This window comes from Gymnogyps californianus, chromosome 27, assembly GCF_018139145.2.
Source record: "Gymnogyps californianus isolate 813 chromosome 27, ASM1813914v2, whole genome shotgun sequence".
Taxonomy (NCBI): domain Eukaryota; kingdom Metazoa; phylum Chordata; class Aves; order Accipitriformes; family Cathartidae; genus Gymnogyps; species Gymnogyps californianus.
The window spans coordinates 286,350-419,634 of NC_059497.1; the positions used below are offsets into that span (position 1 = coordinate 286,350).

The 133,285-nt window shown below is 44.5% G+C and overlaps 4 protein-coding genes across 7 annotated transcripts; all 4 read left to right on the forward strand.

The window, feature by feature from the left end:
* Positions 1–279: 279 nt before the first annotated feature.
* DENND2C (DENN domain containing 2C) lies at positions 280–23,850 on the forward strand. 4 transcript variants are annotated; one of them, XM_050911422.1, is made up of 19 exons: positions 280–303; positions 5,803–6,761; positions 8,476–8,624; positions 9,179–9,291; positions 9,659–9,826; positions 12,647–12,743; positions 13,496–13,540; positions 14,864–15,051; positions 17,223–17,332; positions 17,825–17,894; positions 18,250–18,327; positions 19,163–19,303; positions 19,674–19,822; positions 20,220–20,397; positions 20,719–20,760; positions 21,745–21,850; positions 22,725–22,964; positions 23,309–23,395; positions 23,785–23,850. In XM_050911422.1, exons 1-19 carry the CDS (start codon positions 280–282, stop codon positions 23,814–23,816), a joined length of 2,976 nt encoding a protein of 991 aa, XP_050767379.1. In that variant the 3' UTR covers positions 23,817–23,850. The 4 variants fall into 4 exon arrangements, with proteins under 4 accessions (XP_050767379.1, XP_050767381.1, XP_050767380.1 ...); XM_050911424.1 differs by lacking the exons at positions 280–303; positions 18,250–18,327 and having other exon boundaries at positions 5,911–6,761; XM_050911423.1 differs by lacking the exons at positions 280–303; positions 13,496–13,540 and having other exon boundaries at positions 5,911–6,761.
* Positions 23,851–24,175: 325 nt separating this feature from the next.
* BCAS2 (BCAS2 pre-mRNA processing factor) lies at positions 24,176–28,014 on the forward strand. Its single transcript, XM_050911519.1, has 7 exons — positions 24,176–24,268; positions 24,345–24,437; positions 24,553–24,623; positions 24,739–24,900; positions 25,689–25,739; positions 26,941–27,021; positions 27,547–28,014. Exons 1-7 carry the CDS (start codon positions 24,176–24,178, stop codon positions 27,674–27,676), a joined length of 681 nt encoding a protein of 226 aa, XP_050767476.1. The 3' UTR covers positions 27,677–28,014.
* Positions 28,015–29,172: 1,158 nt separating this feature from the next.
* TRIM33 (tripartite motif containing 33) lies at positions 29,173–66,995 on the forward strand. The gene is made up of 20 exons (XM_050911244.1): positions 29,173–29,608; positions 41,404–41,522; positions 41,626–41,773; positions 44,088–44,220; positions 47,309–47,425; positions 50,063–50,177; positions 52,076–52,222; positions 52,747–52,864; positions 54,964–55,208; positions 55,457–55,621; positions 56,456–56,656; positions 58,679–58,811; positions 59,787–59,850; positions 60,171–60,330; positions 61,433–61,779; positions 62,273–62,396; positions 63,412–63,486; positions 64,087–64,239; positions 66,045–66,095; positions 66,178–66,995. The coding sequence occupies exons 1-20, from the start codon at positions 29,173–29,175 to the stop codon at positions 66,388–66,390; spliced, it is 3,264 nt and encodes a 1,087-aa protein (XP_050767201.1). The 3' UTR covers positions 66,391–66,995.
* Positions 66,996–87,688: 20,693 nt separating this feature from the next.
* Positions 87,689–126,259, forward strand: SYT6 (synaptotagmin 6). Its single transcript, XM_050911368.1, has 7 exons — positions 87,689–87,901; positions 109,082–109,418; positions 111,323–111,881; positions 117,608–117,728; positions 119,293–119,464; positions 120,127–120,277; positions 126,059–126,259. The coding sequence occupies exons 1-7, from the start codon at positions 87,748–87,750 to the stop codon at positions 126,128–126,130; spliced, it is 1,566 nt and encodes a 521-aa protein (XP_050767325.1). The 5' UTR covers positions 87,689–87,747; the 3' UTR covers positions 126,131–126,259.
* The last annotated feature ends 7,026 nt before the right edge of the window (positions 126,260–133,285 follow it).

Consider the following 133,285-nt stretch of genomic DNA (forward strand, 5'->3'; position numbering starts at 1 on the left):
GCTTCAGGTTTGCTCTGGAGCTGAGCAGAATGGGAGTAGCTGAGAACTCTGGAAGGCGTCCTTGCTGCTGTGCTGGCTGTCCCCTCATCCCTCCAGGACTGAGCTGGCAGCTTCCCTAGACTTCAGAAGACAAGAAACTGTCTTTTATTTGGCTACCAACACGGGAGGCTTGGTGACAAGGTCTCTTGGGTGGTTTAGAACTGCACAGCTCTCATAAAAGGAGTGAAAGATTGCTTCAGAACTGCATGGGCTTGCCAAGTCAGTGATTTGCGTGTTCTGATGCCTGTTGTGCAGCAGGATAAGGTAAGGTGGTGTGTCAGTGCCTTTGTTTAGCTAATGAGCTGCCAGCGTGAGTGTGGTAAGGGGGGTTGTGGGGTACCAGCAGCACATGCGGTGGGTAGGCTTGACCTCAGCATCAAGAGTATTTTATTCTTGAACGGCACTGGCAGCATTCTCTCCTGGAGCATTTGGTTTCAGGAAACGGAATTGTCTTGAGACTTTGCATGGAAAATGCTTAGCATGCTCTCTGGCTTTCAGAATTGGAAAAAGTGTCAGGGCTGCCTATCATGTGGCATGAATGTGCCTCATTCTTCTGCTTTGGATAAAGATATGGAAGCTGTCTTCAAACAGCATGGATCGAAGTGACTGTCTTTTTGGAGAAATGTGTGATACTTTGTCTAGAAATTGTTTAATTTCTCTTTGCCCAAACCTACTGCTTTCAATGAAATAATTCAGCATTCTTGACTACACTGAACTGCTGTAAGTACTAACGCAGTAGGGATGATAAATTTGGCTTCTGTGGAAATACCGGGAAGAATACTGGAGCCACTGAAGGAGTTTGGGAGGAGAGGTCAGGAGACAAGCAGTCATGTTAAGTCTGGTTAGCTTGTGAAAGGCATGGTGTGTGGTCCCTGAGATACAAGTGCTGGCTGCCTGACTCAGGTGGTCTCTACCTAAGCTGTGTTTTGGCCTATCTCAGACTGTGTCTGAGGGTTACTTAGCTCAGTCTGCTCTTTCTTTACCAAAGATCAGTGTCTGCCCTTGCCCTGGCTCACGTGATGAGCTTAGATTAAATGCCTGGTTCTTGATAGCAACCACCTGCCTCGCAAGCCTGGACAGGTGAAGAGCTGCATTCTTCTCCTCCTCGGATGGTTATTTTGGAAGACACAGTTCAGGGCTGTGGCTGGCAGAGCAGCACTGTGCAGGAGAGAATGTCGGGTGCTTTAAGCTTGTGCTCTACTGTCTGTGTTTAAGATGAGCCAGGAGCCATGTGTTTCTAGTTGTATCTGGTAGTTCAAAGATCAGTGACATGCCTTGGGAAGACCTTCACTGTTGCACTCAAAACTGTATGGCTTCTTAGGTGAATGAAGCTTATTGCTTCACCTTCCAAGTAATACTACTCCAGCCAGTGCGTGGAGCTTCACTGGCTGGAGAAGTAATATTACTTGGTAGGTTTATGCTGAAGGAGAGGAAATAAACTCAGTGTGGATCCTGTTTCTGCATATGGGTCTATGTAGCTCTGGATGCTAGAGTCAGGTACTTGCTTGAGCGCTGGGTGAACTGCTTGAACTCTGGGCATTCATCAGTGAGCAGAACCAGAGGCAGCACTGCAGACATAGTTTCACCAGTACCTGTATGCTGGCTGGGACTGCGCTTCTTCACGTTTCTCAGTTGCTGGTTGTGCCTCATCATGGAAGCACAGATGTGGACAGTAGGAGAGGTCAGGAGCATTAGGCTGACTTGGGCCATGGCTCTATATCAGGAAGCAGAAATATGGCAGGCTGGCTGAGGAAACTACAGCAAATGCACTTTTTGTTGCACCCTTACCAATGTGAGTCGTAGGAGGAAGGATATGGGGCAGGCAGGCTGGCAGCCAGCAGACCTGACCCGCTTGAGCACAGGCAGCCCTGCACACCCCGAGGATGGACCCAACTAGAAAGCTGAGCAGGGCTACTCAGTCTACTCTGTGCAATGATTTGCCCTCATGGATGCTGCACGCAGATGTTTTGCTAGGCCGCTGGTCTGAGCCCAGGGGGAACTGACAGCTGGTGTATTCGAAGAAGAAAGCTGCCAGTGCTGTTGGGAAGCTTGCTGTCAGCATGGAGCTGCATGTGCTCCATGAATGCATATGTTGGCCTTGAAGTCCCTAGTCCTGTGAATAAGCCCATTGCTCCACACTGCAAGGTCCTTTGGGGGCCTGTCCCTGTGCAAGTTCTGCATCCAGTGGTCCCGTGTTTGAAGACCTGGCAGGGAGTAAAGGTGCCTGGTCTGAAGCTGTACTGGCTGAGAGGAGGCTATTTCGCCCCTCTCCTAGCCTGGCTTTCCCCATCAGAGCCTTTGCTTCTTTGCTAGCTTGTGCTTCAGGTCCTCAGGAGTGGCCCTGAGCACTGTTGCTGTAGAGTAGTTGCAATGGCAGAGGAAAGGGGCAAGTTGCTTTCCTGTCTGCTAATCAGGGCTGCGCAGACAGGGATTGAGGAAGGATGGCTCTGCTCTGGCTCAGGATGTTTTGGAAACAATGCCTATTTATAGGAGAGGGTAGGGGCCCCTTGCTGCCTGGAGCAGCAGGCGAGCAGCCTGGCTGTGCGGGAAGAGGGTCTCACAGTGGGGTGCGGTAGCACTGCAGTACCCTGGGCAAGGGAGTCGGGGAGAGTGGGGTAGGTGTGATTTGCTGTTTTGTGTGTTCTCTGTCATTCTCGAACTTGTTCTACTCTCTTCCTGCCCCTCCATGAGGGGATCAGCAGCCCTCTTCTGTTTGCTCGTCCACTGCCTGCACCTTGCTACTGGCAGGAGTGGGGAGAGGGTGCTGTGCCGCGCTGGAGCTGGCACTGGAGCCGCAATGCCACCTGCACAGTAGTAGCTTCACCTGGCTTCTTCGGAGACGTGCTGGGTGGTGGTCAGGAGTGGTGTGGCTACGAAAGTGTTGAGGACAGGGCGGAAAGCTGATGAGGGACAGAGGGCTGATGATGGAGCAAATATCCCCAGTTGCTTACCCGGATTGTGCAAGTTTAGCCCATTCACTGCTGAGTGGGAGACTTACCGACAGCTGTCTGGGACAATGTGATGAGCAATGCCAGGCTGCAAGAACCCACGCTGTTCTCTCTGGAGACAGGCAGCAGTGAGCTTCTTGCCACAGTGAGCAATGCTGCTTTGGTAGTGTCCTGGTTTCAGCTGGGACAGAGTTAATTTTCCTCTTAGTAGCTGGTACAGTGCTGTGTTTTGGATTTAGTGTGAGAATGATGCTGATAACACTCTGATGTTTTAGTTGTTGCTGAGTAGCGCTTATCTTAAGGACTTTTCAGTTTCCCATGCTCTGCCAGCAAGCAGGTGTGCAAGAAGCTGGGAGGGAGCACGGCCAGGACAGCTGACCCAAACTAGCCAAAGGGATATTCCATACCATGAAACGTCGTGCCCAGTATATAAACTGGGGGGAGTTGGCCGGGAGGCGCGGATCGCGGCTCGGGAACTAACTGGGCATCGGTCAGCGGGTGGTGAGCGATTGCATTGTGCATCACTGGTTTTTTTTTTTCTCCCCCCCCCCTTCCTTTTTTTGTTATGTTCCTCTTCATTACTATTATTATTATTATATTTCATTATTACCATTGTTAGTATTATATTTTACTTTAGTTATTAAACTATTCTTATCTCAACCCACGAGTTTTACTTTTTTTTTCCTTCCTTTCCTCCTCCTCACCCCACTGGGAGGGGGAGGGGGAAACGGCTGCGTGGTGCTGAGTTGCTGACTGGGGTTAAACCACGACAGGCAGAGAGTGTGAAAGTGCAGCAGAAAGCCAAGGCTTGGTGCCATGTGTGCCCAAGCCATCACTGAATTGCTTGGGGAGCCCTGGGCTGTCCTACATTGATGAGCTTTCTCACTAACTATATCAAGTAGGTCTGCCAAGGCCAGTGCTTTTCTTTTAATTGCACCGCAAATGCCTCTGCCAAGCAGATCAGCAATGCCAGGGATAGAACCGGTAGTGCTGGAGCCCTGGAACGTGAGGTGCAGTATCAACGGTGGGAAGGATGTGGGCCTCTGCTGCAGTAGGCGCTCTCCACACCCAGCCTGGTGCATGGGGCATGAACCCTTGTCAGGCAGGTGTAAGCTCCTCTTGCCTTCCAGCTTAGTTTGCTTGCCATCCTTGGTTCTGCAAATTCATACAGGCTCTGGTGAGTCAATGAAGACTGGGTGTCATAATAGCAGCTTTGGAGGACACATACCCAGTTTTTGGCAGTGAGAGCTGGCTGGATCTGTCAGGCGGAGCCTGAGTACAGGCTTTGTTTGACTATGGCCTGTGTTCCCACTCGGAGCAAGTCTGGCTTGCTTTCTGCAGAGGTCCTCTGGTTTTGCTGCATGTGTGGAATGGGGACTGCTTGCTGGTCTTGTTCTGCCTTTTGCAGGGGGACTTCTTAGTGCCAGGGGAATGTTACTGAAGCCAGCGTGGCCAGGCTTGCTGCATGGCAACCTGGCCTGAGCCCTGGCTTTGCTGAGCACTTGTCTCCTAATACAAATGGAGAACGTTAAATAGACCTCAAGGACTGGAACTTCTGAAATGGGGTAGCTGCCTGGAGAAGGGGAGGAACAGAGCATATTAGAGCCTATGGGCTGCTGTCTTCTGTCCAAGATGAGTTTTCAACTGTGCTGGCGTATCTGAGAATATTGGGGATGCCTTGTCAGCTCCGAGGGCTCCAAGGCTGGGGACTCCACATACGAAATGTCTGTACTGAGGTCATACTGGACCTGTAGGTGTTGGGTCTGTACAGCCATCCAGGTTCTCCCTGGCAGTTTCACGTGCCTTTGCTGCTGCAGGACTATCTGGAGGACTGTTCCCTGTATCCTCTGGATTGTACGTTGGGGTAGTCTCAAACAGCATAGCTCCTGTTTGTGCAGGCTCTGCTTGGGTAGGAGAAGTCATAGTGTTTCTTTAGCATTCCTTCTCTGCTGATCTAAACACAGGGCTGTTTTCCTCTTGAGCATGAGAACTCACCACTTTCCTCTACCTTTTGGCCTCTGTTGTATGCCTTTTAAAACTTTCCCTGGCTGCAAGCCACAGGCTGGGCACCACTGCCCTCCAGTCTCTCTGATGGCAAATTTAGGTCAGATGTTGACAAGCAGAACATCAGACAGGTTTTTACTTGTGTTGTGCAGAAGGAGAGCACTTCTGGGAGGAGGAGTGCAGTTGGGCTCTTCTCCCGTCATCACAACTGTCCTAGTCCTCCTGTGTGAAGCAGCAGCCATCCTGCTGCTGCTGACTCTGGAGAAGTAGATGTGGTTCCCTTGCTATAGAGCTGGCGTGGTATCTTGTATCTTGCTGCGTCTCTGCTGTGTTGAGAGCTCTGGTAGAGGCATCGTGCTGCAGTGGTTTGGCTATGTGCCACCTGAGGTGCTCTGAGCAGTACAGAGCATCAGGAGAAACTGAGCACTCCTGCCTGGCCTGCATCAGTACAAGCAAGCAGCAGAGGGGCTGGCTGAGAGCTCTGCTGCAGACAAGCCGTGCTGCTGTGTTCCTGTGCCATTTAAATAATTTCCTTGAGTTTGGAACCTTGGGATCCCTGGCTGTTTTGTTCCTGTTGTGGTGTTTTGTTTGTTTTTTAAGCCAGTGAGACCTCTACTTCCTTTTGTTAGCCCTCCCAGATGTGTGCTACAGTAACAGGCTTTGTGGGGAGCGTGCTCTGGAAGCCAGTCTTGAACATGTGATTTGGGGAGGAGTGTTCTTCAGCAATTGCCAGAGAGCAGCAGGGAGTGCCCAGTGGTGTGTATGGCTGGAGTGCAGCTGATGATGGTTCTTTTCTTCCTTTTGTCCGCAGGTCGTGCTAGCAGGGAGTCCTTGCAGAGCTGACACCCAGGGGCTCTTGGACACCACTGGGTGCTTTGGAGTCTCATGCCAGCTTGATGTGTGCAGGACACGGGTGGACCGGGACAAGGCTGGAGATGGGGTGTTTGTAAGCACATTGGCACTTGCCATGCACCCAACAGGGTCAGTGGACAGTAGCTTCTCCCGCTCTGCTGTGCAGACCCTCTCCCGGAGCCACTGCCGCAACATCAAACAGAAGATCTCCCAGTGGGAGGGGAGGACACGAGGGTGCTCCAGCAAGGAGAAACAGCAGCTGAAGGACTTTGGAGTAAAGTATGATGCCAGCTGTGATGCTCTACCCAAAGTGAAGCCAGAACGTACAGATAAGGGCAGAAAGACTGGGTCCAAAGATCCAAAGAGCCTGGGTTTGGACTTCAGGGAAGATGCACGGAGCTGCTTGCAGACTGATGACTGCGGTGACCTCAAGGCATGCAGCCTAGCTTCCCAAGCCAAGGAGAAAGGAGAGTGGCAAGCAGGCTTCCTGGACCCAGGGGCAACTCTGCCCCCAGGGAACTTCTATACCTCACAAGCTTTGTGGAGGAGAGTAGATCCCCTTCTCCCTGGCAAAGCCCCACCAGTTCCCTTGGACCTCCAGAGGAAGCAAGGGAGCTGTGGCTCCACAGAAAGAGAACTTAACGTCAAAGGTGTGGACTCTCTCTGCAGGGCAGAGAGGAGCTTGAAAAACATTTACTCTGAGGCTGAGGGGCAAGAGGAGGAGCCAGCTGCTGTCCCACCACCCAAGCCCCGTAGGACTTTCCGCTATCTTGCAGAAAAGGGTGCTAGTAGCTGTAGCGATGCCAGTGCTACCAGGGAAGCTGTCCTGCAAAAGCAGCATGGAGGAGACTTGGTGTCATCCTCCAACAATCCTGAGAAGAGAATAGCCAGCAGGAGGATCAGAGGGAGAACCCAGAGGTACATCAATTCGTCGCTCATGTCTGAAACGTGTTTCCTTAAATCACTTTCTAGATGGGTTTAAACAGCTTGCTTGCCACGATATCCTTGTGGAGGTGCTAGTACTGATGATGCCTCTGTTGACGGGGAGAGGATATTTCTAGATGAAAGTATCCCCTTTCCAGCATTGCGTATGCACTGCTTTTGCTGCTGATAATCTTGCAAAGAAGGCTAAAAGCTCCAAACAGATGTCAGTCCCACACCTTAAAACAATTGAGTTGAGTGACAATATGCTGGCCCCAGGGAGAGTGCTGCCTGCTTCTTGCCCTGAGCTTGTCCTTAGCTGCAATTTGTGGATTACAGAATAGTTTTCTCTTGGGGCGGTATGGCTGCTAAATGCTCCGGCTTTCCTGTGAGTGAAAGATTCTCTTGTTGCTTAAAGTTGGAGGCTGTCAGCTGTGGGTACCCCTGTTGCAGTAGGTTTGGCTATCTTCCCTCTTTCCCGTACATAGGTCCCTGTTACAGAGTAAAAAACCTCTGAGCTAGCTTGATGCTAGTTCTGCTTACAGATGAGCTGCCTAGGCCAGCTGTGCTAGAGAGTAGCGTGAACATTATAGGTGGAGATGTGGCTAGGGCTCCTGAAACCTTCTTTCACTGTGGCAAAGCGTGCAGCAACAAACCAAATTTTATGATGATGGGCTAAATCCCTGCCAGCTCCTTTGTGACCTCTGTGCCATTATTTTGAAATGGAGGCCAAGCATATGAAAATACAAACTCGCAAACGTGGTAACACCCTTAGCATAAGCAGTAGGAGAGGTCCAGTAGAAACCAGTGCCCTAATTCTGAGTACTGCTGCAAGTGCTTAGTCTGCAAAATGTGTTTTGGGTTCTTGCCTCTGTGACAGGATGGGACTCGCCATACCTGCTTGGAGTGTGCTTGGCCATGGAGCCTCCAACTTCATTTTTAATTTAAAAATCTCCCAGAGTAAGTGAGTAGGACTCGCTTGGTGTGCTGGTTTTGGCTGGGATAGAGTTAATTTTCTCCACAGTAGCTTGTGTGGTGCTGTGTTTTGGATTTGTGATGAAAATAGTATTTATAACACTCCGGTGTGTTCGTTACTGCTGAGCAGTGCTGACACAGAGTCGAGGCCTTTTCTGCTTCTCACCCCACCCCACCAGCGAGCAGGCTGGGGGTGCACAAGGAGTTGGGAGGGGACGCAGCCGGGACAGCTGACCCCGACTGCCCAAAGGGATATCCCAGACTATATGATGTCGCACTCAGCAATAAAAATTGGGGGAAGAAGGGGGGGACATTTGGAGTGATGGCGTTTGTCTTCCCAAGTCACCGTTACGTGTGGTGGAGCCCTGCTTTCCTGGAGATGGCTGAACACCTGCCTGCCGAGGGGAAATAGTGAATGAATCCCTTATTTTGCTTTGCTTGTGTGTGCAGCTTTTGCTTTACCTATTAAACTGTCTTTATCTTGACCCACGAGTTTTCTCACTTTTACCCTTCTGATTCCCTCCCCCATCCCACTGGGCGGGAGCGAGCAAGCGGCTGCGTGGGGCTGAGCTGCCAGCTGGGGTTAAACCTCAATACTTGGAAATCAGAGAGCCCAGAGTGGAGCATCCATGTGCTTGATGGCCCCAAGGAGGACCATACTCTGTGTGGACTGAAGACAGCAACTCACTGGTACATGCAGGTGCCTTTAGAAGAAGTTACACTGGTTTTCCTCTAGGAAATCTTTTGAGTTTGAGGACATCCAGGGCTTCCGCAACCGGATGGCAACCACCAACTCCCACAGACTTCGAGAAGAGACTAATGGCACTACAGGATCCAGGCTCGTCTACACACAGTCAGAAGACAACATCTACGAGGACATTATCTGTATGTGCCTGTGCTTCTGGGGGATGCACTCACTTTATTTAAGGGCAGCAAATTTGCTGGGGAGGGAGGAATGAAGATGAGAATGCATTGAGGCCCTTTCCAGCTCTGTGACTTTTAAGGTCTTCCCCATCTGGGGTTCTTTGTTGATGTTAGTCACTATCTGCATGTGAACAGCCTGATTTCAGATGTTATAGAAGGTCGCTGGAATTGGCCTGTGCTAAACTGATTTCTTTATTAGCTCTTCAAATGCTTTGCTCGAGTGCTGCACAGAGATCAGCGTGAACACTGACAAAATTAGCTGCTTTGCAACAGAGCTACTTTCTCTGCAGCGGTAGAAGTGTTTTGTTTTGCTGAGTCCGTATACAGTTTGCCAAGTTGATGGTAGTGAGTTAGAAGGATCTTTGAGTGGTGGGAACCTAATCCATCTTAAAACAGGTCTCTCTCAGACCCTGTTAGAGCTTGGCAGGCAACTGCACACTCTCCCTGCTTACATCCTTGCAAGAATGCAGGACTTGATCTCCTCTCCTAAATCCCCCATCCAATGCTTTTTCCAGGTCCTGCAAAAGAGAACCCCTATGAAGATATTGGAGCGCTGCCCTTACCCCTGTGGAAGGTCCCATCTGTCTGGAAGCTACCACCCCCCCGGAGCACCAGTAGGGCTCCCAAGGTAGGGTGAGGGGATTAAATTGTCACGTGTTTACAGAGAGTCATCCTCACAAGGGCCCTATTTTGTGCTCCCCCCAGCCTCACATTCCCCACTGCTATGTCATTGGTTTTCCTTACTTTTTATTGTTTGTTATTAATGTAAATGATAATGCACAGCCATGGCAGTGGCAGTTGATTAAGCTGCTAAGGAGCAAAAGAATAGGAATGAGAGTGTCGATGAGATGCTTGAGCATGTGGGGTGAGGGTGGGATGGAGAGCCTGGTAGAGCAGGAGGCTGCAGGAAGTTTACCATTTGTAATCTGACTCCTTCGAGCCTGGACCAAAGCTTAATCCCATGCTTAACCATCTCTTCTGATTCTGTTTTCTAGCCTCCCCCAAAACCTCCCTTCCTCAGTCGCAAGACACTTGAGCTAAAGCCCTCCCAGACAAGTTTCCAAGGGAAAACGGTGAAGGACACAACCCTGCCTGTCACGCTGACCGAGTGGAAGCTGTTCCGAGCAGTAGAGGCTGCTAGCAAGAGAAAGAACTTGCCCTGGGTGAGATTTAAGCACGAAACATTACTTCTTGCATGGCATTTCAAACTCTTGCTGCTTTGTCTAGCACCTTCTAGGTGCTTTGTAAAGTGGTCATGGAGCTGTGCGTCTGGCAGGTGAATGCTGGTTAGCGCTGCTGTATGTGCGGACAAGTGACCCTGCTTGAACCATTTCCCCTCCAAGTAGCAGGGCAGGTGTTCGGGGATCAAAAAACAGAGTGCCAGTTCTAGCTGGGGCAGCAGTGGTTTTGTTGGTCAAGAATCTGCAAATGGAGTACTAGGTGTTGACCTGGATGTCAGTGCTGTGTGTGAATACTAGCTTTTCCTCATGCTTTGTCATTTAAGCCTTGTTCCCAATGCTTCCATGAAGTGTAATGATGCTGGTTTTGTGCTAAATGCGGTGCAGGAATGCAAGGAGGCTCTCTGTGAGCTAAAGGGCCAGCTCTGTACAATTGTGTATATGTGTCCCTTGCTCCTGATGACTTCTCACACTGACCCTTATGTTCTTGCTGCAGGCACTGAGTTGTTTAGATGGCTGACAGTGTGGGGCTGCTGTGGGGAGCTGGCTGGGCCCTTGGCTACTTGGCATGTTGGCTTGGAGTTCTTGAATTGCCATCAGGAACATACCCCTGCAGCTGTTTCATAGTCTAAAGGTGAAGAGCAGCTTTTAGGGATAAGCGCATTTCACAAAGCCTTCGTACAGTTCTCCCCTCTGCTGCCTCTGGCCGCTCCCTCCTGCCTGTGTGCAAAGGCAGATATGCTTCTGAGGCCAGAGTAGTGAGAAAGGCTTTTAATCCACCTTCACGACAGAGGACTCCATTGTAATTCTCATTTGATGCGTTGGGAATCTTTCTAGATACTAATATTGGTCACCAGCTCCTGTCCCTCATGGATAAAATGCAGCATGTGCTCTAGAAGGACAGCTGCAGCTACCGCTGTAGTGGTGCTTTGTGCATAGGACTCAAATTCCAGTTGTGGTAGTGGCAACAACTTACTTTTGCCATGGTGAAATCATTTAACTTCTGCAGATCTTTATTTCTTGTGAAAATTGGGTGTATTTGCTCAAATGGCACAAGACTGTGAGGTAGAGTTGGACAGCTGCAAAATACTTTTCAAACATTAAGTACTTTAGAGTAACAAGCAACTTCTGTATGTGTTTTTAAACAAACTGTAGGCCTGGAAAATCAGGAAGGAGATGGCAAGATTATAAAAATGCTGTGATGGAGACTATCTTTCATTTGGAGGGGGAAAATAAAACATTCTCCAAAAGCAAACCTATTCAAAAAATCTGGTAACAATTTACATGCAGGAAGCACACTGTACTCTTTTTGCTCAGAAGGAATTGAGCCAAGATTGCTCGAGAGATTGCGAAAAGGATTGGAGTCTAAAAAGAAAAAACTTACTTATTGCTTAAGAAACACGTAGCTGCCTTAAACACACCCAATATCTTTCACTGGTGACTCAACTGCACAAAAATCAGAAGAGAAATGGAAATCCTCTAGGTAAGGCTGGATGGTAGAGGGGAAAGAAGGCAGATTTTGCAGAGGAAGCACTGCTTTCTGCTCTGGACTGTTTTCTTCCTCGCAGCCTCATCGTGCTAGGAGGACTGGCTAATGCAGAAAATGGGGAGAAATAGATCTGAAAAGAAGAGCCTAAGCCTAGTTTGCTGAGCTGGGGATAAAGGCTTGAGCTGAAAAACAGGTTCTCTTGCTGAATATCTTCCTTTTTATGCAGTATTTGTGGTGACAAATGGCTGGGCCCCACCCTTGTACATTCAGTGGGAGCATTTAATGAATTCTTAACTTGAGACAAGAACAAACTTGACCTGCTCACTGCATTTAGCTTAAATCCTTCTTCACAATGAAGTGATAGCTGTCTTTGACATGCAGAATCAAGGAGCAACCTGCAGCATTGTATACCTGGCAGCTGAGGGGGGGAGTCCAGAGAGGCCTGTGACAGGAGTAACAGAAAGCATTAGGACTTTGGTTTTAAGGCCATTGTGAGCAGTGGAAGGAAGGTTAACAGCGTCGACTTGGAGTGTCTAAATGCTGACCCTTCTTTCATGTCTGTAGCTTATTCTGCATTGGGCTATGGTTTTTTCCAAATTTTTTCTTCCAGTGGACCAGGTCTGTGGTGTCCCTGCAGCATAGACCCATTATTCTGTCCCACTGTGTTTCTTCACCTATGCAAAATGAAACTACATAATCCTTTCATTTTAGCAAACTACCCTGGGACAAGGACTGTGCTCAGAGCAGCCTTGTTCTGTGCCTAACATGGTGCTTTGGAGAAGTTACTCTAGCTGTCTGATGTCCAACTACAGCAGCAAACTTACAAAACAAACAAACAGCAAACCCCAAGCTACATTGAGAGAGCTCTGCTTTTTCTGGGCTTGGGAAGAATTGGGAGCATGCAGAGTTCAGAGTCCTTTGTGGTGGAGGGTTTATAAGATATTCTTGCAAGTGCCTTTGCAGTTGGCCTCTAATAGAAAATGGAGATCTGATGCCAGACAGTTTGCTGCTTCTGCTATCTGTTTGGTAAGCAAAGTATGATAACTTCCAGAATGCTCGTACAGTTTGGTGTCACCTTTGAGTTGTGCTAACAGTAATTTCTCTTGTAGCAGAAATTCTGTGCTCGTTTATTATCCAGTGAGCCATGCTAGAAGTACTCTAGCAAGCAGTCTCTGAGCCAGGGTCCCTGGCAGGACTTGGGCAGCCTTTCCCAAGTGTTGTGGTGCTAGATGATAGCTGTTGGGCTGCAGTCCTGTTGGCACCTGGACCCTTTTCTGGACCCCCACATTAACCTCTGCTTCTGCTTTGGATTTCAGCTGGTACTAAAAATACAGGAGATCTTTGATTCTAAGCGTGGAAAGAAGAGGGTGAAGTTGCTCAGTCCTGCTGGGAGAGAAGCGCCTCCAATGAAAGGTATAGAGGTCTCCAGCACCAGTCTCTTTGCTAGAAACCTCTGAGCAGCACAGTTCCTGCACATCCTGGGGTACTGCTAGCAGGCCAGGCACCACCACCTCCTGCAGCTCATGCTGGGCTGACTCGACAGTGCTAAATCCCATGCCTTGCAGCTGGAATTGTTGAGCTTTCAGCACCGCTAGGATTGGGAACACTTGCCTAACCCAAGTTTAACACTGTCACAAATGGAAGATTCCGCTGCGATCTGAGCCTGAAGAGCTGGGCTACTGGTGAAAAGTGCTTTTTCAAAAAAGCAGAACAAACCCAAAAATTCCCCACAAAACCGCTTGGCACGAGAACTACCTCTGACTTCTCCACTCATTGTTTTTGTGCCTCTAAAGTGATATTCTTGTGTTCTTCTGATTTTGTAGCCGTGGTATGGTCTTTATTTATAGTATATTCTGTTCAGCAACTCTGTTAACTTTTATAGCTGCATCAAATAACCACTTGGTTTCTGTTCTTTGCCTGTGTTCAGCTGACCTACAGGTGGTTTACTGGAAACAGTGACTTGATATCCACACCGCTTTTTGAAATTTACTGTTGTAGTGCATTTGCCAGTACCGGCTGTTCTTTGCTGATGCTTTGAGCAGGATAGGTGGGCAGCCCTGAATGATGTTGGTCTGACGAGTCTAAAGTTCTCTCTCTTTCCCAACTTTGGGTGTTGCCCATCTTCCTTCTGCATGGCTAATAAGTGAAAACTATGTGTGTTTCAGGTGAAACCAGTGGGAATGAAAGTGATACGGAAAATCAGCCAAAAAGTGAGTGAATCACAGGGGCTGGTCCTGTCCCCACAGCACTACACGTTTGGCTAAGGCTCTAATGGGATAAGCACACTGACTAGTTGTGGCTTCTGCTGAGTCAGAGAAAGGGAACATCTAAGAGGCAGCATGGCCAAGGCTGGAAGCTGTTGCTGTGACAAATCGACCTCTATTTCTGCCACTTCTCCTGAGCCCTTGAGGTTTAATGCCACTAATCTGCCAGTCGCTAAAAGGAGATTCATTTTTGGGTTGGTAGAGTCACACTTAACTAAAATATGTCTTGCAGGAGATTGCCCTGGATCACCTTTGCTGCTCGCACATGGGGTTATTTTCCCTGTACTTCCTTCCCTTGGTTCTGTTTTATATGTATAATGTTGTGAAATGCCCTTTCCTCTGGGGAGAAATTACTTGGTTATTTGTCTGGTTCCACAGTCCTGAGTTTGATCGTAGGCCCAAACTACAGACTTGAAATACCTACTTGATTTTAGCTGGTGTGGGAAGGACCGAAGAGGTCTTAGTTTCTATGCTGCTAAGATTTGAATGCAAAATGGTAATGGTTGGCCAGGAGCCCTGATGAGTGACTCTGTCTCTAAGCAAGCATCTAGCGAAAAGGACCAACGGAATTGTTTTAGACATTTCATTTACTTGGAGGGAAGCATGCAGAAGGCCTTAACTTGGAGTGAATAGTGAAGCTCCACTTTTTTATGTTAAGGAGAGTAATGGAGAATGAAGAGTCTCTGCAGAAATACAGTGATTGAGTCACTGTCTGATTTAAGAGTTGTTTCCAAAGTGTCCAGAATGTGTCATGGTGCCTGGGCCACAGGAATTTCTTACCTCAGAGTGCTGTGCCTGTGAGTCTGTACTGCCTGTCAAGACGTCCCAGCCTGGGGGTTTCTTGGCCAGGAAACTGGCTCTGCCTCTCTTGAATGTCCATGCTGCTTTACAGAGTAGCTGCCTGAGGCCTGGCAATTACTGAACTGGTGGAGCTGGGCTTCTTCTCACAGCTGGGCTTCCCTCATCGTTACCATGGCATGTTGCTCTGAGATGTGTGGAATGGATGTCAGGACAGCAGGAGAATGCTAGCTATCGGTCAAAAGGGATTTGCAGAGCTGCTGCAAGGCCAGTGCTCCCCCGTCTGGAACAGCTCTGTGCTTGAGGAGCTGATGCAGGAATCCCGAGTCCCGTGGAGCGCAGCAGTGATGTTAGGCAAACGCACCCATCTTTTTTCCCCCTTCTAAAGGTGGTGACGAGTCCTCTTCTGTGACCTGTGGGTGTGTGGCAGTGACAGCCACAGGCTGGTTTTGCATTTGTTCCTTTCTTCAGGTCAACACAGGTGCCTGCTGCCAGTGCAGTCAGCCTCCAAGAGGAACCCACGCTACCAGACTTTGGAGAGGGATTTGATAGAGCTTCAGGAGCAGCGCCTATTTGAGCTGTTTGTGGTGGTGTCACTGCACAAGAAGGCACCTGAGATGACGTACACACCACAGATCATACAGCAGTTTCCCAGCAAGGTAGGAGCTGCATGGAAACCTGCCCACAAAACGCACTCAGCAGCTGTTTATTTCCTCTCTCAGTCTGTATCCCTTCCTAAACTCTATACTAGTAAAGCTGGCCCACTGGTTAGGATACAAGCTTGGAATATGAAGCACCTTGCTCTTTTACAGACCTAATGTATAGCGTTGGGCAGTTGTTGAATATCTTTCTTGGTAATGAGTTTACTGTCTTTTTTTGGAACTAGGAAGGCTCCTACTCTAATTCTAATTGCCTGGAAATACCATAAAGCCATACTGTATTGTGATACACTGCTGAGGCAGCCTGCAGGAGAGGAAAGGGAGTGCAGTGCTCTGTTCCCAAAGCTGGCATGACCTTATCCTGGTAGTCTGTGATTTATAAACAAGGAGTGAAGCAATTTGACTGATGGTGCACAGGAACTAGAATCCCAGGGCTTTTATGCTTATTTATACTGTTCTGGGAAAAAAAAGAATTAAAATAGCAAAGCCATGCATACTAGCCCCCAAAAAGCAGAGGAGAACTGTGGAATTTAAAGTACTGTAGCTAGAACAAGCCATTTGAAATAAGCTTGCTTTCTTTCTGTTCAGCCCAAATGGATGACAAGATCAGTGTGTGACTCAGTGTACACAGTAGTTACTGTGAATCTAAGAGGATGGAGCCTTGATGCTTGCTTCTGTGGTTCCAGATTGAAATGAATATTCAGTTGTCACTGTCTAGGCCTGTACCTGCTGCCTTCCACTAAAAAATGGAACAAAACTAGTAATTCTAGCTGTGCTATCAGGAGTAAGCCAGAGATTGTTAAAGAATCTGCATGTCATCCAAATAGAGAAGGAGAGGTCAGATCCATTAAGGGAGGTTACGTGGGATGCCAGCAGGACCCATAGTGTGCAGCTGCATAAGGGATTTGTGTGCAAATAACTCTAGCATCTTAAATGTGTAAACGTTTTGGATTTACAAAATGAATAAGGGACTACAGCCAGAAAGAGCGCACAGTCTTAATTCAGTGGGAAAAACTGAAAATACATAAATAATATCTGCTAAAAGTGCAAACTTTAGGGTGTTAGGAGGAAGAAAGGAATGTAACCAGATTTAGTTTTTCCCTGGTGCAACCTCTCAACCTGTTCATCGCCTTTGGGAAGGGCAGTGCATTGTTCTTTTCCTGCTGCCCTAGCAGACAATCAGACCCGACTGTACCGTGTGGCGCTCTACTGGCTTTTGTAAATGCACTAACAAAACAAATTATTTTCTCAGTGTTTATTTATCCTCTGCTCAAATTAAAGTGTTTTGGTGAGTGACTTTATACGGGATAGTCTGTCATGTTGGGATTTTGCAGGAAACATTGCCCAGTAATTATGGAGGTGTTCTGATTACAGATTTGTCTCCCTTCTAAAAATAGCCTTGCTTCCAAGTAATCTGCTTGTCACCCTCTTCTTTGGGCTGCATGCCCAAGGACATCAAAGCTTTTGTACAACTGTTACTCTGTGAAAATGCTGTACTGTTTTCCTAACCGCTCCTTCATGCTGTCACAGCTTGGGACACTGGAATAGCCTAGATGTGCTGACTGAGAGTACAGTGTCTAAAATGAGCTTTATGCAATAAACTTTCCTCTTCTCAGGGGCATTTCCTGCTTATATGTGATCTCTCTTATTTGAAAACCTTCCTTTTGCCCCTTCTGGGGGGTTTTGAGCATTGGAAAGTTGTCCTGTAGTCTTTGAGGGGTTTCACTTGAGCCCACACATGGTAACTGGAACATGTGATTCAGATACGCTGTTTTTGCAATTGAATTACGAGTGATCTGCACATCACAAGCTGAACATATTCCTATTCCTCTTAGTGTGTTCAAATCTCCTAGGAATAGAACTGAGGCAAGCTGACACAACCGTCATTTGGGAGGTCAGCTCTAGCTTCATTCTGCAATAAACTTGGCCATGCTTTACTGAGTTCTTACCAAGACCAGCTGGGTAATTTTACAAAGGTCCAATCCGCAGGAAAGATGCAAGAGGGAACTGGGAATCTGTTATAGTCAGAATATGTTCTCCTGTGCTTGTGCATTAGCTATCTGATGGTTCAGCATTTGGAAGTGTCAGGAAGATGCTGTCTCCCATTGTTTTAAATGCTGCAGCTGTGCACCACACTTCAGTGACTTCAAATGCATGTGTTACCCCTCCAGCCTGAACATCCCTTCAGACAGTCAAAGGATACTGAAGAGAGGCTAAAGGTCATTCCCAAATTCTGCTTTCCAGATCCCAAAGACTGGTTTCCTGCATCAGACCTTAAAAGGTAAAGACTTGAATACTCATGCCTGAAACAGGCAATGCTGAAAGCTTAGTATGTGCCAGTTTCCTGGAGCAGAGGAACTCCAGGCAGAGCAAGGAAAAATGGGAAAGGCTGAATCCCTAACCCCTGTGATAGGGGAAGATGAGACACAGAGGTGGACTCAGAAGTGCTGCTTCTGCCTGAGCACCGTCTTTCCTATAAGAAGGAAGTTTGTAACGTCTGTTCAAGGCCAGCTCCCGGGGCTGTCAAGTGCTTCTGTTGCTCCTTGGCAGAATAGAGAAGCAACTGGGAAGGAGGAGAGCTGTAGTAGCTCAATGAGAGTCCATGGGCTGCAGGTTTTTACACTGAATAGAGCCTGAAGTAGCTTGCTAACCACAGCAGGGGGTCTTCAGCATGACCAGAAAAAGAATGGCTTGTAGTTTGTGTGCTTTGTTTGTCAGTCTCTTCTCTGAACTGCATGGTGAATTTAACCCTGAGTCTTCTTTGGTTCCCCAGTGAAACATTTTCTTTTGTGTTGACGGGAGAGGATGGCAGCCGCTGGTTTGGGTACTGCAAGAAGCTCCTGGTAAGCCTCTGTGTATTGGGTGGAGTGTAAAGAATGCATTGATAAATGCACAGTCAAGTGCAGGACATGAATCAGCAGTAATTTCCCATGTGGGTTACGTAGCGCCTGTGCTGCTGCTGAGGTTACCAGCCCTTTGAATGCATAAGGGAAGGAGCATGATGATGCCTAGCAATACAGTGAAGTGGGCTCTGGGCGTGAAAGACAGCTCCTGAACTGGTCATTCCTTGCGAATCTTTTAAGTCAGAAGTGTGGAGGGAACTATAGCAGAAGGAATTCTGCGAGTCAGCTACAGTGTAGGTGCTAGGTTCTTTATCGCATCCCCGTTCTCAGCATAACTGTTCCTGTTGCCTTTCAGCCAGAAGGGAAAGGGAAGCGCCTTCCTGAGGTATACTGCATCGTTAGCCGCCTGGGCTGCTTCAACCTCTTCTCCAAGGTGAAGTGGGGAGAGCCTGTTACTTCTTAACGGACTTAAGTCTCTGATAACCTGCAAGCTCCAGAAAGTAACTGGATGCTTCTGTCCTGTCTAGAATTGCTTAGCGATTGTAACTCATCCCAGGGGAGTGGTGCTTCCTTGCTGCCTTTGCTTTGACAGGGCAAATAAAATGATACTAGTGCTGAGACTTGTCAGCCGATACACAGACGACTTTCCTTCAACAAATTATTGTCAGGAAGTGGCTTCTAATACCTGATATTACTGATGGTGCCCCTTCATCCTCTTCTTCCATGACTTGGAAATGGAAAATCAGTTTCAGGGCAAGGGGAGGAGATCTCAGCTTGTTTCTCCTAGCACCATGAGGAGAGTAGATAAAGAGGTAAAGACTGGGGAAAGCTACTGCAGGTAGAGGGCAGCTATTGCGGAAGAATACAGGGGCAAGCTTATGATGAAAGCTGATTTCTAATCGTTGGAGCACAGCGTTTCTAGAACAGTGTTTCAGAAAGATTTCTTGGGGAGGAGGATGGGGCGTTGCTCTTCTTACTCTTCTAACTAGTTGTGAGAATTTGATTACCACATACAAGACATTTCCTTGCAGTAGCAGGAGACTGGATTTGAGAATGGAGAGTTGTACTCACAGGTATCTATTCCCATTTGATTATTCAGACATTTGAGAGGAGCTTTCACAGGGAATCCCAAGCGAGGGGGCAGAGGGCTGTGAGTCTGTGTTGGAGCCTTCACGTGTAGCTATGGCACGGGATACTCTAACAGAGGCTCAGATCTCCTCTGGCTCACCAGCAGGCATTGAACCAATGTCTGATGTATTTTCTTGCAGATTTTAGATGAGGTGGAGAAGAGGCGAGAGATGTCCCCAGCCCTCGTACACCCATTTATGCGTAGCGTAATGGAGGCGCCTTTCCCTGCTCCTGGACGCACGATCGCTGTGAGGAGTTTCCTGCCCGGAGCAGGAAATGAGGTAATGGAAACCAGGACTGGCTTTCCTGTGTCGACGGTGCTTCTGGGGCGTAGTGGCACTTTGCAAACTGCACTGTAGAGTGATGCCGCCTGTAAATAATTAGTCTGAAGATAACGTCCTAAAGTCTGAAGGGAAGCTGTCGCAGAAACCGGCTTCCTGTTGAATCATCTACCGTAGAAGTGGTTCCCTGCTTTTTAAGGAAGAGCTGCTTGGGAGTCCTCTGCGATGCCCTGCGCCGACTGCCCAGGCCGCGGGGTTCCACTTGTGAGGAGCCGCCGGTTCTGCGCTCCAGCCAGGCTGCCCCTCGTCCGGCCTGACTCTGCGCTGTGGCCTTCTCCTCCAGCGCTCTGCATCTCTGCTTGCCTCTCAGGTGATGGAACTCTGCCGTCCATTGGATTCTCGACTCGAACACGTTGACTTCGAATGCCTGTTTAAGTGTCTGAGTGTCTCTCACACGATTCGGGTCTTTGCCTCTCTCCTGCTGGAAAGGAGGGTGATCTTTGTTGCTGACAACTTAAGGTAAAAAATGAGTCTGAGTGACTAGTTCTTTCTGAGGGACACTATTTTTTCTTGGGCATTTGGGCCTGTTCCATGTGCAAGCTTGTCTAACTTCTTGTAAATAGTTACATTTAAAAGCTTTTTGCACACTTGCCACACAACATGTGCATGCTTAGAATTTGGAGTATGCTCTTTACCCGAGAGGAGATAAGGGAATGTTTCCGTTACCTCTTTAGTCTGGGTTGATGCTATTCCTAGCTCCCCATAACTGACTTTAAAAGTGGATGCATGGGCCTTCTGCTGATGCATAAACAATGTATGTGAATTACGTTTTCCCTGAGCGTTTCTAACCTGTGTCTGTAGCTGAGTACTGAACGAGACATTGACAATCCACTCTGTGCTTCTCTTACCTTCCTAGCACTCTGTCTAAATGTGGCCATGCCGCAGTTGCAACGCTCTATCCCTTCACTTGGCAACACACCTACATACCAGTCCTGCCAACTTCTATGATTGATATTGCGTGCTCTCCAACCCCGTTCTTAATTGGCATTCTCTCCTGCTCGTTACCACAGCTCCAGGACCTGCCCATAGAAGAGGTGAGAACTGGGTGAAGCACAGTGGAGGGACAATGTCAGTAGTATGAGGCTGACCTCTCGAATAATCTCTGTGGATTCTGTCTTAATACAAACGTACACTTTTCTGAGACAGTTGGTGAACTTGCCAGATACGTGTCAGGGTGTTCCATTGTTATCAAAGATAAATAATATTCACTGTTCTTATAGACAGGCTGCAGTTATGCAAAACTTGTGTTTCGTGTGTGACATTCCCTGCCACTGGGGACATTTAAAAAAAGTGGTTTTTTCTGTACAGCAACATACCTGGTTATGAGAGTCTGTGTTTTGTACATCTTTCCCCAGGTTCTGATTGTTGATCTTTGTGCTGACAAGTTCTTGCAAGAGGTGAGTGAAATAACAGTACCAGTCACTCATGGTTATATGCCAGGAAAAGGCATCAATGAAAGAAAATGAAAACAAGAAATCAGCAAAAGCTTGGAGTCTACATTCATATGTAGACTCCAGTGGCTGAAGAAATGTCTTGCATTCCTCTTTGATCAATGGAGAAGGGAACAGGCTTACAAATCCTTGTTGCAAGATGGAGGTTGCATGAGGTACAGAGCTCTGCGAAGCCAAAGATGCTGCTTATCTGAGCTGAATTTAAAAACAGATACTTGGTTGGTTCATTATGTGAAGCGGACCACTAAGATTCTTTGCTGCTTTCTGGCTGTCTTTCTGTGTACTTCTTCTCTACAGGGCTTTCTCTTCTCTCATCTAGCTGGGGTGTGTGTGTTGGCTTTGGGGTTTTTTTCACAGGAGTGATAGTCTAGGAGACAAATTACGACAGTTCACTTGTGGTTCTCTGCTGAACTTTACCTAACGTGCTCCTACATCACCAGACAAGTAGCTATAAACATACTGGAGTATTACTAGTTCAGGAGGATATTTTCATCTCCTTTTCCTTGCTTTACCGTTCTATTTTGCATTGCAGCCTGCAACTGGAGAAAGGTATTAAGGGATCAGGCTTTTTCAACCATAATGTTGAGACTTGTCATATTTTCTCAACAGACTTTTGTTGTTCTTGTGTGTTTTATCACCAGTATAATAAGCCTGAGTCTGTCTCATGGATATAGCACACATTGTTCTGTGTTGGCCAGTTGTGTGTGTGACTCCAATAGTATGTAGTTGGAGGGTGCTGAGCAAATGTTTTTCATTTCTGTGGCTAGAAGACAAATGTATTGTCTCCACCAAGGTATACCATATCACAGAGTAACTTCCTTCTAACTGTTTTAGGCATGTTACAAGTATTTCTCATCTGTTCACAATGAGAAGGTTCTACTGATCATAGATACAACACAAAAATGCTTTCATAGCCATTTTTCTCTTTAGGTATCAGATGAAGATGAGATCCTGCCTCATAAACTCCAGGCTGCGCTTGTACAAATCTTGGAAGAACGAAGTGAAATCTTGTCACACGAGCAGAGTGACACACAAGGTGCTTCTATGGAAAAGTGTTTTCACATTAGCCAATCTCTACAGCTTCCATGTAGTTGATATAAAAATGAGCGAATGGAAATAAACATTAGGAAGCAACATTTTAGAAAGCTATTTTCCTGTGATCTTACTGAGAACATCTTTCTTGTGAACGTGTTAGAAGTTCGGTGTCCTAACAGTTGTTCCTCTTTTCACAATCAGTATGTGTAGAGCTCTAGTTTTCCTTGGGCCAAGTGCATCAGTTCCCATGCTTTGAGTTTTCTTTGATTTTTCTTAAGTGGCAGAGAGAACGTTTTTCTTAAACAGAGAACGTAGCAAGTTTCTGTACTTCAGAGGGTAATCTGACAGATCATTTTCAAAGTTGAACTGCTTTATACATAATCCGTCAGATAAATAAGTGTGAGAATTTTAAAGAGCATTGAGTAGCTTGAGAGGATGGCATCAGCAAATTATGTAATTCCATGCATAATGTAATGTAAACCATGTAATCAGAAGTAACAAAGTTAGTTTTCCAGTGGGTTTGTGTTCTGTAATTTGCCTAATTCTTTAAGAGAATTAAATTTAGACTGTTATGAGCTTACAGCTTGTTAGACACTAGATGTTTGACAGGGGAAAAGAAATTATGAATGCTTTAACTAGTGGAAAAGCAAGAATGGGAAAAAAAGAATGGAACCTGTCTCAGCTGCAGCAGAAAGTTGACATGGGAGAGAAATCTTGATATTTTAGCTGTGGCTTCTTTGATATCAAACACTCATCTGAAATTCCATAGTCTGAGACAGCCAGCCTAAAAAGTAACTGCTGCTCCTCTTCTAGAAGAGGAGTGACCAAAGTGATGAATGTAGAGGGCAATTTCTCCTCTGTTGTCCTCTTCACAGGTGACATGCCTCTTAACTCCCTGGTCTCTGAAGCTTTTGTGCAGTTCTTTGTGGAGATCGTTGGACACTACTCCCTGCACATGAATGTCACAGAAAAAGGGGAGCGGGTGTTTCAGCGGGAACTGTTCCGTAAATCTCACGTGTCACGCAATGTGCGTCATTTCTTGCACTTCTTCATGGAAACGCAGATGTTTGCAGGGTTCATACAGGATCGAGAGCTAAGTAAGAACGTGGTCAAAGGTGAGGTTTGATCTTACTTTCTTGTTTTAGAAAGTAACTCACTTTCAAAGTATAATGTCATGTGACTTTGACGCTTAAGCAGCCTTCTGTCCTGGCAAGTTATCCTGGTAGCATTTTGGTGTATCTACTAGCTCCATGCCCTCCTAATTACTCAACAGAATTCATCTTATGAAGCAAAGAATTTTTGCATCTCTCTCCTTTCTGGGCTTGATCCTGCAGCTTGCATTACATGCACAATTTCCTTTTCGTAACCTCCTTGTTAATGACAGAAGATGCCACATGCGAAAAGATGGAATAGCTCATCTAGGTGAGTGATTTTTTTATTTTTTTTTTTTCCTCTTTAGGCCTTTTTGAGGTCCGTGCCTTGCAGTATTTGGAGAGTATTCCAGAGACGGAACCAACTGGAATGAACAAAATCCTTCGCAGTCTTGGTAAAGGGACAGCGTTGCTTTTTGTTTTTTTTTCTTTTTTTAAAGTAAATTTAGCTATTGAACAAATAATTGCATGCAAAAGAAAGCAGAGCCCATTCTTTGCCTTGTGCACTTGTGTTCCTTGTTTATATTTGCCCCTTCAGGGGACGCCGAACACTTTGTAAGATTTTTCTTTTAAACTTTTGCATCTTTAGATAAAGTTTGTGGAAGTTGCCTAATCTTAGAGCTGTCTAAACGTGTTTCTTAACTTTGCTCTTGGCTGAGAACACACCAAGGGGGTCTGCCAGCAGAGGTGGCCGCACCTGAATGTCCACCTGAAGAAGTTCCTCAGCCAGATGACTCCTGCAGTGCCTTCAGCTCCTCATGGTGGTTTTTTTTTTTCTCCGTAGGAAGTAAAATGAAATTTCTTCAGAAGAAATGAAGGTGTGCTGCTGCGGGCCAGCGAAGCGGCGGCGGGCCGGGGCGGCGGTGCCGCCGGCCCCGCGGCCGGAGCCGGACTCCTCCTTGCCTCCAGGAGGGCTGGGGCTGCCCGGGGGCGCTGCTGCCGCCGCTAATAACCACCTCATGGCTCAAACCGCTCCCGTGTCTCCGTTCCTCTCGGCGGGGGGGGGGGGGGGGGGGGGGGGGGGGCAGCGGCCGCGGGGGCCGGGGCGGGAGCGCCGGGGGCGGGGCCGGCGCTACGTCGCCGCGTCGGCCGCGCAGGCGCTCTGCGGCAGCGCTGGTTGGCGGCGGGCCGGGGCCGGGGCTGGCGCAGGCGCAGAGCGCGGGGCCGGGCGCACTATGGCGGGCCCGGGGTTGGTGGCCGGCGACGTGGTGGTGGACGCGCTGCCCTACTTCGACCAGGGCTACGAGGCGCCGGGCGTCCGCGAGGCGGTGAGTGCGGGCCGGGGCGGCGGGCGCGGGCCGGGGCGGCGGGCGGCGTTCCTGCCTGACGCCCCGCGTGCGCTAGGCCGCGGCGCTGGTGGAGGAGGAGACGCGGCGGTACCGGCCGACGAAGAACTACCTCAGTTATCTGCCGGCGCATGACTACAGCGCCTTCGAGGTGAGGCGGCACGGCCGCCCCCCCCCCCCCCTCCTCCCGGCCGGCCCCCCCCACCCCGGCCGGCCCCCCCCCCCCGGCCGCCGCTGCCGCCGCCTCACGGCTGCCTTCCCCGCAGACCGAGATCATGCGGAACGAGTTCGAGCGCCTGGCGGCCCGGCAGCCCCTCGAGCTGCTCAGCATGAAGAGGTGAGCCGAGGCGGCCCCGGCAGCCGCCCGCCCCCGGCGCCGGCCGCGGCGCCCCCGGGGAGCGGTTGCCCGTCGCGCCTTCTCCTGAGGCGGGCGGGCGGGCGGCGTGTTGCAGGTACGAGCTGCCGGCCCCGTCCTCCGGCCAGAAGAACGATATCACGGCGTGGCAGGAGTGCGTGAACAACTCCATGGCGCAACTGGAGCACCAGGCGGTCCGCATCGAGAACCTGGAGTTAATGTCGCAACACGGTTGTAACGCTTGGAAGGTGTACAACGAGTAAGGCTTTGCTGAGCCTAGTTGAAGTTCTGACTTCAATTTCTGTGTGTTTCTCGTGTTTTCCTGTGTAAGTCCGGTGGGAATCTTCAGAACGTAACCCGGAATAACTGAGCCCGCGTACAGAGAGCTGTATGTGGAAGAAAAGGAGCCTGATCTGAAAGAGAAGGAGCCATCTCTGTGGCCGAGAAATAGCCTGTGTTTCAATACGTCCCAGTCTTGAATTTTGTCAGTTATTGTTTGGGTAGCAGTTGGCGATAATGGGCTTTAATTGAGGATAACTAAAGGGACTAATGACAGCCTGCAAAATGATAATTCAGTAGTGGAAATAAAGATAACTTACTACTGATCCTACTCAGCCTGGAGCCATTATTAATAAAGCTGTTGCAAAAGCTAAAAAAAGTTGTAGACAGTATGGCTGCAGGAAGCACCAGGGCTATTTTAGGCAGAGAATGTTAATGGCCACTTTCGAGAAGGGTTAGCTTAGCCGTAGATAAAGGTGTAGACAAAGGGAATGCGAAACTTACCTTTGAGAGAAGGCAGAGGGTTGCTTAGCTTAGGAGCAGGGAGGCAGGTAGAGAATCTATTAGCTCGTACATATGTCAGGAAGCAAAAAGAACTGTTTGTGCTCTGACAGTGTTGTATGAGGGAAACAACAATACAAGTTGTCTGATGTTTGCGTTGAAGTGGTTTGTTGGGTCCTTAACTCTGCAGAGTTAAATTGCAGGTTAAATGGGCCTGATCTAGCAATTGTATGTTTTCCTAATATTTTGCTTGCATTCTGCTGTTAGACATCTGGTTCATATGATAGAACAAGCCCAGAAAGAGCTTCAGAAGTTGAGGTGAGTCGTTCTTTTTCATATTTTCATACTGAAGTTGGAAGGAAAGTGAACCCCTCTCCCCACCCCACCCCCAAGCTGTACAAAGGCTTGTGTATATGCTGCTGCCATGGTCGTAGGAAAAAAGACCCAGTAACAGCAATAACTAAGAAATCTGGCCCTGCCCTCCCCAAGCGGTTACATTCATAATGCCTATTCCACTCAAACTGTGTATTTGTTTTGTTTGGTTTTATTTTGTTTTGTCTGAACCTCTGCTTTGAACAGAATGGATTGTGGTGGAATCCTCTCTGAAATGCAGTCATGTTTTCTTTTCACTGCTGATAGACTTTTATTTAGCGTGCAGCTGTCTCAGTGAAGACATGTTCCCTGATGCTAGGTTTGGCCTATGTTATAAAGTGGACGCTTTAATGAGTTTACAGAGATGGATTACTCAGGGATGGAGGTTGTAGTATATTGAAATGATGTGCATTCATAATTCACTTTATTTAGACAGCATGCTATGGACTTGGCAAGTAAAGCTTTTCAGCTTTCAGATTTAGGTCAACTACTGTCATTTTCAGCCTGAAGATGGGACTGTATATTGGGACATGGGTAGAAGGCAAGTTGCATAGTGATCATATCTTTTATCAGTACCTGCGTGTTTAGATTAGCTGGAATTATTGTCTTGGACACAATCAGTGTGTGAAAGGGTAGAAGCAGAACTCAAGTTGGGAAGGCTAAAGGAACACCATGATGTATGGCACGGAGGCTAACAGAATACGAGCGTTAGCAGTGTGAACTACTTAGAGACCAAAGTATCTTAAGTATTCTGCACTTCTCAGGTGCTTCACTGAATTACCGAATTTTGTGAAAGATTAGCTGTTCATCTTTGCTTTTCTGACTTTTTTTCAGAGAGAACAAAACATTTTCTCTGTTCTGCACTTGTCCGGGAGCAGTAGGCTTCAATGTTTGAAGTTTTGCTTGTAGTAGAGTGGAAGCTGTTTTGTTGGTTTGGGGTTTTTTTGTGTTTGTTTATTTATCTCGGGGTTCTGTGTGAAGCTCTGTACTGGGATTTGTCCATCTATATGTTGTAGTTACAGTCCTGGCTACACAAGTGTTTTCTAGTAGTACTTCTAGGGATTAGGTGTACCTTGAAATTAGCAGCAGATACTACAAATTTTAAAGAAAGGAGACAAAAAAAATACATAGATCTTTTCCCCCCCAGGAAAAACATTCAAGATCTGAACTGGCAACGAAAGAACATGCAGCTCACAGCTGGGGCTAAGCTACGAGAAATGGAATCTACGTGAGTATCTAGGATTTTTCTGTTATATCTTTCACAAGTATGTCTTTTGCTTGAAATTCTATGCAGAGCATCAGTGATCTTTCAGTGCTATTGTAGGATGTTATCCCGTGAATACTGTTGCTTTGCACGAAGTGTGTTAAAGGATTCGTAATTCAGGTCTACGTAACAGTTACTGTGGTTGAGTGAATCAATGAGCAACAGATGCGAAAAGGAGGGCATATTAGCTGCTTGAAATGGCCTAAATTGTTTCTTAAACTCTTCTTTATCTAAATATTGGAAGTCAGTGGATTTGAGTCTAGTAAATTAAATTTTGTATGTTAAGGTTTAACAGGGTTAAAAACTGCTTTTTATCACTTTGGTGGTTCAAATTACCATTGATACCAACTGAGTTTTATCATGTACTGCGAAAAATCCTGCTTTATTCGGTGTCTTTGTGCTTTCTTTCGAGCAATACTTGTCTTTGATTTTAAAGCAGAGGACTGTTAAATAACACCTGAAGCCTTTTTTATTTCTTTTCCCTTCCAGATGGGTGTCTCTTGTCAGTAAAAATTATGAGATTGAACGAACTATTGTGCAGCTAGAAAATGAAATTTCACAAATCAAACAGCAGCACGGGGAAGCAAACAAGGAGAATATCCAGCAAGACTTCCAGTGACTTAATCCTTACTGTGTTACTGCAGCATACATTAAAAAAACCCAAAAAACTTTGGAGATACTATGTGTTTGTAGACATCTCTAGTTGCAGTTGTGTAAGGTGATAAAAAGGTGTTTTCATTGTTTCTTTTCCTTGTTTTAAGTTCTAGGAGGAGGTAGGGTAGACTCAAAATGTCCTGTTCAAGTGTATACGGGCAAGTATATACGGGCAAGCGTATACGGACAAGTGTACTGTGAATTGTTTCACTTTTTATGTACCTAAAGTAGGAGGTCTTAAAAAAAACTGCTTCATGTCTTTGCATTTTCCCCTATGCCTTTAATAAATTTTTTTTTGCTACATCTGTATGGCTTCTGCTTTCACGTTCAAAGCACAGCCCGAGTGCTGTCAACGAGGCAGGCTTTGCCAAATGAAGCCACCCAACAGCACCGCACGGTTGGCGTGCGTAAACCTGGGTTCCGTGTGGGAGGCTGTGTCTGGGGAAGAGCCTGCTGCTCCGCGTTCCGGCGCTCCTGACTGGCCCGTGCCAACCCAGGAGAGAGGCCAGGACGCAACGCGTAGCATTGCAAAGGTAAATGATTGTGCATGCGGATGAGGCGTCCCAGCCGAACCGAGCGCGCCCGAGGGGATTTTCTTCAGGGGTTTTATACCCTGCAGTACAAGGGTGTGATACCAATCATCCAGTTACCTTCTCATCCGTATTTCTAATTATCCGTCGTTAGCATGGTGCGGCGCAGTGACTCTATTTTTGTAGGTCCTGCAGCGCTGTAACACATCGGCATCCTTGCGGCTCACCTGCTGATCAGCGGCTCCCATCCACAGCTCCCGCAAAGCCACCAGGCGCCACGGTGCGCCTCCGGGTACGGTCCCTGCCGTCCGTTCTGCGGGGACGGAGCGTTCCTTACCGTGCTCGGTCGCGCGTTCTTCCGCAGGGGCAGATGCCGGGCCTTGGCTCTGGAGATAACGACACAGCCGTGACGCTGCTCTTAGCTCCTCCTGCCTCTGGCGTCTCCGCAATTTACATCGCACCGGCGCCGGTTCCGAGCGGGCCGTGACGGCCTGCAGCGTGGCCCAGCGCTCACGGCGTCGGTTCCTGGGGGCGCGGTGCTCTGGCGGGGCCGGGGCCGGGGCCGCGGCGCTGCCCGGGGGCGGGGCCCGCTCCCTGCCGCGCGCTCCCTGCCGCGCGCTCCGCCCCTGGGGCCGCCGGCCCCCTCTGGCGATTGGCTGGGACGCCGCCGACACCACCCAATGGAGACTCACCCCGAGGTGCGGTGACAGGCCTGCGCCCCGCCCCGCCCCGCCCCGCCCGTCCGCACGTCGCGGCACGTCTTTCCGGACGCCCCCTTAACGACGGAGCACGCGCTCCTGCGCACGGCCTCTCGGGCCGTGCCGAGCGCGCCTGCGCGAGCCGCGGGCCCGCCTCCCCGCTGGGGCGCGCGCACGGCGCGTCGTGACGCCGTGCGTGCGCGGAGCGGGGAGCTGGGTTCAAAGGAGGAAACATGGCGGAAAACAAAGGAGGCGGCGGCGGCGGGGAGGGGGCTGCCGAGGCCGGGCCGGGCGGCGGCGGCGGCCTGGAGCCCACGGCCGCGTCCCCCTCCGCCGCCGCGCCGCCCGAGGAGCGGGAGAGCCCGGGCGCGGTGGCGGCGGCGGCGGCGGAGCGCGGTCTCGGGGAGGCCGAGGCTGAGGCGGCGGCGGGGCCCGGCGTCGTTCCGGGGCCGGGCCCCAGCCCGGTGCCCCCGCTGACACCGGCGGCGCCGGGGCCCTTCTCGCTGCTGGACACCTGCGCCGTTTGCGCGCAGAGCCTGCAGAGCCGGCGGGAGGCCGAGCCCAAGCTGCTGCCCTGCCTGCACTCCTTCTGCCGGCGCTGCCTGCCCGAGCCCGAGCGGCAGCTCAGCGTGCCCGTGCCCGGCGGGGCCAACGGCGACATCCAGCAAGGTGAGCGCGGGGGGCGGCCGGGGAAGGCTGGCGGCGCTCACCCGCCTGCGGCTTCTCCCCCGGTGGGTTTCTCCGCCTCGCTCGCTGGCTTCTCGTTTCTGGCATCCAGCGAGCGTTCGGCTTCCGTGGCGCTGGGTTGGAACCCGTAGTTTTTCTCGGCCTTGTGTGGTAGCTGTACCCGGAGAGGCTGCGTACGTGACCGCCGGTGTTTCTGTTGCCCTCATCCTCCGGGGTCTGTCTTACAGCGCCCACCAGCAGCTTGCTTCCTATTTTCAAGCGACGGCTGAAACTTGGAAGTTCTTGGAATTACCGTGTAAATTGCGTCGTGCGTTTTGTTTTGTTTTGGCTTTCAGGGGTGCTACAGTAGAGGCGTGTCCCTGAGGAGGTGTTCAACTGTTCACTTTTACAGCACTTGGAAAAAAATTTGTCTAAGTGAAATCTAATTCACTGTTGTTATAGTATTACACACTCAATTGGAAATGGTGTGTGTAGTGCACCTGCTTTCAGATACGTCTTTCCTGTGGACAGACTTAAAACACTGCAGTGCTGTTTGTCAGTTGACTCGCTGTGCCTGTGTCCTCTATACGTACATAACTTTTGTGCCATGGAACAAGTGTAGACTGCTCCTTCCAGGTGTTTTTATTGAAATCACAGTTTGAATTTTATTTTTTTATTTTATGTGTTCAGGAATCGAAAAGCTTCTGGAGCTTTTAATGGAGTGACTCACATGCTGTGGTCTACAGACCAAAATAGGGCCCTGGTAAGTGGTTTTGCAGGTCTTACCTGGGCCCTATGGCCAAAGAGACCTTGTTTGGTGACATCTTTCTGGTTTTAGCAAGGACTCAAGCCTTTCCTGTGTTGCATAGTGAAGGAATGAACCTGACTTTGTAGTGGTTCTTTCATCCAAACTGTTCAGAAGTGGTTCATCTAGGAAGTGATCTTAGAAAGTCCGTCAGTTTTAAAAAGATGATGCGTTAAATATAGTTCATAAATGCACTAACTAAAGCACTCAGTTGATCTTGGGATCCTTGTTGTTAAATTCCAGATTCTACATTTTGCATTATATATGCTAGTGAAAGATACAGAACTGGGAAAGCTAGGCTTCTTTTACTAGCAATTAGCAGGATTATCTGAATCTAACTATGTCTGTTAGGATACAAGTGTGGGAACAACACAAAGCATAGCTTCTGAAGTATATATAAACTGGAATATCAGTTCTTGTTGTACACATTTTAAGAATGCTTGAATGTGTGCTTTGGTGACATAAGAATTCATCTTTGGATTGCTGCATCAAAAACCTTTAGATGATGTGAGCAAGATGTGCATGTAGGGTCCGGGAGAGTATACTGGTAAAGATGTGGATGATCCATCTGTAAGTGGTACATAAGTCTGCATGAACAAATGTACAGCCCAGCAGGTCAGTTCAGAACGAGACATTGACCAACCAGAAGATGCAGTTTTGTGGACAGCTCGCTTTGCAAATGGAATCAGTTGAATGGCACGTGAAATGCTTACCAGTAAATCAGGTACAAAATGGACATTCTCAACATACAGAGAAGTACCACATTGCTTAGTCATGCAAGTTCCTTCCCTGTTGGCATGGGTTTTGATCGTTATGAAGTGTTACTTCCACTTCTATTACTTCTCTAGTCTCCTTAACCACGAGCAGGTGTTTTTTTTGTGAAGGAAGAATTAATGGGAAGTGGTACCCATAGCTATACCTGAAGCAGGTTACACTGAACTGCAGGCTCTCACTGCTGGATTATATGCTGTACTATTTTATATGCATTTAAATTTGCCCGCTTTTCATTGTCTCTGCACCTAGATAAGAACATTACAAGTGCTTTGGAAAAGAACTGGGTTTTTCTTTTGGTATTTTCCTGATTGCTTTCTTAACTAGTTACAGATTTTGCTCTGTAAGAGCTGTCAGTACTTAAAATAGTAAATATGTGTATTTCTTGGGTAATAACTGTGGAAGCTACTTACCAGGAGTTGAGTGTGAGGTTGGTACCTACAGAGCGGTTCTCTGAGTGACAGTACCCTTTCCTGATGAAAGCATGCTGCTGCTCTCGTAGAGAAAGCAATAAGGATGCTTGAAGGCAGTAGTTTGTGGTCTGTGTCAGCATCTCTTCTTCTACCCTGTTGCCACTCCCTTGAGAGACACTGGTAATGAAGACAGAAGAATGGTCTCAATTCCTGAAAGTTTGAGAAACACTGACTAATTTTAAAACAATTACCTGAAGTTGTGGTTTGCTGTATTATAAAGAAGTAACTGGTAGGTTCATACCTATTGCACTAGTGAAAGAATTTTTTTTGCTGTTGTTTACATTTATGTTGGGAAAAAATAAGAAGTTTTTGGGTTTATGTATTTAAAACATATGTATTTTTGTGTTGCTTATTTAACGTGAAAAGTAGCATCTCATATTCAGTTTAATGACTTAATAGGTCGTTGGAATGTGTGTTGTATTTGGTGGATAGATGATTTCTTAATGCCTGGTGTTTCAGCTGTCCAGCTGGACTCTTCCTTTCAGATTGAATAGGTTACAAGAAAATGCCGCCTTGTATTTGTATCACAGTATTCTGAAAAATGTTTATTTCTAAGTTAGAGATTTCAGATGGTTACAGACACTGCAAAACAACTTTTTATGTACCCACTGCTGCTTCTGCTCCTGGGAAGATAGGTTGTTTTGAGGTTTCACTGCCTCACCGAGATATTTACAATCTCTCTTAAGAAGATTATCTCAATAGAGGGAATGTGTGGCTCTCCCAGCTCCTTGTGAATGTCACAATCTTCATTAGGCTGAAAAACGAAAAAAGAGCTGCAAGATGCTTTCAGAGAGTGTAAGGAAAACATACACAATTGGTTAATGTACATGTATGTATAATTTGAGGAACAATACATTTACTACTGAGTGCTATAATATATAGTATTGTAAATTATTTTGATACGCTGAATTCAACTCCCGTACCCAGTGTTTGTGTATTTAGAAACAGTGTATTAATCGCACCTTAAATTAAGCAGTAACTATTTTTAATTTCCTTTGGAAGGGGGACATAAAAATGGTATGATGTCTATGAGAATGTGACATATCACTTCAATTGAGTTTGGTGGTAGTAGTTACTGTATTTTCAGTCTAGAAAGCTGAAAATTCCTGCATGAAATAGACTGCTTAAGCTATGTAAATGCAGGCCATCTTAGTTTCAGTGAATGTTAGTACACATCACCTGAACTCTCTTGATTCTTTAGCTTTCTCCTGTGTTGATGAGTGAGGGTCATGAGTATATGCTGGAGCCCGTCAAAGGCTGTGTCCTGAAAAATGTTCAGTTCGTATTCTGGACTTACTAAAAATCTTGGTCTGAAACTTAAATTTCAGTCTAAATTAATAGTGTATTTTAATGTTTTTGTCTGAGAACATTCTAGGCATGTGTTATTTTTATAAGAATTGATGTCTGACTGCTATAAATTGGTTTTCCTTATTAAATATGATGTGTTGTCAGTTCAATGCATGACAGTTGTGATATAAGTGAGGATTGTTTGTCCAAAAAAAAAAAAAAGCTGAGTTAGGAGTGGACCTTGAAAGCAGTTTTGGGTTTTTTTTTTTATGTATTTATATTCTGATAGATTTCAGTCTGATTGTGTCAGTCACTTTACCTGTGAGGGTTTATTTCAAGGTCTAATCACTGAAACTAGAATGGGGGTTTTGATGTATGGCTGTGCAGAAACACATTTGGACCCTTACATTTCTGAGAGAAGTGAATATGCACATGCAGTAACTACTATTGGTGTTCTCAACCAATAAATGAAACCTGGCAGAGATTCGTTCCTTAGAGGACTGCATACATGCCAAGTTTGAACTTAAAATGGAAGTTTGAGTTATTAGATTGCACGAGTGCTTGCAAGTATTTCCTGAACTGTGAAGCTTTATCATCATTATAACAATGTAAACATCTGAAAGGATTTTGAATTTTCTTATATTCACTTAGTACTTTGGTGTTGTGAATCAGCCTGACACATTTCAGCCCAAAACAAACACGTGTGTTTAAAACTAGAGGTCTAAAATGATGCTATTCACTCAACAGTAATTAGGATTGTAGAAGGTTGATGACTTCCTTGTCAGTGGATGATGTGGTAGAGTTTTAGGCTAGTGCTAACTGATGTCTCATAAGTATCAACAGAAAATCTAAGCCATTTCTTTAAAATGAATGTTCTTGAAGGAGCACAGCATCGCATAGGTTGGCAGGAACTTGCAGATGTGTCTAGCTCGACCTATTGCTCAAAGCAGGTCTGGTTAGAGGAGGTTCTTTAGGGCCTTGTCCAGTTGTGTGGTGACTGTCTACTGAGATGCAACTTCACAACTTCTCTGAGCCTCTGTTGCAGTGTTTGACCATCCTCGTTGTAAATATGTGAAATAATATATTGCGTTGAAGCAAGTTTTGCCTTATTCCTGCTTGTGTGTGTTAATACTTGTCCTTTTAATACTCTGGGAAGAGCCTGGCTGTGCCCCCCTGCCCCATCAGGCAGTTGCAGACAGTGGTGAGGTCCCTGGTGCAGGCTGAGCGGTCTGAGAGGTGCGGCCTCTCCTCACACGTTGTGTGTTCCAGCTCTGGTCATCTTGGTCGCCACCGCTGGGCTTGCCCCAGTTTGTCAGTCTGTCCTGTACTGGGGAGTCCCAGACTGGGCCCAGTATCCAGGTGTGGTCTCCCAGAGTGCTGAACAGGTGGAAGGATCGCTGCCCTGGACCTGCTGGCTGTACCTGCTAGTGCAGCCCGGCATACACTGCCTGTTTTTTGCTGAAGGGCATGCTGTTGTTGACTCCTGTTCAGCTTCTTGTCCATAAGGTACTTTAAACATTGTATTTTAGGGTATTGAAGTGAAATCAAAGTTACTTTTTGTACTCAGGTTTTAGGGTTTTAGTACTCTTGAATGTCATGAAGCAACTAAAGAATTGGTAAAGATTTTCATATTATAGACTAGAGCTTGTGTTAAAGGAGTTGGATCTTATGAAAATATGAATTCTAGTACGTAAGTAGGGATATTTAGGAATGCAAGTGTTTGGGTTCAATATTTGAATAAACTTTGAGAGGTACTTTGAATGTATAATTTTGAACTGCTGGACAGACTCCCTATGTTAGCCCAGTGATGGAAGGGATCCAGTGGTGAACAGTGCTACTGAAGTACAGAGTGCTTTTCGTAGTGTCTTATCCCTTGATCATGTACATTGTGTGCATGCCATGCCCTCCCTCGTTCAGACTGATGATCTCCTCACCCTCAGCAATACCCTTTATTTTGTTGCCAAAGGCTGTCTTGGAGTTAGAACTTCAGTGACTTTACTTTCCGTTATTGCTTTTTGTTCTCTGTAAGGTTTAAGAAGTGTTTGGTTGGGCTGTGGCATGTTCATTTTAAGTTGGCTGAAGTCAACTTGGACTTGAAATCAACACGTGAATGTATGGATCCTTTAGTATGGAAGCTTCTTGTAAGTTAGCTATTTTGCTTTAGCTAGTGTAATGTTTGTAGTGAGTAGGTAAGTTTCCATGGCTAGTTGTAACTGTGTTCCCCTTTCCTTCCTCCCCACTTCCCCTTTCTCTAACCCCAGGGCTACAGTGCTGGAGGCCCCCAGCCAGCTTCTCTCTAGTGTTTGTAAACAAAACCGAGAAAACCAGATCGAGAGGATGGTAGTACGTGGGTTTGGCTAGGAAACAGGTTAATTCTTACTGGCTTGGGAAGCCTTGCTCTTCTACAGATGGTCTCTGAAAGATCTGATGAAATTCCAGAAGGGAATTTCTGTAAGTGTGGGTAGGGAGCAGAGAATAAGATTCAGAAAATTCCAGGTTTTTTCTTCTTGTGCAAAAGTAGTAGGTATGAGTTGAACACATACTGTCTTACTGGGCAGAATCTGTCTTGCCTAGCAAAGATGCACTGGGGGCAGATCAGTCAATTTCAACTTATGTTAAAAGTGCCAAGAGTCTGAATTCCTTAATATCAAGCTGGAGTGGGTATAGTAGCCGAAGACTTGACATAAGCTTTCTCTGGAGACAATTTCTCTAGTTTGATCCTACAAGACTGGAAGTATGGGAAGTATGACTTGATTCTCTAGAATCAAGCCTTTCCCCCTCCGTCTCTGTAGCTCTCAAGCATTTTTTAAATTTGGAAGAGTATTTTAGTGTTGTCAGGATTAAGATGTCAGACTGGAGAAGTGAAATATAAGCAGGTTTTGAATAAATTTCCTGTTGAAACTCGTTCAAGGTGAAGACTTTCATAGTTATATTAACCTGTTTGAAAAAATTGCCTGTTTTGAGATGCATGCAAATAGCCATCAGAGAAATGTCATTACCCTTGGGAAATTTTAAATATAAATATATACAAGGTATGCTCATAGTTCAGAGTTACAATTAAGAAAAATACTTTTGTTGCAGCTTTAGGTGTTAGTTGGCAATGGTAGATTAAAAGCATCTTCTATTTGAAATCTTAAGTTCTTTGAAATGTTTCGTTGTGATTTGCTGCTGGATTACGTTGCAGATTTTTAGCAGTCTTTCTGTTTTTATGAAAACAACAGTACTTTTTCTCCTCAATTTACTTCAGTTTTGCACATTCTGACATCCTTTGATGTCTGTGGTCTACTTTAGTGTGCTTTATCTGAATCATAAGCAGTTAAAGGGATTACGTAGATGCTACTCTCATTAGTGTTCTTAATAAAGTCTTTGACAAATAAGAACGTCTAACGTGCAGTGTAAGGAAGATGTGACTTCTAGCAGTTGTATAACAGTTCAACACGTGTTTCGTAGTAAAATTTGTGCTCCTTGCGTCTCTGCTCTGACAAAACTCTTCACCTGAGGTATTGTGTTCTGCTTTGGTTAGAAGTGTAGGTCATAACCTCAGCAGAAGTTGCCAAGAGAGCTGGAGCCGTACCGAAATGTTCTTGTTGTACGGCTTTTCCTTGGTTTCACAGTCGTGATCCACAGCCTGACTTGCAGAGATGCAGGCTCCCGTGCAGGGTAGGGGCAGCTCTTCCTGGGGCAGTGGCCGGTGTTCCTGTTCCCATCCACCACCGGCTCTGCCTCGAGTCCCGTCAGTGTGCTGGAGAGAGCTGGGGTGCTGAGCGGCTCAGGCAGCTCCCCAGGGCTAATTGCTGCTGTAGTTCTTGCAGATCCATCCCTGACTACATTCTTGCAGGGATGCGCTTCTGTCAGTTCTCCTTTGTGGTTTTCTTCAGCTCAGAGTAGTGTCTCGGGCGAATTTCTCTTTCTGACTGCGTCAGGAGACTCCTTAGGAGGGTGTCACAAGGAATCTGGGAGTTTCTTTTCTCCCTCTGTTGCAGGCTTTGGAAACTCTGGTAGGGAGGAATGGCTCATAATGTGAGAAGATGGCAAGTGAAACCTATCTCCCTTTGAGTGGGGCTGACAATGCAAGGCAGGCTTTTCCTACCTGCTGGATTGGTGACTCTCAAACCAAATTTCCAGGTAAGAAGTTATTCCTGCTTCTCACTTAAATCAGCCTTAGGTAGGGTAAAAGGAGAGAAACAAAACTCAATTTAGGCTGCACGTTGCATGTAGCAGCGGATGGGGGACAGTAAACTTGTATGATTGAAAATATTTGTGCTGTTCTGGATAATGTCTGGTGAAGTGTGTGACAAAAAGTAGAATCTGATCTGAACTGCACAATTAATTGGGAATAGGATGTAATTCATTTCACCACAGTGCTACTGGAAATGACAGGGAAGGGAAAATTTGGTACATACGGCTGTGTATATCAAGTACTGTGGAAGAGAGGTAATAAATGTTTATTCTCATGGTTGTTACAGGTCTTATACACCATTCTGAGTTTTGTGACATAAACAGGTAGAAAAAACGGTGATGTCAGTCCTCTTAAATGCAATGTAAGAAGCTTGGAAGCCCACTCCTGTTATCTGCAGCTCTTGTAAAATAGTTCATCATTTTCCGTGGCCTTTTAGGTCCAAAGGCTGATTGTTCTTGGGTTTCTTCATGAAAGTACTGATATTCACAGGAGCATCTGTGGATGGCTAGTGAAGTTTGTGGGGTGCTTTTTTTCTTTTTTTTTTTTTTTTGCACTGGAAGTGTAGCTGTGTTCCTGTAGTTAATGCTGATGACAGTATTTTGATGATAGTGTTCTGTAAATCAGAAAGGAACTGCCGTTCAAAATGTTTTAGACTCTTAGTGCAGAGTTTCACGTGATGCGGTCAATACTTACTATTTCTTCTAGTATTTTTGTCAGGGAAGAAGCATTTCTGTTTTATGGTTAGGTGAAACTGAGTGTCCTAGTTTCAGCCAGGATAGAGTTAATTTTCTTCCTAGTAGCTGATTTAGTGCTGTGTTTTGGATTTAGTAGGAAAATAATGTTGATAACACACTGATGTTTTTAGTTGTTGCTAAGTAGAGTTTATACTACGTCAAGGATTTTTCAGCTTCTCATGCCCAGCCAGCAAGAAGGCTGGAGGGGCACAAGAAGCCGGGAGGGGACACAGCCAGGACAGCTGACCCCAACTGCCCGTAGGGATATTCCATACCATATGACATCATGCCCAGTATAGAAACTGGGGGGAGTCAGCCGGGAGGGGCAGATTGCTGCTCGGGAACTAACTGGGCATCGGTCGGCGAGTGGCGAGCAATTGCGTTGTGCGTCACTTGTTTTGTATATTCTAATTCTTTTAGTTTTATTATTGTCTTATTATCATTATTTTTTCTTCCTTTCTGTCCTATTAAACTGTCTTTATCTCAACCCATGAGGATTTGGGTTGTTTTGTTTTTTGGTTTTTTTTTCAATTCTCTCCCCCATCCCACTGGGTGGGGGGAGTGAGCGAGTGGCTGCTTGGTGCTTCTTTGCCGGCTGGGGTTAAACCACGACACTGAGCTATATGGAATTTGAAATGTGAAGTCTGAAAGAAACTTCCTGATTCTCAACTCTTAGCTTTAGTGCTGCTGTTAACCTCTGGAGATCGATTTATGGTTTCAAAATAATATGAAGCCATCTTTGAGAATGTAGGAAGTCTTTATGGTAATAATTAGGATTGGGGGAAGATCATAAACCAGTCTGACTTTCATAATTTCTATGAATGTGTCTAATTTTAATTCAGCTGTGAGTTAAAAAAAAAGATTGATCTTTTAACAATAGTTTTTGCTGTGTGCTGATACATTCCTTGGAAGTAGTTACATGCCTTTTTTGAAAGCAGAGTTACAGTGGAAATGTGTGTACTAGGGCTAATGCGTTTGTTTTCGTGGTTTTGTTTGGTTTTTTTTAAACAGTATTATGCTTCTAATTTAAATTGATGCAGAAAAACAATGTAATAAGTTCCGCTGGAGTATAACTACGATGATATTTTTACTTCATTTTAATTTTCTTACGCAAGAATTTTTTTGAACTGAAACTGGCAGTGAAACCTTGTTTTTCTAGTAGGTTATATAAACATTTGAGCCTTAGTTTGTCCTAAAATACATTCTCATTAAACTTTTACCATAAACTTCATTAGCTTGCAAATTATCTCAAGTTTTGACAGGTAAGGATTTCTTTCTGTTTTTCTTCTATGTAAATGCTATTTCAGTGTGATTTTTCTCTACTTTTCCCTCTCCCCTTACAAAATCGGCCACATCTGTATCTTTTCAGTAATGCAGTTTGGTTTCTAGTACAAATGGTGCTGCATTAATTTGTTTTATATTAGATTAAAAGACCGGGACATGAATGAGTATGAGATGTATGGTGTCTGATATAATATTGGAAAGCTACTGTTGGAAATAATGGGCATTGAGATGTGAAAATGAAGTGTAATATGCTGAATGAGAATTGCAAGGCCTTGTCTTAGGATTATGATCTATTGAGATATGTGCAGAACACTGGTGGCACCTTGTGTGCAAAGTGTATTTGAATATGGAGATGCAAAAAGTGGGTATTTGACTGTGAGAGCGTTATTTGTGGACTACCTGTTCCGTGTGTCCTCTCGGACAGAAGCCATGGGCAAGGTGGAATTACCTGCGGTCAGAATCCAGCCCATGGACTACCAGTTGTATTGCTCTTTTGATGTCAAAAGGCTTGATTTTATTCAAGCTTTCAGTGATTTGTCTAGTTTAAGAACAAAACAAACCTGCCTTACAGGAAGCGGTTTGCATCTGTGGAATTTGACTTTGCGTTGTGTAAAGATTATAGATCTTGGGCTTCTTTTTTTTTTCTGCAATATTTTCTGTGATTGACCCAAGACAGGACTAAAAATCAGGTTTAGCTGTGGTCTGTTTTAGATGGAATAGTTTTAATGGTAAATGTTTGAAATTTTTGTTCTGTAAGTATATACACATCAGCTGATAGATGGCTTTCATATAGTATTCCCTAAAAAATTTTGTCTTTCAGTAGTAAGAACATCTCAAGGTTCTGCATATGGGGGAGGCTTTGTTGTGTATATGAAAGTTCTTGTACATGTAGGTACTGAAATACTGGTTATTTTTCACATCCTGCTTTTGAAGCATGTTTAGTTTGATGAGACAGGGAATTCTTAGTTGGATTATTGTTGTTGCTCTGCAGTGAATCTTCTGTGTTCTGAAGCCATCGTTAATTTTAGCACTTGAAAAAATTAATGCTAATTTACTACTAATGTAATTAATCTCCCTGAAATAAGTCCTACTGTTCTAACTGAATATCCACAGAGGAGTTGAGCATCATTTAATTACACTTACTTTTCAAAGCTGTTTCAGGTGTCCCAGTGTATAAAAAAAATACCCAGTCGCTTTGAAAGCTTCTCCTTGAAAATTATATTCACAATAAAATTGTATAGGAACTTGATTTAAGACTAGATGACACTTCTGGGAAGAAAGTGTTAACCACTTACCTTAGTGGTAAATAAGTTTTCAAACCTTTAACGTAGGTTGTTCATACAATATCTTTAAATGTCAATTTGGTTCATGTGGTAACTTCTTTGCAGTTCTGCTGAGGACTTAAAACTCTAATTTAGCAATTACAGAGGATAAAAAAGCAGGATACTGGAAAGGAACTAGTCTAATTGATATCCAGTGTTAAAGCTATGTGTGTATACATTTACATCTATGTGTACAAAGTGTTGTATGTGCTGCAGAAAGGCAGGTGTAGCTGGCAGGAGAGTATTTTTTGCTATCAACTGATGTGGTTTTTTGGTGTTAGCCTTCCCTGCAGAACACTTTGAAAAAACTCTGAAACCTTCAGATAGTTTGTATTACTGCATCTGCCTCCCTGACCTCATGGAAATAGGTATGTTAGAAAACATCCTCCGTTGTATCTGGGAGAATATTGTGACACACTACTACTTTGACATTTTCATGAGCATCACTAAAGTCACCCCTGACGATCCAAGCATACCTCTCTTAAAGCTTGTCTTGAGACAGACTGGACAATAGACGGTTATAAAAAGTAATTAACTTGAGTTTAACAAACTAAAATGGGGGGGGTGGGGAAAAAAGACAGTATTTGCTTGGGGAGAACAAATGACTTGGCTAAAAATATGTATTTTTCGGGAAAGTCAGTAGGAGAAACTGAGTATGATGTAGAAATTATCACAACTTCATTCTAGGTAAGGGATCCTTTTCTGAAGAGGTATGTGTGTGGTTTGTGATTGGTTTTTGCTTGTTTCGTTGCTGTTGGGGTGGGTCTTTTGGGGAAACCTGTTATACATGGATAATGGCTGGCAACTGTGAAATCTGTTCATTTACCCAAGTGAAATGAGCAGTTTGAGGATTTTGTGTTCATTCTTGTCATCTTTTGATTCTGGGCATGTTGATTTTCCCATTCTTTTTCTTAAAACTGGGAAACTTTTTCTGTTTTGCAGTTGGGGTAATCAGATGTCCGATATGCCGCCAAGAATGCAGACAGATAGATCTAGTGGATAACTACTTTGTAAAAGACACGTCAGAAACGCCAAGCAGCTCTGATGAGAAGTCAGAACAGGTATGGCACTTTCCTGCTTGCTGGAATTCACATGCTGGTTTTGTTTCTGTAAATGTTAATGCTTTCCAGGAAAGTGACGGTAACTGACTGTTTCCCTTTGCAGGTGTGTACAAGCTGTGAAGACAATGCTAGTGCTGTTGGATTTTGTGTAGAGTGTGGGGAATGGTTGTGCAAGACTTGCATAGAAGCTCATCAGCGAGTAAAATTTACTAAAGATCATATGATCAGAAAAAAAGAGGATGTATCTTCAGGTGAGTGTTTGGATATCACTTAGTCCTGCCTGTAATAAAAATGTTTTCTCTTTGGCACCTGTAAATGAGAGGGAGGATTATTTAGGTAACAACCAGCTGTATGGCTTTACTCAAAGATTTGGGAAAAGTTTAGTAAAAAGTTACCAGTGCAAAATTGGTAGCTCTAAAAATAGAGAAAAAACCTAAATTTTAAAGTAAAATGGATTATTTGCTAATACTTTGTACAGTTCGATGTCCAGTGTAAAAAAAAAAAAAAAAAAAAAAAAATCTTAAGTATGTAAGAAACAGAATGAGACTGCAGTCTTTGGAAAGGATTTAGATCAATTCTTAATAATCCTTTTATTTAGTAGAATAGCTAACTAAATGGAGGGGTTGAAATCTGGAGAGCACTGACATATTGGTAATCTTATCCATTGGCCAAGGAAATTAAATTACACATTTTGCTGGACTTGGAGCTTATAAGGAGCAATTATAGTTCTCCCAGTAGAGAAGTATATGCCGATAAGCTTATAGTCATATTCAATATAATCTTACTGTTGTATTGATATTGTTGAGTAAATGTGGAATTTTAATTTATTTTTAGGTTTAATATCTCTTTCAATTAGTAAAATTTAATGTGCGAAGTGTGTGTACAGTTTGTTTAGACATGCAGCTTTATTAGAAGTTAATTCTTAAACTATCGTTTCACCACATGTCGTTTGTAACCTACTGAGGTAATGTGGAAAACATTCTCAAAACAGGTAAAATGTAACTGGATTTTAGCTTGGAAGATTTTATTTGTAAATGAGGTTAAAGTTCTGATTTAAAGACCTGTAGGTTCTACACAATCTGGATGTGTATGAAGACTGATGATATTGAGGAAGCGAGATCTTGACATTTTGCTCTCTCCATTTAAAATAAATTAAAATCTTCATGATTTTTTCATTGTGCCATTTCAAAGGAGTGACACTGCTTTGCTTTCTGCCAACTATCATCAAAATCATATTAATAGTTAAAAAGTTTGCTATTGAGCTTAGTTATTTTAGACAACGATTTATTTCACTTGCTCTATCAAATAAACTTCATTTTTGGAGAGGTTTCTCTGTATGACTTAATGGGTATTGTTTAATAAGAAATATTACCTATTCAAGTTTAAACGTATTAGTCCTAGTAGACGAGAAACACTTAAGGTGAAATCAAATTACAGGGCCCTACAAAGAATTACTAAAGTTTTTCATTAGGAGTGCTATATTGTGGCTGTCAAGGTGATACTATAGCTCCTCATTCCCTTCAATAATCTGAGCAGGGAGGTGCCGAAAAATGGCTGTACCAATAAAGTAAACTTTCTATCAGAAATTTAGGTTGGTGTTTACGAAGATGGAAGACCACGTGTAGTCGGTATGCTAGCATATGGCAAGAACGTAGCCTTCCTTTGACCTGATGTACGGCGATCCTTAGTAACTGTCTTGATTGTGGGGAATGACTATTCAATATTTTCTCAGAGGAGCTTGTTTCCTTCTTTCTTGTTAGACTCTAAGATATGCCCTGGAGACTTTAAATTTCTATTAATGAGTGTCAGCTGTAGATTCATGAGCTCTCTTTCTTTACAATAACTTGCATGACATAACAAGCTTCAGAAATGTTGGAGACTGAGGAAGACATTCATGTTTTAAACCTTACCTGCTGTGTCTTCCAAAGGCTGCTTTCCTCTGTGCTAAGCTCAAAATATCTTTAGAAGACTGTGCAGCACTTTTTAGTAAACTCAGAACTATTTTTTGATGCTATCCGTTATTTGCTTAAGTGGAAAAGTTAAGCAGTTTAGCTGGGGTTTAAGTAACTCTTAACACGGGCAACGTTTGCTTTGCATTTACCCCTTCAGTTGCATATGACTTAATGAGGTTTATGAAGGTTTTGAAGTGATAATTTAGAAAACCTACAGGTGTTTGACAGTATAAAAGTTTGCGAAGTTTGATCCATCCTTCAGTGTGTCAGAGGTGAAATTGCATGCAATTTAATCTTTAAACACGTGTACACGATCCTGGTGTTTGTGTACAGTTTTTACATTCTTACTGGTGCCAGTGTCTTTTGAGCGTTTGTGATAGGAGAGGAATTCCTCCTTCTCTTTGAATACGATAAAGTGGAAACAGCTATAAACCACTGGCACTGTAAATATTTCAATGAGAACGTATTCACGGTAACTTTAGGGTGAGAACAGGTCTGTAGTTGTCTTTGTCCAAATTCTTGAGTGTTACTTAGCTTGGAAGTTAGTTGTTTTGCTCTTCAGATTGTCTAAATTTTATTTTAAAATGCAAAAATGGTTTATTTTTAAAAACAGAGGCCGTGGGAGCATCTGGTCAACGTCCTGTTTTCTGTCCTGTCCACAAACAAGAGCAGTTAAAACTTTTCTGTGAAACATGTGACAGGCTGACATGCAGAGACTGTCAGTTACTGGAACACAAAGAGCACAGGTACAAATATTACCATGTCTTAATTCCTGTGGTGCACTTTCTCAGAGGATGAAATGGCATTGATTTAAAACAGTTGTGTCATTAAATACTCTTGTATTTACTCTTTGTCGGACTGAAATGATCCCTTGCAAAGGAGAACCTGTGTGGAGTGCTGAAAACTTTTAAGTGATCAGTTGGTTGAACTTTGTCAAGTATCTTAAGAGCAGATTCAAAACAACATGGTCTGAGGCGATTTGGTGCAATTAAGGTGTTAACTTGCCGGGCATTTACCAGTGCTGTCACTCTGTTCAGGACTTGAATAGAAATTGCTGCAGCGCTGAAAACTTGGTGCTGTAAAGAAGCAAAAGTGATATACTGAGTCATGGATGAGGTAATTTTTTGAAAGGGCATATTTTATTATGCAACAGTCTTTCAATTTAGGGTAATTTTGTAAAGGAAGGTATAAATTTTGCCTCATAGATTAATACATTTTTCTAGTACAAAGGGAAAAATTGTTTGGTTTTAGTTGGTTGAAAGTTGCCTCATTCCAAGTAAAAAGAAATGATGGGTTTTGTCTCTGGAGCTTGCTTTTCTCTTAGCTGCTAGAAAAAAGTTGGAACCTCTTAAGATACGTTAAAACTTCCTGCTCTTTAGCAGCTCTGTCATGTAGTTTTTTGAAAGTTTGAAAAAGTATTTTGCAGTGTTATAATAGGGAATCTGGGGATAAATACGTACTTATCAGCCACTGCAACACTGCTTTTCCTAGTCAGTCTACAAGTAACACTTCTCTGTAAAGGTGCTTGACAGTACGTTGCAATGTTGAATTTAGTGTTTTTTTTCCCCAGAGTAGTGATTACTCTCATAGACTGCTACAGCAGCTTAATGGAGAACTTCTACTTTTGAAATTAGTACTATTAAAATATTAACAACCGCGAATATTCCTGCTCTATTCTTTCAGAGGCTTGATCATAAATATCCTGAAAGACACACTTGTCCAGAAAGCATGGTCTCCTAGAATATGTTAACTAACTTTTTCTAGTTGGTTTCTTTGCATCTGTTTTGTGCGTGATGCTAACTAACAGATGCATCTTGTTCTGCTTACCTGTTCTCTTCCAGTAAGAGAAGAGAATACTTTGCTATTAACATGCTTTGTTGCAGAATATTCTTTAAAAATTGTTCTGTCTGCAGATGTGAATTACAGGTGATTAGGGCGACTGCTTTGTCTGCCATGAAGTACAACTGAGATTTTTATGCAGCTCACTAAATCATTGAAGGAAAATCATACCAAGTGGAAACAAGAATTGATTTTAATCTCCTGTTTACTTCTTACCTAAAATCATAATAGTTTGCACCAAAGGAGGATGGATCACCATTTCAGTAGCAACATGGTGCAGTGTTGAGTTCAGAATTTCAAGTGAAAGAATTGCTGGTGATTATGTAGAAAGCTGACATTCTTTTAGCAGCCTAATGGTGTGTGATTCCTCTAGGTAGTTTTCAGTCCACACACTTTGGAAGCTAGAAGTATAATACAATATTAAACAAACAAACAAAAAAGTATTTTGGCTGTAGCAGGAGCTACCGCAAAATTTTAGCAGTACTAGGTAAGTGTAGATCTTCCCCCCTCCCCCCCCCCCCTTAAAGGAGAAATCTGATTTTCTACTTAATGAAAATAGTTCTAGAAAATTTGCAGATCTCCAAACATTTCAAATTTTGTGGCCTTTCAGCTTTAGTAATGCTACTTTTTGCATTATAGTACCTAAAATCTTGTGATGCTGTCTGTCTGCAAGAACTTTAGACTGTTCTTAGGAAAAGCAACATTCTAACGCTAAGACTGAGGAATCTAAACTCTTGTAGTTGAAACTTGTCTATTGCTGATACAAACTGAAAGGAGCAGAGTCGTTTCTGTTGTGAATAGTGTTCTCTTTGCCTAAGTCTCTGTTATCATAGTTGTGAGTAATTTGAATCAAGAAACAGTGTTACTGTAAATTTGATCATATATCCAAACAGTCTTTTCCTGTTAGATTAGATTGTAATGTTCTCCTAGATTTTGACAAAAGACGATGCTACTTTCTTTCTCAGTTGTGGTTGGGAGATGGTATAGGTTACTTCTAATGCAGCTTATAAGATGCTTCACTTTAATTGTAGGAGTTTTCTGCCAATTTGGACATTGGGATTTAGTGTAGTGAAGAAGGGATGACATTCTGGGAACTGAAGTTTTCCCTGTTGTTAACAAATTATATTTCAGAAGCATGAAGTTTACTTACTGCAAAGACAAGAAGTGGCAAGTGACTGATAGGAGTCCTGGGTTTTATGGGGAATCTTTTGATAGTTGAGCAGTCGATTAGAAAAGATGAAAACTCTTGGAGCTACTTAATTCCCCTTGCCATTTTCAACATAGGCGTTTTGCTTCTGTTGCATTGTTAATTCCTCTTGTGATGCATAGTATGTTAGGAAAATGCAGCTAATATAATTATTTTCCTTTGATGAAGCTACTTGCACTCTTTTCATCTGAAGTAATGGAAGGTGCTTTTGATACAGTAGCTGTTCGGTTGAAGGACTTAGGACTTGGAAAGGAATGATATGTTCTTCACTTGGAAGTACCAAAAAAAAAAAAATTAAGTTTTTTTTTAATAGGAGTATTTTCTTTCAGATTAAACTAATTCAGTCAAATATAAGCAGTATAATCTCAGCTGAAAAACTGTTTTTCTGGGATAGGGTTTTTTTTTATCATTTAATGTGTGTTTAAGCTGTTAGTGTGTTTTCCTCACCTAACGTTAACAAAATGATTTGTCAAACTCTGAAGTTTCTGGTATCTGCTTTAGCTGGTGTTCCATAGCTTGCTGTCTTGTGAAACGATGCAGTGCATTGTCTCCTTGTATAGTTGGAATTAATAAGTGACCCATAGAGGTTCAGTCTTCTGGACACCTAAAAAGGATTTTATCAGTACTGAAACATTTTTCACACTGATCGGCATACATATAGTTTGATATTTTGTGTGTGGTTTGTCGTGCTTTTTTCAAAATTTTATAGCTTTACATCTAAATTGGGAACCCTTAGTTTCAGCACATTGCTCCTTGGTAATTGATATCTTCTTTTGCGTGTTGAAAAGGTATCAGTTTCTGGAAGAAGCTTTTCAGAACCAGAAGGGTGCAATTGAGAACCTGTTGGCCAAACTTCTTGAGAAGAAGAATTATGTAAATTTTGCAGCTACCCAAGTTCAGAATAGGTGAGTACCCCAAAATGATTAACTGTTACTATTACGTTGGCTTTTTAATGAATCACAGTAAGACGAATGAGGGGACTAGAATAATACTTACATTTTAGTTGATTCTGTGTCTTTGGTTGTATTGGACGTAATTCCTTTTTGTAGTGTTTTCTTCCCTACAATACTGTGCATCTGTTGGAAGTTGTTACAAGGAACAAATGTCAAAGATAACGTCTTTTATGGCAACTTTGAGTAGAACCAAAGATGTGACACATTTGGTCACAATGGGAGACGAAAAAAAAAGGGAACAAAAAAGGCAAGGCAAACCCGTCTTACGGTTTCTGCTGAGTTCAGCTCTAGCTGACAGAAGTGTTGGCTGTAGAGATAAACAATTTTTTCTTGAAATATTTTTGTTTCATATGAATGCCTCTGGTAACTGTGTAAGAAAAACTTGTTTTGAAATTGAATAGGAATTATTTTTTTTTCAATTAGGCAAGCAAAACTTAGTGTAATTACCTGAAAGGAAGACAAGCTTTTCCTTAGGTAGTTTAACTTAAGAGCTCCAGGGTTAGCTTAAATTCAATGTCATATAGAATATTGAATATAGAAACAGAGAGAGCACATGATTGCTGCTGGCTTTTCACCCACTTGTGGTGATGTGGTGTGCTGGAGGTCAGGGAATTCCACTGTGATTCTCGGTGGTTTTGTGAGCCTTCTGCAACTTTTAAGTCATTTGTGAAATGACAGATCATCTGGAGATGGGAAGTACAAGGGTGGAAGGAAGTGTACCAAAGATATAAGGAGAAGTTCTGGTGCAAATTTTTAACTCCTAGTGGTACCATGTACATTAAAAAGAAAGAGTTGTAAGGGAAGGAGAACATACAACATGACAGAGGCAAATGTGTGAGGATGGAAGCAATGAAAATGGAAATTTTTATGTGCTGATTCGGCATGGAACTCTTTGAAGGGACCCAAAAGAGAACACCATTGTGAAGTAGGAGGACAAGCTGTAGAATTGTTACATGCTTGAAGAAGAGACAGAAACCCAGTTACATGGGAAATAATTAAACTGAAAGCTCAAGAAATGTCACAAAATGTTCTCTGATAAGAATTCAAGGCCAGTAATGGGTGGTGCATACATGAGTAACACATTGTAATGTTTTTTTGTCCAAGTTTCTGGCTTCACTGAAAATTCAGTGAATTTCTGCAGCATGTGATTGGGCTGTGTAAAGATCATGATTATCTGCTGAGCCAAATGGGTAGTGCAAGTGAGACACTAGTTTACTTTGACATGCTATTCAGTTGCTTTGTTGAAGTGTAGGGCACAAAATCCACTATCATAAAAACTTCAGGGAATGAAAAAAAAAAAAGTGTTACAATAATGTTGTCAGTGTTAGCAGATGGTATGAAATTGCCATTGTATGTGATGGTGAAGCATAAAACAGTGTTGAAGGAATAGCTGCCTACTATAATTGTTAGGTGCCAAAGCCAAGGATGGATGCCTACTGACTTAATGAAGGGTTAGTTGAATGTTTTTTGGAGTAGAAGACCAGGTTGTGCTGTCACAAAAAAGCACATGTGTCCAAGGTGCCTTAAAGGGCATTTGACCCCAACAATGAAGATCATCGTCAGACAAATTAGTATTGGTCTTGTGATCATATCAGGATGAATGACATCACAAGTTCAGATGCTTGATCTAGTAGCGAAGAAGCCCTTTAAAAAAGGACAATTTAAGTCTTTACACTCACACTGGCTCATGGCAAGGTACTGTGCTCTGACTCCTGCAAGCAAAGTAAAGAATCCTGCTGCAACGCTGTGTTGTCATTAGATTAAGGCAGCATAGGATCAAATAAATCCAGAATTTGCAATGGAGTTTAAGAAATGCTGTATTTCAAATTCTGTGGACAGAGCTCAAGATGATTTGCTTGAGTCTGAAGAAGTTGAAAATAGTGAAGACACTAAAACTGAGGAAGAATAACAATGATGGAAATCATGAAGAGGTGTGAGCTATAAAAAACTGAAAGGCAGTAGTAGTAAAGCACAAGAGAATAATGTAGACTAGTGTCAGGCAAATCATTAGTGAAACGTTTATATCCTTTTTGTGTATTGATTACAGATATGTAATAACCTTTTTGTTACAAGATTTTTGGGGGGAGGTGGAGGGGTCCATCTGAAATTCAGGGTTGACTTCCTTTCTGGTTAATATACAATAGCATAAAAGTTTAAGGCATCATATATAAATTCTTCATTGTGAAAGAGACATGATATGGAGATAAATATATATGTGTACATACACACACCTGGTCTTGGCTGGGTATGTCTGTGTGTGTGTAAACATATAAATAAGTGTATAAACCACAAGGACTGTTTCATATTATTTTAAGTAAATCACAAATAGTTAATTGAGATACCATCTTGATCTCAGACTGTTTAAAGTTTTTTTTCCAAAACAAATTTTAGATGGCTTCTTTGAAAAAGTTAATTAATGATGATTTCTCTGTTAGAAATCAAACAAGCTATAAATTTTGCACTTATCGGAACTTCTTCAATACAGAGATTGCTCCTTCACTCTTCAAGGGTGGGAAGATGCCTGCGGTGTTTAGTATTTGGCGGCATAGTATAAAGTGACTGCCTGACAATACATTTCTCTTTTTTTAGGATAAAAGAAGTAAATGAAACTAACAAACGAGTAGAACAGGAAATCAAAGTGGCTATATTCACCCTCATCAATGAAATCAATAAAAAGGGAAAATCTCTCTTACAGCACCTTGAGGTACAGTTAAGAGAAAAAATAATAGTGCTGTTCACTGTTTCCAGTCCCCTATTGAGAACTCACATTCCATGTTTGAAAACGGTTTGTTTGGTGTGACTGCAGGTGTTGCAATACTAATATTGCCTATGAATAGTGTGTTGGAGTTAAATCTCTTGTTTACCCTTTCACTAGCTAGAGCCTGTGGCTCCTTTAGTTTTGTCTGTGCCTCAGATTCATTCAAAATCAGGCTCATCGTAAAGGAGTGTCTGAAAATCTCCTTTCCATGTTTTGTTTGCCATATTTCTGTATTATAACACAGTTCTAAGGTGTGTATAATCTAGTCTTTTCCTCAGCTTTTTAAGGTTCATGTGAATATATTAGCACTGTTATGGTTGAGTCGCTTCTTTTTGTCTTCTCCTGATACCTTGTCTAGAAGTTTTTCTTCAGAGTGTAAACTCCTAGGTCTGTGTACTTTGTCTTGAGCACATAACAAATTGATGCAATGTGTTTGATGCAACTCTGCGTCATTCTTTGCTCTGTTGGTTGTGCTAGGTCATCATTAAAATCAGTTTCCCTCCTTTTGCTTGTGTAGGGTGGTAGCAGCAGGGGCCAGGGAAGCGGACAGGCTAGTATTAATTTTCACTCCTAGTGTCATGTTGACTGCTTTGCTGCTAAGACAGTGGTGATCCTAATGGCAGTTGTTAGTATTTGTTTCCTGAGTAATTTTCACAACTGGTGTTGACTTCTAACAAACCTTTTAAGTACACCTAGGTTTTCAAAGACATGGTAGTCTTACATATTTGTACATGAAGGTGTAATGCTGGTATTTTAAGTTATATAGATTGGCATCGTAAAGGAGGCAATGACTTTAAACATACTTTCCAGCTAGCACATTCTCAATAATAATTATATTCTGACTTTTATTCAACTCTGTGAAAATTTAACTTATGATTACTTTTTTTATCCGAAGAGAGGAAATCCCTCATGAGAAGTTAGTTCATTAGTTCATTAGTTAGACATTGCCAGTCTGCCATGATGTGACTGAAGAATTTAAGATCAGGTTAATTACAATAGATTTCTTCTGGTTAAGGAACAGTTATTTGACAATGAAATGGGGTATTCCTGGAAGAAAAGAGTATTTGATCAGGAGTGAAATAAATAATTTAAAATTACAGGAGTAACTGAATTTTGGCTTTTCTTGTTTACCTAGCGTTTGTTACAAGCTAGAAAAATTCCATTGGAAACTTTTCCTTTGTTGTGAGGTTTTAACAGTTGCCCAATCATGTATTGTTAAAGTTGAATCCTGAAGATTCAGTATTGCAAGCCAGTTTTTTTAGCACAAAGTTTACAGCTGGCGGGTTATCAAAGGCTGAAGACTTCTCAGAGATGGGGCTGCTGAGTTTACTTGCCGTACTCAGGAGGTGTTTAGGGGCAGTTTCTGGTTGGCATAGGAGCTGGTGTTCAGACTGCCACTGCTGTTGCTGTCTCTTCCAGTTGCTGCTCTGCAGCTCCTGTGGTGGCAGTTGCAGGAACACCAGGGCACCACCCAGTACGGAGCTGGCAGTTTCGTTGGGCCCCAGTCTGGGTCGCTCCCCAAGCTCTTTGTCGTGCTGCTATGCCTCTGGCAACACGAGGAAGAGAACTGGTCTTGTTTTAGTAGCTGATATTTTCCTGGGATAAAGTAGAGGCTCTTCTCTAAGCCCACTATTTTCCCTGCACTTTGATACCTCTGGGAAGAATGGTAGAGTGGAATAATAGAGAATTATTACTTGATGGTTCTAGCCACCCTTGATATAAGCATTAGTATAAGCTGCTTTGCTTGTGACATTTTTCTTTTGCGCTAAGAACTGTGATAGTGGTTTACATTTTCCTCATAAATCTGAAGCCCCCATTGTAATAAAGTTTTTGTTTCTTTGTAGAATGTAACAAAGGAGAGACAGATGAAGTTAATACAACAACAAAATGACATCACTGGTCTTTCGCGACAAGTGAAGCATGTGATGAACTTTACTAATTGGGCTATTGCAAGTGGCAGCAGTACTGCTTTGCTATACAGTAAACGGCTGGTAAGGAAGCATCCTCTAACTTGTCTGTACAGTACAGAGAATGTTGAGTCAAAAGAATTTTCTAAGTATCGTGTCGCTTCACTAGATTATATCCAAGGAAGAGACAATGAGTTGTTCATGCTTAATTTAAAAAACAAAACAAAACCCCTTCTGTAATAATGGGATAAATTTCCCAACTTGTACGCCACTTCTTATTCGTAAATTAAGGACTTAACAGTATTATCATAGAAGGAATGGGGTCAAGCTCTGTAAAGGCACCTCAGTGTTTCACTTGAGTCGTTGCAGAAGTTGTATTATTGTGTAACAGTACTTATCTGTAATCCTCTGAGTTGAGTAGAAAATTAGTTGTACAGTGGATGATTTTCCTGGTGAATTGAGTACTTTCCAGGCTACTAACCAAACTTGCTATTGACAGTCCTTGTTGGTGATCCAGCAGTCTAAACTCGCTGGGCAAATGCACACTTCTTGACGTTCTCATTCTTTATTTTGTTGTCAACAACAGTCTTGTTTTTGCTTTCCATTAGATAACATTCCAGTTACGTCATATTTTAAAGGCACGTTGTGATCCTGTCCCAGCTGCCAATGGAGCAATACGCTTCCATTGTGACCCTACATTCTGGGCAAAGAACGTCGTCAATTTAGGTGAGAAAATCGTGTTTGTTTATTCTGTGTTACTTGAAAAACTAGATTGAGTTGTGGGTGTTCATCCAACATGAGTGAGTTGGAGTGCAATACATCTCTTAATGCAGAAGACCAAAACTCTCTTGACATAACCCATCCAGTCCTTATTACCCTCCTTATCTGCTCTGTTCTTTCTATTAGCAAAGCTTTCTCCGCAGGTTTTGGTTTCCGATGGGAATGGTTCTAGGAATGGCCCTTTTTTCCCCTCTTAAAGTGGTTCTGATGGTCATAGTATAACACACTAGCACTAAATGGGTGCTTCAGTTTCTGGAATAAGCTTTTTTGGCAAGTAAATAGAATCAGTTTTGCCTATCTGAACTTCATATTTAGCTGCATATGGAGTAATACTAGATGTCTTAATGTGTTGGAAGTTGCATGAACAAGCATAATTAGGAGGACTGTTGATATGAGTTAAGTTCATGGCTAAGTACCGAGCTAGTCCATGTGATTGCTGGAAAGGTAAGTGAGTTAAGAAGCAATGTTTAACTAGTTTTGTATTCTAAGATGTCTGGCACATTTATAAAGGTAAAGAAAAACAGACCCTCGTAATGGGAGATACACTTCTGTTCCTGTGTGTGTGTTGCTTGCAACTGCCACGTGGTAGGTTACAACACCATAGCTGTAACCTTTTATATCTTAAGTAGTTTTTCTAAGTGCAGCTGTTTATTCCTCCTTTGCCCTAAAGCATTAGCTGCCATGGGAGTTTGTAATAGTCTTGGTGAGATAGGAGCTTGGAGGGCTTGGAGCTTGGTGAGGTAGGAGCTTGGAGCGCTCATGTTCTGCATGAGCGCTTAGCGACAGCTGGGATCACTGGACATTTGCGGTTACGATTACTGCACGTTGCTGGCTGTTGTCAGATGCAGTAATAACGTGCTCTTTTGCGGATGTAAGGTGTTTAGTATCTTAGCCTCTTTATTATTGTCTTATCCTGCAGCAGTGTAGTGTCGCAGTTTTTCTTCCATATTAATCCCCTAATCACTTACACTTTTCAAAAAACAGGTTTTGAATGAGAGAAGAGGGGAGGTGAGCTAGAGTGGGGAGAGCAGAGTGAGACGGAGGTATCTGTTAGCACATGCTTGTGAACTTTTCTGTTGGATAAAAATCTAATAGAAAATCTGATAAAAATAGCAGCTCTTCCTGATGCTTTTGTGTGTACTTGCTTCTTGCTCTAAGTCCACTAGCCAGGTTTTGGTGTTCCTGTCTTTAGTCAAGGAGGTTTATGTGCACAGTAAACAAATTTTTCGTTGTGTAAGTAATGGTTTAAAATTGACACTATTCCTTCATGGGCAGTTCCTCAAGCAATTTTTGAGTGCTGTTACTCTTGGAGATTAGTGAAGAAGCAAAAAGCAAGGCTTTCCAGAACAGAGCTTCAAATGTTGTTTGACTAGGAACCCGGGGCAGGTGGGGGAAGCTATATAGAAAACAGAACAGAAGCTGTCAACCTCAATAGAAAGTGACATGCAGATTCCAATGAGTACATGTTCAAAGTCAAAAATCAACATTTTGCCTTCTCCCTTTAAAAATAGGACTGGAGATAGCTAGAGAGGCAATGTGGTCCATCACATTGTATCAAGGCAGGACTCGCTTGTAGCAGTGGTTTGTGTCATGCTTGTATAACCTGTTCTTAGTCATTCAGTGATGGGACACTCTCCACTGTCCCCCATATATCTTTTCCCAGGCTTTGCTTCCTTAGGTATAGAAACTTTATGCTCAACATGTTTTTTTCCTATTTTATTTCTCATTCTTGTCCGTCTGTTGTGAACGCAGAGAACGGTCATCTCTGTGTCTTGTCTTTTAGGCTGTGCAGTTCCAGTTCTTTCACTCTTTCCTCACAGGTCATGTTTCTAGTTTTGCAATTTCTTCTTCTTGTAGTCCAAGTTTTCTTTTTGCTTCTCTCATGTATGGTTATGGAGACTTAAAAAGAAAATTTCAAACTTAATTTGCTATGTTACTGCCCCTGAGGAAACTGAATTAGAAACATCTGAATATTCTGCATTTATCAACTTTTGGATGATGATGGAGGTTTAGCTGTTTACTAGTTCTTTCTTTGTTTTATTTAGGTAACCTTGTCATTGAAAATAAACCAACTCCTAGTTACACTCCTAACGTAGTGGTTGGACAAGCTCCTCCAGGAACAAACCACATCAACAAAGCTCCAGGACAAATCAATCTAGCGCAGCTTCGACTTCAGCATATGCAGCAGCAAGTGTATGCACAAAAGCATCAGCAACTGCAGCAGATGAGGATGGGACAGCCAGCTGGGTCAGTTCCTAGGCAGACGAGTCCACAAATCTTACAGCAGCAGGTAAGTATCTTGTATGTTCTTATTTCACCTTTTACCATAACACCGAGACTTAAAATTGCACTATCAAATATAAACTTACAAAGCAGTTTATAAATGTGAAATTTTTTTGAAATTTTACATACTTTAAATGTGACAGCTATTGGCTTTTCTTGATGTTATTTAACTAGTAAACCTACTACTGTGGAAAGAGATTGGCTTCTTTTTTCCATGTTAAAAGCAAAAATTTTAAAAAACAAAAACCCTTGCAGCCTCCCAGGTTGATCAGCATGCAGACCATGCAGAGGGGTAACATGAACTGTGGGGCTTTCCAAGCACATCAGATGAGAATGGCTCAGAATGCTGCTCGTATACCAGGAATACCACGCCACAATGGACCACAATACTCCATGATGCAACCTCACCTTCAAAGACAAGTATATCCTGTGTACACGCTTCATTTGTGCCATTGTGCCAAACTTTCATTACAATAGATGATACCTCCAGCTGTAAATGTGTTTATCTGTAACACAACTCACAGCTACACACATTTATATGCTTTTTCATGTTGCATATTGTACTGTGACATTTTTGCTGAACATAAGAAACTTCAAACCTTAAGAATGAAAATGAATTTTAACGTTTGTATTGTGTTTTAGTTCTGGGAAACAAAACGTTTCCTTTTTCACTTTTCAATGACATTCAGCTTTTGGGTTTCTTAGAGAATAGTCAGGAATAGTGAAGTTCAAAGTGATGTAGTTGAGGGGTTTTAATGAAACCAAATTCTAAAGTGTTTTTAAATTCAAACCTGAAGCATGATGTGGAGCTCTGCATACCATTAAGAATAAAAATTCTTGACAATGAATGTTAATGTGACTGGAAAACCAGAAATTACTTTATAATGCTTGAAACAGTTGCTCTTTTAAAAAAAAAAAAAGTTTGTAGACAGACATATGGACTCTACAGTTGTCTTTGGAGGAAGTAGTTGCTTTAAGAAAATATAACTATATATGAAAATAATTTGGTGGAAGATGTGCTGTGTATTTAAATACCTAGCCACATAAAGTGTTTTTTCTTTCCACGTAAATAAAAATAGCAGTTGCTTTGCATTCAGTGCTATCAGGTTATGTTGATAGAAATGTGAGTTTGTATGTTCTTCCCCCCCAATTTTTTGTTGAGGACTATCATATAATGCACGTGTTGCAATTTTACATGCAGTGGCTGTCTGATTTGTCCGTAATGCAGTCATGGTCTCTTCTCTTTTCCTACAGCATTCTAACCCTGGGCACGCAGGGCCTTTTCCAGTTGTTTCTGTGCACAACACCACTATTAATCCAACTAGTCCTACCACAGCAACAATGGCAAGTGCAAACCGTGGTCCAACAAGTCCGTCCGTTACAGCAATCGAACTCATTCCTTCCGTAACAAACCCAGAGAATTTACCTTCCCTGCCGGATATCCCACCCATCCAGGTCAGTGGAGAAGATCAGGCACTTACGCTGTGGGTGAAGTAATGATCTGCTTTCCTTTCTATGTCTTTTTATTTGGATACCGATACTTGTCTGTGGAATGGTATAGTTAGTTATTTAAAGTTGAAAAATTAAAATCTTCAGCCCTTGACTTGGGCATGCAACTGTTTTCACTATATAGGGCTGACCTGCTCGACGTGTGTTAACCTTTAGATTAATCAGTATTTAATGGCTGGTAAAATTGATACTTAGATTAGTTAATCCCAAATACTGTGTTCAGTTTCTTCCACAAGACTATCATATGGGAAGGTATCGCTAGAACAGTTGAATAGTTATGTATGTCAAATGCCCTGAATGGTGATTTATTCAGAGTTAAGGTTGCCTGGCACTTCTCTGTGGTGTTCCTAAATGTAACAATCAAATGCAGGCAGTACAGAGAAAAGGTGTTCCACTGCCCTACTTTTCTCTCTCCTCACATTCCTCTACCCCAGTAGTGTGGCTCATTTCCTTGTATGCAAGAGGCCAGCATTTACATTAGCATTGGATCATGGAAGGTGCTGCAGAACACTTAAGCTGGCCTCCGTGATTAATCTTGAGCTGTGGTGGTGTGTGCCTGGAAATTCTTGCTTGCACGAAGTGAGACTGTTGCGGCTTCTGTAGTAGTGTTCACTTTATCTGCACGCTGTTGGTACTCGCTGACTTGGAACTGCAGAGTGTGCCCTGTATTCTTTGCCCAGAGAGGCAGTGGATAGTACTGCACACAAGCTGAGGTAGATTTTGATGAAATCAAGCTCGTTTGGAGAGGTCAGAAGCATAATTGAATGTACAAGTGGAGGCAAAGAAAGTAAAAAGAATGTTTTCTGCAGGAGTGTTTGGGAGGCCAGGGAGGGGAGAATGATGGCTTCGTCTTGAGAACAGGATGTTTACATTGAAATGCCCATATAAAGCATGGGAGATTCGGTCATGATACAGGAAACAGTTGCCTTAGAAACAAAACCTAAATTTCATCCAAGCAGATGGTCTGCTGTAATACCAATAGCAACGTTTTAACTCTTGATCTATAGAGTCATGTTCAAGGGTTGTACGTTCAGTTTTCTCTTGAGGCTGCAGGTAGTTTGCTAAAGTAAGAATAATGGGGGGAAAAAAAGGATCACGTCTCTGAATGTGATCGATATGCAGTGCTGAAGCTTTATTTAGTCATTAGAACAAAACACAAGTATAACCGGTTATGACTGATTCAGCTGTACGTGTCTAAAGTTCGTGATACACCAAGTTAGAAACAGTTGTTAGTGGGATAGTCTAAAACACAAACATGCAACTTCTAGGTGCACTGAAAATGCAGAATTCTGTTAAGATGCTCTTTTTTATACCTGTTCATGTAATAGCTGTTATGGTTTTTTGTTGATGAAAGAGTTGGATAGGAAGCTATTAGTCTTTCAAGTTGCTTGCACAGTCATAAAAACCCGCTTTGAATACAATGTGTTTCAAACACGTTATTTGCAATTATGCTCTCTTGCAGTTAAAGTAATAGGGTACCTGTTTTCTTGTTTTTAACAGATACTAAAATCTGTGTAAAAAGTGAAAGGGAGGGAGGGAGATTTTGCATGATGCTAAGGAAAAACAAGTTCATGGTTTCCCTTAACATCTTAATTGTGGAATAACTCTTGCAACATTAGTAGTCTGGTAGTTCATATGATTAACACCATTTGTATGACTAACACACTGAACATCTGGGAACCAAAAAGTTTGGAATGACCTAGAGTAAGTGCAGCCTATGACCATACTGGAAGAACTCAGATAATTAGGAGCTTTTGAAAAATCTTACTTTAAGTTTCTGACTGTGGGTTTCTGTTTTGAAAGACTGATCTCTGTATGAAACTGATAAAAATGTTTGCTGATGTCCTGAATCCTTGAAGGGATAGTGAACAATTCCGGTAAATATATTCATCACAGTTCAAAGATGTGGAACTATTAAGAAACTTTAATTAGGCCTCTCTGATTCAGACTTTTGTTTTTGCTTCTTAGCTTGAAGATGCTGGTTCAAGTAATTTAGATAACCTTCTAAGTAGATACATTACAGGCAGCCACCTACCCCCACAACCTACAAGTACCATGAATCCCTCCCCAGGACCTTCAGCTCTGTCTCCAGGGTCATCAGGTAAATGTGATGGGTATTTCTAGTGATTCTAGAAAGTGATGGGTATTTCTGGTATTTAAGTTGAAAATAATTACCTACCATTTGCTGCCAAAAGGGAAGTGATATTTTGTTAGTTTAAAATTTATTTTGCTCAGAAATAAATTGTTCTGGAAATTTAAATTTTACCTTCCTTCAGAAATATCTTTATAGCAACAAACTACCAGCACACGAATGCGGTATTCCAGATACATGTATAGACTATATTTTTGTCCTATGTTACCACAATCCTTTTTTCTTTTTTTGTGCATCAGAGGATGTAGTTCAGTTATTGCCCCCACACGATGACTGGCTAGACCATTCTGAGGTTTGGGAAGTAAGTTTATAGAATAGCTTAGTCACAGAAATACTTACACCCAACAATCATTTGAGCAAGATCATTCTAAGTATAGCCAATAGATGATAGAGCTTTTGTTATGCATGTGAACAAATTAAGACACCAATACCTAATGTTGAGTTATTTAAACATTGAAAATTATTCGATTAGTAAGAAGCTGATTTCAGTCATTTGATATGTGTTTCTCTTAGTCTTCTCTCTGCAAGATTATTGTAAGATTCTGTGAATGAATGGTTGCAGCAGTGGAACTTATATTTCTCAAAACCTGCATGCAAAATATACAGAGTCTGCTTTTCTTGACTTTATTGGTGGATGTCAGTGGATAAAATTTGAGGACTTAATGGGCTGAAGGCTATAGCACTGTTTGGATTAGGTGAAATAATTATTGGTCCTCTAACAACAGTGTGTTGTCTGTGTTTTTTTATTTAATGTGGTGTGCTAGACCTTTGTTCTGATCAAACGACTGAGTGGGCAGCTGACTTACGTGAATTATTAAATTAGGATATTCTAGCAGCACTTCTGGCGTTACTCAACACTAGTCATTTATTTTACTGCAGAAAGTAAATTTGTACCAAGTCAACTTCTACGCTGCTTCTTTGCAGGTTTATCCAACTCCCACACTCCTGTGAGGCCACCTAGTACCTCCAGCACAGGTAGCAGAGGAAGGTGAGTGTGTTACGTTAACACTGCCAGGCTGAAAAATCAGACATGAAGAATTCAAAAAATAAATTGGCAACGGATCAATAGGGCTTTGATACAACTGTGATGCAGTAATGGAGGAATGCTTACATGAAGAAGATTTCCGCCGTGCCATGCCCCCCCCCCCCCCCCCCCCCCCCCCCCATGATTGTCTGCTATCTTGTAAACTTGAGCTATCATCTGAATGTTCTGACACGCTTTGCCTTTGAAATTGTTCAGGAAATGGTCACTTAAATTTCTTTGCTCTGATGAGTTTTTCTCTTATTTGTATGCTGGTATCTTTCTAGCTGTGGCTCTTCGGGCAGAACTGCTGAGAAAACTAGCATTAACTTCAAGTCTGACCAAGTGAAAGTCAAGCAAGAGCCAGGGACAGAGGAAGAGATATGCAGCTTCTCAGGAACAGTAAAACAGGAGAAAACAGAGGATGGCAGAAGGAGTGCTTGCATGGTAAAGTTAGTTTGTGCAACACTATGTTATGGTTTTCCTAGCAGCATGTTTAAGAAGGTGGAAATAATAAAGCAATTTTACTCTTAAGCCTCATATTCTGCTAACAGCCCTGAAGATTGAGAGGTATTTTGCTCCCTGGCAGTACGTCTGAACTTTAAGTGTGGGCCAGCTCGAGTGTTGAGCTGTCTGTTTTTGTAGTACTGCTAAGACTGCCAGTTGCTGGGGGTTTGTGACATAGGTACCAATACGCTGGCAACGGGACTTGGACAGTAGCTTACTGGCTTAAGGTGAACAAATAAACGTTAAATGATGGCAGACATTTCCCTTCCTGATTTGGACAGGACTTGACCTAGTGATGTGGATGCAAAACACACCCAGTCCTTGTCAGTTTTATGTATTATGATAGGTAGTTGTGCGTTCAAAGTAGTCCGATAGAAAACAGAACTTAATCTCAGTTTGATTCATGTTGAGGACTTTATTATATCCTTTAATACTGTGCTCTGCCAGACACAGGATAGTCTGTTGTGTAAATTTTATCTTTAGCTATTAAAATGAAATACCCCCAGCAGTGTAGTGGTTTTGCTGCTTTTAATCCCTAACTAATAAAAGCTGTAAGTCACCCATTGTTAGTAGTTCCTGAACATTCATACGTATGTAACCACATTGAGAAATCTTCCAATCAGTCAAAAGTTGTTGTGCCAGCGCATAAATAAAATATTTATGCAAGTGAGTATTTTTCAGTGTTTCCCAGCTATGCTTGATTTAATAGGATTGTGTACTGGGAGCAGGGTGATGAGTTCAGGATTTTTCCTGATGACAGTGAAGGTATATTTTTAACAATTTATCAGTGTGTTTTGGCTTGAAAGTTTGTTTATCGTGTTATGTATCAGTAGAAATGAGTCTGTTCTTGAAAGGACGGACTTGTGAAAAAGTAGTTTTCCATACGGTATGCCACTCAAGTCTTCATAATGATTTGCCATGTATTTTGGGAAATGAGTGTAGTACCTTTAAATGGTGGATGACTTTTGACTTCCAACATATGAAGAAAGATGCCCTTGTAAAATAGACTCTCTCTGATTTTCATGTGCTACTTTCATTTCAGCTTAGCAGTCCTGAGAGCAGCTTGACACCACCACTATCCACTAACTTGCATCTGGAAAGTGAATTAGAAGCATTAGGAAGTCTTGAAAATCATGTAAAAGCTGAACCAGCAGATTTAAGTGAAAGTTGCAAACAGTCTGGACATAGCCTTGTAAATGGAAAATCCCCAGTGCGGAGTCTAATGCACCGATCAGCTAGAATTGGAGGAGAAGGCAATAACAAAGATGATGATCCAAATGAAGACTGGTGTGCTGTATGCCAAAATGGAGGGGATCTATTATGTTGTGAAAAGTGCCCAAAGGTGTTTCACCTGACTTGTCACGTACCAACACTCCTCAGCTTTCCAAGGTACCAGAAACAGTGTAATGCTTCCTGAGAACAGCTCTGTGGTCTTATTCATACAGTAGATTTCAACACAGTACCAAAACTGGTGTTTCATCTTCAACATCAGCTAGTTCTGGGTGATTTCTTGTCAGTACAAAAATCTGACATTTGAAAGGCCTGCCTGAATTGTTTTGTGTGTAACTGGTCAATGTTTATCTGATAAACATATGGTCTCTCCAAGTGTGATTCTGTTATGTAAAGTTCATTTTAAAGTCAGGGTGAGAAAGGTGTTGTAAAGTATTAGAACATACTTGGGAGAGGAATATGAGGGCAGGAAAAATGGCCTTGACTGGCAGAATTATCTTGAGCATGAAGGGTTATTCCTTATCTTTGGGTATCCAAGTCTTTACTACAGTACAATGTGAATCTGTAAGAGCTAATGAAAAAATCTTTGTAGTCATCACTGATGAGACTTTGTCCCTGTATGTCTGGAATAATTGTGTTTATTTCTGTTTAGTGGAGAGTGGATATGTACATTCTGCAGAGATCTGAGCAAACCAGAAGTAGAATATGATTGTGACAATTCACAACACAGCAAGAAAGGGAAAACAGCACAAGGCCTGAGTCCTGTGGACCAAAGGGTATGTCTCAAATCTGTAGGAATCTGTTTCCTAGAAAAAAGTGCTTTCTCACATTAGCTATCCCTCACTGTTTCTTGAAGATGTTTTTGCTGTGGCTGCAGCAAATTAAATGTAGTTGTGGCTTTTGCAAAAAAAAAACCAAAATGAGTAATGAGATCTTTCTTGCTGTGACCACACAACCAGGTGTTGGTGACTACATGGGAGTGCTCCATTACAATGAGACTGTAATCATCTAGTAGCTAAAACTTGCATGTAAACACATATTCTGTATTTAAATGCATCCTTTAACATGCATTAATCTCTTCAGTGTTCTTAATTAGAAGTTCTTTGCATTTAACATTGATATAACCTTCATAAAATAGTTATGTAAGTTTGGAGTGTTAAGTTCATGCTGTGAGAGGTGCTAGAAGTATTTAGGTGCATTCTTGTGGAAGGTGTAATGACCTTGACAGTCAGAATTATTTTTAGCTTTATCAGTCAGCCTGGGCATAAAGTGTTAGAGTATTATCAAATCAAATTCCTCCAAAAGAATTACACGCAAAGGAAAGAAAAATATTTCAACAGGAAATTCATAGAAACACTCTGGCTTTGGTTTCAAATTGTTTAATTTTGGCTTGTGGGGAAAGTAAGTCTGCAACTCAGTCCTTTCCTGTTACATGCAGTTAAGGTTGGACAAAAGCGGTTGTAGTTTGTCTTTTTTTTTTTTTTTTTTTTTAATTTGACTTTATATTAGTGTGCCTCTTCATGTTTGACTTTGGCCCTAGGCTTTTGTTTATGAAGAAGAAAGCAAAAAGGGAGTATATTTCTGCTATGTGAACAGTAAGGTGGTGTTCTACCCTCTCAACAATGCCCTCCTAAGAACTTTACATTTTATAATTAAGCTTGTGGGAATTGCATTTAAATTTTCTAATACTAAGCTGCTGAAGTACAAACCTATTTAAAATAGGGAGATATGAACTTCTGGGCTGAGGATAAATTAAGGATATTAATGTGAAGCTGTTTATTTCTTTGTTAGAAATGTGAACGTCTCCTGCTTTACCTGTATTGTCATGAACTGAGCATTGAATTTCAAGAGCCAGTCCCAGCCTCGGTGAGTCTCCTGAAAAATAGTTTGTGATTTATTTTTGGCATAACATCTCTCAAAGTCTAGAGTTGAGTTCGGGAAGGAACTGGCTGCTTTTACTTGAAGCACGTCCCCCTTGATCAATCTAAAAGTTCTGGCGGTCATTCAGTATTTCACGATTCTGAGAGACAGAAGCTGATTCTGTAGCTTCTCTGTGCAGAGGCTCTGCTCCCAGTCTCATATCCAGATATTTAAAAATACTTTCAATTAGCAGTTGTTGAATTGGAAGAGGATGTCTCAGGATACCCATGAAATTCAAAATGCTTTAGGAGAGGTTTGGGGTTTTTTGTACAATCTTAAATGAAAGGAGGAAAGAAGTTGCTTTGACTCTTCTGTTTTCAGCTGTAAAAGAAGTAACTATAATGAAAAGCATTGCTGTGCTATGATAGACACTGAAGGTTAGAAAGAACTTCTTAAACAGTTTGAGGAAAGGAAATTGGTCTCACTTGCTGAACATGCATACAGTGCATGATGAGATTGGCTGATATTTTGATAAGTGAAGAAATTCAGCTGCTTCTGTGAACTATGTAGTCATTGTAGTGATAAATCACTGTTTGTTTTTTACAGATACCAAACTACTATAAAATTATAAAGAAACCAATGGATTTATCTACGGTGAAGAAGAAACTGCAAAAGAAGCATTCCCAACACTACCAGACTCCTGAGGATTTTGTGGCAGATGTCCGGTTGATCTTCAAGAACTGTGAAAGGTTTAATGAAGTATGTTAACTTCTAATCTGTATACATTTGTTCAGATTAAGATTTATTTCAACGTGATTGTGCAGCTTCTCCAACTAAAGGCTCTGCTTCCAGTCATAACTTCTGCTTATGGAGCAGATGCTGAATCAGACGCTTAAAAAACAAACAACAGAAAACAAATGCAGTTACAGAACTACCTCTCAGCTTTAGCTAAATGGGGAGATCAGGCTTTAACAGAGGGAACTTTTTAAGTGCATTCACTGGTATGGATATATGACTGAGGAGCAGGGTGACCTTTTTACTGTACATCGAATAGATTGTAGAAGTGCTTAGGAAGTGTGGTAGTAAAGATGATCAAGCAGTCCTTAAAACTGTCTCAAGCTATACAGGTAATTGTTCTTACACTCATGAAACACGGTAGACCTCTATTGAGGAAACTTCCTCTACCGAGGAAAAGTGCCTTTCTGAAGAATATTCTACTGGTTCCAGTACCTCATGCAGGCTGAATCAAGAAAAGCATTGCGTTCATTATGGCTAGTATTAAGCTTAGTGCTTTAGCTCATGGGTAGTTGGGCTCTCACAAAAATCAGTTTTCAGTAGATAACTTTTGTATGGAGTCATATTTTTGATGGACGTGGAAAGGTGACTTATTTTGCAATGAACCCGTCTGATAATGAAATATTTGCACCTTATATGTGAAACGTGACTTGGGGAGATAAATTACCTAAATGTTATTACTAGGTGGAGCAATGGAAAAAATATTCTGAATATCAAAAAAAGTTGTAGTATTGTGCTGAAACAGAGTAGGAGCTGAGATAACAGGGTATCCTCATTTCTGAGATGCCTTAAAGCAAGGATGACAAAAAGCACTGGGGAGAAGGCATCGCAGGGAATGGCTTTCTTCTGACCTTAGAAATGCATAAAACAGCCACTATTTTTCTGTAAAATGTAATCTGAGTTTTGCAGTGTTTGGGCTGCATTTCTGGCTCTGTGAAGAAGTAAATTGAAGGAAGTACACAAACCTACAATTAAAATCTCAACTGTTTCACAAGTACGCTAGTAAAAATCAAGGTTAATGATGTAATACTGTAAATGCTCACAAGCATTTGGGACTTTGACACCCTCGACTCCCTTATGTCTCTGTATTAGGTGGAGGTTAATGAGCACTGTGGAAGAAGTTGTAATTATGTGAACTTCTCAATCAAGGGAATTAATGAAGCATCTACTGTAGAGGAAAACATGCTGCAGCTCTTAGGGACAAGAGTAAAACAAGGGAGCAAGGACTGATGGATGTGGGTTTTTTGTTTTGTTTTGTTTTTTTTTAAAAAGGTGTTTCAGACTTGTATCGTTGTTTGAAATGCTGGCTCATGGCAAAAGATGAGTCACCCTGACCTCTATTAATAGCGTTATGTCTAGTGCCTCTAAGCCATAGGCTTTTGAAAAATAGAAATCGAAGTGGGGTAAGACCCCCAAGAAAGTAGTCTCATGAAGCACTTCTCTCTAAAGTGAGACTTTTCCACAATAATGTCCAGGCAACTAAAATTTCTAATGACGAAAGCAGTCATGAATAGAGCGCAGTTTTGAAAATGACTGGGAGACACTTATTTGTACAAAAGTTGTGTGTTTTGTTGAAGGTTTATTTACCTCATGTCACCCTCCTAAGACTGTTTTAAACCTGCTTCCGCTAAGTTTGAGAACTAAAGAGGTGTAGTCCATAACAAACTGTTTTGTTGTTATGGCTGACTTTAGTCATCCAATCCTGTGCAATCTCATAACTTTAGAAAGGATTATAATTTCATTTTTTTTGACTCTGGTATCCTTTTTAGATGATGAAAGTTGTTCAAGTTTATGCAGAAACACAAGAGATTAATTTGAAGGTAAGCGTTTCAGACCATGCACACTTGGTGAAGGGATGTGCATTTCCAACAGGTGAATATTCCTGTCTTCTTTTATTTACAGGCTGATTCAGAAGTAGCGCAGGCAGGGAAGGCAGTTGCATTATACTTTGAAGATAAACTTACAGAGATCTACCCAGACAGGACCTTCCAGCCTTTGCCTGAATTTGAGCAGGAAGAGGATGATGGTGAAATAACTGAGGACTCCGATGAAGATTTTATACAACCACGTAGAAAACGCCTAAAATCAGATGAAAGACCAGTGCATATAAAGTAATCTAATGATATGGACCTAAAATTTATTGTAAAAACTGTTATTTAAGTGTTCCTGGAATATTATCATGCCTACAGTGGCCATCTTGAAGAAGCTGATAGCTTTTTAAACAGTATTAGATTACAAAAAACACTTGTACAGAAAAGCATTCTCATCAAAAGGGGAAAAAAAAACTGTATTGTAAATTTTTGGTGTTTGTTTTTTTTTCCTTGATTATTTGCTATATTCTTTCTTTTCCTGATGGAGGGGACACTCATCCTGGTCTCACAGATAGAGGTGGATGAATGTTGAAGAGACGCAGATTTGATAAGAGATGTTCCATGTACAGATAAGACTGCATAGTAAAATGTTCTGCAGGACTGGACCAATACAGTTACTGTATCTTGCATTCATGCTGGACTGCAGTGTAAACTGTAAGCAATGTTCCCGAAATCCCCTCTTTGTGTGAACTTAAGTGCGTGTTGGTCATTGCTTTTATCATCTCATTTAAGCGGTATTGTGAATAACTGATCTTCTGTGTTGATTCAATTATCTAAATTTGACTTTCTTTACTACATTTTATGTATAGCAAAAGGAAAAAAAATCATTAAACTGTTCTGAATTGGCAAGTGCAGGAGTGTGAGTTCTTGACAGATGAAAGACTAAACTGGTGGCAACAATCTCTTTTCAGTAGGGCTAGGTATATTTATTACGAATCCTGTACACAGAACATTTTAATGGCGTTCATGGCAGAAGTCTTAGCATTGTGTCATCTGTCCCTGATCCCCCAATGAGGCAGAATGTTATGTCCAGTATTCATTGTCTAATTTTCTGTACTTAAAATATAGACTGAAGAGGTAATAACTGGTTGGGGTGTTTTTCCAGTCTTCCTAAATATCAGTTTCTAATAGACCACTCGGCAAACAATAACCTATTAACTACCAAATGTGTAAAATTTCCTGTATTCACTTTGTCTTATTTGTAAATAGTGAATTGAGATTTCTTGCAGATCAGCAACATTTGCTGAACTGTTTTTAAGCTAATATGTATTCTTATTAATTGTTCCTATCAAGAAAAGATTTGTAATATATGCTATTTCTAACATTGCATTCATTTTGAGCTTCTGTCTTATTTTTATTAGAGTACTACTCAGAACTTTCTTCAGAAGCAGCTTATGAGCAAAATGTCTAGAAAGATTGGAATAAATCTGTTGAGATTGGGTTACTTGTCCATCCATTGAACAAAGCACTTGCACAGACCAGGATTGGGCTTTGAGTGGTTTCTGGTCAAATATTAAAAACAGAACAATTTCCCTATTTCCCTCAACCCTGTGGCAGGCATCTCTGCAGTGCCTTCCCATTGCGCACTGCCTTCATTCCAGCATTTCTGGTTAGAAATGAGGTCATCACAAACTAACTATAGTTTGAACAGTTGTTTCCTTTACTGACAGAAATCAATATGAGAAATAAGAAATGTAATTTCTGGCCTTCATATAGATCTTGTTAAAATAAGATGAAGAAATCATGTAATCGGATGAGGTCAAGTTGACAGACTATAAATTTGCCGTAAGATTTTGTGTGAATACAGCAGTTCTGTGGTAAATCACTGGGGTTTTGGTATACTCAGCATGAGCAATTCCTGTGACATTGTATACACTTTACCATAATGGTAAAGATAAATATTTTAGCACAATGTATCAAACTGAGATATGCTCTCAGCAATTTTTATGCAAATCTCTTAAGATTTGATTTCTTTTTATAAGAACAAAGTATATGTACATTGTGACTATACCTCTCACAATAAATGAGGGGACTGAAGGTATTTGTAACTTCAAGCTCACTTCTTCAGATTACGCAAATGTTACACTTAAAACTCAAACTGTTTTGTTTTTTTTTTCATTTCTCAGATATTAACGTAGTGGCAGTTTAAATTTATTTTTTACCAGTTTGTATGTGAAAGGAAAAGTAATTCTACTTAAACATATTAAATTGACAAATAGCAAAAAACTTTGCCCGTAGAAAGGATGACGTGTGTGAATAGGACACTAATAGTAACAAGGGATCGTTTAATGGCTCTGTGTATTGCCTATTTATGCATTTCCAGTTTCTCAGCTTCGTTTTGCAAAGGAATATTATTAAAATTATCATGAAAGTAAGATTTTGTGAATTCTCTTCCATTGGGGTTACTATTTTTATGGTGCTTAAGCACTCTAGGTTCTGTACCTTCAGGCCTCAGCTTTTTAACTGTTCACTTTGTAAGGCACCAGTGATGGGTTCAAGTGCTGCAGATACCCACTGCCTGAACTGGAGCATAGGACAAGCACGATGGCAGCCTAGACTGGGTCACGGAGTCGGGGAAGGACCACGCTACAAAGCTGCGGTGCAGGGGTAGCGCACGCTCCCTGGCTGCTGCAGGAACGGTACCATCTGTTTTCCACCCAGACCCCAGAGCAGATGTCTGAATGTTCTGAGGCAGCCTCTGTGGTTGGTTCGCTCCCTGTGACAAGGCAGAAAAATTGTCAAACTTTGTAGGCTAGCGACTTAGCCTGTATTCCACTAGTTCGCCTGCAAACCACAAGTGATGCTAAGCTTTGACCTTGATGAGAGTTCAAGCTCTACTCTTGCACGTAACCCACTGAACTTCTAGAATTGGTCCTTCCATTCAGCTCATCAGTGCTCGGTAGTATTACGTGGAATATTGACTTGTGTGCAAGAAATCTTAGGCATTTCTTTTTTGTGTAAAAGAAACAAAACAACATTCTCTTCCCTGTCCCCCCCCCCCTCATTTTGGAACTCCCAATATAACAATTCAATGATTGTTTTGAAATTACCTAAGTTCTATTAAAAAATATTTGAGAGGGTAGATAAGCTCTGCTAATACATTCCTGATCCTGTAGTCTGTAAATGCTCATCGTAGAACTGGTAAGGGTTTGCTCAGTCAAAACAACTTTTTGGTGCCACACTGCGTGTAACTTGTTCAAGAGCAAATTAACGGGGTTTGTATTAACAGGCCGCTGTGTTACTCTGAGCATCTTCTCTATGCCAGGTGATGTGTGTGCAATATGTGCAAGTGACAGTGTGTTTTACCCTGGGAATCAGAGCATAGCTTACATCAATAAACTTGTAGCAGATAAAAGAGGTGGCGGGTGCACTCTGTGTGCTAGCTCCTTTGCCTGCATGATTGCAGTGTTCCAACATCATAGCAAGAAGATAGTCTGGCACTTGATGTAACTATATGCTCTCATTTAAGACACTTGTGAAAAAGACCATTCATGTCTCAATTTTTGTTGTGAATGACCCTGAAGTTTAAGTTAATCCAAAGAAGTAAAAGGCAACTTGCTTTTGAAATAAGGGTGGAAAGTGTACAGTATGCTACTTGTGGACTTCTCAATTACCTCAGCAGGTATCCTGCCATGTAATTACTAGTGATTAGTGATAATTTAACCAGCTGAATAGGTTCAGGTCTTTTATTTAACTGTGCCCTGGAATTAAGTGGCCTCTAGCATAATAAGGCAGAGTTACTATCCAAAAAAAGGATGTTCCCCAAACTTTTGAAAATAGAAATGTTCTGTTAAGTGTAGAGAGGTTGTTTTTTTGTGTGGAATGTCACCATTGCTATTACTTGTGACATTTGATTGTGTCGGCACACTTAACACTGGATCATCGAAATGTTTTATAAACATTTCTGCAAGCCACTGGAACAGAAGTCCTTAAAATTAGCCCAAATTTATCATTCTGTTGTATAACCTAGTTTATTGGCTGACCTCTAAAAGTTTAGGTAATGGCAACAGTATTTTAAAGCTATGTGTATGATGTACTGGAAGTTGGCTTTTTCTTGTTTTTCTTACTCTCTTCCTTGGAAAAAGCAATAAAACTGCTTTGTCTGTTGCCTATCAGCATGACAGGAATCCTTTCCTTTGGATAGTGATTTTATAGGAAAGTTTGTATGCATATCACCAAGTCTAGCTTTTAAAAACAAAGTGTGCAGGAGTTATTGACAATATAGTGTGGCATTTTATTTTAAAAATTGGGGAAAGTTACATATTTTTTTAAAAAGTAGGTGTTTGAGTAAATAATGGAGGTACTTTTTTAAAAAAAAAAATTTATATGCCACAGTTTACATAGACATATTTCAGATTGAACATATGCATTGTATCTTCAGATATGGCAATTTCTTTTATTTTCTCAAAGTGCGTGTACAGTAACTCTTCCATCTAGTTCCTGTGTTTGCTTATGGGGATCCTACTTTATATGCTTTCTAATGTATCTGAATTGAATTAGTTTTCAAAAATTGCAGTTAATTTGGGTATCTTTATTATAAGTGAACTATTAAATGTATGAAATGCAGTTTTGGCCTTTTCTATTGAGTGATCTTACAGCTCAAGGCTGCTTTCTTTAGAATTTATTGAATTTCTACAAGGAGAGGTACTAAAATATTTTATAAGTTCGACTTGTTGCAGCATTCACTCGAGAGTGAGCTACATTTAAGAAGTGCATGTCTGCTAATAGCCTGCAAATGGGGGTATTTCTTAGGTTCAGAACACCATGAAACATGTATATAAGCCTATAAAGACTTGTGCGGTTGAAAGCCTGTTTTACATGTAAATGTACTTATGGAAGGGTTAAATTCATGGCATTCTTTGATTCTTCGATTATTTCTTGCTTCCAGTAATTGAACTGGTTCTTTTTTGCACATAGTAAACTTTGCTCATCTTTTAATATGATTCTTCAAAAAAGTGCTGTTTCTGTGGTATTGTATTATCTGAATAATCATATTTAACTTTTTTTAAACAAGGTTACCGTTTCTAATTGTTCTGTTCCTGTGTTTTTTGCTGGTGTGTAATAAAAAAAAGTTTTTCTTTACATGGTTATTTAATACATTAGCTGCCTGTAAATATTTCTTGTTAAGTGCTCTGGAATGTGCTGTAGAAGTTGTATTAGATCAGTTTAAAGCATTGTTTGAAAACCATTTTGTTTTGGTTATTTCTATTAAATTAGAAAAATGACTCTTTCAATTTGACTTTCTTTTTTGCACACCTGCGTTAGGTCATTAGATACTAGCTCGTGTCTGGCAAAAGACTTTTCCGATACCTGCCGTGGGAAAGTGCCTTGATGAAATTTTAACTGCAGCAGTTGAAGTATGACCACCTGAGGCTGCGTAATCTGCAGCCATCAGGAGTTCCAGGACAGAAAGTACAGGAGCCTAAACTCGATTCAAAGTTGGGGTTGGAGATGCTGTCATTTCACCACTCTGCGCTTACTTCTCCATGAAATGATTTGTCACGTTTATCTACACCTAGTACATGAAATACAAGTATTTTAAGGTTTTCTCTAGGGTTTTTTGTGCTGCTGTCATCCTGAAGTTTGGTGCGGCCTTGGAGCAGACAGTTCTGAGGTGTGCAGCTCGTGGGTGTACAGTTCCTGGAGCTGGGATGCTTTCCGAACGCCCGGCAGACCTGAGCACAGTCTGTAGGGGGATGGCTCTGAGGCGTTGGTCCCCGCGCCCCCCCGCCCCCAGTAAGCACTGGAAAAATGAAAAGGGAGCTGAACTCGATTGCTCTGTAACCTGTTAACATTACAGCCACAGCTGTATGATGCTCCTCCTCTGCCATCTGTCTGTCATGCTCTGCATGGTGGTCAGTGTATTTTACCTGTTGGAAATGAGTCTGTAGTGAACGCGTAGCTAGGGTCAGCGTGTTCCTTTGCTTAATAAATGTGTATTTTGGTATATCAGGGACCAGATCCATGCAGTAACATGATGTGTGGCCCTGCACTTGGGTGCAAGGTGTGATTCAAAATATCACCAATATGGGGAGCAATGCCAGCAGAAGCAATCTGGTCGGCTGGCCAGTCCACCTCTCATGGACTCGACAGCGCTGTGATCTAGGAAGTAAGGTTGGTACTCTTTGTAAGGGAAGAGGAGGAGATTGCTCCTGCATCATCGGTACTTTTTGCATGCAGTGAAAAAGCGGTGCACATGCAATGCTGTTGTGTTCATTCACCTTTTAACTGCCATTTAGTGTGTGTGCCCTGAGCTGCTCCCTCCTACTGATAAATCCATTTTTTGTGCTGATGTTGCCACTGGAGCAGTCTCATGACTTACCATATCAGAACTAAAGGCGGAATTGAGCTTACCTATCTTGGGACGTGGCCCAGTTCAACTACAGCTATACAATTTGAAGTAGGAACTAGTCTGGTTTGTTTTAACAGGAGTCAGATTAAATGATTGCAGGTCCTTCCAGGCATCATTATCAATTGTACTCCAGCTGACCAGGCAGACCTGCAAGAAGAAGGTAAAGTGAGCATGCACATAAGCTAAAATTACCTCTGAATAATTATTCTGCAAGCAATGAGAGAAAGGTCTAGTAACCTGGAACGCCAGCCATGTTGAAGGTATGTTTGTTCTTTCATAAACCTTTGCAGTTGGTGAAGGCTGTGATCCGAGCATGTCTGTTGTTAGAGAACTAACTTCAGGCTGTAGCTCATAAAGAAGTTGGATTTTTTCTCTTACTGTTTGTTTATTGTCTTAGTGCTTCTGGTGGCTTAGTATCACAGAAGTTCCATGATAAGAGAGCTGTCTTCTAGGAAAAGGTTTAGTTAACTTCACTAAAGTACACATTTATTCTTGCTGAAATTGAGAACACCTGCATTTACATTGAGCACTTGAATGTGCTTGCTTGCCTTTTGCAATCTGCAGCAAAGGAACAGATGGTTTGAACCTAAACCATTGCACTTCAGTTGGATTTTGCTGCTGGACCAAATACTGCCTGTGTGAAGTGATGCTTGCTCTGCATGTGCTTGACACAAATGGATGGCTGGGTGCCCTGCTGACCCTTCTGATTCCTCTAGAGCTGCAGGTTGATGCTCTGCTGGCAGAGGAACAATGAGGAGTTCTCTGGGTGGATGTTTCATTTCTCTTTGCCAGGCACTGCAGCACTGCCTCACTGTGTCCAAAGCAATCTCAGCCTTGCCAGTCCATCTGCTCCAGCTTCTGACAGCCCGTCTGCTCCATCTCTTTCTGTGGCATTCATGTTTGCTGCTTTTGTGTGGCTGGACTGTGGTCTCTCATTTTCAGCACCTCTGTTTGACTTCACTCAATCCCCTGGATTCCCTCAGTAGGCTTGCTTGGTTTTTTTCCCTTTGTGTCCTAGCTAAACTTCTCCTGGCTTGCTCCAATGACACCGAGCTGTTCACCACATCACAAAGTGCTGCAATTCAGTTGCCAAATTTTATTCCCCCCCCCCAAGGGGGGCATATCTTAATCTCCTCTTTCTATCCTGAAATTCTACCAAGAGTTAGAAACTATGCTGCTGAACTGTTTTACCATTTGCTGCCATTGTAGAATTCACATCTATATCTCTGTAGACAAGTACGTGATTTTGGAATTATTGCTATCTTCCTCTGAGGGTTGAGGTTATAAACCTATATCTTCGGAGCACTGGCCTTCTTTCCCCTTATTGTTAATCCACTTCACTGTGTGAGCTCTTTGGATAACTTCAGTGCTTGAATATGCATACAGGGGCTGAACTGCATTTCATACCGTTCTTGTGTCCTTTGCTCTGTGTTAGTGGAGCAAAGCATGCAGAACTAAGCACTTAACACTGAGTAGAATTGCTCTTCGTGAAATTACTTTCCAATGCATTCCATGGGCTACCATTGCAGCTAAGTGCTTGGTGATCTTTATGTGATTTAATGCTTAGGAACTAGGATAATGTTTGCTAAATTAGCGGAGATTAAAACCAGGGATATAAATTCCTGCTCCTTTCATTAACACATCAGAGAGATGAGCACGTTTAGCATATAACTTTAATTAGCAGATGACACAAGACTTGCAAAACACGGTGCTAGGTCCCATCAGCTAAGGCTGATGGATGCCTGGTGAAGATTCCTCACCAAGGAACAAGCAAGGGCACATTATGTGCAGTGCTGTACTTGGGAGTCAGTGGTGTATCTGTGGCTTCATCCTGACAGCGACGTTCTTCAGCTACTGACAGCCCTTTTTGCCTCACGTGTGGCTTCAACGAAACCCATAGCATTGCTCACAGGACGAACTTGCTGCTGTCATACGCAGCTCAGGCCCTGCTCTCCCCCAGGGGGGAACCAGATCCACCTGCACTGCCAGAGGCCAGTCAGCTAAAGAGAGCACTGAGGCTTCTTTGGACGCAGTCGTTTCCTTAACTAAACCTGTAGAGCAAATGCCTTGTTGAGAGTATCTTTATTTTTTAATCTCATATGTCATATCAGAGATAAACACAAAAGCCTTTCATGGTAGAAGAGTTACTCAGCAAACATTATGTAGCTGGTGCGTGACAAGTGATCCTGTCTGTCATGGCTCTGGCAACTAGAAGTGTTTGGAAATCACGTCTTTTGAAGATTTCCACGACTGCAGGGAATATGGTGCTGGGATATGCCATTAGGGTGTGCTGAAGCTGTGAATTTGACACGGATCTGCATGGCAGATCTGTTTCAGATCACTTTCCTATCAGGAAAGCTAGCTCTGAGAGTGGCTGAAAACCCCATTCATTTGAAATGTGTTTGGAGGCGTGTTCAGTGCAGTTCTGCAGCTGTTACCGGGTGCAGCTACAGGGTCTGCGCCATGGATCTCAACTGTGGTTTTGCAGTTGACTGCAGGACAAGATGCAAAATGCCAAACTGAAGTCTCTTTTCCTCTTGGAGGTCATCCATGTCTCCAGGCAATCCCAAATGTAAGTTGTTTATCTGCTCTGTTGGCCTAGCATGTTTTCAAAGGAAGGAGATGTTGCAGCAACAAGTCCTTCTGACAGCGTGCTGTAGGGACCACGCTCAACAATGAATTCTGCTTTCTAAATGAAGACAGATTATCTGCCGATCTGAGGTTTAATCAGCTCAATGCAACAGGGAAGGTGCATGAAGTCCAGAGAACTGCAGCAACTGTGTTAGGAACCACGGAGCGGTCTGTGAATAATCAGCCTTCTGTAGTCAGACACACACCCTGCATGAAAGCAGAGATCACGAACTGTAAGTTATGCCTCATTCTGGTAAGAATTTGTAAATTAACCATTCTTTAAAACCTGTTATACGGAATGTGTCACCAGATGGTGCTCTTAACACAGCTGTCTACGTGCTGGTCTCTGAGTGAGCAAATAGTTTTGTCCAGGGAAGAAATTCTCAGGCAAGGCTGGCTTTGATTTCTGCAGATGTGAGAGGTACCTGCTGAGGACCCGTCGTTTGCTGGGAGTGAGGCATGGGTGGTGTGCTGAGATCTGCCTGTGTTGCCTTATACCCCAGGGTCAGTGTTCATATTTACGTGCAATGTGGTAACCTGGGGACTTCAATCTCATTCGTTTCTCTCTCCATCTTAGCCTTAAGAGTGCTGCGCTTACTGCCTGGATGTGCGAGCAGAGAGATGAAGGCAATGCTGTGACATTGCATGGGGAAAGTTGGAAAGGACTGCACTGGGCACAGCAGGCAGCAGCAGCAATCTCCCTGCCTCCTGCCATGGAGAAACTCTGTGAACCATGCTTGCTGGGGAGGAGGCACGTAAGGACAGCCTCAGCTCGCGACCTGCCTCGTCTGCCCGCTCTTCACCTCTGTGACTGCGAGGCACGCAGGCATTGGGGAAGCTTTCAGCAAGCAGGAGCTACTACGATGGTAATCAGCTTCGTTCCCCTGTCTCTGGCAATTGCTTTGAGCACTGTTGGTGCCAACCACAAGGAACAGTGGGCTTTTCGTTTGAATCAGGCATGTAGCATAGGCTCTGGGTGCTCTCTGCACGGCTGAAACCTGTCCAGGAAGGAGATGCTCCTCAGTCATTTTTTGTTGCTAAAAGTTGCGTCTCAGGGTCCTTTTCATGAGCAGAGCATGTAACCAAGCTAGTAACCACTGCCACCACCATAGGCTTACTGTGTGCTCCTGAAAGAAGCAAGGTCTGAGCATCACCTGTAGACAGGAGCCCTGTGCTCTGGCCCTGCATCTGATGCTGTCTCTTGGGCTTGTGTGTTCTTGATGCTGAGCAAAGAGTTGAGACTAGGTGAGATCTGAGCCTGCCATTGATCCTAGCCCTGTATTTTTGTGCCAAATCAGGCCATGCCGTGGATGCTGGATATGTTCAGCCTGCTTTGAGCTCGGGCACAGCTGTACTGGAATACTGAGTGTTAATAATGACCATGGTGTGGACTGGATTTTCACTGTTGTAATCTCTTTTCCTGCTGCCCTGCATCTAATGGAAAGGAAGGGATATAGCTACCCTGAATGGGTTAAGGAACAGTATTTAATGCTGGAAAGGCAGGCAGTGCCAAAGTTGGTAATACTGAGGCATTTCAGTTATTCCTTCAGTAGGCGATTGGAAGAGCTGACTGGGGCTGTAGAAGAGCTGTGTGTGGTCTGTGTCTCCTGCTGAAGCTGCACTATGTTCCTGGTTTTACCACCGTTGTGCAATACGCTCCTTCCCTCTGGAAAACATGATTAATCAGAATGTGTTGTCAGCATTCAATACTCTGCTTTGTTATTTGGCAGTTTTCTTTCCCTAGCTTGGTGTCCAGAGCTACAGTATGATCTTTGTTAACTCTACAATTTCTCAGTTCCCTTTCACAGCAAGTGATCTGATACTCACTGTGCTGCTGGCTCATGGGGTGACTGTGGACATGTCAAACCAATTTAATCTTCTGCCCAATTATAATCAATCTAATTCTCCTCCAGATACACACAGACCCGGTATCCTTTTAGTGTCTGAGCAGAACATAAATGTGTCAGGCCATCTTATTTGCTGCCGCCTGCTGAAAACTAAATTCTGTAGAAAGTACTTCAATAATGCTATTGTTGGGCCTGGAGACTCTATCCTACTCTGTACTTCCAAGGAGCCCTCTCTCTTTCTTGCCTTTACTGTATGATGAGCACAGTGACTGGCTTCACACAGGAGGCCTTCTGGATGCATGTGTCCGAGACGTGGTTTATGGGGGCCATGTTCGTAGGTGGTGTAAGTTGACAGAGCTTCATCAAAGTCAGCAGAAGACCTACACTCTCATTTACTTGATGAGTTACTTCTTCCTTTAAACTGAACAATGTTCTTTCTGATTAGTTCCTGAGTTCTAGCAATAACGTGCAGAGATTACTTTTGCAGTGTGACCCTAGCCAGGAGGGCTCTGGCAGGGCAGTCGCGAGGGTCCGGACAATGTCTGGGGCTGGGACCCCCGGCATCCTGGGAGCACGTACCTCCCAGGGACAGGGTGCTGCAGGCTTTGGGCCCGTCACCTCTGCGCATCTGGGCTGCCCATGACTGGGGTAATTGCCTTTGACAGCGCTCTGCTGTGATGATGGAGGGCACTTCACTGGCTCAGAGCAGTGGTGGGGAGGATGTTTGACTATTATCTAAGCAGACCTACTAAGTAAACAACTTTTTGCCAGTGCTAATGGCTCTGTGTCCTTGCCTCTTGTCATTTTAGAGCCTTGGGAAATGATGTTATCAGTAAGTAAATAGATTTAAAAGAAAAAAACCAACCCAGTGAAATCTTTTGGTCCTGAGATTTGATGCTGGCAGGAGCAGCAAACGCCCTGCAATGAGGCAGACATCATCCTTTTTCCCCACTGTCCCAGCCATTTCCCCAGGGTGAGTCCTTGGGCGCTGGTGATGGGCTATGAACCTTTGTGCCTGATGAGAACAGCCTGTTGCTTTTCTTCTGTTGCATGGCTCTCCTGCTCTTTCCATGGGCAGCTGGCAAGGACACCCTTACCCCAAACTGCAGGACCTGATGCTCCTCTTTCCGGGGGATGTGAAGCTGTGGGAAAGTAGATGCAACAGAAACCAACAGCTTGGGAAAGATGCATGTGCTGCATGGCTAATAGATGAAGCTGGTTATGTTTCTCTATGAGGATCCTCGGGAACTGAGATGATTGCCAACACATCTGTCATTTAGGATTAACTCTTCTGTCCACTGTCACCTGTGGAAGGAGATTATTAAGTAGTGATGTGATTGGCAAGGGTTTTCTTTTTTCCTTTTCTACTAATAGCAGTATTGCAAATGCTGCTTTGGGCTCCCAGGAGAGATCCTTGCAGAGGACGCTCTGAGGGTAAGCCGTACATGTAACAGAGATCTTCAATGCAGATCTGTAAGTCTCTAGCCAGAAAAATCACTTGGATTACTGACTGTGTATCTTGTGAAAGGGGTTTGGCATCGTTGTCCAGGATGCACTGGGACTGCCTGTGCTGCAGCAGGCAGGCCTGGCAGCAGGACCCCCAGCCTCACCCTGCCCTGGTGTCCCTGAGGGCAGGGAAGCGCCTGGGGGAGTAGGAGAGACAAGGGGTACTGAGCCTCAGTGGCCAAAGACCTGATGCTGGGCTCAGTTCAGATGGGCTGGATACCGCAGAGCACGGCAGGTGAGGAGCTGTCGGGCGAAGCGGGGCGATGTGGGGCAAAGCGGGGCGATGCGGGGCGATGCGGGGCGATGTGGGGTGGCCACGCTCCGGGAGCGGGGTCTGCGCCCGTCTGGAAAGCGCCGTTTGAGAGGAGACCACTCGTGTCCTTTGGGGTGTTGGATGGGAAGCATCGGCACGGGGGAAGCAGATCGTGCAGTTCTGTGGTGCTCTCTGGAGGCTGATGGAGCAGGTTAATCAAAGAGCTCTCAGGTTTCTTTTCACATGTTAATATTCTCCTGAAATAAAAACGCTACAGCATTTTCTCTCTGTGGCACAATTGTCCACCATTGTTTTTGTTTTCTCTGTTAGAGAAATACTGCTATTTTTATTACTTGTATTTCCGCTGGGAGGGATAAAAATAACTAGAATATGGCAAATACTTTGTAAGCACACTGGGGGGAAAAAACCCACTTATAACTCCTTATTTTCCATTACAGATATCAATTTAGCTTATTTCTTCCAGAAGGTTGAGATTAAATATATTCTGCTTTGCTTTTCTGTTTCCAGGAAAACAATTGTGGTTTAAACCCTGTGCTAATTCCAAGGAGGGTTGGGCTTGCAACCTCCTGCACTCTCTGCCAGGTGTTATTGCCTACAGTGCAGGAGAAAGGTGGTTGCAGATGGATGTGTTCGGTCTCTGCTGTGCAGACACATGGGATTTTTCCAGATTCTTTTATCAAACTCTCTCACTGTCTAGCTATCTTCTTTCCTGATAGAAATTGTGCTGAGATAAAGCCATATGCAGTGTGGTCCAGGGCTGTTTCAAATCTAAAGACTGCTCACCTCATGGCTGCCAGAGCTGTGTGTATGCATGGGCTTGAAAGTGTCACGTGAACTGTCAGTGGAAATCACTGGCCAAACCCTCATTCTGCTCTGGGAACACTGAATGTCAGCAGGGAAGACCTGGAGACTACTGCAATTATGCTTAAAAGGGCCTCCTTCTGCTTTCCTGAATTACAGTGGCTGAGGAGTGTATGAGAGCAAAGGCTTCTTGGGAATCTGTAGTGCTTTATTACTGAAGACAAATTTTAATCTGTCTTCTGGGTTCTGACACCAGAGTTTTATTGGCCTTCGAGGAAAGTGCAGTCTTTTTAAAGTAAGTTAGGCAGTGATACTGATAACAGTGTCCATGACACAGAGGGCTGAAATGAGACCCTAAAAGCAGCAGTTTTTCATCTGTTCTCAGAAAAAGGATGTGTTAACATCTGTCATTAACATTTATGCAAAGGCCAGCTTAATTCTTCTAATAGCTGTGTACCAGACAGCAGTCACATTTTAGATTTTTGCAGCATTGCAGAAACATGCTTTTGACCCGGGGGGAGACAGCGACTAACTTTATAAATCAGGCTGAGGAACTGAAATGGGTCTAATCCCAGCCTAATGCTCATTCCTGTGAGGCCGTACCATGTTTGAGTAACAGGATTTGCTGCCATAATCTTCCTGAAATTTAGGTCCTAAATAACCCTATCATGTCAAACTGACACAGGGCTGCCAGGCCTTTGTGGCAGCGTGTGTCACCAGGACTGTGCGCACAAGGCTTGTGCCTCGCACGGCCGCCTTGGCTTGGATGCAACAAAGATGTCAAGTCCTCGGGCAGGTACCCCAGCATGGGCCCTGGGCTCTCACTTCATTAATTTTATTGAGACTGTGCCTTGTGTTAAATGCAGATGCTTGGAGAACGGAAGGTCAGAGTTCCCCAAGCTATTTAGCTAACGGCTTTTGGGCATGGCTGATAGCTGCAATACTCACAACCACATCTCTCTGTTACAATCTCATCTGATGTCTCTCAGCCATCTGATGCTGCTGGAGCAGAAATGGCTTTTTAGAGCTTCCAGCCCTGCCAAATCATGCTGTGACTGTTCACCTTGAGGATATGCAAAGATTCCAGGTCAATAAAATATATTCCAGAAGTCCCATCACCAGAAAACAATTTTTGATGATAGTCCTGCCCCTAGAAAGCTGCTTGCCTGGATGCACCCAGCTTCAAAGAAGGCTGTCTTCGGTGTCCATTTTTTTTGTGCAATAAGCTGCAATGCCTCTTGGAATCAGTGCTTTTCAGGACACAAAGCCACATTTTCTTGCCGTTAAACCAATGAAGCTAGCACTACACAGCAATAGCTCGCTGACACTTCAGGACAGGCGCTTGCAGCAGGTACTGCTTACCCCTTGCTGCGGTGGCCTTTTTGCTGTGCAGGTTCACCATGTGCTGTGCTGAGGAAGCGAATGAATTGTTTATCTTTAAACTTCACATCTCAGAGTTTGCTTGCGGTGCAGTCTGGGGACTGTCACTTCAGGCTACAAGTTCAGGATTGTTTTTTCTTCCTTCTTCCTTGTGTTGCCAGGATAGTCAAGGAGAGGGGTATCTAGAACTGAATAACGGCTCCCAAGAAAGCTTATACGGGGAATGAGCAGTCACTGTGCAGCCAGGAGAGACTAGGTACACACAAGTGGGGAACCAGCATTTCCTTTGTGTTTCTAGTATTGCTTTGTGCAATCAGCGGAGCCTTGGCAAGTTTTATTGCTAAGCAGTATGAGGGCCCAGGGTGCTGGAGACCTTTGCGTTGGCAAATGTTTCTGCTGGAGATGAACAGAGGAGCGATCTCTGCTTTTTGTGCAAAGAAGTGTAAATCATTGCTCTTTGGGGAAAACACAGCTCTGCCTAACTACCCTCTCCACCATGGGAGGTGCTTCTTTTTTTGCTGCGCTGTTACCAGCAGAAATGCAAAGCTCTGGCTGCTCCACATGCTCCCGGGGGCAGAGGCAGGAGACTGCTGCTGTCTGGCGGCTCTGTGCCACACAGTCCAGTACAGATGTAATACTTAGCGCAGAGCTTGTTTAAATTTTTTTTTTCTAAAGTTAGTTTGAGCTCAGTTCTTGCTACTAGTGTTGGATTTAAACTAATTCTTAAAGCTCTGTCTCCATTATGACAAGCAGGGTAGTCTCCTCTCTGTGCACACAGAGATTAGGTGAGGATGTTGGTCTTGCTCGCTGCTTGCACACCGTCAGCCACCACAGAAGATCTGTATATCAAAGTGGTTCATGAAGGTGCACAGCAATACAGGTTACATTTGTACACAGATGGCACATTGACGTCGCCAAAGGATCCAGATCAGCGTCCTTTTTCCTGGCAAGAAGATCTGAATAATTTTTGAGCTGTTTCCAACTATCATATTAACTGGGAGAGTAAACAATATCATACTATTAGTTAGAACTGGCATAAATAAATGCTGCCGCTCCCTCTCCAGACTTGATTATTATTTAAAAAAAAAAAACAACTTCAAATAGATCCTAATCCAAATTAAATGAATAGCATGTTCTATCTCAGCTGGACAAATATACTTGTGATTCCACCTTAGTAGCACACATTCCCATAGGTGTGACCAGATCTGCTGAATAGAAAAAAAATTCGTACATCTAGTTAGCCATGTTCGGACTCCAGACATAAATAGCCTACAATTAGATACGTATTGAACATACTGTCATTAATCCAATGGCAGTGTGCTATGAGACTTCCTAGTTCCTCAAATGTTTGTTGTAATATTGTCTCAGGTGCTTCTCTTTTGCTTTACTGAAGGGAAAATTATCATCCTTTCTCAATCTGCTCACTCAGATTATTACGAATTTTACCGCTTTCAATCTTGGTTACTGAGTGGTATGTGCAGCCCTCTAACTGATGCAAACTATAGCCAGTATTTTCATTCATTTTGTGGTCTTGTCTGAAGTGATAATTTCAAAGGTAACTCAAGAGCTGCCTTGTTGCATGTAACACATTCTCTGTGTAATCCAAGTCTGTTGAGCCATTTTTCCCTAATATTTATTCAACTCTAAGCCCTTCTGCACTAGCTACAGATGCAGCCTTTTCTATGTAACTGTTAGCTCTGCCTCTCTAAATGTAACATCAGGCCACTGGACAGGGAGAAGATAAATGCTACTGTGTGAGAGGAAGGCGTGCCACGCTTTCCTAAATGCCATGTGAATGCAGCTGCAGGGAAAAGCTTGCCAGACACGGGAAGTCTGAAATACCAGGGTGGATGCGGGCGAGACAAAGCTGCTGAACCCCTTCAGAGATCATCAGCTCTGCCCAGGTCCCTGGGACTGCAGCGGGGGCACTTGCCTCTGCTGTTCATGCTGGAAGGTGGAAACACGACTTAGGAGAGCAATTTGGCCTCCAAGTACAAATTCAGTCTGCGGCAGGCTGCAAAAAGGATGCTCTGCAGCATTCTAGGAGCCGTGCTTGTGCATCTGTTCCATGCTCGTGCCCCTCCACGCTTTGACCGCAGGGTTGCAGCGTGGCCGGGGAGGGGGGCACCAGCAGCACGGGCTGGAGGGCGGTGGAAGCTGCAGTGCCTGGGGAGAGGGGTCGGGCTCCTCCGGAGCTTTCCCTCTGCAACTCCATGTTGCAAAATGGGAGCTTCCCAGCGGGAGATGAGAGGCAAAATCTTGTATCTCAGTAGCCATATGTGTGTGTATGTGGGAGAAGAGAAGTAGGCGCAAGAGTCCTTGCTTTGGGAAATGCAGTGTTTGGATTTTCGGACGTGGCAGCTGCTATCTGGCTGTTTTCCAGCCTTCTATGTTGGACAATAAACAGTGCATATGACAAATTCAAAGTTACAAGGTGCAAAAAAAGTCTGGTTTTGTGTTCTGAAGAAATATTTGTTGAGAGTATGGATGCCAATACCAGGGTCTTCTGTTATTGTTACCCAGCAAGCCTGGAATCCTCTGACATGTAAATGAAGGTGAATAATTGACCCAAGGTGACTTTAGATTTAAAAGTAAAAAGTTCTTGGTATTACCTTTGAAATAAAATTAGCTTTTTTCCAAGTAATTGAATTTTATTATTGATTTCTGCGTTACAAGCTCTCAATTGGACGTTAACCTTTGTCTAAGGGATTGTTTGGGGTTTTTTTTGTCTGTTGAAATCTCTTTAAGGTAAATGCAAATTTCAAATGCAATACTTGACTGATGTATTCCAGGAATTCCTCTCTTGGTGCCAGTTTTGATGGCTCAGGCAAAAGCTGTTGCTGTGCTGGGGAGATGTAGTGATGGTATCATTAGCCAGGGGCTCACTTGGATCCCCTTGCGTCTCACTGTACTTTGGTTTTGGGACTCTGGGCCACAGGTGCCGCAGAGGAGGCAATGAAAGGAGGAGCAGAGAAGAGGTGCTGCTCCCTCACCAGGTTCTGGTCAGCTCCTTTCTTGCCTGGCTGTGAGCACGGCAGCACCCACTGCTTCAGTAGTGCTGGCAGGCACGGGCTGATTGCCAGTAGCTCTTACGAAGCATCGCCTGAGATGCCTGTGCATGTGCCAAGGCTGGCCACATGTATAACTTACGGGTTTCAGTGATGCAGGGGGCAAAACTGCTCCATTTAGAAAAACCTTGGGAGGCTGTGATGAGTGTTGATGTACTTACTCCCTGATTCTTACTGTCAGCTCATATTTTGGAGCTGGCTCCCGAGCCTGGGCCTCTGTTGCCTGTGAACCGTAGGTGGTCACTCAGCATAGGAGTTTATCACTAAATCCCAATGTACATGACCTCCGCTGAGCTATCAGGACATGGTGCGTACAAACCATAGCTACTTGCCCCACTGCTTTGTCAAAGTAAATCGGGTGAAATCTTTGGCGGGGGGTGTCACAGTGACAAATGTAAACTTGATCACTACTTGGGGATGCTTCAGCACTCTTTGCTAGAAACTATGCGATCCTAGTTTGGGATGGTCTGGTGCTCTGTATGCATTTCCCACACCTTTTATTAAAGTACAGATGGCTTCTAGGATATATAGTGTTTCATGGGGCTACAGAAGCTATAAGAAGGCTGGATTTGCCGTGCTCTAAAATTTAGTGTGGCTTACATCCTGACTTGCAGAACAGCCTTCCCCAGCACTGAGAAATCAGCTGCTGATGTTCGTTTTCTGCCCTACAGTGGCCTTCTGGACACTGTATATATCTGAATTTTCCCAGTGGAGGGTAATGTTGTCCTGAAGGGCTGGGAGTTGTTTTGCTAATCTGCCTCTAATCACTTCTGCATACGCAAATCTGGTTCTGGAACTGCTGCCATTAGTGATGCTTTCAAGCAGTGGGCAGCAGACCACTAATGGAGAGAGATCCGATGTTTGGGATCCGGTCACCCTGAGGAAGACTCTAATGGGGAAGAAGCAGCACCAGCACAAGGTGATTGTAACTTAACCTATGCAGTCTTTTGGTTTTGTTTTTTTTTTCTTTGTGTGCTGACTGATGCGTATTAATCTGCCCAGGTGAGCAGCATGCTCATTACAGTAAACTTTGTCACAGTTGCCAAGTAAACATGATCTCCGATCCTTCCAGCCTCCCCGTGGAGGTCTCAGAGCCCCAGGTATGGCATTCCTTCGCATGGGCTCTTGCAACCTGCTCTCAGGACTGCAAATCCCTGCGCTGCATCGTGACTGTATCTGCAGGGTGGGCTCGGCTCAGTGCGTGTCACGTTCCTCTTGCATCTTCTCAGTCACAGGTGGAAAAAAATGTTCTGTAGGACCTTCTGCACTGGTACTAAGTTTCTTCGCATACATGACTGTACGTATACAAGTTTCTCCTCCGGAGCAGGAGGCAGAAATAAACCAAATGTTCAGCTTCGGAAAAGGTCCTGGGCTGAACTCCTGTTGAAGCAAAACCATCATTAACTCCTTCATACCTCAGTACACCCAAGAGCCTGTAGCAGGGCAGGGCCTAGCCCCTGGGAGATGTTGTATGGACCCAAATCAGGGAGGGAAAGGCCCTTCTGTAAGGGCTGTACAGCCTAAGGAAAAATACTGTGCAATCAATAAGGAAAGATGAAGGCTGGGGGCGTCAGTGACAGGAACGATTGGTTCTAAAGACAGGTTTTGGGCATAATTTGAGTTTCAAGTTTCTTAAAAAGATAAATAGGTGGGTGGTTTTAGTGAGTTTGTCATATAAATGTAATGCAGACTATACCTGAGCTTGAGCTCCTGGCAAATTACTGGTTTAGCTTCCAGCCTTGCAAAGTCTGGAATCTCTACTCAGTAAACATAGACCTTTGCAAGCAGTGGTGCTGCCAGCAAGCAGCTGGTGATGTTGGTGTTCGCTTGCATGTGGTAAACACTTTCAGAAATACTTCCTGATCGCAGGTATGCCTCAAACTGTTTGCAGCAGAAGGTTATACAGCACTGACCGGGAGGTGGTAGTGTCTAATTAAAAGTGTCTCTTTGTGACCAATTGTAGGATATTGCTGTGTTAATAAAAGATTTCAGTCATGTTGTCATGGCAACAGAAGTTTTTGGAAGGAGAAATGCTTAGTAGGTAAGTTGCTCTTGCCAGACAGAGGTTGCCATGCTGGATAAAGCACTGTGGCAGAAGCCTGCGCTCAGCTAGCAATGGTAAGGTGTCCAAAGCACATTGGTCTGGGCAAGGAGGCAGGAAGGACTGGTGTGACCAAAAGGGTCCTGTTTGCAGCTGCACAGGGATGTTGGAGCAATGCCTTTAGCTGTGTGGCTGGCACATGCACCTCAGCTGCTACACCGGCCCTTTGTGTTGGGAGCGAGTCACTAGCCCAACAGTTGGAGAATTTACAGTAGGTTTTATCCAGCCAGTGAGGGAGTGGGAGCTCAGGGCTGCCTGCTGAGTGGGGACTGGCAGCCCCCAGCAGAGCTGCAGTGAGGTGGAAGGGCACCTCGGTCGTGCTGACCTGTGGGAGAGGTTTGGGCTAGCGCTGGGGCAGTACCAGTTCCCTGATGCCCAGCCCCCGTTGCCCCCAGGCTGGTCCAAGACAGCAGAAGTGGGCAGGGACCAGGCAGGAGGAGGCAGCACGAGAGGCACCTGGGGTAGGTCCTGGAGTTCCCAGCCTGGGAATTCAGATACAGAGCTTCTGGGAGGTTTGCTGCCTTGCAGGAGCCTGCGTGGCTGGGCTGGAGGGTTGTTAGAGGACCTGTGCTCCAGGGGAGCCTAGTGCTGCATTGGATGCTTGTGTAACTCCTGGGACTCACGTGGTGCGATAGCTCAAAGTGCTTCAGCAAGTAATTAACAGACAAAATAAACACAATGGCATGAATCTAAACATACTCTGTTGCGATGTGGGGCTGAGGGACTTGTGTAGCTTTAGCCCTGGCTCTCCAGTATGCTCATTATATTTCTACTAGCTTCTCTGCTCCAGAAGCTGCAAGAAATCATTCTGCTGTACATAATTTTAATTGCCTGTTACACAATTGCTTCTTTTCCCATTCCTGTCAAATATATTCTCTGTTCAAAAGTGTAGCTCTGTCATGTGGCATGACCTGTCTGCTAAATTACAATAGGAATAAAAAAATAGTGCAGAAAGTAAAAAAAAAAAAAGATCTAATTATGAAATACAATGGCATTCTCAATCTCTGTTGCCATCTGCAGCCTGTTGTGTTAGGACCAGTACAAACAAATCCATAAAACCTGCTGCTTTTCTTATGTTGCCTTTGGCAGTTGTAAGTAGTTTGTGCAGTGGTCATGGGAGCACTCTTGTTTCCCTTGTCTGATGATGTGCTGTCCTCAGCCAGAAGATTTCAGCATTCACTTTTTTTGCAAAGTTGCTCTGGGGCTGGGATTTGAAACTCTGCACCTGGAGAACGGAGATGGGGCAGCAATGAAAGGGTTAAAAAGAATTATCTGGGCTGCAGCTTTAACAACGTCGTATGGAGGGCACGAAACTGAATTTGGTAGGAGGTTCTTTGTCAGGAACACGCCTTGGCAGTAAACAGATATCTGATCTCACAGGCAATCAGGCTCAGGAGCACTGGCAGCACTGCAGTAAGCTGTGGTTTCTGGAGGCTGGCCGGAGACTCCCAGGTCTGAATGCTGAGGAGGGTTTGTGGAGCTGGAGCACTGCCTGGCACAGGGTGTCCCTTAGGGTGCTGCCATGCCAGCGGGTGGAACTGGTGTGAATCTGTTTGTGTGATTAAAAACAAACAAACCCTCTTTTCCTAGTGTGACTTTCTTAGACAGCAGAGGGGTATAGCGGAGGATGCAGTGTGGGAGATGAGTGGTACCAAGGATGACAGCCGTTGTCAGAAGGCAGTCCGCATTGTCACCGAGCTGTGCCGGAAGAAAAGCCTGCCTAGCTTGGACCTGGACACTTGCAGGGAATTCCTCCTGTTGCCTTCCGACCAGAGCCTGATTATCTCCGAGCCAGGTACAGTACTCTGGTCCTGTCTGCTCCAGTAGTGCTTGTGACTGCCAACAGCCGGAGGAAGGCAGGAGGACTCTCGCAAGGGGAGGGAAATGTTTGCAAGCCCCGTGTTAGGCGCGGGGGGATCGGTCTCGGCACGCATCGCTGTGTGGTTATTTTCCTTTACACATGTTCCACTGTGAAGTTTTGGGTGCAAGTACTACCTCACCTGTTTATGCGAACTGGTGTAGCCTGATGGGGATCGCTGCACAGGGGGGACAGACGGGGTGTTACGTGCTGGTGAGGAGGAGGTTAATGAGATAAAGTTTCTGTGAAAGTTCCGTGTTTTTTTAAAAACATAGACTCCTGTCCTGTATAAAACAAAAAGCACCAAACCCCCTATTTAAGTAACTGAGATGACAGGAACTGATTGCTGTTATCCCAGTTTGAGAAAAGGAGGGACTTGCATGGATTTTTGTTCACCAGTAAGGGATCTTAATGTACTTTCATGTATTTGTTTTACTTTCCCTAAGAACTGCCTGAAGTTGTTCCTCGCCAGCTTGTAGAGCTAGGCAGACACACTGGCATGTCAGCGATGAATCAAGAGCAAGCATCCTGCTCCAAGAGCAAAGGGGCATTTCTTCATTGCAGAGTGGTTCATTTTCTGTACGCTTCTGCTCACGGCTTCTTGTTCCAGAGAGGTCGTCTTCTGCTGTAACTTCAGAAGACATTGGCAGGGGGAGCTTACATCCCAGGCTCACATGCTGAGGCACTAACATTATTGATAACATGCTGTAAGTTGTTTGTGTATTAGAACATTTGCGTAGAGTGCTTCTTTTAAGGTTTCTGTAGATAATGATCTACCAACCCAGCCTGATTTCACAGCATAAGTTTTCAGAAACTTTTCTTCTCTCCTTCTGAGGACACCTGTGCAGAGCCCAGGCACAGCACCATAGCCCATCAATCCCTGTCCAAGGCTTTCTGTGTCCTCTTGCTTCAGTTTCTCCCGCCGCCCTCTGCCAGCATCTCGCGCCGGGATGTGGCTGGCACCCCGAGCACACTGGCAGCTCTCCGGTTTCGCTGGGCTTCTGCCATCTGTTTGCTTGCAGTGGTGCTTCCACCACTGTTTTGCCAGTAAGTCCAGCCTAACACCTTCCTTTCACATCCTGCTCTGCTTGTAACTTCATTGTCATCCTAAAATGACTTTGCTTTATACCTGCTTGTTCTGAAGGCCTCTTACCACTGCTGGTACTGTCCTTATGCATTGCATCCAGTGTGGCTGTTTTCTCTATTGCAAATAACTTACTGCATTGCTTCGTAATTTTTTACTTTGGTACCAAAAATTAACGTTTTCCTGACTCTGTGCAGCAGGAATACCTGTACTGCTCTTGTTCCATCTGCCCTGATGTGACAGATTTGCATTTGTTTGTGCAGCCTGTTCAGGACCTCATTTTCAGGTCGCAATCACATCATCATATGCCTTTAACATCTCAAATGTTTTTCTGCTCTGATCTCTAGTTTAAGTGTCAGCCTCTACCCCAGTGCCCTGGGCAAGTCATGCTGGGCTGGCTGACTGCACCGGGTGCATTAACAGCTATTACTGTTGTCTCTGCTCTGCACGACTGGGCCCATTTTTATGTCTAGACAGCATTGAGGACACCGTTTGGGCCCAACGGGTACTAATATTTCTCAAATGCCTGGATGTAAAACTGTTCCAGCAAGGGAAACAAATCTGTTTGCATTAAGTGCTAACTAATGTAACAGTTACAGTGGTGAGATACCTTTCCCATTAGTGTCTGAATGTTTACCTAATTATCTGCATTTGTGCTTTGTCCATTTTACACTGAAGGCTTATGTTAAGTGAATTTGCTGTCGGCTACCTGGAGTCCTATGTTCAGATCTGGCGAGTCCTTCCTTATAAAGATATGCAAATAAAAAGTGAGGTTGTGCGAAGATGAGCAGTGATACAGCTTTGAGACAGGGTGCCATACCGGTACCGACAGGAGAGTCAGAGGAGCCATGCAGCATGAGCACTGGGTCCTGCTGAAGTGTACCCATGCTGGACAGCACAGCCCCGGCAGCCTGGATGCAAAGTTTGCTGGAGTAAGATCGGCCCTGTTTGTCATCATCGTGTGAAGTCAACGGCTTCTCTGTCAGTTTGTTACCTCCTGGATAAATCTATTAGCTAATGGCTGAATCAGCTTGGCTTGTCAAGTGTCTCGATGAAGTTTGCGTCATTTGTGAGCAGGCAGACGAAAGCACTCTAATGCTGCCAAAGCGGGGAGCCAGGGCTGCTTCTGCACAGCTCTGCTTGCCATTAGACCCTGAGAGGTGGCTTGGTTTTTTCTGGTGTTTCATGTATTGGAGAGCAGTATCTTCTGGGGATGCTGTGAAGTTGCAAAGAAATTAGCCAGGTATCACTAGCCTTCTTGAACTGCATCTGACAGTGGAAAAAAACTGTGAATGTAAAAATATTACTGAGTAGTTTATGTAAGAATATGTCAGAGTATGGTTTTATGCAGTGATTTTTTTTTTTTCTTTAAACCATTTTGGACTGAATGTGGAAAGTGTTACTGTGTATAAAGTAGATGCTCCTCTACTCTCTGTACTTCGGGTTATATAATAGCTGATTCTCCTACTTAAAGTCAATAAGAGAAATATAGCTGCAGCGTTTCTCCAGTATGCCATACCTTACTGTACACCCAACAAAGGAGCATTGCAGGCTGCTGCTGCTGGCTAATAATCCAGCAGCTAAGTATGTCAGAAAAATAAGGTATTTGGATGAGGAAGGTTTTGGTATCGATGCGTCAGTGGATATGCGACGGTGAGCTTTGCCTGCAGTTTGGCCCGTGGCGGTGCCAGGAATAGAACTGATCTCTTGGCTGTGGGCCCTGAGATTGAGCAAGATGCAGCATCCTTTTGTTGTGCCTATCTAAAATCCTCCCCCGTAGCTCCCTCCATCTGATAGCTCTCTTCCCTGCCAGTCCTCAGCTGTTGTGCAGTGATGCTGTGAGTGTGACTAGTACACAGGCATAAGCTGTAGACAGTGGAAATGCCTGTGATATAGGGACAACATTTACCACTGCTGTGATGTGCCTTAAATATATGGATACATCATTTCTCTGCCCTGGAGGTGCAGCGGGTGCTCTAGGATATAGCTGAGAGAATTTGTGGACAAGCCCTACTGAAGTGCAGAGTACTTGGCAGACGATGCAGGGGAGCCCACGCTGCCAGACTCCCGCGGGAGCGCTGCGCTGGGCACAGCAAGCCACCCCCATGTCACCCGGTCCCTCTGCCCATGGGAGCGGAGCTGCTTGTTGGAGAGCAACAGGCTGCAGGGTCTTTGGGAAACAGGGTGCCAACTCCGGCTCCCCAGGGCCCACTACGAGCTCCTGCGGTGGAGCGAGCTCTCCTCTGACTGCTCCCGCCCAGGGCTGCTCCCAGGGGTACGAAGCCCACGGTCCTTGCTGCGGGCAGCTCGGCTCCAGCCTGCCAGCTTCCCTGGGTACGGGGCATTGCGTCATGCCCTGCACAGCTCTCGCCACCATGAAGTGTGCTGTGTGCTTGTCTGCACGGTCAGGTTGTCGCTCAGTTTGGACTGAATTGCGTTACCGACTCACTCCCAACATTCGCCTGAACCAGGTCCCGCTCCCCGTGGGTGCACAGTGCCGGGTCTGGCTGCGGACAGAGGCTGCCAGCCAGTCCTGGGAGGTCATGCCAAGCAGGGGATGGTACAGAAGATGGGAGCTTGACTCCACAGAGAGATTTAAAAACAAAATGATCATTCTGAAATGAACGTGCAGAGCTGGTGGAGTGTGACTGGAGCCTGTGGCTTGTGATGCTTGCTGACTTTAAAGGACGATGCATGGGTACGGGAGGGAATTTACACCAGGATCAGAAAACATCCAGGAGCAAACCCTTGGGTTTGATTTCTAGCTCCAGCACTACTGTGTTGCGACTTTCGTTGAATAACATTAAGTAGTTGTTTTTGCCTCAGTGTATCCATTTGTAAAAAGCTTCACTGCCCTGTAGAATAAGTACAGGATACAATGGATGATGTGCAGAGGTGCCGCAGTTTTTACCCAGAAAGTCATTATAGGATTGCGTGCACAGCAGTCCCTGTTGATCTCGGCACAGTTTGTGTACCCTCCTCAAACCCTTCCTTACGCATTGATTCACCCCAGCAAAATGCTCTAGTGCTTTCCTAGTGCAGGATATGAAAGCTGAAGTGAGAGGAAGAAAAAGGACAGCTGGGGAAAATGCAAAACCAGAAGAGACTTTACGATAATTTCTGTTTCCTAGCACACTTTGTCAGCTGTCCTTCTGTGCTCTAATCCTGCAATAATTCAGAGCACATTTAGTGTTTTGCCCTTTGTGTGAACTGTTCTTTTTAAATTTCGTGATGCAGGCAGTACATCTTGTACAGCATTGAACACCCTCCTGGCACTTCACAAATACTGTTAAAATGTTAAACCCACAAGTACATAAGTGTTCTTGCTGCAGGCAGAAAAAGGGGTGAATTTTTGTGCAATAGAGTTTTTTTTCATTGCAGGAATGTTGATGCGGAAAGATCACTTTTATATGGAGAAATTGCTTCTGGAGTATTTTTCTTGGAAAAAAATTATCCCTTGATAGAATAGTTTGACTAATAGGAAAATTGATGACATGCCCATTCACTGATATGGGATGCCTACAGCCACTGCCTGTGACATATGGGCAAGTCTTGAATTTACTTACCAGCTGTAATAACACACTTTTCTGAATCACTGTTCAAGTGTATTTTAAGTAAATATAACATTAAACATGTCTGAAGCCACCCAGGCAAAGCTAATATTCATCGCTGAAGCCTGTGTTTCCAGAGGCCAGGCATGTGAGTAGCACCTTGGGGCGAAGATCTTTCTTATCACGGAGTAATGCACTTGCAAAATGGATCTTGCCTTCCTCTGCGAGCATCTGGTCCACCAGCAGGAAAAGAGCAAGCTAGAGCTGTGTGCAGCAGATTTGCTCTTTAGCTCAAGTAAAACAGGTTTGTGCTCTGATCCTGAAGGTGTCAGGTTCAAACCTTGCTACCAGAGGAAGGTTTGCAAAACTATATTAAAATAAGGTTAAGACCAGCAGCGTAAATCTAGGAAAAATGGATTATATAGCCTGTCTGTGAACATGTGTCTCTGCTTATGTATTGTGTGTGGATCTATGACTCTACAGCTGCCTCTGGCTATGCACTGTGATGGTCCTGGTAAATAAAATGCACCTATGGAGCTGTGTGGTGCGTGTATGTTTAGGAGCTTTGTAAGTACCTCTCTGCGTAGATGCAGGTTTGCATCTTCCTAATTGCTGTTGGTTGATTCATTGCTGAAGCAGCACAGGGAGGCTGATCATGTTTGTAGGTTTTTTTGCGGACCTCGGAGCCTATTCCAGTGCAGCTGCAGTAGCCTCATGCATAGTCAGGGATCAGCATTTAAAACTCCATAGAAACAGGCAGCCAGATTGCTGCTGGTGTTAATTGAGTGTGTGAGCGGGCTGAGGACAGTGACCAGGGACTGAGCTGAGGAGCAGATACCTCTTTGGTAAGTCCACATTTCTGAAGTTACTTTGTTAATTTTTTGCCTTTTTTCATAATATGGAGCCTCTTTTCCTGAACAAACATTTTGCTTCAGCAGTTTCTGTCTTTGCTGTTGAAACATTTTCTTCTGCTTTCAGTATTCTCCCTACGTTTCACTGAAACCAAGCATGTGCTTTTAGCTAGTTCAAGTCAGGGCATAGCCTGACTCTGATCTTCTCCATTGTTTTGCGGGATGACTCTGAGAAGCTGGTATTTTTGTGTTTGCAGGTGTTTGTTGCTTGACATCTTTGCTTTGCTGAAGTCATACCAGTGCAATGTGCACAGCCTGCTGCATATACCATGTATTCACTAACAGTCGTATAGTCTCACATGTGTGCATTCATTGTTCAGAGATAAAAACAGAACCATAACTGGATCTCACGTCTGATACAATTTTTCATTTAACTATTGTTTCAAGTATCCTTGTTTTTCTTACCTGTTTCTTCTTACTGTTCCCGTTTCTAGGTACAATCGCATATTCTTCCTTAGGACCCCAGGTTTCCATCTCATGTTGGTTAGGCAGCTTTCTCTAGCTTTAATATCTGTTATTTCTTTTTCAAAGATGCTAATACATATTTTTCCTTCCTATCTGTATATTGTAAAATCAGGAAGCTTGTCTGTAACAGCCCTTACTGTTTCAATCCAGTGGACTCACTAACATAACAGTCACTTATGCTGGCAGTTGCTTGGGAGAGATGTGATTTGTCTCTCTGCCATGCATTGTCTTTAATTATACTTGTACATTGCAAAATGGCATCCTAGAGGGACAGAGAAGGGGTATTTGGAGTGACTGTACATTAACTGTACACTTTCCATGTCTATAGAAAAAAGAAAGTTATCCTGCAGGGTGTCTTGTACATTGTGAAACTGCAGATGCTAATTAAGGCCACCTTTATATTTAGTTCAGTTTGTTATGCTGTAGCAGCTTAGTGTTTGACAACATCACAGGAAACCGAAGACTAAGGGCAGGATGCCAGCAGCTCAGTTCATACAAGCCTTTTCAAAACCATCATTAAGACATACAGTCCTAGAGTATTTGGTTCCATGGAATAATAATTGCCCAGAAATTCTAGCACACCGGTGTCTCTGGTAATGTAAGTATTACTCTGATTTTCTATGCATGTTTGTAACTGCTGCAAAGAAATGCATGTGCTCTTGTAACAACACAGTGTTAGGTGAGTACAGCGAGCACCTCCTTCAATGCATTCTTTCCATAAGCAGTACTTCATCTCTTGGACCTCTGCGAGCATTTCCTCAGAGTTATTTGAGCTAAGTTCTGAATCTGGTCTCTGGTCAAAATGTTCATGCTAAAAGGATTCTGAGCTGCACGGTATGGAGTGATACCAGTCATTGGAAAAGGGAAAAAGGAATCTTAGAATCCTAGAATTTAAGAAATCTGTAGGATCAGGCAGTCCAGCCTGCATGCGTGACAGCTGCGTAGTACATTTTAGGGGTTAAAGATCTCTGTCTTTGTTACAAGCTAATGGAAGCAGCAGCAGCAGCTAATGACGGGAGCAGAGCCATTCAGGGAGGAAGTTCCCTGATCATTCAGCCAAGCTTGAACAAAGAAATGCTTTTTTCATAACAGCTGCATTTCAGCGCAGGTTCTCTGTACCAAGCAGCCAGTCCCATGCACGTAGGTGGCTGGGGGATCCTTCCCGGCTGCTCTGCATCCTGCACAGAGCCTGCTTCAAACAAGCTGGTGCTGTTTTGCCATGCAGATCAGACTCTCTTGTGTGCGAGGTATTATCAGCATGACAAGCTGAGAGAGAGAGAAAGAGGGCATGACATAGGCTTACGTGGTCATACTGGGTCTAGATGGCTTTAATTGGCAACCTGACCTCCTGGGGACACGGATCTGTGTATCACCCAGTATTTGCAGCATCTGGAGCCAGGGGAGTTCTGGATGAATCCTGCATCTCCTGTTTTGGGTTTCCTGTGGGGCAGGTCCAGGCAATAAAGCTCTTCCAGCATGCTTTCATGTAGTCAAGGAGCCCCCTTGCGCTGGAGGGGCTCCGTGTCCCTGGGCGGGGGGCACTCAGCCGAAGGAAAGCCTCCAGAAAGCTTTCTGGGCCGCCTTGTCCCACGCTTGGGGCTTTCTGCCCTCCCCTGGCTGAGCTCTGCTTTTTCGGGTTCTCAGGCTGTGTCCTCTCACGCGACCCCAGATCGCGGGGCTGGAGGCTGCCTGGCACCCGTGCTGGGATGAGGATCAGCACTCGCGGCAGGCTTCACCCTCCAGGGCTGCAGGCTGGGATGGGAAGAGACCCTGATTCTGCTCCCAGTCAGGCTTTATCCTGGGATCTTTTCAGGGCAGCCTGATTTTAGGGTTTTTTGAACCAAAACAGAATCAAAGAGGGAGCCGCAGGGAAGCATTTCCCCAAAACCGAATCTTACTGTAGAAAGTGAGGGGCAGAGAGACGGCAGCTCTGGCACGGCGAGCCTGGACACTGAAGCGCTGCTGACCCTGGCCTCTCTGATGTCTCACAACAGTCACGGCTTTGACTAAGTTTTTGAAAGGAAATTTTAAGGTCCAGGGTCTTTGGTCACTTAAGGGAGACAGAGTGACAGTGAAAAGCTTTTGCTTGTTTTGTTTGCATTGGATCTTGAAATGCAATTGTATTTCTACATCCCAGAAGTGTCCATATTATGGTGTTTTGCTCTCTGCCCAGCTCTGCTCAGCTTCAGCAGGTCTGGATAGAGACTTACCCCCCATGTTGAACAGCCTCAGCAAGGCTTCCCTGGCACATCTTCAGTGCTTGGCTCAGGTGCTGTATGTACGGGGTCACATCATGGGAGGAAGATGATGCTCAGTGTCATTTAACCTCAGCCCAGGGACACTGTGTGTGTTCAGCACTGCCGAGTCGTTTACAGATGTTGCTACAGCATATTGTGATAAAACGTCATGGGATTAGCACACAGCTATGTACTATAATTATGTGCAGTGTGGCTTATAATAGTTCATTGGATTGTCATCAGTTAGGCATAAAGCAATGACAACTCTTACTATCTCATTTATAATACTCTAGAGAACAGCTGATTAAGACACAAAGCGACCTAATCACTGGGGAATGTTTCCTTTGGTTTGGAACAATTTTTTTTCTTTTTTTGTCACTTTTGATAACAGAAATGCTGCATTCCTGACAGCTCAAAGTTCCCCTTCTGGGTGCACAAGCCGGCAAAAGTTTGAGTAACAGATGTGCCTTTGATGCAGCCTGGAGGGAAAGTCCGAATCGGCAGGCGGGTCAATAACCCCTGAATACCAACATATTTGGTCTTCAGGCGCCTTTGATCGGTCTCCTCCGGTCCAGCTGTTCTGCTGGGGCACAGCCGTTTTAATGTGTATTAGTTATTTTCTCTGGGTATTGATACGGGCCTCTCAGCATTGTGTGTGAAGCTCGTAGTCACTAGTGGGCAAGGTGACGGTGGAAGAAGGGAGTTTTGTCTCCAGGTCCCAGCTGGGGAGCCCATGTCGAGGACGGGTTAGGGACTGTCCATCGGCAGAGCCGACTTCCGAGCGGGAGGCTGGGGCGGCACCGCCGAGGATGTCGGTGTGCTCACGGTCGCCTGCTGCTGCACTGGCCGCCTGCTCGGCTCTGCCCGGCATGAGCTCTGCTGCCGTGTCGGCTCTGCAATATGAACGACTCTTGCTCGGGGTCACTGAGCGCTTCTGCACGGCGTCCCCAGCAGCGTGCCGGCGCTGCGCCTGCCTCTGCACGTCTGCCTGGGGAGCGGGTGCCACCGGCGAGGAGAGAGCTGTGGCAGCACCCCAGCCCTGGGGACCGCCCGTGGCGTCGGAGACCTCCTCTGCCACAGACGTTTGTCCCTGGGCATCCTCTGCAGCCACGTCGGGCTTGGCTTCCTTCCCACGCAGGGGGACGTAAAGAGGAGGGAGCGGGGCTCCGCCAGCTGTGCCGAGACCTTTTGCAAAGAGCTGTTCCAGACGTTGCAGTGACTTGCGCTGCACAGCGAGTGTGACTGCTGCGCCCGCCGCTTTTCTAAAAGCCCCGCAGCCAAAGTGATAGGTGGCTTGTTAACCCTGTCTCCAGTACTGACCTTGGTGTTTTAATATGTTTTGGCTGGATCTTCCCACCCAGACAGATTTGAGTTTTCTTTTCTGTTTCTAATCCATTTCAGCCATGATCTGATCTGGGTTTTTAAAGATGTTCGGCTTATGTGGGCTTTCACTGAGCTACCCATCACCTTTGATCTGAAGGAAGGTGACTAAGGGAAAGGAACAGGCTGTCTTTCTCTAAGCTCAAAAGTCTGATTTTCTTTCCTCTGTAGAAGATGGCCCTAGATCCAAAAAGTCCTGTGGCTGGAAAGAACTTTTTTTTTTGGCCTGTCTCCTTTAATACGTAAACCAGGAAAAGGCTGCAGGCACAGGAGTGTCTGACTTGCGGTGGTCAGTAAGCAGAAGTCTCTAGGTGGACGGTGGTGCAGCCCTTTCAGCGGGGCCGTTTGCAGCCCTGCACCCTGCGAGTTCAGTGCGCACGAGCTGCAGGCTGTTCTGCCCGTTAACGTGGTCTGAACTGCGGCTGATTGCGGACTACTTAAGACTTTTTCAACCTGCTTGACATTGTGGTTGCCACAGTCTAAATGAACAAGGAACTGAGTATATCTTGCCACGGCAATTCAGCAATTCCTGTGGCAATCCTTCTGTCACTCGTATCTGGTATTACTGCTTAGCAGAGATTTCGCTGAGCTCTTGTTAAGGTTGCATGGTATTTCGCAGTTGTGTTTTGGCTGTCCAGAACCTGATATGGTGGAGGCTTCTCCTGTATGTAGCAGGCATGCAGACGTCTTGCTGGTCAGCTATTCATGATCCTTTGCATTTTTTCTGGCAATTAATCTTTCTCCATTCTATTTCAGTGAGCAAAGCACAAGCTCCAGGCTACCGAGATCTCCTCTTACGTTGCATTCTTTTGTTTGGTGTATTACGCATTTTCATATGTACATGTTTATTTTTTCTTTTTTTATTATATATACGTACATGTGTGTAAAGTACCTCGTTGTTGACTCTGCACTTGAAAATCACCTTTGGTGTTTCCCTCTGAATTACTCTGTTCAGATTTTCTTCTGCTCTTTTGAACTCAGCCTGGGGGACCGGTGCACCTCCCTCTCCTGTATCTGAGTGCATTTACTGTCTGTTCCCTGGGTGATAAAAGTACCAAACCATAAACTGAAAAACGCCAGGTAGTAAAGGGTATGATAGCCTCTATGTCCCCCACCTTTTCTCTGTTTAATGCACTTGTCTAATCAGCTCTCTTAGACCATCATCACGTGTGATGGTCCCTCCTGAGGGACTGGGCACGGGGGTGCAGCAAGGACGAGGACAGCACAGGCGTTGCCCTCCCCGAGGGAGCGAGCAGCTCGCAGCCCTCCCACCTCTGCGCCTGCTTCCTCCAAGCCAAGACATAGCAAGAGCTTCAGCTGTAGCCTGGCTATGTAAGCAAAAATAAAAACAACTCTCTTTTTTTCTTGCAGGCAGTGCACAATGCAGGTAACTGCGCAGGGGGTGTCCCAGGACCCCGTCTTCTTGCAGCGATGAGCTGCCGCAGTCTCCACCACAGCACGGGGAAACCGAGTTGAGTTTCCTGGCTGCACCCGCACCCAGGCTGCTCCTTGCGGCTGTGGCTGGAGCTGCTGGAATAGTACTTTATTCCATGTGCAAATTTATTGTTTAAATGTTTTCTCCTTAATTCTAATTTGAACTGGAGTTTATAAAATTCGGGAATTTGCAAGTACTGTCACTAACAAGCTGATAGCTGGTTTCCAGGACAACAAATTACACAACTGTTAAAGGAACAAAACTTTGCATGAAGTTGTCCATGTCTCATGTTCTAGTTATTCTCCCAGCTATAGAAGCGCATCTCCTAAAGAATTACAGTAAATGGTGAAAAAAGGCCTGGCATTGCTTAATGAAGGAAGTTTTGTCTGGACGGGAGTTATGAGGTTGCTGTTTGCACTTGGACCATAGATCATAGTTGCTTGAAACACTGGGTCCCTGCAAGATCTCCTTATGAAGCAGGTTGTCTTCATACTTAACGTGCAATAATGAGATGGTTTGAATTTTATAATCTTATATAATTACTCTCAAAATAGCTTCTGATTCATCCTTCCCTTTGAAGCTTATAGTTTGCATTCCAATAAGCTCTTGCATGGCAGGAACCTTGTGGTAGCAGCAAATTAATTTTTAAGAAGTTTTTTTCCATCTAACTGAAACTTTGGCATAGCCAGTTTGAGCATTCATGTCTCTCTCTTCCTATAATCCGTTACGTAGCTCGTGTGCACAGGAGACAAGGAGGCTCTGTCTGGGTTCCTGCGGAGCCCGTGCCGGCAGGAGGAAGCTGGTGGGAGCTGATAGCGTAAGACAGTGTCCAAGGACTGAGGAAGCATATGAACAGGATGATACATCTTTTAGCTTTGTGCAGGAGGAAGGTTGAGTTTGCAGAGCTTCCAAGGGGACATCTCAGAGACTCTGTGAATGTCTCCTCTCAGAACATCTGCGGCGTTCATCTCATGAGGATTTCCACCCCTCTGCTGGTTTGAGAAGGGAGTTTGCCATTGAGCTACATATGATGAACTGAGTGTGAAAGTGCTCTTTGTGTAAAACAATCTGTGAAAACTTCCTGCTTTCACATTGTTTTCAATTCACCTTCATCGTGCTGTCTTGTGTGGAATTACTTGTGGTCGACATCATAGAGTAACAAAACAAGAGTTGGGCATGCTCCACAGCAAAAAGCAGCTGGAACCGCTGCTTGCCTTCACCTAGAGAAACTCTGTAAAGCGTACCAGGGTCGTGGGAGTGTGCACGCTGCAGGACTCGCTGAGGGTCTCTGCGGATATTTCGTACCATTGTGCTGCGCTGGGCAGCTGAGAGGAATAATCAGTGAATTTTTGCTTACATTACCAAGAGACAAACACACCCTGATTTGTTTCTTTCTGGATGGGTCGTGGTACCAAATATTTCTGTGACTTCATTTTCCTCTCTCACGTACTCGAAGGATGCGGCACTGTCCTCGGCGGGGCGACGCTCCCTGTCCCCCTGCAAGGAAAGCTGACAAGCAGCCAAGCTCCTGTTGGTCTGCGCAGGGTGTTGGTAGGTGCAGGTAGAGCCGTAAGTGACAGCTGACACTTGCTCCTGTTGCTCGGATTGCTCCCTGGATAGGAGCAGTTTGGAGGGTCTAAGAAAACGGGCTTGTAACCTGTGGACCTGCAGGTGATAGATATCCCCAGTGCTGTCCAGGTCTTGCTGCCTGACTCGCTGCTACATGGGGGCTGCTCTGCAACCCTTATTGCCACCCGCAGCATGAGATAACGTCTGAAGGACGACGGAAGCTCTGCTCAATCCATAATTGTTTTCTGACCTGGTCCTTTAACATCTGCTGAGAACTTGATGAAGTATTTTCCCCTCACTAAGGACCCACACCTCTGTGAACTTGTGGAAGCAGCAGCCCCTGCCTGCTGCAGTGCTTCACAACACATCCAGCTCCTGTGCTGCTAGGCTGCTTGTGAAAAGCAAATTGACTGCAGTTAGACTTTGAAGTGACAGCTGCTAATGACTTGTCTTGCTCAAGAATATTTCGGGACATGTTCCTATAGCTCATAGCTGCCTAGAGAACACAACCAGTAAATCAGGAAAAGAAGTGTTGCTGAAGTTTCAAATGACAACCAAATGGCAGCGAGTAGGCCTGAAGATGTGACAATGAAGACATGAGCAGAGGACTGGCACACTGGACATAATCCCAGCGAGCAGAGGCAATTAGTGAGCAGGCTTGCAATGCTTCCCTCTTGCAGTCGTGTTCTCTGCAGACCCCAGCGCCCACTGAACTGTGGGCTCTGTTAAATAGAGCTGCTTGCTGATACAAGAACTGAAGCTGTGTTGGTGACAGGGACAATCTGATCTTTATTATTTGCTCTGTTACCATTCCCACGGCTGTGGCATGCTTGGGGAGGGGATAAGGAGCTGGCTGAGAACTACACGCTGCTGCACTGCAGCTCACCTCTCATCCAACGCAGCATTTCACAATTTATAAGACAGCCAGTTTCCTTTTCAAAATTCCTGTTGCAAACTCCATGGTGCCTTGCGGGATTTTTTCTGAGCTATATTCCCAAAGGGGTAGTTCCCTTGCTCTGCTGTGGTGCTGCTGCATACTGTGCTGCTGCATTGGTTTAATATTCGGTTTCTGTTCCATCCAGTCCCTGCTCCTTCCTCTGTAAAGCTTCAAAGCTGAATGGCATTGCTAAATAAACATGTTTATTGCTAGGATTTAATGGAAACCTCTTCCTTTTCCCCTGGTGTTGTCCTGTGGTCCCCTCTGCCCCCACCTCAGGCGTCCAAGTTTCACCACGGTTTCTCATGCCCAATTTCCAGCCCTCAGCTAATCAGACTTACATTGCTGATGCTTCTCAATGGAGAGAAAATTAGATCAGCAGTTGGTGGGTGCCTCACGTGGTCTTTTGTAGCCCCAGAGCTGCCTGTCTTCTCCTCCAGCAATAACTCTCGTAGTAATCCATCATTTCAATGAGTGATCTCTACAAAGCCCTACCAAAACAGAACAATATATTCTCACAAGCACTGTTGCAATAGGAAAATGTAGCAAAAATGGACAGAGAAGCCTGGAAAAATCTCCTGACATGGTATGAGCAATGGTTGATATATTACACTGGAAAACCAGTTGTGCAGCCAGTACAAGCGAGGTTAAGGTACATCACCATCACACCCTACCTCTGGGCTCTGCCATCTCCTGTAACTGCTCTTCCAGGAGCATTTGCTGTGGCAAGATGTTACACGCTCCAAGTCATAGCTCAGAATAGCTGGGAGCTGCTTCTTCAGCTGAAAGAAACGTAGTGGGGAACAAACGAGCCAGAGCTCTCCCTGATGTGAGGATTTTCCATTGACCACCAGAAAACCAACAAGTAAGAACCTCTTGCAGGGAAGATGTCCGTTTGCTCTTGGCAGGATCAGGTCAGAGGCTTTGTCTGGGTCTGCACATGATGTCGGAGCGGTGGGAGCACACGTGCCGTGGCAGCAGTGCTGCCGGCACCCAGCCTCAGCGGACAGTCAGGTCAGGGTGCCCTCGCTGCTTTGGTGAGGGGGCTGTGCTGAGGGTGCTCCAGGGCCCGCAGAAACGCATCTGTCCTCTTGCAGGTGCCGGGGGCTGCGGGAAGGGGACTGCTGGGTCAGGGGCACAGGTCCTGGTGGGTGGTGGCCGCTGCAGCTGAGCTCCTCCATCATGAGCCTGGCCCCACGCTGGGCCTCAGCCTATAGCATTTAATTTTTTTCAGCCCCCTTGAACTTCCACTCGTGGTATTCAAACTTTGTTTAAATCCAACAGGTAGCTGGAATGACTAATAGATGCTGGACTGCTGAGAGAGCCATCAAACGTATTTTGTTTTCTCTATGGGGAGTGGGTGGAAGGAAAGCTAAATTACATCTTCAAGATATTAAATATAACTCTTCACATTAAACTCAGAGTTATCCATGAATCTCTTTAATGATAGTGCAAGCTACTTCACAGTAATAAAAGTCAATGATGTTGCCATAATTAGACCAGTATTGTCTTGCAGTTAATAGGCTGTTGTAATCATGGCTTTGTCATATTATTAATTGTTTTCTGTTTGGACTTTGCTAATTATCCCCTTTGGTAACTCAATTTAGGTATTATGAAGTCATCAGGGACATAAAGCTGAAAGGTAGTTCCACCATATTCTCTTAATTAGTTCCCATCCAAGATGAAACAAAATGGATAGTTGTGCTGATGAGCTGCTTTCCAAGTGCATGGGTACCGGGGCAAGGGAGGGGCTGGACTAACCAAGAAATGATCCCCCTTTCCTACATTTGCTTTTAGCTTCACAGTTTTAAATTGCACCACTCTCCCTTTGTCCTGCCCTGGGCCATCTCATCTTTTATTTGAAAGGCAGTAGAAAGTAGTGACCTTCTCAGAAGTTTTATAGTTCTGAGCAATTCTGTGAGCTTTGTTGTGAGATTCAATAGCAAGGTTTTTAGATGTTACAAAACCAGTAAAAACACAAACCAAGAAGTCCAGTCAAAAGAGAAACGAGATCGTTTGCTGGTAAAGTTGATAGCTTTCAGACCGTCTCCTTTGTGCTCTTGGCATCCCCATTGCTCGCTGCCGGCTTCAGGTCTTTTCTGCAGTGAGATCGTTCTGTCAAAGGGCATTCCACTGCTTGAGTCCTCCACCAAATATTCATGGTCGTGAAACTGGTTTGTATTTAAATGCTTGAATATGATCTGGTCTCTCAGCTTGCGTCCCTTGCCACTGACTTGGGGTGTCCCTGCATGTCCCCATTGTCGTGCTGGTCTTGCCACTGCTCCTGATGGCTCCGGGAGCACGGTGCTGCCCGTGCTGCCCTGCTGCCCCTTTCCACGGGACAGGGAGAGTCCTGGGACACACAGCTCCTGAGCGTCACCCAGCCAGCTTCTCACCGCCCTCATCCCTCTTTCCTTCATAGATACATAACCACTCCTGCTGCAAGAAACCCAAAGCACAATGTTGTTTTTGTAACAAGTCGGTCTAAGCTGTTTGTGCTGTCTCTGAAGACTTTGATTCATTATTTTCCCTTATGCCAGGCTGCAGGGGTGGGAGATCAGCATCTCCATTGACTCAATTTTGATGTTTAACAGTACCTCCTACTGCGTAAGTGGTGATAAATGATCATTTATCATTAGCCTCTCAGGTACAGCTTGCTTTCTCCTGTTCACTAAAGGAAAGCAGAGCAAAGACCATGATCCATGGGCCTTCCCGTGGATGTGCCCGTGTCTGTCCTGGTGGCAAGTGGCTTTCTGGTTTAGAAAGCTCTGTTTCTCTCTCCATCAGCTGCTCTGATGAGGAATCTGTGGCACAACTCATCAAAAGCTCATTCCTGGCCAAGAGGAGCCTTTCCCCATTCTCCTGGTGTGGAAATGCTTTTGGTGAAGGTCTCCACTTTGCAGCGAAGGACCAGGACTGCTGGTGGTGGCTGTCGATGGTCACTTCTGGGGCGTTGCCGTGGGATGTAATAGTGCTTTGTGTCTGTAGGGATTGGGACAAAGTCTCAGTTCTCCGAGGAGTTCAGGTGCACACAGAAACGTAGGGTGTCACAAATTCACAATTTCTCTTTTGCTTTACATACTGTGCTAATCCTCTGCCTCAAAAAGACCTTCATAAGTGAGGCAGACCATCCCTGAAGGAGCTGTCTGTGTTCCACTAGCTAAATAACAGCTTGGTGACTTATCCTAAGCATATCAGCTCATGCAGGTAAATGTTCATGTCCATGTCCATGTCTTTCCTGCTGCTTGTTCTCCTCTCCCTCCTCGTTAGTCATGCAAGAGCTTCGTCACTGCTGCTCTGTAGCCAAAAGCAGTTTCCAGCTGAGGGTTCCTCTGGGAAGCAGCTCTTGCTCCCACGGGGGAGCGAGACTGGAAAATAGCCATGTTAATTTGTATTTGCCACCTCCTCCTTTTAAGCTTTATCTTTTCAATTACAGGTTGTAATACAACCCATTTTCCAACATGGCAATTTCCCCCGTGTCTCTCAAGGGAGCTGGGCTAGGATGAGGTACCAGCACTGAGTTCGATAAGACCAGGGTGAGGAATGGCTGAAGCTGCTCTGCACCTCAATTGCCCTGCTTACCTGATAACAAAGCGACAAATAACTCACTGTTATTTTTTTAGAGGAGAATAGAATAGAAACATAGTTCTTGTTGTATTTTTCCTCAGACGGGACATTTCTCAGAGCGATAGCGTGCCTCTGTCCCTTGCTGAGGACGGCGATGCTGCGAGTGGTCGGGGGGCTCCAGCGAGCTGGCTGCAGCGCGGGAGACGTTCGGTAGAGCAGAGGCTGAACTACTCCGGTGCCGCTCTGCGTTAGACGGAGCCCTTCCTTACTGCCGGACGCAGACACATCCCTCTTCACCCTCCGCTCAGGAAGCCTGGGCTCGGAATGTCGCACAGGGTGGGATGCTGTAAACAAATGAGCTAATCTTTCCTCTGGGCTGCAGTGTCCTTTTGGTCTGTTCTGTCTTTGGAGAAGTCTTTGGGGGAACAGGCCTTACCTCCATCCATGCCAGCAATACCCAAGCAACCTCTGGCCCTGGGGCATTTTCTGTTAGATGAGGAATTATCTTGTTTTTAGGGTTTCTTGTAAGTTAAAGGACATTTAAAGTATAACATTTTGAATACTAGGTATTTTTTTAAAAGTAACTGGTATGTTCAAATTCATAAGAGAACGCTCATTAAATCAATTAAGGTCAACTCTGTCCAACTGATATTTAAGTTTAATAAGTCACGAAAAAGTCTTGGGGGATTCAATGTCATCGTCAGACAAACCAATATTCTTCCCAGGCAGATGCTTAAAAAATGTCTGTAAAATCCTGATCCCTTCTACTTGTGTTTTATGTGAGCTGTCAGAAGAAAGAGTAGGAGGTCATGCATAAAAGTATCTGTGAATCCTGTCAAATACATTATGAATGCCAACTGAGCAAGAAGTGACATGAACTAAGATCTTTCTCAAGCTGGCAACAGGTTTTCAGAAGGGATAACTGATTATTTCTGATGTTTTCCATTAATGAGTCTGGTGCGCTAGCAGAGTCATGCATGTTATGTAACTTCTTGGAATGGGCAGAAGTATCTTAACAGAAACTTTTCTGTCATGTAACAACTCCCGGCAGTGATAGATGCTGCATTGCAACTATTTCCTTTGTAACAACATAGACATATTTGCAAAAAGTCCAGGTTCTTAAGTTTTCTTATGAAACTGTTTGGCACTGAGTTTCCTGGGCACAATTCCAAGACTTAACTCAAAGTGTAGGAAAGAGGTACCTCTGTGCTCTCTGCTTTGGTGAGAATACATTTAGCCAAATCTCTAAGGAAGCTCCACCGCTGACTCGTACAATCCTATTTATTATTGAATAAGACGGGACCTATTTATTCACGCCAGTAGTGATCTGTATTTCCACCTTGGAGCTACAGCAGAAAATAAATGGTGCGGTCTGACCTGTACAGGAGGCTGGTGAGGGAGAGGAAAAGTTGCAAAAACTTCTGGATGGCATTTATTCTTTCCATCTGCACCTGCTGGCAGCTTCCAGCCCTTCCTTTCGAGTCTAAGAACCTGTGGTCAGTCAGGAAGCTTTGCCTCAAGCTCTCGGTGAATTTACTAAGCTAGGTAATTTTGTGGAAAAATGGTGCATTTCCTCTGGGATATCAGAAACAACAGATGGTTTCCCAGGTGTTCAGCAGAACTGCCTTGTTCCGGTGTAGATGTCGCATTTTGTGTCTGATGCTTCCTTGAGATTTCACTTATAAGAACTGATGCGAAAATCCTAAATATATAGTAGCTCTTGTATTCCCAGATAGCATGTTAGCAAAGTTGGATGATATAAATGGGTTCCTGAATACTTTGCTGTTATGGTTCGTCAATGGTGGTTGGGGCGGGGTTTTTTGTTTGGTTTTATTTTAAAAAGATTTTTAAATTCGGCTATTTTGTCAAGATAAAAATTTAGTCTTTCCTCATATTTCATAGATTTTCTCAGCCATAAACATTAGATGTCTTATTACAGCTGTACAAAACTAAACTATATGACCAAAGGAAACAGAAGGTCTTCTTATGGCTTCTGTTTAAGGTAAAGCATATGTCAGGGATCACATTTATCTTAGCTATGACGAAGCACAGATGCTGAGTTTCCCAGTTTATCTTCGAAGAGCCAAACTGCCTGGTAAGGATGGATTTTGTGGGAGATACTGTCTTAAATGCAGTTTTTGAGTGAGTCTAGCATTTCTTAGAGCTCATGGAAGTGAGAAGGTGTTTGCCTTAAGGACATTTAGACACGATCTAAAGAGGTGCTGTCAGCTCACACGGACAAAACTGAAATATTCATACCTGGGGCCGTGAACTTCGGTCTTAACCAGCTTTGACAAAGGGCGGCTCTGTGCCGCTCTGCCGAGGGAGGCTGCGCGCATGCCGAGGAGCAGGAACGGGCCCGGGTCCCTTCCTGGGGGTGCTGCCGTGGGCGGCCGTGTCCCGCTGCGCGGTGCGAGCTGCCGGCTGCTGCGGCAGGGCCGCCGTCCCACGCCTCCCGCCCGGCACGGGCTCCGCTCCGGGGGAGCAGGGGTCTCAGCTCCGCTTTGGGAACCAGCCCCGTGCCGCAGGAGAAGAGCAGCCGTGTCCTGCTGAGCCCCTTCCACGCACGGTGCGCTCGCTTTCTAGCAGCTACACCGGGTCCTGCCTCCCTTCAGCTGATTTTACAAGAGGCTTGTTACACTCACGAAGAGTCATTTTAGCTGTGACCACTTACACAATTCAGAAATACACAGGGCACCGGCCCTGTTCCTCAGATCTCAGGTAGTGAATTAAGTAGCTGCTGTCTGTTTCATGTGGCAACGCAAAACGTTTATGGTCCAAGCAGACACATAAATAGAGGCGAGTAAGAGGTAACGGTTATTCTGTACAAACTTTTGGAGTGTTTGATATCTTTTTGCCTGTCTTTCTGTCCTGACTTGCACTTAGGTAATTTAAGGAGTATGGCTTTACTGGTCACTACAAATAACACAGCAGGCAATCAAGGAATTGTCCATGAACTCGTAGCAATCTGCAACTGAATCATCCGTAGTCCTGACGCTGCAGACTTAACTCCAGAGCAAAACCTGTCTTCATCTTCAGGGACTGGTATTCTTTGTGATTCTGGACTCTTGGAATTTTGGTTTGGGTGGGAATCTGGGAATTCATACACCGTAAGAAAGGAACTAAAAATAGCCAATGTTTTCTCTTTTTGAAGTGCTGTGAACCGTTTCACAGCCTAGTCATATATAAATATATCTCTCTATATATCTTCCTTTTTTCCTGATTCTTCAGCCATAGGTATGGAAGCTCTTTCCTCTCCAGAAAAAGACTGAAATGCTGAAATACATAGCGTATGAGGTAAAAGTGACTCAGAGAGTCAGAGAACATACACAGCTTCTGTGCTATTCAGAATAAGGGAGAATGTGTAGTACTTTCTGTACAGCCTCCTTCTATGTTTGGTTTCACTGCACCAGCAGCTTGTTGGTATTTACTTTTTATTCCCTATGGGCACATCTGGACGAGATGTGAGCGTTGATAGTACAACAACAATCTGCTTCCAGGATCATGGTAGACAGATTTTTTTAATACAGTGTCTGAACACCTGTGGTATGAAGCAAAAAGGCAGTTTCTGCTGGTACAGCACTGGAGCTTGTTTCTATCATGCAATTCTGCAGTTCTTGATTTCAGACCCAGCAGTTTGCCAATGCCACAAAACAAACCAAGGATGATATTTTATAGCCAGTCTAAGCATCACGGTGTAAAACTTCATAGCTCTGGCCATCTGGAGACACCCATTTCTCCCCAGATGTGTCTGGGGCAGGAAGCGGGCCCGAATCTGTCAGGGGATGCTCACTTGGGTTTGAGTCTTGCTTGCAGAACCTGCTAAAAGCTCTCCATTAGTCGTGATATAAGTCAGTTTGGACCATTTCTTCCCTTTACTTATGGCTTTCTCACCATCTTTCTTTTCTTTTCTTTTCTTTTCTTTTCTCCTTTCCTGTTCCTCCCCTCTCCCTGTCACTGTTGCCTTCTCTCCCCCTGTAGAGCTCTCCGTCAGCCTCCTTGCAGTGATAGTTATTGTGTGTGGACTGGCCCTGGTGGCAGTTTTTCTGTTTCTCTTTTGGAAGCTGTGCTGGGTTCCCTGGAGGAACAAGGTCATTTCTTCTAACCTGGCCGTCTTGCAGAGCGAGGCAGGCTGCAATAAGGAGAACATGGCAGACAAGCTCAAGGACGCGGGTGCCATAAGTTTCCTGGAGGCAGCGGTGAAGATCAGCCACACGTCGCCAGACATCCCCGCAGAGGTCCAGATGTCCATGAAAGACCACATCATGCGGCGCACGCGGATCCAGAGGCAAACAACGGAGCCTGCATCTTCCACCAGGTGAGCGGGACGCAGTGCTCTGCAGGGATGCTGCGCCTCGGGGCAGCTGGCAGGGCGGGAGAAGCGTTTAATGGAGCCTCAGGTTTGGATACCTTCAGGGAGGCTAAAGAAAGCACTCCCACCTACGTGCTGGAGTACTTTCCAAAGATTGGTCGTTAACCAATTAATGTGTTAAGCCTGGCTTACCGTGGGCCCTTTTAAAAAAATCAAGGATTCAAGCCCTATTACTGTGACTTGACCTCATTGTGTCAAGCCGTCAGTATGCTTTGGCCACTTTAATTTTGTTCCAACATGAGAGGCAGGCTGAAGTATCAATGATGGTATGCTGTCAGACAGAATTAGACCTTTTTGCTTTCTCTTGTTGTTGTGGCTCCTAGCAGAAACAATTAGATAAGCAGAATTGATGTATTGCTCACTGCACAAGCTTAGAACCAGCTGCGCTCAGTGCTTGTGCTCAGTGTGTGTCTCTGTCTCAGCCAGGGACAGAGATGTCAACATCATACTCAGTAAATCAGGATAAGGCCGCATGAACCCTGGGCCACCTTCTCAGCAAGAATACTGAGAAATACGGTACCTCTTCCTTGACACAGAAGGCCGTGAAACTGGGACAGGAAAGGGTGATCGCAGGGTCCTGGCTGGGCCCCAGCACTTCTGCTTGCTTTGTTGGCCATGCCCATGATGTGTGCGAGAGTGCAACTGCGAAAACAGACATTGCTCAGAAAATTGGCTGCAGTATTGCAGAATTAATAAGGCACCGATCACAGCCTTCTGTTTGAAGAAGCTGGAGTTAAAATCAAGATGGTGCCAGCTGCAATTGTGCCACACACTCTTTTATTTAACTGCACCGCTTTTTGGACAGCTGATTGCCTCTCTGTCTTGCACACACTCATTCTGCTTTTATTATACCTTTCCAATGGAGGAGAAAACAAAAGCTCAGCCTGTCTGAATTAGGACAAACAAAGTGGGACTTGGTTGTATGTGGAAAGGTTTCAAACTCACTTTCTCAAGCGAAAGAGCCCAGCATGAACCGCAGGCAGGCAGCCAGACCCGCGGATGCTGGGCAACAACCTCAGCAGTTTGGGATCTCTGACTCACAGCCCAGCCTAGCCCAGGCCAAAATGCCTTTGAGGAACCTGCCAAGGAGAAGTGAGGTCTCCGAGTACCACGTATCACCGAAAGCTAATGCCCTGGCTGTACAAGTTCTTAGTATGGTTAAATAACTCCATATACTGCTCTTGTAAACACCAGATAATCTGAAATAATGCCATGAGTCCACAGAAAGCTTTCATGCTTTGCTTAGGTAAAGCTTTGCTTACATACAGTTTCCCTTGTGCTGAAGGGGAGCTCAAGGCAAGAGACAGCTTCCAGATGAGGCTGTGCGTTCCTCCCTGTCAAGAATTATCTATTGGTTTCTGATGAGAATCTGTTGGAGAAGTTTGGAAGCAGCAATACCCAGAATAAAACCTAACTTTCTGAGCTGATCTTGATTCTCTCACTTTAAAAGTTTTTTTTGCCTGAGGGAAACTTAGTGCCAGTATCTTGGAAGTGTAAGGACTGAGGGTGGGAAAGAGTCTCCACACTGGGTTGTCTATGGCTTGGTTAAGGAGTTGTTGGGTCTCATATATTTAGCTGTGGACTGTTACTTGTGTAACAGGTGAAAAAATGCAGCTTGCTGCAAGCACTCTGAAAGTTAGGAAATTCGCTGGATCGGTTCCTTTGACCACTGGAGGTGTTCCCTTCAGTGTTCATTTCCATAAGGTACATGGTTTCTGTATAGCGGTCAGGAGCACCCGTTGCACTTGTTCTTGTGCTCTCCCTGCTTTCCTGGCGTTAGTAGTCCAGAGGAGAAAAAGGAGAGAAATGTCCTCGGAAAACCATACAGCTGTTGTGTCTTCCTCCTGCAGGCACATCTCCTTCAAAAGGCACCTTCCTCGGCAAATGCACGTATCCAGCATGGACTACGGCATGGACCCACCCGCTGTGGCTGAGCAGCCGACCAGCATCGGTCGCATTAAGCCCGAACTCTATAAGCAAAAATCTGTTGACTCTGAGGACCCCAAAAAAGAGGCAGCAAAAACCTGTGGGAAAATTAACTTCACTCTCAAGTATGACTACGAGAATGAGACGCTGACTGTCCGAATTCTCAGGGCTTTTGAGTTGCCAGCCAAAGACTTCTGCGGCAGCTCAGATCCCTATGTGAAGATCTACCTCCTGCCCGACAGAAAGCGCAAGTTCCAGACACGAGTCCACAGGAAGACTCTGAATCCCACCTTCGATGAGTCCTTCCACTTCCCTGTGCCCCATGAGGAGCTGGCGAGCAGGAAGCTCCACCTGAGCGTCTTTGACTTTGACAGGTTCTCCAGACACGACATGATAGGAGAAGTTATCTTGGAGAACCTGTTTGAGGCCTCAGACCTTTCCCGGGAGACTTCCATCTGGAAGGACATTCAGTACGCGACGACGGTGAGTATCTGCTTTGGTCGTCCCTGCCCTGGGAGCGTTTGCAGTGCGGTGCCGCGGTGTGGTGCGTGGGACCTGTGTGTGCGGAGGACAGGTACCGAGTGTGTGGTGAGCGGCTCCAGGGCAGGATGGGTTGGGATTCTCTTTTTGGCTGGACTGCCTAAAGGGGTAAGTCCTACACAGCTGCCAGCTGATGGGTTTATTGCCTCCCTGCAGATGGTACCGTTAGCCCTGGGGACCTACAGCCATCGCACGCAGGGGTGGCGAAGGCTGTTGTACTCAGAAGCCTGTCAGCTTCACCAGAATCCCAGTTTACTGGAATTTTATCCCCTTACTTAGTGACTTGCTGTTATCTCACCCACAGCGAGTCTCACTGATAACAGGTTTGCTAAAAAACAACTGAGGGGTTCAGTAGGTTCCCTGTCTGGCCTCCCGTCGACACGTGAAGGGTCTCAGGTTCTGGTTGTCTGCCACATGCACATGATAACAGTAAGAAATAGCTCTGAAGGGCCACTACCAACCCATCGGAGGTACTGGGCTTTACTGTCCTGAGAGCATTGTCTGATGTGTTGCTGGCAACTCTTCCAGAGCTTGATGTGGGTCTTTTAGTAGTTCTGTTGAATTCCCTCTGAAAGTGAAGCCAAGCATCAGAGGAGGAAACGTCCCAGCCACTGTCAGTGTTGCAAGGCGCTGGCAGGAGAAGCCACCTTCTCACATTGATCGCTGACTGCAGAAGCAATGACATTAACCTCTACATAATAGCTGTCTGCTCCTCCAGTGTCCTCCCGGGAGGACCTGGCTGTTTCTGAGAGCAAACAGATGATTGAACTGCTTTGCAGTTGGACACCAAGTCAGTCATCGTCTTTGTCATTTCATGTTGTTATTTCTGAAACCGGAATATGAGATGTCCTCACCCCTGTGGCTGAAAGCATGGGCCCTGTCAAATATTTCCTAGGGATTGGCATAACCCCATGACTTGCAAAAATCTGTCCTGCAACTTCCTTCGTAGCTCATCTCATACCTTTGCTCTCCCACTTTCTGTATTGGGGAATGAACTATCAAATATAAATATTTATTGCATTGTGGTCAGCAGTATCAAAAGACATTTGCTTTGCAACTCTCTGCAGCTTTTTTCTCAGTACCATGTTCCTCACCAGTTGTACCCCTTGGTCACTACTATTAGTGCTTGTTCTTTCATTGTAGTATATTCATAACTTTCTAAAAGAGCTGTGAGGTCCAACACGCGTACGCAGCACTGCATCCTGTGCTGTTGTGCTGCTGCTGGGACTCGGTCACCAGCAGCAGGGGAGCTCAGGGCCCGGTCACCACAGGGAATACGGCATGCATGCAGCATGTTGGCCCTGGTAGGTAGCTCTCAGGCTGGCAGCTGCCCTGGTAGGGTGCAGAGAGCAGCCGTCATGCTTCTGTGGCAGTACAGCTTTTGCCATGCCTGTCTAAGGACACCGAGATACGTGTGATGCCTGCCAGGTACCCCGGGGCATTGCTGGGAGCGTGCTACGAGCTGCAGCTTTGTTGCCTTTTGAGCATCTTGCCTGCAAGCAAGGTGGGAGGGAGGCACAGGATCAACCACAAGGAAAGTCGATGGTATTAGTTAGCAGGGTGTATATAGCTCTTGGCTTTCAATCCACAAATAGCCATGTCTGTTGTGATTAATGGATGGTAATGAAAGGAAAAATGCTGGCAAAGAGACAAGCGGGCATCAGGCACATCCGTTTGCCTGGCAAAGGGTTGCTAGGAGAGGAACAAGGTGCATCACACGTACGGATGCCTCTTGGAGGCATCTACCCATTTGCATCTGCTCTGCCTCTGAGACTCAGCTTGCTGTCAGCTCTGCCAGGCTGGCTGTGATGTGCCATGGTGTTGAATCCTGGGGTGAATTCACTTGTGTGATGGCAGGGAGTTTCTGTTTCCTTGCTACATGATCAGCATACAAACAGTGTGGTAAGCCTAAAGAGTTCGGAAGGAAAAGACCTGTGGGCAGGAGTGAAACTGGGAAGGGGTAACGCTTGGTCTCACTAGAGGAAAAGCACATAAAACATGAAGCTGCAGGAGAAGGTTATGAAGTTTTTAACCTGTGTATGTTCTGTGTTTTGCTGGGATGGTTCTGCAAGAAATAGTGGATGTTTTCCTAGCTAAGTAAACTAATTTAAGGGGGAAAAAACCCCCACAAAAACAGGTGGAGAGACACCAACAGAAGGGTTGTTGAGGGAAAAGCCTCCAAAGAAGGTGTGAGAGGCACAGATCCAACATCATGCCCAAGACACATTGTGTAGCAGTCTTGCAGAGCTCCCACAGAAATGTCGAGTGCTGCATTTGGCTCTGTCCCCTCATTCTCTCTGTGCCATTCTGTGAGAATGGGCCGATATTGGTACATCTCAGCCAGTTGTAACACACCCAAGGACATTTCTGTTTAATCAAAAATGAGAAGGGTAAATACAGTTTTCATAATACCCAAGGAAAGCTCTGGGTGACTAATAATGCATTAGATCAATTGTGTGGGTAAGAAGATAGGAACGCACTTAAGCAATGATATAAGCTATTCAAATAGCTAGCACTCAACTATTTAATTAATGATTGTACAGCTTGTGAATCAGTGAAACATTTTTGGTTTCAAGTCTGCAAAGGTTATTGATTCAGAGCTTCCATTATTTCCTAAGAGGTACTGATATGAATTTTGGAAATGTCCCAACGTCTATAATCTGCAAGAAAATAATGTACCCACAAGACACGTTTTACTCTCCTGTATTTACGGTTGCAAAGAAAAATCTCTTGACCTAATACAATGAAGTCAAAGAACAATTTATGTTGGTTTTATACCCTGAACAGGTCCTCTCAGCGCAAGGAGAGGAATAGAAGATGAGATGATGCCCAGAGGGTGCTCTCACAATCTCATACAGGGCTGCTCTCTTCTGACATCTGTGTCCAAGGTTTCCTGCCCTTGTCCCTCCCAAACCAACACAGACCAAAGAACATTCGAAAGCATAGACCCAGCCCAGTGTGTCGTCTGGATGCCAATTGCTGTTGCACTGTGCAGCGGACATAGCATCCAGTGCAGCCGGCACACAGTGAGATTCAGGTGCTCATTTCTTTGGGAATAGAACAACCATTTCTAATCATAATTTCAGAATATTTATTTTACATTCTTTTCTATTGTCAGTAAAGTCTATAGCTAAGACTGGTAGATGCAGTGTCTGATTGGAGCTGGAGACACATAAGTGAAAAGGTACAATCCCAGTCCTCAAGCTTAGTTCTGATGCAGTGGCGGTGTTTGCAGCAGGTTCCAGAGACTTGTTCCGAAGTGCCTCCTCAGTGCAGAGTTATTCATTCAGGCTCTTTGTTATGTAAAGCAATTCATCTTAAAAGAGGAAGGATACCTCTAAAGGTAACAAGAAGTGCCATGTTTTAAAAAGCAAATTGTAATTTCGGGCACATGATTTTTGAGCGGTTGTTTTAAGACACTGTAAATGAATGAGGCTCCGTAGAACACTGAGCTCCTTGTCCTCTGAAAATTGGCCACATTGGAGTCAGGCAGCAAGAACCGCGGCTCGGCTCAGCTCTCGGGGTGCAGGTGACACCAGAGGTAAAACTGCGAAATGTTTCGGAGCACTCAGTGGTCTTGTTCATTGCTGCTCTACCTCCAAGACAGCAGCTCGACTCAGGGGCACCCATTATGTTCAAGGTGCCATAGCTGAAATGCAGTTAAGAGTTAGAAGCTGCAGGGGCTCTAAAAGCTCTTTCATGTGTGACGACAATGATCCTGGTACCTTAACAAGGTACCTTTAGTAATATCTTGTGAGGCAAGAAATTTAGCTCACATCAAGAGGTACTAAAGGTAGAGGAATAATAACTTAGTAAACGTTTCCACGTATTTCATTACTGGTCACTGGCAATGAGGTTGTGACTCGAGATCGTTTTGTCACATTGGAAGGAAAGCTGTTTAGGATGCCATTGCTTCATTAAGGCAAGCAAGAGATCAGAGTGGGAACTCCGAGTGGGTGAGAGTATTAAACTCTTATTTACCAGCAAATAGCGCCTTCTGAGACAACGTTTATTTCGATACTTACAAGTCTAGTCATACATTGTTCTGTCCAGAAAACATTTGGCTGCCACTGTTTCTTTTGTACACTCTATGCTTGAGAAGATTTTCAATTTATTTGCCAGTCAAGTGAAGTCTTGTCAAGAATCAAGACTTTTATATAACATTCATTAGTATTCTGCACATCTAAGTGGAATAAATATCTAATCTTTGCCTTACCAGAGAACGAGAAGGAAATAATTTGGCAAAAATCTCATCCATCAACAAGATCTATTCTCCTAACACTTAGCAAAGCTTTAAGTGCCTAATGCATTTACTTGTCTTTCTAGTTCCATCACTCTACTACTAACAGCTACAATTTCTTTTCAGCAGATCATTATATCACATTGAAATGAATCAAACACTCTGTTTCCAAAAATAAACGGGTTGTTTGCTCTACAGATGTGGGATCTGTATGTACAAAACAAGATATTTTTTTTTTTAAATCCATTTTTGGAAGGTGTTTGGAAATCTTTCTGCTGACTTCAGATGATAATGCTTTCTAGTTTAAATAATACTTTGGTTTGTTTATTGTTTTTTCCTGAATTCCCATGAGCAAGGCAATGATGGAATGGGCTTTTAGGAGGTGTAGTAGATAAGGCTGCATGTACAAGAGGTGCTAAGAGCGATGTGTAAAAGTTGTTTTATGGGACACTAAAAGAGTAAATTGTATTGGCCTCTGTGTAATCCAGAAGCTACCAAACGTTTCTGAGTGCCATCTGCTGGTTCATTCACTATTTATATACATACATATACATGCCTGACACTGCGTTTGTTAGCTCTTTGAAGGCATCTCAAAGGCGTTGGTGGTCCAAGCGATACTAAGCATGTCACAACCTAAAGGCTCAATTGCCACTAAATGGAGCCCTTCATGGTTCTCTTCTGTTTTAAAGCTGTGACTGCCTGGTCTGTAACTAACTAGTAATTCATGCTCAACTTCAGAGAAAATCGCTGTGTTACTCAGAGGCATCTGCATTCTCTGCTGAAATGTTAGGCACCAACAAAGTCCGTAAACCTCTATTACTGAACCGAAGGCACCGGGTGTACGAGAAAGTCACTTGTTGAATTTGTTGCAGCGTACAACCAGAGAGCACGGCACCGCTGTATGTTAAGATCTCACCTTTCTGTGATCTCGCTCTGTGTTTGTATTACATTCCTCCATTTGAGGAAATAGATGTTAGTGTCACACACTTGGCACTAGAAGATATATACTGTACATTCAAGCAAAACTTGATACTAATATAATTTCCTTAATGACCTTCATTTGGTGTTAGATATCACTTCACTTCTGCGTAAGCAGTGGAGCAGAAAAAGAGGAGTGCATTAGCTGTAATGTTGCAACAGGAAGCACATACTCCACTGAGGCAGCGGAAGATTATACTTACCCATGATTTGAAGCTGTAACATTTGGACACACATTTTTTTCCTGTTCCCTATATTCATTTTTAGCCAAGTGATGTTGGGATGCACTGGAAGCACTGCCATATCGTAAAGTGTCATTCACTTGAAAATGGCAGAATAGAGAAAAGTGAGTGCTGCATGAATCCTGCACGAAGCATTGTGGTGGAGGGTGAGGGCAGCCTAGCTGGTTCTCGCACGTTTCCAATATCATGTGTTCTCTGTTTTATTAAAGGAAAGCGTGGACCTGGGAGAGATCATGTTTTCCCTTTGTTATTTGCCAACTGCAGGTCGCCTCACCTTAACAGTCATTAAATGCAGGAATCTCAAAGCTATGGATATCACTGGTTACTCAGGTAGGTGCTCGATGGCTGAGAAGGACCCCATTGCATCTACACTTCTTCCTCCTCCCTCAGGGTAGCCTCAACGGACAGTGGACATACGTTTCTTGACGCCAAGGCTGTATCATCACAGAAACACCTGACAAAGCTTTGTCCATGTCTTAAGTATGAACAAAATTTTAAAAGTAGAATTATCTTTTAAACCCATTCCCAAGGGCATGAATCCAGGGAAGGTGATTATATACATGAATATACCCTTCAAGGAGACTGCCAGCAGTTTCCCATCCCCACTGAAGGGTTTGCAGGGTCCAAGCTCTGATCCACCTCTTGGGTTGGACGCTTCAGATCTGTTGCAGATACTGACCCTAGCAGTTTTATGTGAGTAGGGAGTTTTCCATCAGATAACCCCCTACAGCCAGAATCAATCATTTCACCCCAAGATTAGGAAAGGATGATGGGCGACCTGGGTAAATCCCAGGTGAATGTGCATTCCTCTGTATACTGGCCAGTACTCAAACATTAAGATCAAAGTCACCTGAAGACTGTATGCATTCACAGTTCCAAAGAGTTGGCTTGCAAATTCAGCATGCACAAATTCTGGATTTCAACATAAAAAGCAGTTTCTTTTCCAGAGATCAACATCATAGTATTTGAATTTCATTGACAACTTGTATAAAAGGCAGTAACAATACAGTAAAAGATCTTTGCAGAAAACATTTCTACTCAGTTGGAGCTTGATGCCATATGAAATGTCTGAGAATTGAGACTTCAGACGAAGCCAGCTCAGCGTTTCTGTAATAATACATTGCACGTTTACTGTTACTTGAAAATGCATTGAAACCGCCTGGGCAGACGTTACAGCAAACAGGAGCTGTTTGTAACTTGAGGGCATTCTGCCATGATCAGCCAGGGGAAAGCACGTGAAGCAGAGCTGCCCTAATACCTTTTCTTTCTGCTGCTCTCTGACATTGGGAAAATGGGTTTTAAAATTCCCCTGCTCACTGTAACTCTACTACATAATGTTAGCAATTGGATAGTTTTGGTAGCAGTGCAGGAAAGGATCCCTGTAAAATAACCCCCTCTGCCTGTTTGGATTGTCAAAATGCTGCATTCCATTTTGCTTTCTTAGGCAAATTTTGAAAAAGTTACAGTTTTGCTTCAGAGAAAGCACTGGGTTTGCTGTCTGTGGCCATGCAATTAATGCAAGCTAGAATGCCTGAGTGCCCAGGGCCCGTTGTCATCTTCTGACGAATATTGGCTCTTGGTTTGAGATGGGGCCTTCTTACACTTGCAAACCCTTATCACAGAAAAACTCGTGGAAACGGCTGATTTTTCCTTCCAAGAAGTCTGTGGTGCTGGTTCTCCAGTGCCTGAACCTCATGTCAGCACTCACACCAGTATGAGAAATGGTAGATTCAACTGGTACACAGACATTCCTTTTTCTAGAAGTACATTTGAGAAGTGCCTTTGCCTCATGGTAACTTACAGTCCATCCTTTGATAATGCTGTTTCTATGTTGTGATGGTAACAAAATAAACCTCCATAAACAGAAGGCCTTTTCCTATCTCTTCCTCTCCAGATCCATATGTCAAAGTGTCTTTGCTCTGTGATGGGAGAAGACTAAAAAAGAAGAAAACCACCATAAAGAAAAACACACTTAATCCCACTTACAATGAAGCAATAATCTTTGACATTCCCCCAGAGAACATGGATCAAGTCAGTCTGCTTATCTCCGTCATGGATTATGATCGGTAGGTGGGAGGCTCTGGAGAGCTGGAGGGGAAAACATCCCGTTGGATGCAGGTTTTCCGGCTCACGAGCCATTTTCCTTAGTATCAGGGCCTTGATTGCACAGCTCTGTGGCATCAATCTGTCTCTAGTGATTTACTGTTAAAGTGTCATTGATATTTATGGTTATGGAAAATTACCTGCTAGAATAGTAAGTATGGTAAAGCTGGTCCTTTGCTTTATGGCATTTTCTTGAGTGAGTACTGTGTTCCCCTTTGCTGTTTGCTTGTCCTGCAAACCATCATCCTGTTTTAGAAAGCAAATGGTCTCACTCTGAGCAGCAATTGGTGTATGAATAATCCATTACTGAACTTGTACTTATTCTTGTTGTACACCACTACACCACACATCCTTCCAGATTCTGTATCTGGACTGATCTACAGTTCAAATCATTTTAAAGTTGTTATAATTATTTCTGGCAATGGCAGTGCCTCACTGTGCTGGGGGCTGCGTGCGATGACAGTAGCAGACAAGATCTGACTGTTGTCGTGCAGATACGACAGCCCGTGTTCACTAGCACCATGCCTCGTGGCACTCCGATAACATGGGGTCAGAAGTCTTGGTCAGACAGTGTACGGGCAGTCTGAGCGAGATATAATCATGTTGCTTTTCTATTGTTCTTCAGAGTGGGCCACAACGAGATTATTGGGGTTTGCCGTGTGGGGGTCAATGCTGAAGGACTGGGCAGAGACCACTGGAATGAGATGCTGGCATACCCACGCAAGCCCATCGCGCACTGGCACCCATTAGTGGAAGTAAAGAAGTCTTTCAAAGAGGTGTGTGGAGTTATTCTTTCCTTTTAATGCATGCGCTGTGCATGAGTGAGCTGGTTCAAGGCTTTCAGAGAGCTTCTACTCTCACTTGGGATTCTCTGACAAAAGCTGAGGGAATTTTCTCACCAGAAATGAACTCTAGAAAACAAGCATCTCTGTATTGACTTGAAATAGCTCCTTGAGCTTGCAAGCAAGAATGAAAGGGACTGTGTTTACAGATATGACTGTTACCGTATTGGTTTTTTTCCTTTTTTTTTTTTTTTTGAATTAGAGATTGAGAGCAGTAAAGGAAAGAGAATGCTGTTCTGATTGCAGAACAAATTGTCCAGGGATATCGCCTATTTCAAGTTTCAATTTTTTCATCCTAAAAGATTTTTCTGTTGACTCATCTCCAAGCCTTTGAGGGAGAATAAATAGAACAAATGTAATTGCTCTATGCATCTCCAAAGAAAGAGATTCACGTGATGCAGCCCCACGTGATAAAATAGGGCTGAAATGCCTGGGTACCATTTTGACCATCTCTATAATTTTCTTCCTCCTCGCACTCCATTTTCGCGTGGTCCTATAGAGCTCTTTGGTTTTTGCCTGATTTGGGTCATAAATTCTGGAGAGAGGTGTGAAAAATGACACGCATGCTATTGACACTTCAGGTATGAAAAGAAAGCCAGCATTTGTGGCCAGTGATAGTATAATAAAGGCAATAAAACCTCCCACTGTATCTGGGGCTAAGGCAGGCATTTTCCCTCAAAGCCACAGACTAAGTACATAACAAAAAGCATCTTATTTTCTCCTTGAAGTTCAGATACTGAGCTCTACTGGAAGGCAGACACTAGGCTTGGTGATCCTCCACAGTAGTCTGAATTAGCATGCATCAAATCCTAGGTTTCTTTGAAATCCGCTCTTTCCTCTAACAAGAATGCACTTTGTGGTTAGTGCTCTGTATCCCAGCTCATCAGGCTGGTTTCTGAAATTCAAACGTGCCCATCCTAGAAGCAGGTCTGCTTCTTCTGCGGGTTTCTTTCCTCCTCCAAGCATTTGTAAGCAGCAGCCGTGCGAGGTGAGGCCAGCCGCCTGAGCAGAGCTCTGCAGCGGTTTTCATTACTGCTGCGTCCCTTGGTGAGCATTTCTCTATATCGCAGACGAAACGTGGCCGTAGGGCGCTGTGCAGAGCCAGGGTTTATCGGAGGAATATCCTCGCTTCCTGGACCCAGGTCGATCACACCCAGTGGGAAAACCTGGCAATTGATATTTTAGTTTAAGACACAGTGGAGATACATATATCAGATAATGGAAATCTGAAAATTCTCACTCACTTGTATGAGGCGTTTCATGATCTCGTATTGCACCACTGTAAATCGGGAGTAACCACCCAGGTCAGCTATGCAGAACTGGTGTAAATCAAAAGAGAATTAAACCAATGTGCAATTTGTGTATAATAGTAATATTGCCTTTGGGTGGTGAGCAGTACCAGGCTTTCATTAGCCTTTCCGTGCTAAAACACTGGCATCGTACACATGAGCCATAGCTGTTTGAGCAGGCAACATATGCCATCTCACACTGCCACGGAGAGCTGGGGATCAGCGACCGCTGAGTTTCAGCATAAATGCTTGGCGATCTATCATTCGATCGGTTAGCTCAATGTCTGTATCATCCGTAGCACCTCACAGCGTGATACCAGCTGCTGTGTCTGACCCAGGGGCAGGAGTTCCTTCTCCAGTTTGTAATTTATATGACTTTACTACACCATTTTTCAGATGCAGGTGGGAGTTTGAAAGAAAGACTCCTGTAAAGTTTTTGATAATCAATAGGGAAAAAAAAGACATAATTATTGTGATGAAACTCAGAGAAACAAAGGAAGGCATGTAAGATGACTCACCTTCTGAAATATACTTTGAAAACCACTGCTGAGCCCCCAAGATTTTGGAAAAAAACCCGAGTGAATCATTTCACCCCCCAGTGCACAGGTCAGGAGCTCTGCTTAAAAGAAAAGAAAAAAAAGCCTCTGATCATCTGTTCTGGTATTTCTGCCACAAGCTGGTGCACAGAGCCAGCAAGCAAATAGTCCCTGTATTTATTTGCCCTTTTAAGTTTTAGCACTGCTGTCTGCAAATCCCTGGTGCGGCTTAAAAAACCAACAAACAGAAAAGGCACAGGCTCCTGGAGAGAAATTAATGGGAAATGGTATTTGTTCGTTACAAGTAATCGATTCATCTTTTCCATATGTGTTGGTGCATTTTTTAAAAGCACTTTGGGCTTTGCATCCTGTGTCATCAGCTCCAGGTCCCCGCGCACACGGAGGCCGCCCAGGCCAGGGGGTGCGCGCTGGGCGGCGGGGGCCGAGAGTCGTGGCCGCACGCTGCGGCAGAGCCGCCTGCCAGCTCCGTCGGTCCGGGCCCCGTGGGCTGCCAGCTCCCCGGTCCATCTGCCCTGGAATGCAGATGCTGGGGGAGAAGCTGCTGACCCTCCATCCCTTTTTCACCCCTGTGTCTTCACGGGGGTGAGCTCGGGCTGTGCTGGCATCCCGAGCGGTCATCTTCATCTTCAACTTCAAGAGCGTTCGCAGCCGGGCACTGGCAAATGGAGCGTTTGCTTTCTAGTTGATCCTCATGCTCTTCTGTTTGCTCTAGCTATTAGTAACAGCCTCTGCTGTACTTCAGTGTCTTTCCTGATTGAGTGCTTGATCTTAAACTGAAAGCAGGAAAGCTAGGATTGAATTGTCTTTTTGAATGTATAAATTGAGCAGCGGGTGGCTGGAGCTGTTAACCCGGGAGCACAGAGCGGCTCAGTGCCTGCTGCCGTCTCCCCCGTGCCGCTCCGCAGTTAGATGTCCTGGCCCCCTCCCCTCACCACACAGCTCAGGACTGCAGATGGGTGAAGAAAAGGGTGGGGAATCTGGAATTTCTTTACTAGCCTACACCTGTACTGCCCTGCCTGGTATGCCTTGAAAAAACTCTGGCCCAAAAAAGGGGCTTGTGCCATATTTTGACTACAGCTCAGAATCACAGGTTCTGGTGAAGTTACCAGGAAAACCGTCACCAAAGGCGTGTTGCACGAGGAGGATGGACCAGCCCCGGCCCCCGGCTCCCCACCACAGCGGCGTGGGACGGACGGACGGATGCCGGTGTCCTTGGGGCTGCGGTCCCTGGGCCGGGCCACCGGCCTCCTCCTGCGTTGCGGGCATGGTTCCTTGCCTGTCCAACATGAGGACCGTGGGCAGCATCGGGCCTGTTCCACCAGCCACAGTGCTGTGCTAACATGGCCCCAAAACCTCATTTCTGGGTCAGCAGCGTGACTCGGGCCTTTTCTCCATAAGCCAGTGTTGCTCTTTCTTCTCTTTCATTGCTGGAGCCTTTAGGGAAACTTGCTTCTGTTACATTTCATGTCTTTGGTTGCTCCATATTTATCAACAGTGAGTAACAAACTGTAATGACTGCACTTCTTTAATGACCATCATCATTAAAAAGAGAACATGTGCAAATGAATCATTAATTACAGGCTTCTAAGTACTATCCTCCTCACACAGCTGTTTAGAAGGAGAGTTTGTGAGCAGAAGATGAGAATCCCACTTGATGTTGCATTTTGAAGTCATTGTGACAATAAACTCTGCTCCTCAGCACAAACCTGTTCCCATTTTTCAGCCCTGAGGTCCCGCTGGCACCTGCTGCCGTGGCCTCGGCCTCCCAGGTGTGCTTCAGCCATCCCACCCATTGCCGTTTCTTCTGCATTTCTCAATACGTCCATCAGCCAGGTTAAGTGATGTGTCTATAAAAAGAAATACAAAATTACAGGGCGTCTTTCCAGACTTTGAAGGGGACTTCTGAAAATTGGAAATCTTTCTGTTATCTATGAAAGACAAACTCTGTCTGATATTGTAGAGTAGTATCATCAGTGCAATGCGAAATGGGTCTTTGATGTTGCCAAGTACCTCTGACATTCAGCGTGGCAGCATTTATTTGTTCAAAACATTTCTCCAGATAAAAACTGATAACTTTGCTGAGAGCTAAGTCATGCCCATAATGAAGAATAACCATTTACCTTTAAAGATATGCAAAACCAGCCTCTTTCGGACTTTTGGGCATGTTTGACTTTCATTGAACTGTTCCTAGTTTCTGACTGTTAATTACGCAATGGATGGTTCACCTTTTCTAATTAAATGAAGGAAAAATATCTCCAGGTTCCTCATGGCACACTGGTCACTTGAACCTACTCTCGGAAGAGTTTTCATCACATTTTTGGAGTAGCAAACGTCACTGTAACTGCAGGCAGAACAATACAAGGAGCATGCTGAGGACTCTGCCAAAAGCCCATTTCTATTGCAATTTCTGCTTATCTGCTGTTTTATTGGTAATTCTCACGGGGAGGTTGTATCCATATTATCAGTTCCTCAGGGATTTTAGCAAATACATTTGACATGAGAAACACAGAAGAAATCGTTTTCTTACCTGAAGGTAGCCTGTTTGGAAGGACAAGCTTTCCAGCTTCTTCATTCATTAATTTCTGCTCAGCCCTGATGAAATACAGTCTGTATAATGCAAACCTGTGCGGTGAGTTATTTTACACTGGCTGGTCTCTTTGGCGAAGGAAACTGGCCGAATTCTTGACCCTATCTCTGCCTCTACTTTGTAACCATCAGAACGCACATTTGTGAAGCAGCCTCTGCCAGCTGGCTTCAAATGGACGCGAACGTGCTCGGCGTGCTGCACGGGCAGACCTGACCCCGAAAGGGCCAGCGCTGATGAGCAGCCGTCCCATGGACAGCAGACCTTGTGGCATGTCACCGGCCATCACCGGGGGTACCTGCAGGGCTGGAACCCCCAGCTCGCAGGGGGCTGCACCCCCGGAGCAGGCAGGAGGCATGGCCGCCCCAGCCCCAGGCCCTTTGTTATTGCTGACACTGACAGCGTCTGCACATGGTGGTTTGGCTTGCGCAGCCTTCCTGTGAGCACCGTGCAGCCATCCTGTTCCCTCATTTTCATTGCATTTCATTTGAGATGCCTTTGCCGAGGCAAGGGTGAAGTTCGATTTGCCGAATGAGTTTTCGCCCACAGAAGTGAAATTCATGCATGCTAGAGCATTAATATTAGCCAGCAAAGAGTTTCTGCTTATGTAGGAGAGGAGGGAATTGATCCGGGGGGAGAACAAAGCAGTGGAAATACTATGCCTCCTGTTGTCTCTGGGAGATGTCTATCATTTGTCATTTGAATTTAATAAAACAAGATGGTGAGATGGGCAAGTACTCAAAAGCTTGAGGAGTAATGGTTTTGAATTATAATAATAGCCCCCAAGGCAGATGAGTAATAGTTTATGATCCCGTAAGTATGGAAAAAAAATGTTTGCTACATCCACTGACTCTCTGATCGGATTTTCACTTTCAGAAATGTCTCTGGCACTGTGGACATAGCTTCTGTGGAGTAAAATTACCAGACTGGAAAGACTCAAGTAATTTTGCAATTAGGCAGTATTTCTAAAACAAAAAGGCAACAGCACTAAACCAGGAAACAACAGAAAGCTAAACTGAGAGCAAACTTTGTCTTCATAGCACACACAGATACTGTTTATTTTTCCTTTTTTGTGAGCAGTCCTCACGATTGTGAATTGAATAAAGTAAATTGTTCAGTAATTCTTCCTGAGTGGTTAAACGCAGGTGTTCAATGAGTTGAAACATGCTGTAGAGCAGATGAGAATACTGCAGAATAGGAGACAGGCAACGAGGCAAAGGGATGAGAAGAATTTCAGATAATCTCTCCTGTTTGCTTAGGCTTGCTTTCTTTTTTCTCCCACCAGTGGCAAGGCCGGGCAGCGAGCTTTGACAGCCAGGGTTCCTGTCCCTCACCTAAACCACCACCCACACCATGATACAGAGCGCGGCGAGTAAAATGGGACTAAACCAAGTTATTTTTGCACTTGGCCTACAGTCTCAGTAATTTGTTGCTGAGTGGCAGTGGCAGCAGCGAGACTTTCCAGTCTAGTTGTTCCTGCGTAAGTAAAGGCAGAAACCCGTTTTGTGGTCAAATATGTCTTTGTCTAATATGTCTCCCAAGGTGATGTTTTTTTTTGTGGCTTTTACTGTATGGATCTGTTTCCAGAGGAAGAAGGTGGACTGAGACATGAGCTGGAAGTTTGGTCTGTAAAATAACGTGTAAAATAGTTTTTAGGGTGTACCAAGGCTGGAAAAGCGCAAAGATGCTGTGAGTGTCTACAGACAGCACAGGTGGCCGGGAGAGGGGACATCCGGACCGGCCCTGCTGCGCTGCCGGTGCCCGCTTGGAAGAGCAGCAGCGAAGGACGCGAGAGACTTCTTCTGATCTGCGAGCAGCTCTTTACTCTTGTGGTCAGCCCAAATCCAGCAGCGCGTTCACAGGTTTCCTGTTCATGTAGAGGTGTTCATGAGCTGTTAGAAGTTTGTGCAGTGTGTATCCCAAATTCCTTTTGTCATATATAAAAAATGCCGTTGATTCCTCAGGGGGGAAAAACTGTTTTTTTCCCTGTATTTGAAGTCTCCCTAGAGCTACTTGCATGAACAGTTTCTTAAGACCCCTTTGTAGCTGCCGTTCATTCCCCCCGTACATCACCACGTTATCTGGAGTGGAGTGGAGAGAACTGCATTGCCACAAGTGGGTTTCGGACATAAAGGGGGAAAGATGTTACAGAAATAGGTGACATCCTTGCATGAACACTAGATCTTTGTTTCTTATATCATCCTAGTATTAAAGGGTGAACAAAAGGGTAAAGGGAAATATAGAAACACAACCAATACTAAAAAAAGCTTCCAAACTTTTTTCTTGAACTATCAGCACTTCCTTAATGAAAAAAGTTTCTATGGCCCAAACCCTGGAGGAAGATCAAGTTTTGAAAAAATGAAACTTTGCTGGTTTCTTGGCTGCCGTGGCCAAAAATGAAGTTATAACATCCCAAGTACTAGCTTTGCAAATGCAGCGAAATCAGCCGATCTTTATCAGACAGCTGTGGATTTTGGACACTTTCTCATCATGGATTTTTCTCTGAGTTAATAAGTACATTAGTGCTGTTTGTTCCACTGTAATTAAATTAAGTAAATGCAAATGTTTTCGTTTTGAGTTAAAACAAAATTTGCTAGCAAGGCAGCCATTTCTCCTCACCTCAGGTTAGCAGAACTGCATACATCGGCCACAATCTTCAGGTCAAATTCACTTTCCATTTTCCTAAATGTCACAGCTTCAGCCTTCACTGAACATCATGACTAGCACAGAAGGGTATTTGTTTGCATTGTTTTTCTGGGTATGATTAATCCTTTGTTCAGTGAAGGACAAATACATAATTTCTCATCACACCTTGTGTCTTAATTCTCTTTATGTGCCACATGCTATAGAAGCAGAAACTCAATAAAATTATTTTATTTGTAAGTCTTGCCTTGTCTGGTGAAATACTTCCTCTTGTGAAAGCAGTAATTGTGTGTTACGTGATTTTAGACGGTTACAGTAATCACAGCGGATGCTATAAAATGTGATAATAACAGACGCTCGCGTGGTATGAGGCACTGCAAGGGCAGACTGCGCGATTTGAAGCAGACGCTCCTTAGGCCATAAACTCTGCAGTTCTTGGTTGTCCTGGGACAGTCAACGCACATCCCTTGGGGAATTGCTGAGCACTAGTCACAGAAGAAGAAAAAAAATATTTCAAGCACTTACAGTTCATTGAAATAAAAAGGTGGTAAAACTGCATTAGCTTTCCAGCATAAAGAGTACTGTAGACTTCTACCAAGGGACACCGCTGAGGACGCCCCTTTTCGAGACAAACCATCCTTTCTGGGAATGTTCCAGGTCTTATTATGGGAAAGAGCTTCTAACCATTCAAAATAATTGACTCACAGTGGTGGATGGTTCAAAAACTGACCACAAGCTCCCTGAACCTTGACCTGAGCTGAACTGAGCCTCAGGTGTTTAACGCCATGAATTGGAAGTGCCTCTTGCAGGTTGGCAGATCAAAGTGCCTGTACTGCAAGACGTACCCAGAAGAAGCCGCAGCAGCCCCAGCTGGATGCAAGGCTGGCACTTGACAATCATTAATTGCACTAACCCGCTCAAATCCTTTTCTTCTTTAATCCTGGCTTCTTGGTTTTTGGTGTTCTCTGTATAATCTCTTGTCTTTTATCCATTCTTCTTGTTATCTAGGATTTAGTCAAAACATACGTGGGGTTTGACACAAAGCTTCTATTTTTAATCCTTGCTTCACACAGATAATCAATTTCCACTCAATACTGGCTGTCACTTGCTGTACTGGAAAACTGGATCTCACGCTAGTGAGTAACACCCACGCCTAGATGGCTCAACCCCCCCTACACTTATATGTTAAATGCTGAGATTCTGCCACGTCCCTCAGTGAGGGGATAATCAAACCACTGTGTGTTTGTCATTGCCTCGGCGCAGCCACTCGAGAAGATTGGTCACGCTAATAGAAACGAGATATACCATACAAGTGCAAATACTTCCCTTTCATCTAGACAGGGATTATAACTCTGAAAAGGAGCTGAGCCTGGCACAAGTGCCATCCCAGGATTAGTTAAGTTGCTTTCTTGCTCCTCACTTCCCATGCTACTCTTAACTGTATTATAGTAACTCACAGAGAAGTTTAAATTATTGCCAAGAAAGATAAGGAGGGCCGCCACGGGGCCATGCCCCATGGAACAGTCTGCCATCGTGGGACTCGCGCTCCTTTGAAACTCACTGCAAAGGCGAATTTCCCTCGCCAGGGGAGGACGCCTGCTGCCATCGGTCCCGCTCAGAACCGGGTGGCTGCTCAAGGGCCTGGCGTGCCGTGCCGGGGAGAGCGATGCCGGGCAGCCAGAGACACCGCCTGATGCACGGCTGCCGGGCACGCAGGCTGGAGGAGGAGACGCTCACAAAACAAGTACTGGCTACTGGTCACTTTGCAAAGTCTGCAAGAAGCCACAAATGAATAGTCTATTTTATTTTGAGTACTGCAAGCAAAATAAATACACATGACCATTCCCAGACCTTCCTATTTTTTTTCCCTTTCTTTTTAGTTTTAGCCTCACAGTCTCCACTTTCATAGAACAATGACTGACTGCAGAACAGTGAGAGACACTGAAGTGAGGGCTGCCACTTAAGGACTGCTGGTTTAATGATGGGGACACAGGGAGAAGTGAAACCCCACGGGTCCATTGCACTGCTCATTACAAGGGGTCAGAGGGCTGAGGAACCGTCCCAGCCGAGTGCCCTCCCACCGGTTTGAGAACAAAATAACTTGGTATATGAGAAAAAAGTGAAAAATGCCCAATGGAGAGTGAGTTTCAGCCACAGTGAAGCTCTGCTCTTCGCGCTGTGCAGGAAGCTGGGATGGGAAAGGAGCGACTGTTCCCCCCTCCCCGGTGACGGCCCCAGCCATGCCGCAGCTCCCAGCAGCAGGAAGCCCCTTGTCCCAGGGTTGGCGGGGGGCTCTGAACACAGCCCTTGCCAGGGCAGCAACTGCTCCCCAGCGTGCTTGAGACGTCAGCCTGCATACCAGGGTAGCGTGTCTGTAGCTGCCCTGCTGTGCCTGAAGCTTCTGCAGAACTGTTGCTGTTGAAACCAAGCACTGAGCGCTGCGTCCCAGTGCCGTGACTGGTGCTCGCCACCATCAAAGGTCCGAAATGAATCGTTTCTCCGATCTCCCCTCTTTGAACCATCCCACGGCCTCCAAGCATTCACGATATCAGGCAGTCAGATGCTCGGCAGGGTGTCCTGAGGCTATGCTGTTGGGAGTATCAGTAACAGCTCCTGGCCTCTCAGAGAAGCCTTCACCTTCTCTGCACTTGGCACAGAGCTGCCCTTTCAAGCAAATCGAGAGTGTTGTCCCTGACAAAGGTATTGCTGGGATGAAATGGGCTGTTCTGCTGCTCTGCTCAGTGCATGGCCCAGTTCAGCTGGTGCTCTGAAAGATGGGAAGATGATTGCATCGCTTTGAGCAGAGTTCAGTCCAAAGTTGAACCCCAAGTCTTTCCTAGTGTGCATCAGATGGCTCGCTCAGCATCGCTGCCGGCAGCAGAGAAGCACTGCCCGCGGTGCACACAAGCAACGTCTCCCTTCCACCCTCCCTGCCAGCTGGGAGTCCCGTGTCACGGCAGGGGGGTGGTGGGTCTTTAAACATATTTGCCTTTTCAGTTGAGGAGCATACACAGGTTCCTCTACAGCTCTTCTCCAATATTGGCTTCCAAGCTGATTGCATTATTGTGTGATTTTTTTCATACATCAGCAATGCATGGTTTGGCAAAGAGAAGAATCTTGCCATAACAATTTATATTTATTCTCCAAAAGTGGCCTTTAAGTTCTAATTATGGAATGCTACTCACACGTAGGCAAATCACAAAAAAAAAAAAGCCAGTGAGGAAGAAAAACACTGGGGTTTTATAGGGTTTTAAGAAATAAATAAACGTGCTCTGTAATTATCTTAGGAAAAAAAACAACTAAGAAATAAACTCAACACTGATGTTGAGAGTGTGTGTGTGTGTGTGTGTGTGTGTGTGTGTCACAGCTTCCATACTAAGGTTGGCTATGTGTCCCCACCTTTTACAGCTGTGGATCACTCATTCCATAGGAAGATTTTGTGCAAATTTGAACAAGACTGACAAACTCCACATGGATGCCAGGAGCCAGAGGGAGGGACTGGCAGACTGGGGTATTTGGACTCTGGATCACAAATCACTTAACTCCATGCAGCCTCACTGAAGCCATCGGGATGCTGGAACCGGCAGACAGGGCAGGCGCAGGGGCACACGGGGTGTTCAGTATTCCTGGATCACGTCGTGGTTGCCTCCAACGGTGACAGCATCAGCCGCTCCAAAGGGTGACTCAGCGGCGACAGGCACGGGTTTCGGGGCACGTGGGCGACTCGAGCTGACCTGTGCCCGCTGTGGGCTCCGCAGAAACTCTCTAGCAGGAGCAGCTTTGTGTGCTTCATTTTAAATTTTATTCTATTTCTTTCAAAACCTTTTATTTACACATAATTCTTGAGTAGCCTATAAAGAGTATGTAATCACATATACCCAATCCCATACACATGCCAATCCTGCTTCAGTCTTTAGTCCAAATATCTTCAGTCCAGATACTTTTGTCTTCACTTATGAGGTAATAAATTAGACAGCAAATTATAGCTCGTTTGAGAAAAGTACAGCCCCGTTCCTTGAGATCCTTATCTCAGTTCTCTATTTGTTTTCCATTTTTTTCTACTTTTGTTATTTGCCCTCTTAATCGTCTCTCTAATCTAGCAGTCCTAGACTTCTCAGTCTCATTTTGCTAGAGGTTTTCTCCCCCAGGGCCCTGATCATTCTTCCTGCCATTAAGATTATATATATCAGTACAGTTGCGCACTTATTTAAATGCCAGGTCAGGGATCTGATTTCTAGTTATAACGCATCATGCAAGGATGACCTCCCTGGGACTAGAAACTCTGTTCGTCATTTATACGCAGTCACAGCTCCTCGATGCACAAAACCGATTGCTTTACTCTCTTTGATCTCTGCTTACACAGCTGCTGCCGGGGCGTACGGGGCTGGGGTGCACGGCCCAGGCAGCGGTCATCCCACGCCGGCTCCAGCTGGCACGGGGCCTGGTGATCTCCAGCCCGCCGTGCCCAGGAGACCCGGGTTATGTCAGCTTCAGCGTGGCGGGGACCCTGCGGAGCGCAGGCTTTCGGGTGAAGTCTGTCCGCTTCGCAGCAGCAGCACCAGCCGCCGTCGGAGCTGCCCGTTGCTCACCTGCCCTCCGGGAGGACTCGGTCCCGAGACACTTCGTCTTGGGCCAAAGATCTCATGGTGAATGCGAATACACTCAGCACTTGGGCGCTGCAAACAGACAGGGAAGAGGTGTTTTTTCCTTTCATGCTGGTGTTTTGGTTTTTTTTTAAATGCCTCCACAGCAAAACAAATCTAGTCTTCATTTTACAAAAAAGGTAACGTAGTCTGCTTTTTTGCCGGGGTGAGCATCACCCCAAAATCAGGGTTGTCAAGACACCAGTGCTGCAGGTGAGCCTGGGAGAAGGGGAGTTTGGCTCCTCTTTGCAGATGCACGGCTTAGAAAATCTAGATCTTTATCCAAGTGCCAGAGGCATCCTGGTAGCTCTGCTTGGCTTACAAACCTCTGCAGTCAGCCTTCAGTGGCAATGCTACTTGAATGTTCAAGAAATGTTTTTTTTTTCCCCTGGACTTTTCTCAAAGATAATTTGTAATTACATTTTACTGCTTTATATATATATTTTTTTTTTTTTTAAGACAATGCGTTAGTCATGCAAATATAATTATGTCTCTTATGTTCCCATGTCATTTGTAATTAAAACCATGGAATTTAAAGCACATATTTAAAAAACCCAGTGTAGACTTCTATTAAAAATGCAGTTCATTTAAGCTAATAAAGTACCTCAGAATGGGTCAAGGCAAATCCAGAGCATGTTCCGTTGCCGTGGGAACAGCCGGCACCAAAGCCAAGTGCAGACATGGTAACCTGCAGCATCAGAAATAACAGGCAAAAATATGATTAGGAGAGAAAGCCGCCCCAAGCCCAGAGCAGCATTTCCCTGTCTGCGGTGCCAGCCGCGCTGAGATCCCCGTGGTCCTTCCCGGGGCTGGAGGAGCCGTCGGGAGCGGCCGGCCCCGCCGGGGGCTCGGGGCAGGGTGGGGGTTATGGTGCTGTGCCCCCAAGGAGGCGTCCCATGGGGATGGGTGTGTGGCAGCCCGGAGGGCTGCGGGCGCAGGACATCGGCTGTTCGCTGGGGCAGCGGCACTGAAGGCACTGCCGGACCCCAGGCAGGCAGAGAAACGTCCCATAGCAAAGCGGTGACTGGGAAGTGTGACCCAGTCATCAAATTCACATATGTAAATACTTTCTGGATTGTCAATTGTTTCCAAAGTGGAAGAGTTTCTTCTAATCTCCCATTAGCAACTGCACATCCCTCTCCATTTCAAATTGCCTTAGAAGATGAGGGTTTCTTTGCTGCCATAAGGGACAGAGTGGAAGAGCAGTAATTTTTTAATTAAGCCAG

What these genes read in the sequence shown, in the direction of transcription:
- DENND2C (XM_050911422.1), top strand. Translation starts at nt 280, where the DNA reads ATGCCTGTTGTGCAGCAGGATAAG. An exon ending in ATCAGAGGGAGAACCCAGAG is followed by an intron (nt 6,762 to 8,475) that starts GTACATCAATTC and finishes GTTTTCCTCTAG; the next exon opens with GAAATCTTTTGAGTTTGAGG. An exon ending in GCTTCAACCTCTTCTCCAAG is followed by an intron (nt 18,328 to 19,162) that starts GTGAAGTGGGGA and finishes ATTTTCTTGCAG; the next exon opens with ATTTTAGATGAGGTGGAGAA.
- BCAS2 (XM_050911519.1), top strand. Translation starts at nt 24,176, where the DNA reads ATGGCGGGCCCGGGGTTGGTGGCCGGCGACGTGGTGGTGGACGCGCTG. An exon ending in ATGACTACAGCGCCTTCGAG is followed by an intron (nt 24,438 to 24,552) that starts GTGAGGCGGCAC and finishes CCTTCCCCGCAG; the next exon opens with ACCGAGATCATGCGGAACGA. An exon ending in AAAGAGCTTCAGAAGTTGAG is followed by an intron (nt 25,740 to 26,940) that starts GTGAGTCGTTCT and finishes TTTCCCCCCCAG; the next exon opens with GAAAAACATTCAAGATCTGA.
- TRIM33 (XM_050911244.1), top strand. Translation starts at nt 29,173, where the DNA reads ATGGCGGAAAACAAAGGAGGCGGCGGCGGCGGGGAGGGGGCTGCCGAG. An exon ending in AAGAGCCAGTCCCAGCCTCG is followed by an intron (nt 63,487 to 64,086) that starts GTGAGTCTCCTG and finishes TGTTTTTTACAG; the next exon opens with ATACCAAACTACTATAAAAT. An exon ending in CACAAGAGATTAATTTGAAG is followed by an intron (nt 66,096 to 66,177) that starts GTAAGCGTTTCA and finishes TTTTATTTACAG; the next exon opens with GCTGATTCAGAAGTAGCGCA.
- SYT6 (XM_050911368.1), top strand. Translation starts at nt 87,748, where the DNA reads ATGAGTGGTACCAAGGATGACAGCCGTTGTCAGAAGGCAGTCCGCATT. An exon ending in TCCGTCATGGATTATGATCG is followed by an intron (nt 119,465 to 120,126) that starts GTAGGTGGGAGG and finishes ATTGTTCTTCAG; the next exon opens with AGTGGGCCACAACGAGATTA. An exon ending in TAAAGAAGTCTTTCAAAGAG is followed by an intron (nt 120,278 to 126,058) that starts GTGTGTGGAGTT and finishes TTCTCCCACCAG; the next exon opens with TGGCAAGGCCGGGCAGCGAG.